General features: G+C 40.2%; 1 protein-coding gene across 3 annotated transcripts; it reads right to left on the bottom strand.

Moving 5' to 3' along the window:
- Positions 1 to 32,636: 32,636 nt before the first annotated feature.
- Positions 32,637 to 116,005, bottom strand: insyn2ab (inhibitory synaptic factor 2Ab). 3 transcript variants are annotated; one of them, XR_010908018.1, is made up of 5 exons: positions 115,067 to 116,005; positions 91,137 to 92,229; positions 68,421 to 68,492; positions 34,836 to 35,307; positions 32,637 to 34,712 (listed from the first exon to the last, which is right to left on the bottom strand). XR_010908018.1 is itself a non-coding variant. In XM_067455283.1 (4 exons), exons 2-4 carry the CDS (start codon positions 92,222 to 92,224, stop codon positions 35,124 to 35,126), a joined length of 1,344 nt encoding a protein of 447 aa, XP_067311384.1. In that variant the 5' UTR covers positions 92,225 to 92,229; positions 115,067 to 116,005; the 3' UTR covers positions 32,637 to 35,123. The 3 variants fall into 3 exon arrangements, 1 of the variants encoding a protein (XP_067311384.1); XR_010908019.1 differs by lacking the exon at positions 115,067 to 116,005 and adding an exon at positions 106,833 to 106,921; XM_067455283.1 differs by having other exon boundaries at positions 32,637 to 35,307.
- Between the last annotated feature and the right edge of the window lie 28,174 nt (positions 116,006 to 144,179).

The following is a 144,179-nucleotide window of genomic DNA, read 5'->3' as shown; positions in this document are numbered from 1 at the left end:
ATTGAAGTATATGCGATTTTGGATGCAACTAAAGTTATGAGGGCACGGGAGGGGATTTGCGAATGGCAGTGAACCACATAACTGACGCTGGTAGGTCACATGATAATGCCCACGTGCCAAATGTTGTACATATTTCTTTTAATGGTGGAGAATTAGTTACTTATTCAAAATAAGTACGAGATTATGCCATATCAGATGCAGCCTTAGCGTTTTTGAATGAATCAGTTGAATGACACCTACTGGAACCTATCAATGTAACATGCAGAACGCACTAATACAGAAAAAGTAGGCCACGGGGCCATTCAAACAGAAATACATGCAAGGTCTAGATAGGCGTTTATTAAAGCTCATGCATGAGATGCAGCAAAAGACAGGAGACCCGAGCACAACTGTCAAACGTCTGTCTAGCGCATGCTCACATAGAAAAAGTGGAAAAACAGCGCAGTTGAACGCAAAAACATGCCCAGGTAATTTGAGGACTGAACTTATATTTGTTACTTGAACTATGCATTGTAGTGTTCAACTTTTCATGCATACAAAAATGCAGGCTCAAACCTCAGGAAATTTGTGTTTACTGAAAAATAGTGCAACACATTGTATCATTTCCCAAAACACAATCTGCAACAGAGGAATCTTTCTCTCCAGCTTTCCTGTAACCCAGATAGAGAAAGCAGAGGTAATTTGTGAAGCCACTGCATTTATACAGAAGTTCTATAGAGACACTGAAAAGATTCTCCACTGACACATCTTCATGTATCACTGTCTCCAACTGAGCACTGCTGGGAGCCTTTGCCACTCACAAGAGCCACAGGGAAATCAGCTTCCCCAGTGCAGGGGATTGTTTGCTGTCTCATATCCCCCAAAAAAGTTTAGGGGATTTCTGGAAGCTGCTACATTATTGGCTTGGATGGCTCATTGCTCTCAGCGGGATATGGTGTCTATTATGAAAAATTGTATTAGTCTCATTGTAGATGCAGAGCGGTTCAGCCTAAATACAGAGCTAAGTTGATCATTTGTGCTTTTAAGCAATTTTTTAATTATGTTTATCTTAAAATGTAACAAAAAGCTCAAGTCAATTGAATTGAGTTAATTGAATTAACTCTAATAGTGTAAAAGCTGTCATTTTGAATCAGAGCCCCTCTCTGCCTGGAGTTTGCTTGCGCTGAGTGTACTTAGACACACAAGCATGGGGACATTTAGGATATACCTCACCTAATCGTGTATCCTAGCAACCAAGTGATTTTCTAGACCTCCCAGGATGTATCGCAACAAATTAATGAGCTCGAATGTGTGTGAGTTTATGTCTGCAGATCAGATATAATCTGCATCATTTGGAAATTTGTGTCCAGCGATAGAAAGGTTAAAAAAAGAGCCTGTGCATCTAATTTATTTTGACAAATATTTATGTCTGATTGCAAAGCACTGATGTCTACACTCTGCTCAGAGCAATTAGAGAGAGTCATGCATGTAACAAAACCTGGCATCAGGCAGACTACATTAAGAGACTGGATTTATTTCAGAAAATTATTATTAATAAAAAAAATTGAAAACCAAATATTTGGTGGTTGGCCGTTCTAGATATTTCCAGGACCCAATCAGATTTGTGACTAACCGCAGCGTGAGCAGTTTGGACATGAACTTTATAAAGGGTTTGAAGTTCAAGCCATTATTAGCATATGCTTTTTATTCATGCTGTTTGGGAATTTGATTTTCATAAGATGTAAATGACTCAGGGAGCCACATTTTAGCTGTAGGGGCCACAGGCCGGATGTGATTAATAGCGGTGGAACCATTTGCTCTATTAATAATCTTTTGAAGCGTATTCATAATGGATAATGGCTTTGTAATGGGGGGATGCGAACGGCTGACTGGCAGGAAGATAGTTCTGTTGTTCTGATGGATGAGTCTCCTGGTGATGATAGAGTGTCCTCTGGCACTGGAGGACAGTATCCTACCTGCTTGAATGCTGAAACAAACCTTTTGTTTTCTTTATATTGTTAATGAATCACCTAAATATTGTGAGTGATGTTTTCAGTACAAATGCTTTGGTGTGTGTAGGTAGCAGGAAAGACAACAGTGATATATGCAAATGATAAAACTAAAAACATAATTATGCGGCCAAATTAGGCAGATATCAATGAGGACAAGTTGTGCAACATAACTTCATCCTTGAAAACTGAACAAAACTATGAAAAAGAATAAGAATATATATAGACTACACTGTAAAAATGTGATTGTTTTTTGTTGGTTTAACATAAAAAAGTAAGTAACCTGCACTGTAAAAAATTATTTAGAAAAAAAGTTACCTGGTTGCCTTAAAATTTTGAGTTCATTGAAATTAAAATTTTGAGTTAATACAATGAACATTTTTTGAGATTCGACAGCCTTTATTAAAATATTATTAAAAGATTTTGTAAGAATTTTGGGTAATTTTGTGTGTTTTATTTCTGATGACGCAGTGAAACATGCCAAATTGTGCTATTTTTATGATTTATCACATTTTTTATGTGGTTCAGATACAAAAATATTTTGAGTTCCTATTTCTTAAACTAATTTCCTTCATTGTATCAACTCAAATTTTTAATTTCAATAAACTCAAAATTTTAAGGCAACCAGGTTACTTACTTTTTTAAGTTAAACCAACAAAAAACACCACAAATTTTTTACAGTGTGGTTGCCTTAAAATTTTGAGTTTATTGAAATTAAACATTTGAGTTGATACAATGAAGGACATTTGTTTAATAAATAGAAACTCAAAATATGATTGTATCTGAACCACATAAAAGCTTTGATAAATCATGAAAATAGCACTATGTGGCATGTTTCACTGCATCATCAGAAATAAAACACACACAATTACCCAATATGCTTACAAAATCTTTTAATAATATTTTAATAAAGGTTGTCGAAGCTCAAAAAATGTTCATTGTATTAACTCAAAATTTTAATTTCAATGAACTCAAAATTTTAAGGCAACCAGGTAACTTTTTTTCTAAATAATTTTTTGCAGTGTACAGACAGAAATTATTGGTACATTTGGATTCTCTTTGCAACTTTTGACCGGTACTGTATATTAATCAGAAGTTGGTCGTTTTTCAATTATGTGAGAATCTGATTGCCCTTATCAAATCAAGATAAATATTTTGGGTTAGAAATTACTGTTGGCATATCTACACTGAAAAAAATGACTTTGTGGTATTGTAAAATCTATTACATTAATTCATGTAATTTATACATTGTAAAATCAAGATTAAGTTGGAACTATATATCTTATGTAAAATTTACACAATTTATTAATGTAATACATTAACTGAGAAGAGAGAGTACATTTTACCATATATTTACAAATAGTATTTAATGTTTTATAGTCACAGCACATTCACCTAAAAATACTAAGTAAATTTTAATCTGAAAAGCAAAGTGAATCTGCCCGCCCGTTTTTGTTGTTGCTCAAAAAGATCCCGGTTCAGTGGCAGAGACGGTCGGTTTGGGATGTCGCTTTTACATGGCTGACTTATTCTCGGTAAGTTCTGACCTTTCTATTTTAGATTTGTGATAACGATGTACTTCGTTTTGATGGTTTGATTATTGCATAGACGTTACGGTTTAAAATTGACTAAAAGTGAGTTTTAATCACAATAACGGTAGCTAAAGCTAAAACATTATCCACTTCTATAAAGTTGAGACTGGTGTTTAGTCAAAGATAGAGGGGATTAAATGTAGTTAGCCACGTTCTTGTCGAAAAAGTCACCCTGTCTGGTTAACTTCAAAATAATTTAATGTTAGCTGGCCGTGATTAAGTGCTGGCTGCCTGTGTGTGTGTCCTCTAGCTAATGTTAGCATTTTTTAAAAGTGTCTAAGTTAGTTGTTTTTATATCCACTGAAAATTTCACAGCAATTATTATATCAAAGCATAAGTTAGTCTGCACTCTGCACTAAAGAAGGAAAGTTTGGATGGCAGGTGAACTCTGATACCAAATAAGCATTGATGTATAACGTTAGCAACAAGTGCATGAATGTCAGCAATTCTATTTTAGTGAGCTAACGACATGAAGGTCCGGTCACCTTTTTAATGAAAATAAAATGTAATGTTATAAATGTAATTCTATTTCTTAAATGGAATTGTGTTCTTTCTTTCTTACAAACTGTATGCAGGAGGACAGTCGCAGTGTTGCTGCTGAACATATCCTTAAGATGGTTGTCCATGGAGCTGATTGAGAGGATCCAGTCGATGAATGAGCATTAAGGAAAAGTGACCATTCTGTTTCAGCTGGACTATGCATGTGCTCGTCATTAAAGGGTTAAGTTAGTTCAGTTCAGTCAAAAATGAAATGTCTGTCATTAACTCCTCTCCCTAATGTCGCTCCACACCCGTAAGACCTCCGTTCATCTTCACACACAGTTTAAGATATTTTATATTTAGTCCGAGTCCATATGAGACATCAGTGGGTTAATTAGAGTCTCTTGAAGCATCCAAAATACATTTGGGTCCAAAAATAACAAAAACTACGACTTTATTCAGCATTGGCTTCTCTTCACCGTTTGAATCTTTATTTGAGGATTGAACACAAACACGGAAGAGAAGACAATGCTGAATAAAGTCGTAGTTTTTGTTATTTTTGGACTCAAATGTGATACATTTCATATTTGGCTGAACTAACCCTTTAATGTTAGTTATGCCACTGTTGGCTGCTGATGTTTAGTTGAACCATACATGGTTAATTCTACAGTTATTGTAAATTATAATGAATGTACCTTAACTACTTAATCAGTTGATGTGAACATTACTGATTTAATGGTTAATTGTACATTTTGACATAATAAACTGGTCAACTTCATTGTATTTATGTGTGATTTGTGATAAATGTATTTGATGCAGAGAACATTATTACATTTATTTGGTTTAAAATAGCAACATTTACATAATAATAGTGAGTAATATAAATTAATTCAACTAAGTAATTCAAAATGTCAAATGGACAAACATTATAAAATCTACTTAATTACTTCATAAGAGTAAATAATACAGATTTATAAAATTTTCACAATAGTTATGCTCCTTTTAAAATTAAATTTACTTGATTACTTTTAATAAATACAACATGCTAAGTTAAATATAATTAAGTAACATTTACTTAATGTCTTTGCAAATGTTACATTTATAGTTAAGTACATTTTACTTGATATTGGCAAGTAAGTTGTACTTGATATCGCAGCAGTAAATTTTACTTAGAAAAACTGAGTGCAAATTGTTACAAAGATTTTATCAAGTAAATCTTACAAGTTGTTTTTATCAGTGTATATGTATCTTTATTAATCAGAATTTTGGTTCATATAAACACCTTATTCCGAACATCCACAATGAATGAACATTAATTTATGTCTGTGCATATTTCAAAATGAATGCAAATGTATTGTTCATGTAAACATCGTTACTGTTTCAGAGCATCATTCTTTCTACTTTTGTACCAAGTGAATAATATTTCTAGATCTGATGGAATGTTTGAAATCATTTTTGAGGGAACTGAAGTTTGAGCGCTCACTTTATTTTTTGCCTAGAATAGTCATAAATTGACGTTGTTATGACACTTGGTGGTTGAAATGACCTTTAGGTTTATCCCAAGCAACCCCTCATATCTCCTCTCTCACCGTTCCACTCGCCCTCCCTCCACCGCTTTACCCTTTCCTTCTTTGAATGCTAATAAGTAAACAGCACGCTTTCTTCACACGAGGAGGAAAAATACTCAACTCTCCTCTTTATCCACGCCAGAGTCTTCTCTCTTTCAGACGGTAAAAACACAGGCTCCAATAAGTCTGTTTGGATGCAGCTGCTGTGTAATTGGATTTGTTATTAGTTGAACTGTCAGTAAATTAAAAATTGATCTTGGGGAACGAACTACAAAGAAGGGAATAACGCCCACCCTGAAGCTCACAGTTACTTGATTGGAAACAGCGAATGCTCGAAAGCACTATTTTGAGTCCGGTACAAGTTAAGCTCAATCAACCACTTTGTGACATAATATTTATTACCACAAAAAAAAAATTCCACGTATCCCTCATTTTATTAAAAAAAATACTAATAAATGAAAGGGAATGAGGACCATCTGTAAACATTAAATTACTACATTGTTGCCGGATCTACAATACTTAAACAATATGTGAGTTCAAATTGCTTACCAACCTGCTCTGCAAAGTCATTTTAAATTAGAACCAATCATCACCATGACAACATTATTAAATTACCACAAATGCTCTTTAAAAAGGTGATTTACATACGTTTAAAGCTCAGATAACAGAGGTGTCAACAACAACAGCAAAAATTCATTAAATTGCTTTAAAATGATTTTCAATTTCCCATTCACTTCCATTTTTAGTGCCTGTAACCTTGATTCAATCAACATTATTCCACAAGTCCTGTCTATTGAGCTTAACTTGATCCTGGAATATTCTTTTAATTGCCAATCATTTGAAGCAGTCTGTCGGCATGAATAAATATGCATACAAACGCATACAAACGCATGGGCAAAATGAAAAAAACAACAAAAAAACAACACGAGATTTACTGGCATTTGTACCAGTATGGTCACTGCTGTTTCAGGTGACAGTTAATGTTTCTCCGACCTGTGTCAGTAAATTCATTACACCCCGTGTGCACAGATTACCTACTAATTAACATCTTGCTTATCACCTGCCAACAATCCGTTAACGCACATTAAACTGTGTGTGTCCACTTAGCCACAAGCCGCATAATCTATAAAAGCCTCCAGTCTCCGTTGTTATAGAGCTCTTGCCGTGCCTTACAATTTTATAACCTATAAACTGTTTAGAGAAAATGACACTATGAGAGTTGACAGCACCAGTATGTCTTGACATCTAATTAACCGTGCAATGTTGTTCACCCGATAGACGTACATTAGCATAATCTGCATAGCGTAATTAGGAATCAAGAGTGTCTGCTGCCGCTAAACGTGCTGTAGTGCTTCCTGGGAGACTTCAAAAACAGCTCTCTCCCATTCCCAAGACAGTGTAGATCAGCTGAGCAGACAAGGCTTTGCTAGTTCCTCCTGTGGCCTGGGTAGACAGGGTCTTGCGTTTCTGATCCCAAGGGTGCTTCTCGTGGAACTAATTGTAACTAGAATGCACCACATTGCGTCACAGCGAACAGCTGGACTCAAGTGCAAAGTGTTAAATGTTGAAGTGACCATTGTGTTTACATTGTTATTGTGAGTGAAAATTTACATATTCATCTAAATACCGCTTTTAGCAGGGGCGCAGTGTTCACTCACAGTATACTACTGCAAGGGTATGTTTAAATATCTTTTCAACCACTAAACAAGAGAGAAAAAGAATCTCCCATCATTCATCATATTCAGGAGCTGACGTGACCCGATTTTGCATCATGTCTAGGAAACCTTTTCAGTGTAAGTTCCATCTGCACATTGGTGGTGGTTGAGGAAATCCCCCCCCCCCCCTTCAATATGTAAAGCGCTTTAAATGCCTAGAAATGCGCAATATAAATGTAACTAATTATTAATGAATTAATAATAAGTTATGTTACATATGTGCAAAGTAAAGGGAAATTTTTGAGTTTATGTCTAAAAGTGGGGTTAAACTAGCCTAGAAATCTAGACGGACCCTAGCGGCAGCAAATTTAATTTGCCCGCAAGTGTCGTCTAGGAACTCTCAATACCCTTCTGAGCTGTATTCCTCTCAATCTGGACGGGCCAATCACATCGTGAATAGAGTCGGCGGGCGGGGCCATAATGACGACGGCCGAGTTGCGTTTGCGTGCTACTAGTAAACACAGAAACTGGCGAACGGCGGCAGTCTTTCGAATCAGCTTTGACTCTGGAAGACTTGGAGTTAAGCTTTTCTCTGAGAAAAGAACAAAGAACGGCACTGAAGTCATTCTTAAAAAGGGAAGATGTGTTCGGAGTTTAGCCGACCGGATACAGTGAATGTTTAATCTGTCAACAAGCTCTGTTTCACCTTCGTTCCTCTGGTTGGTGTAGCGCTATCCTATCGTGTGCAGAGGGAGTTTGAAAGACAACCGTTTATCCCGCCTCTCAGATTGAGCCCTGTCAATGGTGAGTTTCCAGACCAAACATCTTGATGTGGGTCTGGCTTGTCAGGCTAGGGTTAAACAGACTTTTACACTGATTAACTAATTTTACTTATACTACATAAGATATACTTGGAAAATATTCTTGAACATTACTTAAAGGGTTACTACTTCAGTGATTTAGCATTAAGCTTTGTATTTAAACTGGGTCATTAATGTAGTGGAAATGAAATTATTTGGTATAAATGTGAATTTGGTGCCTTGACTGAGAAAAGACTGAAAATGTATTTTTGTCTCATGGGGATAAAAGACAACAACTCCCAGAATGCACTTGCTTCGCTGCCCTACGAGGTCACTGCCAAAGCCACACCTACTGGATTACTGGATCACTTTACCACCGCGTTCATTTTCATAAAATCAGTTCAGTTAGATTACAGACACTACAATTAAAAACTGAACATGTCTGTTCAATATCGTGAGTGAGCCGAACGAGAGTCACAGCACAAACGCAGCAGGAGTCAGATTACATTCATCACGAGAGCTGAGGTAAGCGCGGCCATACATTCACAGCGCATGTTCAGTCTGGAGCATTTTCAGTTCATGCTTTTGGAAGCTTAACTTTCATAGGAATTGATTTGAAAAGTTGAAACACTCACTGCTGTGAGTGCGATTGAAAACATGCGGAAATAGCTCCCTCTACTGGCTGTAGTCTTTAGCCTCTGGCCTAAGAATACTCTGATGACGCAAAATGACGATATTTGCGTCATCGGAGGATTTTTCCCAGAAATAAAATACATAAATCTCTCATCTCAGGGGGAAATGATGGGGGGAAGCACAATCATTCAAATATACTTCCGGGTTTCTACTGATACAAATCCATATGCTAAATCTCTGATGTAACCTTTTAAGTTGAATTGAAGAACCTTAAAGTATAGCCTACTTCTTTATTGTAAGAGGAATCCTCTAAATTATATTATTACGGTAACTTTCCCAATTGCTTACTGCCATCTGTTGACCACAACAATCTCACATTAAATGCAAATGAATGATGCAAATGGAACCTAAATGAAAATGATACATTTTAACATGCATGGGAGAGTCTGGACTGCAAATGGCTAAAAACATATCAAGGTTGTTTTTTAGTATCCTTTGGAAATTCTAGTTCAAGCATTAGTGTCAGTTGTAATATTGTGTACTCTCCATATTTGCAGATGTTCTGCAGTCATTACTTGGAGGACAATGGTGATGTTGATGAGGAAATTCCACCTTATTTGTAGGGTGTATTCATCCCATTTACTGCTCTGTTTCACTTTGTTAAAATATGCTGAGAATCTTGGCTCAGCTGGAATGAATCACTGTATAGGCAGCTGAGAATTAGTTCAGGGTTTTTCTCTCTCTCTATTCCAGTCCAGGAAAAGCTCCCCTAGATCCTAGTCTTATTTATCAGAGTAAAAACTGTGTAACATATCAAATCAGGATGGACTTCTGCCAACATATTAATATCCACAATTAATTATTCTAGGCTTTGGGTAAGCTATACAGTACCTCTGGATAGGTTCTTACACTAATGAAAGTGAAGAGATTAAGGTGAAAGGTATTTTTTGACAGAAATGTGTGAACATACAAAAAAATATACACACATCTAAGCCAGCCCACGCCAGCCCCTCCACCCCTGGCTTCTCTGCAAGCATCATTATAAATTTAGGGCAGCAGAGCACAAATCAAAAAGATCCCACTGACTTTAGTTTGTATCAGTCACACCCTTCCTTCTCTGCAAATGTGTCCACTGCTAAAACAACATTCTACCACAATAAAACGAACAATTCACAATTAACAAGTTTAACCGGAGTTGGAGCTAAACTCTGCAGAACAGTGGCCCTCCAGGAGCAGGATTGGACAGCCCTGCCCTAGCCTATAAGGCGCACTGTCAAGCATTGCCTCTAGGAGTTAGGGCTCATTCGACCAGGTGGGTTGCATTCTCCAGGGCTTTGGCAAGAGCGTGATTGATGGCCAGTCAACCTGGTGCATCATATTTATTTGTGCGTATGTACAGTATGTTTGTATCTTCAGGTAAGGAGCTCTCTTGGTCTCATCAGGAAAGTGAGAAAGAGCAGCTGGGTTATGCTATAATAGACCAGATATAGAGTAGATCTATAGTACATACACCCGACTCATACTTTATTTACCTTCCCTTATGACCTGGAGACCAAGCAAGGCTTACCACTCTGAGAGTTTCATCTGAGAGAAAAGGAATCAAATAGCCCTGGAGATGAAAAGAGAAGAAATAGAGAAGAGAACATTTTACAGTAATAGAGGAAAACTCATTCTGATTGTTTTGTATGGAAGGAGCAGTGTGTATGTTTATGAATATCCCAAGGCCGCAGTCTTTGGTTGTGATAAGAGAAATGAATAGAGCTGTGATTTTTAACAAGAAAATGTAAACTTTAAATGCATGGCAGTCTTGTTTATAAGAAGTATTTAAGGTTGATAGTAATAGGCTTTATAGATAAACATGAATCAGGGTGAAAGAACACCTAATTTCCCAGAATGGCATTAGTGTGGGTTTGTTTTTCAAATGCAATAATTTGTGTGGGATATGGTCAATTCATTTTAAATCCCATTTCATGAATTGAAAGGGCACCAATTCTTAAACTCTGAATTTGACACATTTCAGATGAACTTATGGTAGGTAAAATGGCGAAGTGTGTCATTTCTGTCACTAGCATCACCAACTGAAAATGCACACATTTTGTAGCCTTTAAATTCTCAGAGTGTTTTAATATGAGCCACACTCAGGTTGTAAAAGCGTTTCTGATGACAGCAGAACAGCAGTAACATCAGTAAATGAGTCCCTCAATGCAGCAACAGATGAGAGGAGAGCGAGCGGTAACAGGTTAGACCATCATGTTCAGTTCATTGCAAATACTCTACAGCTATTAGCGGGAAAACGTTCACCAATCTCAGAATTGGGTTTTCCTCAGCCTCTTTTCTCAATCTATATTGCTTTCTCGCGATCTCATTTTTCCCTACTCTTCGTCACTTTCTCCTCTCACAGTCAGAATCCACTCTATTTTTCTTCATCTATATCTCGCACACGGCTATCCACCTTCTTCAATGCAACATTCAATCTTTCGAGAATCAAAAAAAAATGATATTGCTGTTGAAACCTAAAAGCCTCATTGAGAGAACAGAGAGCGATGATGTTTTCCCCATGTTCCAGCTTTGACCTCCCTCTGGGGATTGTAGGCTGCTTGTGTTAAATGATGTGTTTGCAGGCCTGCTTGGCCTCTTTTAAAGCTCATATACGCCTCTCTCTCGCTCTTTCTTTAAATGCATTCAAGTACCTTTGTAACCTGTCATGTTAATAATACTCTCTTTATATAATTTGCAATGATAATAAGACTCATTTTTGTTGTTCAATTAGCATGTTATTATACAATATCTAAGTTAACAATCAGAATAAAGTGTAAATGTAAAATACCAGTAGATGATGAATTATCAATCAATCAATCAACTTTATTTATATCGCGCTTTTACAATGACGATTGTTCAAAGCAGCTTCACAGTGTTAAACAGGACAATATTGCAACAAAATTTGATTCGGCTGTACAGACGTTTTGGAGAAAACAGTGATAGTATCAGCTTATTTTAATTTATCATATAGCAATAATGTTGGCAGATCAGTATTATAGTTTATAGAAATACATAAGACCTAATAAATTGATTTTATTTGTATATTCAGTTGAATAACTTAAATCGTAATTTTAGCAAACAGTGTATGGTTATAATTCTGGCAACCTTACAGGTCAGAAATCATATTAGATCGGAATATAAAAAATGTATGGGTATCATGAAAGAGAGGGGTTTAATGAGGATGGCGTAGAGTCCTGCACGGGTCCAATTTTGTAAATCCGCACCCGTCCGTATCCGCGGTGCGTTAAACTGCATCTGACCCATTTTCCGACATGGAGCACTAATTCAAATCCGCACCCGACCCGACCCGTTTAAAATAGAACCAACACCCGACCCGCACCCGAAATAAAATCAGTTTAGCATATAACATTATATACACATTTATTGCCAGGTCATATAAAAGTTATTACACCACCAATAACACAAGGACAAATTCAGCCGGTCGCTATTTTAAGCCCGCCCACCAACTCTATACATGATGTGATTGGCCTGACCAGAGTTTGGTTTTTCCAACTCACAAGTCTATGGAGAGTTGCTAGACGACGCGCTGCAAATTAGATTTGCTGCCGATAGGGTGCGTCTAGATTTCTAGGCTACAAATTTGTGACACTGACCATGTGAATGTCACAATATTGTCTTGTTTAGTTTAATAGTTTCATTGTTCCTGTCCCTGCTTTCTAGAAGTTTTTTCTAGTTTGTTGCTATTGTTTCTAATAGAGATACGCACAAGTTTCCTGTTTTCATTGATCATTCCTTCTGTGTATTGACCTACAAGTTCTTTCTGTTCATTGATCGGTGTTGTCTATGTTAAAGGTTAGTTTCAAAATGGCAGTAGTGTAAAGCAATCTGAACAACTGGAAATTCACAGACATACAGCAAACTTTCTAATTGATATGGATACCTATGCACAATTCATCCATCTGAGAGAGAGAAAAAAATACAAAAACATTTGTAATCCAAGATGAACTCAGTTCTGTTGACAGCATTTCAAAAGCACATTTGTGCCAATAATGCTTTTCCAATTCACTCAAGAACATTTAGTACTTCTTTAAATCAATAAGTGTGCAGTTTGGCTTTGGAAAAGCTCTTATGTTGGAATGTCAGCCAAGAATTAAACTGGCCTTCTCTATTTTACTGGACAAAAAGGATTACTTTCCACATCCTACTCATTCAATATCCACTTTATTCAGGTGGTAAAAGTACTGTCGATGCGACTCAAAATACAAACGTAAGCTCATACTGCAGCCTTTTTTAAACTCTCATTTCACTTTTTGGAGTCGTTTAAATGAAATGAATGACATAAACTGTTCAGTGCTGTGATACGAGTATGTGTCATATGATGTGTGTGTGTGTGTGTGTGTCTGAGCACTGTGCTGGTCTTCACTGATAGTTCCACTCTGCTGGCTTCAGCTCTCACAGGCCAAAGCTGCAGTGCTGCTGTTGTGCTGAGATCCACTACAGTAGAGTTATCACAGCACTCTGAAAGCCCAGGAAAAACAAATCAGTCTCCAGGTATGAATCTGTCTTCCTCACTGCGCTGTTGCTTGAAGACTTTGATCTCCTTGCGGGGATGGCTCGATATCTGTTTTCATGATTTTTCATGTCTCTGAAGTACTTGTAAAGCAACAACATATGCATTTGTTATTTATTTATTTATTTTACAGTATTGCATTGTAATCTTCATAAATCCTTAATCTGTTATGGCAAATATGCGAATGTCTGACATTTATAATATACTGTATGAAACAATTGCTGCATGTTCTTACAGAAAACAAGGTACCTATATACTCAGAAATATTTTTTTGTTATTGTTTTGTTATTGTTTCCTAGAACTTGGTAACTGTTACTGGCTCAGTCAAGCTGTACTGAAAGCAGCATAGAAATGAAAGACGTTTCTATGAACAGCACAATTTTCAGAAAACGTTCTTATTTAGTGGTCGAGTTTGATTGAATTTTACTTTTTGGGTTGGATGGAATGAAGATTCTTATTTTCTGTCTCTATCTTTTCTTAAAGATGTCATGGACTGTCTTTAAAAAAATATATTCTGTTGTCTGAGGTCAACACATTCGTGTGGTTTTTACATTCAAAAACATCATAATGAATAAGTTATGGGCTATTTTGGTAACACTACAGTACGGGTGCACTAATATGCATTAATTTATGCTTAACTAATGCACAGATAATCATGAGTTAATGTTGAACTAATGGTGAACTAACCCATTTCTTAATGATTACTGCATCCGCAACTAATGAAGATTCTACATGATTAATAGATTAAGTTATCATTCAATTGTTATTAGTTAAATATACCATAATGTGCTAATTCCTTAATAACATATATGAACTAATAATGTAAATTAACATGCTAATTACCACAATGGGTAATTAGAAACAAAGCCATGCATTTCAACTTCCAGTTGTCTGCTTTAATTAATCATTAGCTTATGATTTACAAAGGTGTTATTATGTTATGACTTTACTTGTTGGGGTACATGACTGTTAAAGGGTTAATTCACCCAAAAATGAAATTGATGTCATTAATGACTCACCCTATTGTCGTTCCACACCCGTAAGACCTTCGTTCATCATCGAAACACAGTTTAAGATATTTTATATTTTAGTCCCAGAGCATAATACAGTCAATGCCCACTTCACTGTCCATGTCCAGAAAGCTAATAAAAACGTGATTTCAGCAGTTTGGCAGTTTTTAACGCAACTGCTGAAATCACGTGACATTGGCGACCCGAATCATTGATCGATTCACTGATTCATTAACCGTTTGATTCTTTTTGGAGGCACATGGAGGAGAAGACAATGCTGAATAAAATCGTTTTTTTATATATTTTTGGACCAAAATGTATTTTCAATGCTTCAAGAGACTCTAATCAACCAACTGATGTCACATATGGACTACTTTGATGATGTTTTTATTAGCTTTCTGGACATGGACAGTGAAGTCGGCATTGACTGCATGCTCTCGGACTAAAATATAAAATATCTGTTCCGATGATGAACAGATATACATGCGAGCGTTGGTGTGGTGTTTAAATTAAGCAGTTCAAGCTTTTTTTGGTTGTTTTTTTTTTTAAGCTCTATTACCTCAAACAGATAGTTGTGGTAAACAGGATTACAACTGTTTAGTGCATTTAAAACGTTTAGAACAGTACATTGCTGACAAGACAAGAAACATTTCATAGTCATTTTCAAGTTATAAATAATTTTTCATTCATATAACTGGCGTGAAAGCGCAACGAGGCTGAACTTGTTGGCATAGCAACGTGATACTTCCTGCCTGTGTGTCCTACGAAGGACGTCTCGTTTAATTCTGATTGAGGACACTTCGTATACTGCATCCTACACAGGATGTGTCCTCCGGAGGACGCAGCCTTCGAAATTTAACGAAACGAGACACAGCTATTGACTGAGGTGATGAGGCTAATGGCACACAGGTGTAAACAATGACGGCTGATGAGTCAGGGCAAAGGATTATGGGGAATGAAGTCCGGAATGGGGATAAATATAGAGGTGAAGGAGCCCTCTGGTGGCGATCAGAGGGAGCCCCAGAGGCCTGATTTGTGACAGTTGTCTTGGGTTAAGGCAGTGTTTCACCACACTCTGACATCACAGGGAGGCACATTCCCAGATCAAGAGTTTGCAAAGCCAGCTATCAATAGCACAGAAACTTACAGGATATTCTTATATTACCATGACCTTTTATATATTAAAAGCTCAATGGAAAGTTGATTATTCAATGTATGGCCCCTTTAATATCAATTCAATTACATAGTATAGTAATTAAAACAAAGAAATCTTAAAATTAGAATCAAGGCAAACACTTCACAGTCATCTGAAAAAGAACCACTTATTTTAAACCAACCTGACTCAATATTTCATTTAAAAATGTAAAACAAGGACAATATTTTTGGATAATGTAACATTTTGTTACATACTTACATGATCATATAATCCAAACTGAATGAGGAAATACAGAAATATCTATAACATTTTCAAAATATTTCAAATCAACAATAAAAAAATTCATTGTAATTTTGTCTTTCTCACACAAACAACACACAAACTTTTTTTCTGTCTGGTCCACTTAATGCACATGCATATTTTAGAAACAGTCTCTATAAAAAATTAAAAAATAAAACTAATTGGCTCTTTTTGCTGAATTACTGTTTCTGTTAAAGAGTAAAAGGTTGTCTTATTATATATAGTGAATGTCAACTGTTAGGTTAAAGGTAGGTTAAGGTAATAAAGGTTGGGCTTAGCGAACAGTCAATTATATGGGGTTAGTGACATTGGCATTAAAAAGACAATAAACGATCTCCTAAAGCCATGTGCTGCATGTGTCTCTGACCACATTTTTTTGAATGCATTATTTAGCATATTAAAAATGTCTCAGCTGCTGACTGGTGGCAGATTGTCCTCCGTAGTGTTTTATTAGATGCCAGAATAGAGTCTGTACTGGGGCTGGAAATATTTAATTAGGGCCTAGCGCTCTGGCTAATGGTGCAGTGCGTCCCTGCTCCCACTGACAGGAGATGTCAAACAATGAGTTTACAGAGAGTTACCATCTAACATCAGGGACATGACTGAAGGAACAGAGATCAACATAACCTGCACAGAGGACCTATTAACTGTAGACAATGTCTGCTACAAACACCTGCAACTGTATGTATTTGACCTGAAGCAGTTAAAGTCAATAAGCCCAAAAGGAATTAAATCGTTTTTCTCATCAGCATTAAAGGGATAGTTCACCCAAAAAATCAATTACCCTGTGATTTACTCACCTTGAAGTATATGTCATTCTTCTTTCAGACAAATACAATTGGAGTTATTTTTTTTAAAAGAAGACCCTAGCTAATACAAGCATGATAATGGCAGAGAATTTGAAAGATTCCCAAAATTTGAAGCCCAAAAAAGTGCATCCATCCATTATAAAAGTAATCCACATGGCTCCAGGGGGATAATAAAGGCCGATAATAAAGAGTCGATGGGTGTGTGTTAGTAAAATAGGTGTAAAACATGGCCTTGGTGCAATGCTATTTCAATCATTCTGACATATTTACACTGTGAAAGAGTTAAAGAGTCAGATTCTCATGCTAAACATGGCAAAAATTTCAAAACATATTGGACATTTGCAGTTGTTAAGTCGTCGGCAGCACTGTCATTGTTTTTAGACCATGAAATCAACAATGTCACTAAAGCGTGTTTTTTGGTTGTGAGAGAAAGATAACCTTGTCCAGCTTCCCAAGGAACCCAGTGTTAAGGGAACAGTGGATGCAGTTTGTTTTACAGGAGCAGCAACAGAGTTCAACAACAGAGTTCAACAATCAGAGTTCTGATTGTGTTTGTTTGTTCCCAGTCATGAGTCGAAAGCTCAGGCCGTGAATGAAACTGCATCAAATGTCTGTGTTTTTTTGGCAATCGGCACATTAGTGCATATAAAGTCAACAGCAAAAACGTATAGTGAATCGAAAGTTACTAAAGGCCAGTGAAAATGCTGTGATGTGATGTAATGTGATGACTCTTCGGAGATATGAAGGATGCAATACTACTCCCTAGGTACTCAATATTAATAAGAGACTGGAAGAAACTGTGTGTTATGCACCCTTCAAGATTTTAAAATCATCTAATGTGTCCCAGGCCTTAGCGATATCCACACGAAACTGACTTCTGAGGCAGCGTAACGGTTTAATGATCCACAACAACAAAAAAGAGTTTTGGTGATAACTAAGCGAATATTTAAGTACTTCAATAGTACTTTCTCTCTAGAAATTACATCAAATGTATTATATATATTATTATATAAATATCATTTATTTACACACAAATAGACTACCAACTTCAACTTTCAGGTGCTATCTCTTTTATCTCTTTTTTTGTCATGGAATGGAACGCACAGGATTGTGGGATATTAAAGTCAGTGAAGGATATATCTATGCTGCCTTAAAAATAAATCAGATAAATATATCTCAGAAGAAAACAAGTGAAGCTAACTATTGGATTCAGACATACCTTGATAGTCCTCGGAAAGCAGAATTTTTAAGCTTTCGGATACAGCCACTGTGTTTTTGATTCACAAAAAGCTCATACTGTAGAGTTATTCTGTCAAGTGAATGTCAGTGAATATAACGAAGACGATTTGCTCAAGCAGTCTTTATTTACGATGCAAAATACTAGAGAGCGGGATCAAACACTAACACCAACTATATTAACCACACAAACATAAACACAACATTTCATTGCATCACTTTAATGCAGGACAAAGAACTGGGGAGAACAACAATTTGTACCAGGCTGTGAACATGTTTTTTTTTCTGCTGTAAAGTTGGGAATTTTAACATGGGGCTCAATGAGATTTTGCTCCCTTCTGGAGGCCAGTTTAGGAATTGCAGTTTACATTATTTCCATATTGGCTTCAAGTGAGATTGTGGCAGGTTGCTGCTTGGTCCGACCAAAGGAACCAAGCAAACCAAACTACAAGTAAAAACACACATACACACACAAAAACCCATTGAAACTAGACAGAATACAACCTGACGCACTTATTTGTAAATCAAACTACACTGCCTGCTTTTGATTCACTGCAAAACTACTAGCTAAAAAAAAGTAATTTGTTTGTGAATCAGACTATACCTGATTTTTTTGGTTCTTAGCCCTTCCCAGCAGTCATACCAGCAACTGCTCACAATCATGCAGCATAGAGTTTTCATTTGTGACATGTAGCAGATTCAAAAGATTTCCCTAAGTAAATTTCTCTTCTAAATCCTTAAATCCAAATATCCCATGTGACATTCACACATTGCAGATCTAATTTCCTGTGCAGATGATCAACTCCATGGAGAGATGAGACATTATGAAATTAAGTTGGCCTTTATAATAGGAATGATTACTAAGCTTTAGAAAATCCACATTCAATATGTCTTTACATCAGGACCATAACTATAGCCTTACAGGGGTTTTACACCCTTAGGGATGCAGCCATCAATCTTTTGTGTTAACATCAAATTTTCCCATCTAATGGGAACAGGCTTTAGCTTATTGTTCTTGTGTTTTTATGGCTCTAAGCCAGAGCTCTGGGAGTAAACCTGTTCATTTTGATCCCCACTGCCTATCCTTCATATAGAGAGCTCTGGCCCCTAATGTCCACTTATCGACCGCGTGATGTGGCCAGGCCCCCTTCACACTAGTGAGTGATGGTGAAGAAAATAGACTGCACCCTCCAAGTTTCAGGTAGACATTCTTCACTCCACTGCAAGGTTTCCTGCTGAATTTCTGAATTTTTAATATGAGTAAATGAGTAATAATGAGTTTCATTATTGATATGTTTGATTATATATAACACGAATATTGTGAAAAGTTATAGTTTATAATTTAATTTTTTTTTAATGGAATTTATTTAATTAAATTATTTAATGTCAAAGCAAGAATGTTCAATATTAAAAATACATCTTATTGAATCCAAAGATTATATTATATTATATTATATTATATTATATTATATTATATTATATTATATTATATTATATTATATTATATTATATTATACTATATTATATTATATTATATTATATTATATTATATTATATTATATTATATTATATTATATTATATTATATTATATTATATTACAGTTATGAGGGGCAAGTGTGGTGTGCAGAGAAAAAGAAAGAGAGAGAGAGGAAAATTTGAGATAGGGGGAAAAAGTTAGCCACCATAATTTCGTTTTTCTTTTCTTTTCTTTTTTTGGGGGGGGGGGGGGGTGTTAAGACGCCTCCTGATACCATTTTTGGTTCTTCCTGGCACCTTTTATTTTAAGGGTGTACCCAAATGAATGGTTAGTGACCCCCTAGTTAACACCTGTGACGATCAGGTGGATAGATGAATTGAGTCCAAAATGGTGAATTTTGGGTTAGCGTTTGCTAAGAGGGGACCGATACCGTGGCTCTGCTCTGGAGGTCTTTTTAGATTAGTTTTGCAGCTGTTGGCTATAGCAGGACAGGAAACCTCCATTCCACTGAGCAGAGAGAGAATGATATCCAAGGAGCTTTGCTTCTTTTCCCCTGCAGATCCATGCCATGCTTTATTCATGCTTAATCTTCCAGGCTTAGACCTGCACCTTGGGCCTTTAGACCGGTATGATCCCTCCATGAAGTACAGCTAGAAAGTTTAGGTCGTTTCTTCTGTCAGTTTTTGTGGGACCAATTCTAAAGCTCTAAATCAAACTGAATTGTTTGACCCCTGCCTTCTAGCACTTGTGGGGCACGGCGGCGTGAAATTGTACAGGCTTTAATGTCTACGGAGACTTTCAGAGGCTATTACGGCTTTGAAAGCAAAAACTAAGCTGTTAGTGGCTTACTGTAAATAAACACAGTTAGGGTCAGATGGGAGAACAGATGGCACAATAAACATCAGTATATGTTTCTAGCATTCTCACATGACCTTAACCAGTCATTTTTTTCTCACTCTCTTCCAGAATAACAGAAGCACTGTGTTGTTACTAGATATGCAAAGGGTGTTATTAAAATGTTATTTATTTTTCGATTTGTTTTGCATTTCTGATATACAAGTGAATTTGTCTACTCTGAGAATATATTTTATTACTTTTTGTTTGCTCTATCAAAGCAAGGGAATCTTAATGGAGTTCTCTGTAATGTTTCCTTTAAGAATCAATTTGACTGCCGTCCACACAGAACGTCTCTGCATTTCACTTCACTTCTTTTCTGTAGTTTTTAAAGTGTATGGACTATAGAGGAAATCTTAGACCTCTGCACTTGTGATGTTTGTTTCTTACACAGCTATCTAAAAGTGTCTCTCAAGAACTTGTTTTTTTTTCTACTACCCTGCATTTAATCACAAAAAAACAACAACAACAAAAAAAACAGGTTTTGTGCAAACTAAAGGGCAAGTTCACATAGAATACTAAATGGTTTTACTATTGTTTTTTTATGTAAAGGGGGGGGGGGGGGGGGGTCTAATGCTATTTCATGCATTCTTACTTATTTACACTGTTAAAGAGTTGGATTCTTATGCTAAACATTAATAAAATAGTTTAGATGTATAACAGATACAAATACACACCTTCAGGATTTGTCGAGTATGGGCCTGTGTGAGGTCATAATAGGCGGAATTGTTTGTATGGGCACTTCTTCCGGATGAGCATATCATCGAACTTTGTTCGGTTACGGAAAGCTGTCAGCAGTGCCGGCATTTTTTTTTTTTATTGCAAAATTATTGATAATCAAGTGTTAAAGGGTTAGTTCACCCAAAAATGAAATTGATGTCATTAATGACTCACCTGTCGTTCCACACCCGTAAGACCTCCGTTCATCTTCGGAACACAGTTTAAGATGTTTATGCACACTGTACTGTCCATGTCCAGAAAGGGAATAAAAACAACACCACAGTAGTCCATATGTGACATCAGTTAGTTCATTAGAATCTCTTGAAGCATCGAAAATACATTTTGGTCCAAAAATAACAAAAACTACGATTTTGTTCAGCATCAGTCTTCTCTTCCGCGTTTGTTTACAAACCTCAAATAAAGATTCAAAGGCCCATTAAACAGTGAATCGATCAATGATTCGGATCGCCAATGTCACATGATTTCAGCAGTTTTACACGTGATCCAAACTGCTGAAATCACGTGACACTGGCGATCCGAATCATTGATCGATTCACTGATTAATGGCCCTTTGAATCTTTATTTGGAACGACATTAGGGTGAGTCCTTAATGACATCAATTTCATTTTTGGGTGAACTAACCCTTTAAGGGAACAGTGGAATGCGTTTGTTTTTCCGGAGCAGTAACAAAATTCTGCAAGTGTGTTTGTTTGTTCCCTGTCACAAGTAAAAACCATTGAGTGAAACTGCATCAAATGTCTGTGTTTTGTTGGCAATCGGCACATAATGTAAACAACACAAACACTAAATAGAAAGTTATCCAGGGAGGGATAATGGCAAGAATGTATTGTGCATGTGTGTGTGCGTGCTCATGTTATAATATGAAAGATGTAATACTACTCTATAGGTACTTAACATGAGATGAAACTATGTGTGTTACAACACTTAAAACATGCTTTAACTGTATATTGCCAAACATTTCGGGACTCCTGACTTTACATGCACATGAACTGTAAATTACATCCCATTTGTAATCCATAGGGATAATATGGAGCTCTCCCAACCTTTGCAGCTAGTACATCTTCTCTCTGATTCTTCCCGCTCATCCATGTCTTTATGGACCTTGCTTTGTGCACTGGTGAGCAGTCAGCTTGGAACAGGAAGAGTCATCCTCAGACTGTTCCAACAAAGTTAGGAACATGAAATTGACCAAAATGGTATGCTTGGTATGCTGAAGCATTAAGAGTTCCTTTAACTGGAACTAAGGGTCCAAGCCAAACCCCTGAAAAACAACCCCACATCATATTCCCCACACCACCAGACTTTACACTTGGCACAATACAGTCAGACAAGTAATATTCTCCTGGCAACCGCCAAACCCAGACTCATCCATCAGATTGCCAGACAGAGAAGCGTGATTCATCACTCCAGACGATGTCTCCACTACTGTAGAGTCCAGTGGCGGCGTGCTTTACACCACTGCATCCAATGCTTTGCATTGCACTTGGTAATGTAAGGCTTGGATGAAGCTGCTCGGCCATGGAAACCCATTCCATGAAGCTCTCTACGCACTGTTCTTGAGCTAATTTGAAGGCAACACGAAGTTTGGAGGTCTGTAGATATTGACTCTGCAGATTGTTGCCGACTTCTTTGCACCATGTGCGCTGACCACTGTATGCCTTCCCCGCTCTGTGATTTTACTTGGTCTACCACTTTGTGGCTGGGTTGCCGTTGTTCCCAATTAATTGCTTCCACGTTGTTATAATACCACTAACAGTTGACCATAGAATATTTAGAAGTGAGGAAATTTCCGGAATAGACTTGCAAAGGTGGCAACCTCTCACTGTACCACGCTTGAAAACACTGAGCTCCTGAGCGCGACCCATTCTTTTATAGACATTCGGACATGGAAGTGATTGGAACACCTGAAGCTTTTCCTATGAAATTGGGCTACTAGTGCACTGTTGCAGCAGGTTGTTTAAGTGTGCTGGTTAAAGCGAACCCCATCACTGAAATGTGATTTTGACTATAGTTTAGTCGTGATTGGGCAGGTTTTCTTGAATAACGTTTGGTCATGTTATGTTATGCAAAACTGGCAATCCTGAGTATACAGCCTCTTGAAAATGTTTTGAGAACTTCAACTTTCATAAAAGCATCTTGAGACCATGTTATCTTTTCAATTACATTTTGCTGCATCTTACATTTTAAAACAGAAGAATGCGTTCAAGCATTCAAAAGCGTCACGTACTGTTGAGGACAAATAAAAAGGGCCTTGCAATTTTGAGAGACACACTGCTGCAGTAATGGAAATAACATAAAATAGCAGTATAGATAATAGCGTGAAATAGCACAACAAAACAAAACAGCAGAATGGAAAGCTGCTGAACTTAGTAAAAAATAGTGAACCTCAATTTGGATACATTCACGTTTATGTCCAGCTTCATGTTTTAGGCAAGTTTTCGCTGGCAAAATCGTGAACACGACTAAAATCTACATTGGGAAATCTCAGATCATCAGATGCCAGATCATGCAGATTCCTATTGAAATGACTGGATTTCTCCTGTGAAGAGTCACTGAACAGCAGAATATGAACTATCCCAGAGCTCTAAGTGTTTTATTTGGGTAACTTTTTTGATATAAATCTCCAAAAAAAAACAGAAAGTTGCAGTAAACTGACCAACAATTACCCCAATAAAGTCACTGATGGCAGATCAGCCTGTATCTCATTGTAAAACAGGGGGAAACAGGTTACTTGCATTTAGACTAATCACAATTCATATATTGAATACTGCACTCTGTAGCTCTGATGGGTACATATGGAGATCTGAACAGGCCCACATGACAGATGCAGAGTAAGCATTTTCCAAGTACAGTGGTTCTTGCACACATTAACCTTAGACTGTAATTTACATTAAAAACTCCTCAACCTTCTGTTGTCACAGAAGTTCTACAGGCCTTGTTAAGTCTACTGCTGAGTCTGAGTGTCCTCATAAAGATTTGAAGGGTTGAGGGCACGGGCCCGGGCTGCTTACTTTTAAAGCCCACTAAGCTCAAGTCCTATATCATTTATTAATGAGCTGTTAGGAAATCTTGAATTTTTAAAGCAGTGCGGGATGGAGATTAAAATTTAGCCCAAACCGGTTGTCGACAAGCCCATCCGGCTTTTGCTGACACTCTCTCTCTCTCTCTCTCTCTCTCTCTCTCTCTCTCTCTCTCTCTCTCTCAGTTGTAATTACTCCTAATGCAAACGCTTAATTTATTAACGGAAGGTGCTTTGAGCCGCTTCGCTGTATAAAACGCTCAACCTGTTCCTGCTGTGTGCGAGACTGTGTTTACTGAACACTTCATTTATGCCGTTCCCTCTTGCTCACCGGAAATATCACTATGAAGTCGTGCGCCAACGGCTAAACTTCATATAAGTGTGCTGTGTCGGTCAGACAGTTTGGGCTTCTGCTGCCATTTCAAAAAGGACATTACAACTGCCCTCACCAGCCCATATTGAGAGGGTTTTAAAATATAACATTTTGAAAGTCTATACACAATAACTTCCCATACAAAACTGCAGTGCTAAATGTAAACATCAGATGTTAAAATCCATCTGCAAGTTATTAAATAATTAGCAAGTTATTTAATAATTAAATAATTAAATTTATATTATAATAATTGTATTAATTATATAATTTTATTTGTAAATGCATCATATTATAAAGACAACATGTACTAAGTTCAAAACAAACTATTAAAATATCTAGAGATAATGTCAAATAGCATTTTTTTTTCTCTCATTTATTTGAAACCCCTTGGTTTATATAATATATGATATAATACGTCTCGGTTACGTATGTAACCCTAGTTCCCTGAGGGAACGAGACGCTGCGTCGAAACGCTGTGAGAACGCCTCTGTTCAAATGCGTCGTGAAGCGCCTGTAGAACCATTCCATCGGAAAAAAGATCGATCGTCGGCGTGATGACGTCATCGACCGGAAGCTATAAAACGTCCGTGAAAACAAACAGGAACTAACTTCTGATAAAGCCTGAAGTAAGTGATCACGGACACGCCGGGAGTATGGCAAAGCGACGCAGCGTCTCGTTCCCTCAGGGAACTAGGGTTACATACGTAACCGAGACGTTCCCTTTCGGGGAACTCGAGCTGCGTCGAAACGCTGTGAGAACGCTTATACCCACATCGCCATAGGACCAAGTGTCTCGTATGTGTGAAGCCGAAGCGCACACGGTTACGAGAGTACCTGTGCCCCTACAGTAGATGCCAGGTCTAGTTCGTAGAACCTGACAAAGGTAGAAGGAGACGACCAACCGGCCGCATTACAGATATCATGGAGGGAAGCCCCCGACAAAAGTGCTTTAGAAGCAGCCATACCCCTGGTTGAGTGCGCCCGGACAGCCAGTGGAGACGGCTGCCCGGTAGCTTCATAAGCAAGTGAGATGGCCTCGACCACCCACTTGCTCATCCTCTGCTTGGACACTGGGGCCCCCTTCTTAGGGGGTCCAAAGCAAACAAACAATTGTTCAGTTTTTCTCCACAGGGCAGCTCTGTGGACATAAGTATCCAGTGCCCTCACCGGACACAGCAGATTTAATCTTTCCTGGTCTGACGTCATAAATGGAGGAGGACAGAAGGCTTGTAGAGTGATGGGGCCCCGTGGGCTCGTAGGAACCTTGGGGACATAACCCGGCCTGGGATGCAGAAATGCTTTCACCATCCCTGGCGCAAACTCTAGACATGAGGGCTCTACCGACAGAGACTGAATATCTCCTATCCTTTTAAGAGACGAAATGGCCAAAAGGAAGATGGTTTTTAGAGTGAGGAACTTATCCGAAACCTCCTCCAGAGGTTCGAACGGAGGTCCGGACAAGCCCCTCAAAACAATGGCCAAGTCCCATGCCGGGACCCTCGAGTGCATAACTGGCCTCAACCTTAATGTGCCACGAAGGAAGCGTGTAATTAGAGGGTGTCTTCCCAAAGACACTCCACTGCAAGGGACGTGGACAGCACCCAAGGCCGCCACGTACACCTTAAGTGTGGAGGGGGTCAACCCTGCAGAGAACCTCTCCTGCAGGAACTCCAGCACTGTACCAACCGGGCAGTTAACTGGATCCCACTGGCGTTCTCTGCACCATGCTGAGAAAAGTCTCCATTTCAAAGCGTACAGCTTCCTTGTGGACGGAGCTCTGGAGTGTAGGATGGTCTCTACGACCTCGGCCGAGAGACCCTCCTCTATGAGCCTGGCCCCCTCAGAGGCCAGGCCCACAGTTTCCACATCTCTGGGCGTGGGTGCAGGAATCTCCCGCCCGCCTGAGAGAGTAGATCCCTCCTGGTCGGAATCTCCATCGGAGAGCCTTCCAGGAGAGATATCAGGTCCGCAAACCACACTCGGGTCGGCCAGTTCGGAGCCACTAGAAGTACCTGGGCCCCGTCCCGGCGTACCCTCTCCAGAACTCCTGGAAGCAGGACAATCGGGGGGAAGGCGTACAGAGGCAGCCTCGGCCACTCCTGTACCATGGCATCCAGCCCCAGCGGGGCCGGATGGGTCAGAGAAAACCACTGCGGGCAGTGAGAATTCTCCGCCGAAGCGAACAGGTCTATCTCTGCCTTCCCATAAACCTTCCAAAGGAGCTCCACCACCTCTGGATGGAGTCTCCATTCCCCGGGCCTCGGCCCCTGTCTCGACAGGCTGTCTGCTTCCTGATTCAGGGCCCCCGGGATATACACTGCCCTGACTGACAGCAATTTCCCTTGGGCCCACAGGAGGATCCGATGTGCCAATTTGTCCAACGGACGAGACTTCAGACCCCCCTGGTGGTTTATGTAGGCCACCACGGACGTGTTGTCTGTTCTGACTAGTACATGGTGGCCCCTGAGGTCGGGCAGGAACTGTTTCAATGCCAGAAACACTGCGAGCATCTCTAGCCGATTTATGTGCCAGTGCCGCTGATGCTCCTGCCATAGACCCTGGGACGAGCGACCACTCATGGTCGCCCCCCAGCCCGTGAGAGAGGCGTCTGTCGTTAGCGTTACGCGACGAACAAGAGCCCCCAACACGGGACCCTGAGATAAAAACCCCGGGTTTTTCCACATGACCAGAGCACGTAGGCATCGCCGCGTGACTTTGATCGTGCGGAGCGGATTTCCCCTCGGGGAGAACCCTTTTGTCTTGAGCCACCACTGCAGTGGCCTCATGTACAGTAGGCCAAAAGGTATCACGTTGGACGCTGCTGCCATGAGACCTAACAGTTTCTGGAACTGTTTCACAGTGACGGCTTGGCCTAGCTTCTGTTCTTTGGCGGCTGCCAGGATCGATGCTATGCGTGTTGGCGATAATTGCGCCCGCATAATTACCGAGTCCCAGTTCACACCCAGAAAAGTGGTTCTCTGAGCCGGAGAAAGCACACTCTTCTTGGCGTTCAGCCTCAACCCCAGCTTCGACATATGGGCGAGAACAGCATCTCGATGCTGAACCGCCATCTGCTCTGTATTCGCTAGAATCAGCCAGTCGTCGATATAGTTCAATATGCGGATGCCCTGAAGACGCAGCGGCGCCAGAGCTGCATCCACACACTTGGTGAACGTGCGGGGTGACAGTGCTAGACCGAAGGGAAGTACACGATATTGGTATGCCTCTCCCCCGAAGGCAAACCTCAGGAACTTCCTGTGATGTGGAAAGATGGAGACATGAAAATACGCATCTTTGAGGTCTATGGTGACAAACCAATCCTCCGATTTGACCTGCGCTACAATCTGTCTGAGTGTAAGCATCTTGAATTTGAGCTTGGCCACCGAGCGATTCAATAGCCGCAGATCTAATATCGGGCGTAAGCCCCCATCCTTCTTCGGCACGATGAAGTAACGGCTGTAAAAGCCAGACTCCCTGCTGGGAGGGGGAACCCTCTCTATAGCCCCTTTTTGCAGGAGTGTCTCTACTTCCTGTGCCATTACCAGAGCCTGCTCCGGGCCCACCTCTGTAGGCAGGACACCGGAGAAAGGAGGTGGACGACTTCCGAATTGAATGGCGTACCCCCTTTCTATTATCTGCAGGACCCAACGAGATATATTTGGTAGACGTTTCCACTCGTCTAGAAAATCTACTAAGGGAACCAGCCTCTCGAGGCTGGCCTCTGGTGTATTTTGAGCAACAAGCACAGTGCCCTGAAGCGGCGGACCGGCAGGGAACAACTGACTTGACTGCTCGGGGACCCCCCGAAGGGGGTGCGGACCACCCTCGGGTGGCCCGCGGAGACCGACTGCGCCCCGGCATTGCGGCAGGGTTGGCAGCGCGGCCCCCCGAGGGTGCCGTAGGGAAACGGGTACCGTAGGCAGGGGTAAGCACCGTTTCCCTACGGGGGGAACCACCCTCAGCGTCCTGACTCTTCTGGCGTCAGGAACGCTTCGACGAGGCCTTCTTGGCGATCAGGACTGTCCGCAGATCAGCCCTGCCCCTCGAAGGCCTCGTCTGAGAGCGCCGCCCCTCGTCCCCACGCTGAGGGGGAGCTCGGGCAGCGACGCTCTGTTTCTGCTGAGCCCTGTAGGAGGAGCTCGTACTCGGCTTGGGCTGCTTGGTGGTATCAGCAGCAGCCCCAGGGACCTGGACCCGGAGAGGGAGGAACTGCTTGAGCGCCGCAGCTTGCTTTTTCGACTCCTGGAACCTCTCGGTGACAGTGTGAACTGCGTCACCGAAGAGGCCTCCAGGAGAAAGCGGCGCATCTAGCAGAAAGGCTTTCTCCCTCTCCTTGATGTCTGTGGGGTTTAGCCATAGATGCCTCTCCGTAGCCACCAATGCTGCCATGGAGCGGCCAACACATCTGGCCGTCTCCTTGGTGGCCCGGAGAGCTAGATCGGCTGACGATCTTAATTCAGCGATAATATCACCCCCCACAGCATCACTACCGTCCAAATCCCTCAGCAGGTCAGCCTGGTATGCCTGCACGATAGCCATCGTGTGCAGGCATGCAGCCGCTTGACCCGCCGCCGAGTACGCTTTACCCACCATAGCCGACGTTGTTTTTAGAGGTCTGGTGGGTAAAGTCGGGGCCTTCAGGGACGATGCCGAGGAAGGCGAGAGATGGCTCGCAAGCGTCTCTTCAACCTTTGGCATCGCCCCATAACCATACTGTCTCAGCCCGCAAATGTTGCTGTAGACCGAAGTCTGCGGGCTGAAGACACGATATGAAGCCGGTCTCTTCCACGATCTTGCCACCTCGGTGTGCAAATCGTGGAAGAACGGCAGGCCCCGTCGCTGAGGTTCTGAGGCGCGAGACGGCAGGAAGCGTTCGTCTAGCTTACTATGACGTTTTCTTCCTGCCTCAGATCTTTCAGTGGGCCAGTCGATGTTTAACCTGGCCACTGCTCGCGTCAAAACCTCAACTAGCTCCTCACTAGCAGGGGACTGAAGTGGCGAATCTTCAGTATCGATACTTTCAACGTCCACCTCCTCAGAGCTGGACAGATGAAGTACCGGCGGCTCTCTCGGGGGGGAAGAAACCGCCATGCGTGCTTCCATGCCCCGAGAAGAACCGCTGGATGGAGCAGGTGAGGGCAGAGATAAGGCAGCGCCCGTCTCTAACCCCTCTGCAACATCCAATTGTGATCCCCACGACTGCAGCCTCCGCTCCGCCTCGGCGGCAGCGGGACCAGAGCCGCGGGGAACACGAGCCGAGGCACCCTCCTCGAAGAGTGCCCGGCGGGAGCGCAGCGTTCTCAGTGGCATACGCTCACAGTGCTCGCAAGCAGCCCCCTCGAGGGCTGCCTGGGCATGCTGCGCTCCCAAGCATGCAACACAGAGAAGATGTGTGTCCCCGCCCGTGATGTAGCGTGGGCAGGGAGGAACACACTTTCTGAAATTGCTGCTTTCACTCGCCATTCTATCTATCTTATTTTCTCTTTTTTCTGTTAATATATTGAATATTTAACAAAAAGGGTGGAAAATCTCTGCTTTCTAGTATAATAGACAGACAAAAACACCAAATAGACAGACAGGTTCACACAGATCGCTTGCTGAAGGCTCAGAAGCTAGTTCCTGTTTGTTTTCACGGACGTTTTATAGCTTCCGGTCGATGACGTCATCACGCCGACGATCGATCTTTTTTCCGATGGAATGGTTCTACAGGCGCTTCACGACGCATTTGAACAGAGGCGTTCTCACAGCGTTTCGACGCAGCTCGAGTTCCCCGAAAGGGAATTACAGTTATACGATAGTGTACAGTTGATGTCATGGGAAAAGGCAAACTGGGCAACATTTTACTGCTAAATCTTTAGTTTTAAAGGTCAGCGGCGAAATATGGATTTTGTCAGACATGAGAGGCACTCGAAGCATGAGTAGCTATTGGGAAGATTACAGTCACTCCATATGCTATATAAGATTTATCCTCAGCACAATTCTCTTTGAAATGAGATCTGGTTATCTGTTCACTGGTAAAATAGTTTTTTGCCACCATCATAATCCTCTACAGCCTTTTGTTGTAGTTTGTTGCAGAATTTCCACGTAAATGTGCCTGTGCTCTTCTACTTACAAAAAAAAAAAAGAAGTAAAAATTGAATCCGTAAAATTCATTTCCAAAATGAATATTCATTCAAAGACAATGAAAGCAACTTATTTTAGGTTTCTGTTTCATTAAAACAGTAACATTCACATGTCAACATGAAACAAAATATGCAAATATCTTTTCTTCCCTTTTGTGACGTATATACACGGAAAAAACGGCTTCTCAACTTGGAAAAATGTAGGGCAGTACTTGATTTTGTCCATCTGGAATTGATTGAATGGTTGTGCAAATGAGTGGGAGAGGAAGTTATTTTCATTAAAGGGGTTGTATAATGCCCCTTTTTACAATAAGTAAAATAAGTCTCTGATGTACCCAGAGTGTGTATATGAAGATTTAGCTCAAAATATAGAAAAAAAGTATAACGTGTTAAAAAAAAAAATAATAATGTAGGGTGTGCATTTTTTGTGTGTCCCTTTAAATGCAAATGAGCTGCTGCTTCTGGCCCTCTTTCAAGAAGAGCTGCAACACCTGGAGTTATGCCGAGTTCAGACTGCACAATTTTCGAACTCGTTAGATCACTGCTCTTTTCACACTGCATGACTATCCGGGGTAGTATTCAGTCAATGCTGAGTTCACACTGTACGATGGATTGGCGACAGGAGGTTTCACAGAGCATGACTGTATAGAGAGAATCACTGACAACCAAACACACGTGAGATGTGACTAGTAAACAGCGGGAGATCAGGCGTGTCAGACCGGAGTTCTGCCGCGAGGCTGGAATTGTTATTAAAAATGATAAACTGCAGAAAGTTTATGATCCAAATTGTCTATGCACTGATTTGCAATGAAAATTTAAAGTATTAAAAAAGATTATGGTGGAGGAAATGGTTGGGAAGATGCCGGGAGCAAGGGTTGTGTTCTTTAAAGAGCAAAATAAATAATTTTGCAAAGTTCTATGGTTGCGGCTGGTCAAGCAAATGTTTGTGCTTTTTTCTGTTTGATAACATTGTAAATAAAATACTGATATCCCGGCCTATAACTCTGCTCTGTATCTTGCTCTCTCATTGGCTGTAGGTCATCGGTGATGCAATTTTCAGTCAGAACACATTTCCCACAGCAGGATTTTGAATTTCCGACATGTCCAGATATTTAGCATACCAAATATCTTGTGGGTGTCAACGTTGATGCCTGTGAGATATTTGATACAGCTATTTATTGCATTAGTGTTACATAGGCTACTGTATTGCAATAAATGTGACAATACAGATGCGACAGCGTGAGCAGACTCCTAAATGTGCTCTACTACAAAAACTCTTCCTCTTTTAAACTCACCCCTTTGTTGCGTGTTCCCGGGGGCAGGTTTTATATATATTTTAGGGTTAGTGATATCACTAACCCATGAAGAAGCTCATTGTAGTCCCTACCAGCCATTTGTTGTAGTCCTTTAAAAGAAAATATTTTCCTTTGCTTTGAACTTTGCAGATGTTGTTTGTGCTCAAACATCAACATTACACACTAACTAAAGTTTAAAAAGTGAAATTATAATCAATCACCCCTTTAAAGATTATGAGGGCTTTAAGTATATGAATGGGTAAATAATTTATAATTAACATTATTTTATTTTTTTCCTACACCTACATTTTTTCATCCTCTGTGAATCTATTTGGGAAGATTTCAAGGACACAAAACTGCAATCAGTTTTCTAAGTAATTTTAGTCATGACTTCCATGTGCTCATCAGCTTAAGTGGCTACTGTTATCAATACTAAAAAAGGCCGTTTGATCAGAGAATAAGTGCATGCGAAAAGTCTTGATAGATTCATTTGGAGTCATATCTCTTCAACGGGTCAGCAGAATTACATTCGCTATGTTTACATTAGTTATGTTTGCAGAATGAGTTCAGAGGAATATTTCTTCCCTTGAGTCAAAGTGAGTGACAGTATATTGGCAGCAGGTGTTCTACTGGAGGCCGTCCAATCACAGAGCACGGCTGTGGAGTGTGTGCCAAAGCTGAAGCCAATCAATTTTAGAGAGAAGTGTTGCAACCATCTCATCCTCCAGCTGAGTCCTGTTCAAAGCACTATTCAATCATCTTCCTGAATTGAGTATCACCACCACAATCCACTTTGCAAGAATCCCAAAGCAAGCCGCATTTCTTTAGTCTTACTCTAAAGAACATTCATTGGAACAGGACAGTCCAGTCATAATATTTTGCATCAGTTTCTTTATTGTAAATGCACTGTGGGTAGAAATTGTATAAAATGTAATATTGCACAATATAAATCAATTGCACTTTCTCAAGGTATAATGATGCATCTGTGTTTTGCTACAAGAATACGTTATGCAGGTACTGTGATCCAATTTTTAAAAAAAAAAGAAGATATTGTGAAGTGACCAACATATTATTACTTTTAGATATATAACATATAGTTATCAAAATGCCGTCCAAGTATGAAGGTTCTTGGGCTACCAGCTAAATACAGTGTTTGGCACTGTAGTAAACGTGTTAAAGACATTTGAGTTGTGAATTTCTAATACAAACACTGTTTAAAGCTAAATAAATACTAAGCACAGAGTGTACATAGCCCTCTATGTTACCTGCATTATTATACTTCCCAAAGTGTGTGTTGTGACCGTTTCATTACAAGTGGGCAAACAAGCACAAGATTTCAGTGATTGACTGCCATCATATTCAGATTTAATTGAGCAAATGACATGTCAGCTTGAACAGAGTGCTGTGTCTGTGTTATAGGATAGAGCCTGTATTTGTTGTCTTGTGTTTTGTTAAATTGTGCACTTTCCATCATAAGACATGAAACAATGTTCATCCTAACAGAGGTGTTCTCATGTACATGTTATACATATTGGTACATATTATATGTAACCAATTTCCAGCCGATTTAGTCATATTCTCAAGCATCTTTATGAGACTGACAAATATATTTACTGAAAAATTCACCTAGGTTTAAGGTGACCATAGTTCCCGGTTTTTAGTGTCCCAACTTATATAAAGATGTATTACATATTTCTTCTTTCCTAAATTGTCTTTGCTAGGTGATCATATAAAAGTGAGTAGCAGTTTTCTGTCACGCGAGAATAGCCTAATTAAATGTAGCCATCTCGTCATTTAAATGGGTATATAAAAAATACCATACATTCACAATTCGTTATCAATTAATTTGCGGGATATTAGAGTGCAGAGGAGATCAAGTCAGACTCAACTATGTTAAAGAAGCGTGTTTGTACATTTAAGGAGGATCTTCAAAAAGAGTTTATGCACAGTAAATTAGGAAAAAATAACTTGTATATCGCGTGGTATCGCGCTGAATGACACACACCAGAAGCACTCTCTCAGACTGATGACAAATGGTCAAATACAGACACAGTTGTCAAAATGCCTATCATGTGGAGTATCTCACATAAATACAGTCTGTTATGGCATAAACAGCTCGGTGAAAACCGGATATGTTTGAGTATATTAGATCCTAGAATTCAGTCTTAAAGTGACAGCAGCCTAAAATACCCGTCTGTGTCATTAATGTTAATCAAACAATAAAAGATGTTAAGTACATGTATACATGTTAAATAAACCTACTGTAATTGTCCTATTGTTTGTAATTTGCTTATTTGTTCTTGTTTATATAACAAAACAAAAAAATAAGTATGATATATATCACTTTCATGGAATAACGTTTCTCATAGAATTAAATATTTGGGTTGTGTCCGTCCCATATTTCACCATGAGAAATCTGGTCACCAAACCTAGGGTTCATGTTTATGCTGTAAATACAGTTTCATATTCCCAAGAAAATATTTTCAGGCCTGAAACACATTTTTATGATTATGGCCCATTATTTGATGCACAAATCTATATAATTAAAAGACAATTCACAGTTATTATTTTCATAAATTATTAGTTTCTACTTGTTTTTTTTAAACAGCAACTGTGTAAACCCATTTTCATTCATACATTTACAGCCTAACCATTTCTGACATACTAATTGTACATCCTCAACATTTTTCAAGAAAAATATCTCTACAAAGTCACTGATTATTAGTGCATGCTGTCAACTGATTCTGGTTCACTAGGTATAATTTCATTTATTTTGTCAAAGAACGATAACCAATTTTCATTTAAAACTGAAGAGGTTAGAGACTTTTAGAAAGAAAGAAAGAGACAGAGGTAAATCTCAGCTATCAAATGTACTTTATAACTCTCAAAAGTTTGTGCTTTGCTGATTAGATGTCTTTGATGTATGGCTCCAAAGTAGTTTTGTGGCAAACTATCATTTAGCTTTGAAGTTTCTTGTTGGCTCTGCAGGGTCCCTAAATAAAACAGGATTAATGTAGAAAGGAGAGAGAGAGAGATCTCAGAGTTAAACATTGGAAAAAAATCTGCACGCACGCACGCACACTGCATCTACAGTACAAACAGCCTTTTTCTCTTACCTTGCTAACTTGTCTAAACCGAATGATCATTGTGTAATCCTTTTGGAAAATGTGAGATCAGGTGAATTCAGAAGTTCCCAAACTCAGAGGGTTTATCAGAGGGTCATAATTTGAAAACAACAGTTTTTCCTTACTAAAATCCAGTCCCTCACTGGATTCCATGATGCATGTCCCAAAATGGTGGCAACGGTGAGCATTTCTCCATGTTTATCCATTTAAAGCAGATTTCCACTCGAATTTGCTCATTGTGGTGGCCTGATCAGGTTTAAGGTTCCCCGAATCCAAATGTTATAGGAACCAGAGTTTCCATCGAGCATGCTTCTTGGACTCAGTCTTGGACTTGCGTTTGGGTGTGGAGGTGAACACCTCGTGTGTGTAAGGCAGGGACGGGTAAGACGGCTCTTCTAATGGACACAGTCTCTTCATTAACGGCTGCAGTTTGTCCTCTTGAAGTTTAAAATCTAGTTCCACACTAAAAGAGAAAAAAGGGAATATTTCAGGTGAGAATAATGTAGAGAGATCATATCAAATCAGATTACACTGTCTGAATGGGGGTTATATTAATATCAACAAAAAATCCAATTTGACTCCATCTACTCTTTAAAATTAATTTCCTTTGCCTTATTGTGCCCATTTAATGATGAAAATGGTAGTCAATCAACTTTTTTTTCAAAAAATTTCATCATTTTTCATCAAAATGTAATAACTGCACCACCTCTTAAATAACATTTATTTGTAGCTAACATCACTTACAGGCTGTTTTAATAGCATTAAAATAATATAATGGCTCGTTTCCACCAAGTGGTGCGGTACAGTACAGTATGCTTTGGGATGATAAACCCTAATCCAGCTTGCGTTTCCACCGCCAACAGTACCCTTACTTAAAATTGTGATCAATGTCAAAATCGCACGAAAGCAAACCAAATTATACAGTAACTGACAAAAAATAACTGAAAATGAGGGCCATTTATAGACAGGTTAACTGATGAACAAGACACAGGAACTAATCAATCAACTAATAAATATGACAACAAATGCAAACATGCTTAGGGTATGTGTACATGACAAAGATGTACTTAAAACAGACAACATTGTCAAAACTATCCTCGTTCACACTGATCCGCAAAAATCCCCTTAAAAACGCTGCAATATGCATGCCAGGCCAGTAGTAGGCGTTGTTACTTTGTCAAGAAACACCCCACAAACACATACTACGTATGCGCATGACATCAGTGTTTTCACAAATTCACGTTTTTAAATGGAGAAGGCAAAGGCATGTTTTCAAAACCTTTCAATTTAAAACCTATTTTCAAAAGCTTGCGCTTTCATGTCCCCAAAACGCTGTTGTTGTGTAAAAGAACAGCCAAAATGGTTGAAAACAGTGTCCCTTAGAAACCAAGGAAACTGAAAACGTCTCGGTTACGTATGTAACCCTCGTTCCCTGAAGGAGGGAACGGAGACGTACGTCAGAACTGAACCGACGAATGGGATCTTACTTTAGAGACCAATCCTACTTCGAGCATCTAACAACGAGCCAATGAAATTTGGCATGCGATCACGCATTCCACGCTCCGCCCCGCAGCGCGGGTATAAATAGGAAGTGGAATGGTAGATCAGCGCTTTTCCTACTGAGGAGCCGAAAGGTGACCGGACTCCCAGCGGAAGCACAGCATCTGGCGACGGGACGTACGTCTCCGTTCCCTCCTTCAGGGAACGAGGGTTACATACGTAACCGAGACGTTCCCTTTCAGTCGGTCACGTTCGACGTACGTCAGAACTGAACCGACGAATGGGATCCCTATGGAAAACGCCAGGATGCTGGCCCTTCCAGCGTCCTGCTTGAGCGCACTGCACCGTCTAGTATGGTACGGAAGTCAGGGCTCCAAGCAGGGAGTACAGTCACTGCTGTTTCTGCAAGACCCACTCAGAATGACTATTGGATAACGCTGGGAAAGCGTGCCTACCTCGTGCTTGAGAGAGAGGGTACGCTGCGGGGCCACGTCCTTCAGGGAAGGAGAGGTGGCAGAATACACATAAGGACTAACCTGGCAGGGTAGTGCAACATATGGCAGTCTCTGGGGTGGTTCCAGCCTGACTGAAGGGGGGAAAGAACACGCCCAGAGACGACAGAGCGGGCTCTGTCGAGGGAAAGACACGGGGCTAGCCCGAAGGGTAGCTGATACCGTGGAAGAATACACACATGGGGTTGCCGTGAGGGAACCGCTACATATGGAACCCAGCCTACAGCCACGTTTCACAAGCATACGGGTGCAGGCCTGGCGTCAGACGGTCCGCAACGTCTGACACCGGAGGGGTGACGGAGGAGCTCGACAGGGTTAGCCGGTTTCCCGGGGAACACAACTGGAGACAATAGACGCACGTATCCGGCCCAGAGGGCGGGAGTGGCGTTTCGCAAGCCGACACTTAGAACGGGCACTTAGCGCTCCTGGCCACTGGGGGCGAGGATGCGGGAAGATACCGGCTCTACACGTAAGCTATAGAATCTAGCAAACGTGTTAGGTGTCGCCCAGCCCGCAGCTCTACATATGTCTGTCAGCGAGGCGCCTTGAGCCAGCGCCCAGGAAGAAGCAACACTCCGAGTGGAGTGAGCTCTTACACCGAACGGGCAAGGCACGTCTTGGGACTGGTAGCCCAAGACTATAGCATCCACTATCCAGTGGGCTAACCTCTGCTTGGAGACAGCCTTTCCCTTCTGCTGGCCTCCGTAACAGACGAAGAGTTGCTCTGAGGTCCGAAGGCTTTGGGTCCGGTCAACGTAAGCGCGAAGAGCGCGGACCGGACACAGCAAAGCCAGGGCTGGGTCTGCCTCCTCCGAAGGCAGCGCTTGCAGGTTCACCACCTGATCCCGGAAGGGAGTGGTAGGAACCTTGGGCACATATCCGGGCCGGGGTCTCAGGACAACGTGAGAGTTACCTGGCCCGAACTCTAGGCACGATTCGTTGACCGAAAGTGCATGCAGGTCCCCTACCCTCTTGATCGAGGCCAATGCCGTCAGGAGCACTGTCTTCATTGACAAGATTTTCAGCTCACAAGACGCCAAAGGCTCGAAGGGAGGGCTCTGAAGTGCTCGGAGCACTAGAGCTAAGTCCCAAGAGGGTATCGAGGATGGACGAGGAGGATTTAGTCTCCTCGCACCTCTGAGGAACCTGACGATTAGGTCGTGCTTCCCCACGGACTTACCTTCTACTACATCATGGTACGCTGCTATTGCTGCAGCATATACCTTGAGGGTGGAGGGAGACAGCCTTCTCTCCAACCCATCTTGCAGGAAGGAAAGCACGACACTGATCGAACACCTTCGGGGGTCTTCCCGGCGGGAAGCGCACCACTCAACGAACAGGTTCCACTTCAGAGCATAGAGGCGCCTCGTAGAGGGGGCTCTAGCTGAAGCGATGGTATCTACGACAGCTTGTGGTAGTCCATCTAGAACCTCCGCGTCCCGTCCAGGGACCAGACATGAAGATTCCAGAGGTCTGGACGCGGGTGCCATACCGTGCCCCGTCCCTGAGAAAGAAGGTCCTTCCTCAGGGGAATCGGCCAAGGAGGGGCTGTCGCGAGGAGTGTGAGTTCTGGGAACCAGGTCCGGTTGGGCCAATACGGCGCAACTAACAAGACCTGCTCCTCGTCCTCCCTGACCTTGCACAGAGTCTGTGCAAGAAGGCTCACTGGGGGGAACGCATACTTGCGTAGGTCCCGGGGCCAGCTGTGCGCCAGTGCATCTGTGCCGAGGGTACCCCCGGTCAGGGAATAGTACCACTGGCAATGGGTCGAGTCCGGAGAGGCAAACAGGTCGACCTGTGCGGCTCCGAACTGGTCCCATATCAGCTGGACCGCCTGGGGGTGGAGTCGCCACTCTCCCGGAGGTGTCGGCTGACGAGAGAGCTCGTCGGCTGTCTGGTTCAGCACACCAGGGACATGAATGGCCCGAAGCGACCTCAGCTGCTTCTGACTCCACAGGAGGAGGTGGCGGGCGAGTTGGAGCAGACGACGGGAGCGTAGACCACCCTGACGGTTGATGTACGCAACGGCCGTGGTGCTGTCCGTACGGACCAGTACATGCTTGCCACGCAGCGGCCCCTTGAGGCGGCGGAGTGCCAGATGTACTGCCAGTAACTCGAGGCAATTGATATGCCAATGCAATTGCGGCCCCGTCCACAGACCAGCAACTGCATGCCCGTTGTACGTGGCCCCCCAGCCCGTGGTGGAGGCATCCGTGAATAGCACAGCATGCCTGGACACTTGTTCTAGGGGCACCCCGGCCCGGAGAAACGAAGTGCTGGACCACGGGCTGAAGGTTTGGCGGCAGTAAGGAGTCACTGGGACCCGGTACTGACCGCTCTGCCACGCCCACCTCGGGACTCGGCCATTGAGCCAGCGTTGAAGCGGTCTCATATGAAGCAATCCGAGCGGCGTGACCGCGGCTGCAGATGCCATATGCCCCAGGAGCCTCTGAAAGAATTTCAGTGGGACCGCTGTCCTGCTCTTGAACATATTCAAGCAGTTCAACACCGACTGGACTCGCTCCTCGGTGAGGCGCGCCGTCCGGTTGACCGAGTCCAGCTCCATACCGAGATAAGAGATCCTCTGTGTGGGACAGAGTTTGCTCTTCTCTCGGTTGACCCGAAGGCCCAACTGGCTGAGGTGACTGAGCACCAGGTCCCTGTGTTCGCACAACTGGTCCTTCGACTGGGCTAGGATCAGCCAATCGTCGAGGTAGTTGAGAATCCGAACGCCGCGTTCTCTGAGTGGAACAATGGCTGCCTCCACGACCTTCGTAAAGACGCGGGGCGACAGGGACAGCCCGAAGGGCAGGACCTTGTACTGATATGCTTTCCCCTCGAACGCAAAGCGTAGGAACGGTCTGTGTCGAGGGAGAATAGACACATGGAAGTACGCGTCCTTCAGGTCGATCGCTGCAAACCAATCCTGGGGACGGATGCATTGGAAAATGCGTTTCTGCGTCAACATCCTGAACGGGAGCTTGTGCAGGGCCCGATTCAGAACTCGCAGGTCCAGGATTGGCCGTAACCCACCCCCTTTCTTGGGCACAATGAAGTAGGGGCTGTAAAACCCCGTCTTCATATCGGCTGGAGGAACCGGCTCGATCGCGTCCTTCGCCAGTAGGACCTCGATCTCTGACCGCAAGACTTGAGCATCGCTGCTTCGCACGGAGGTGAAGAGGATGCCCTTGTACTTGGGTGGCCGGCGTGCGAACTGAATCGCGTAGCCGAGTCTGATGGTACGGATGAGCCAGCGAGACGGCCTGGGGAGACCTAGCCAGGCCCCCAGAGACCGTACAAGCGGGACCAACGGCACCACAGACGTGCCCGGGGTGGGGCAGCGAAGCGGAGTACTCTGGCCCGACTCGGGAGGCCCGGAGGCGGCCCGTAGTGTTGCCTGAGCACTCCTGGTTTGGACAGAGAGTGGGTGAGAAGGCCCGGGGGCGTCCTCGGAGCCCACTCTGCTGTCCACTGCCCGGAGGCAGGGAAGTGAAGCACTCAGCCCCGACCCGGAAGGCCCGTGGGCGGCCCGGAGTGTTGACTGAGTGCTCACAAGAGAGGCAGTGTGTGGGTGAGAAGGCCCGGGGGCGTCCTCGAGGCCCACACAGCTGCCCCCTGGCGACGGGAGGGTAGGAAAGGAGTGACAAGGCCCGTGGGCGTCGCACACTGCCAACCTGACCCTCTTGGGGCCCAGAGAGAGAGGAAATTGCTCTTTTGGTGAAAATGTGGGTACCGCTGGACTCCGGAGAGCCAGCGGCAGAGATGTTGTGACCAGTGTTGCCCCCCCGGTCCTCCTCCGGGGGTGTGGGAGGGATGCGGACATCATCTCCCTCAGAGCAGCTCCTCTTCTCCCTGGGCTGCCCGTCTCAGGGCCGCTTCCCCTTACGCTTGCCGGCAGGTTTGGCGGGCCCTTGGACGGGTTGACGGCCCCCTTGCGTCCGGCGCCCTGCTTCGCGGGTGGAGGCTGCTGCTTGGGCTTGGCAGGGGCGGAGGCGGACGCTGGAGGACGCCCTCGGCGACGAGCAGACTGGGGGGCTGCCCCGGGCGGCTGGGTGGAGGCAGCAGCGGGCCGCCGGGGCAGGATGTTTTTGATGGCCTCCGTCTGCTTCTTGGCCACCGAGAACTGCTGGGCAAAGTCCTCGATGGCGTCGCCGAAGAGGCCGGCCTGACAGACAGGGGCGTTTAGAAACCGAACCTTGTCCGAATCCCGCATGTCTGTCAGGTTCAGCCACAGGTGGCGTTCCTGGACCACCAAGGTGGACATCGCCCGACCCAGGGAGCGGGCCGTGACTTTCGTCGCCCGGAGGGCGAGGTCCGTCGCGGCTCGCAGTTCCTGCATAACTGCCTGGTCGGAACCACCCTCGTGCAGTTCCATGAGCGCTTTGGCCTGGTGGACCTGCAGGAGCGCCATGGCATGCAAAGCTGATGCAGCTTCTCCGCAGGCTGCGTAAGCCTTGCCCGTCAAGCCGGACGAGAACTTACACGCCCGGGAGGGGAGACGCGGGGCGTGCCTCCAGTCCGCAGCGGTCTTAGGACACAGGTGCATCGCAACCGACCGCTCGACTGGAGGGATCCCCTCGTAGCCCTTAGCTGCACCACCATCGAGAGTGGTGAGGATGGAGGAGTCAGTCGATCGCTGGCGTACGCTGTACGGCGCTACCCAGGACTTCGTGAGCTCCTGATGCACTTCCGGGAAGAAAGGCACCGGGGCGGGACGCTGAGAACCAGCGCGACCCGTCCCGAGAAACCAATCATCCAGCCGCGAAGGTTCGGGACGTGGTGGAGGGTTCCACTCAAGCCCGACACTTGCGGCGGCCCGGGCAAGCATAGCCGTAAGTTCCGGGTCAGACTCGGGCAACGCTGTCACACCCGAAGGGGGCAACGCAGCCGAGTCTTCATCCTCGGAACCCATTAGCTCATCCCCCGATGCAGCAACCGACATCTGGTCCTCCGCCGGAGCCCCAAAAGAGACGACTGGCGCTCCACGTGGGAGGTCAGCGCGCCCTTCCGGAAGCTCCACCGGTACAGTGGAGGGGGGAGGGGCCCGAGGAGCCGTGAGACCCGTCGGGTTTACCCTGACCGACACCCTCAGGTCCCCACCAAGGTCATCAGCCAAAGTAGTAGCCCTCTGCTTTGCAGCTGGAGGACCACTAGATCGGGGGATGGACGATGGTGTTCCACCTTATCTGAGGTACTGGAGACGGGACCGCAACACTGCAATGGACATATTCCCGCAATGGGAACATGTCTCATCCACGAACGCAGCCTCAGCGTGCTGTGCGCCCAGACACGAGAGACAACGAACGTGTCCTTCAAGCGGAGACAGAAATCGACCGCACCCAGAAACACACGGCTTGAATGACATCTTGAAAAAGACGCAGGGTCAAACCGTGTTGCTCTTTTGTGAATGGAAGTTTGCTCTTTTAGTGCTGAAGCACTCAGGGAGATGACCGCGGCTCCACGCAGTTCGATAGTGCAAGCCTGCGTGAGCTCTCAGTGATATGTATGTGTGAGCGCCCAGCGAACCAACTGTAATGTGTGTGTGTAAGGAAACGCTCAGCGAACCAACAGCTCTTTGTACACTCTATCACTGAAGTGGACGGTCTCTCGCTGACGCGCCGTATCACCCGCACTGGCAAACTCTTTCACAGGAATGTTCTCGACTCGTAGTCAGAAAGCTCTTCGTAGAAACAGCAATGAAGACTGTTCGGCTCCGAAGTAGAAAGCGCTGATCTACCATTCCACTTCCTATTTATACCCGCGCTGCGGGGCGGAGCGTGGAATGCGTGATCGCATGCCAAATTTCATTGGCTCGTTGTTAGATGCTCGAAGTAGGATTGGTCTCTAAAGTAAGATCCCATTCGTCGGTTCAGTTCTGACATACGTCGAACGTGACCGACTGAAAGGGAACTGAAACTGTTTATACAAAAATTTTTATGCGTTTATTTCATTTACATGACAACTGCGTTTTGGGAGTCTGAAAAGGTTTTTGAAAACTATACTGTTATCGTCTCAGTGTAAACTACAAAAACGTGAATTTGTGAACATGTTGTACATCATACAGATGACATTGCCGACTACTGGCCGTTTTGAACAGGGATCATTTTGACAATCTTGTCGTCTGTACATGGGACACAAAGGAATAACTTTTTTGTTTTTAGACCATCGTTGTCGTGTAAATGTACCCTAAAAATCAACGAAACATTAAATGAAACAAGACTTCACATTGCAATAATATTATATAAAAGTGTTTTAAATTATTTGTTGTTTGTAATTAGATTGTGTTCACATACATTTCACAGTATTACTTTTTTTTACTGTATTTTTGATAAAATAAATGCAGTCTTGATGAACAAGAGACTCCTTTCAAAAAAATAAAATCAATTCCAATCGTCAAATAGCTATTTTGCCACTGTTTTACACTATTTTAACGATCTTTACCCAATCCATAAAAAAATATTTCACAGTTAAAAATCCTGTTTTACTCTGAAAAACCTAACATTATGAAAGTACATTGAGGTGCAAATGCTGTTTCATGTCCGAGTTCTGTTCCTGACCTCTAACATCATGACTAAGCTGTTTAGCTCCGTCTCAGTGTATATGTCTATGTATGGCTTTGACTGTCCTCACACAGCCGTCTGACCTCGTCTTCCCTTTAAAGTCATAATCCCATGACAATCAGATGATTCCTGATGATTGCAGTGGCTAAACTCCCAGATTAACCGTCAGAGGCAGCTTTAATCTGATCTAAATGAAATCATTCACAAAGCAGCGTCTGACTCAGTGTAAAGAACAGAGACAGACAAACCAATCACACACAACTTTCACTTCCCTGCACTACAAATGAGTGCATTGGAAATCAATGCTGTTTGACTCATCAATTACATCCATTTATATTAGATTTGTGCCAAAAAAAGAGTCAATTATGTTTATCTACTTCGTTAAACTGAGGGTTTATTTGGTTTGCGGTATAGAATGCTTCATATATGACAATAAAGCAGTTTGGCTTTCATTTTGAGGTGTCATGAACTGCTTTTTTATTTTTTTATACTGTTTATACTGGTCAATTTATGACGTTTGCATGGTTTTCACATTCAAAAACATCATAAATAATAAGTAATAGGCTATTTTCTACACTGGTTTTGAGGCTCTCTCCTGAACGTTGTGTTTTGATGGGCGTGCCACACTGGACACTTAGAAGTAAACGGCCACGTAATGAGCTTCAGCTTACTTGTTAGTACACGGGAGGGACTGTTTTGAAAGCGGCAACCAGAATAATTATCTGACAGGGCTCTCAAAATGTATTCATCAAACAAACACAATGATTTATCTCTCAAAACACACACTCTCAAACACACACTCTTCCAATATCAAGTCAACAAAGTGAACAACGCAGATCAAGAAATGCATGTTTTTTTCACTATTTAAGATTCACCTGCCTGCCGATGGGGTTACGTTTTGGTAGCCCGTCTGGAAAACACACAGCCCCGGGACGTTGGGCTTTGTGAGCCCTGGCCCATACATGTCCGATTTGATCCTGAATTGCAATGAACCAACAAATAAAGAATTCTTCAGCCTTTTACAGCATGCTAAGGTATGTTCAGTTAGACACATACACATAATCAAAAAGATCTGTAACAATGCAATACTATCACTTTTTTTTTTTTTTAAATCACCTTTCTAATACGCCATTGATTTGAGAGCCTCGTTTTCTGGGCCTGGTGTCTATAAAAGCTTTTCTTTTACTAACAAGTAAGTTTTCAGCTCTGAAACTTACAGGAAAATCTTATATTACCATGAACTTATATATATCAAAGGCTCAACGGAAAGCTGATTTATCGATTCATCACCCCTTTAAAGTTTTTGAACAATGCACACATTTTGTTTGATTAAAGGCCGCTATGGTGAAATGCATGCATTAATGTTCAGTTCATTATGACATTTTAAAGCCTTTAAAATGTTTATGCTTTAGCACACATCCACATAAACAAACTCAAAACCAAGGACCTTTTCCCAATACATACGTACTGTGACAACAGAGCACGCCAAAAACAGACCAAAACCCGCGGAGACAAAGTGATCTGCATCTCATTTTAAAGTTTGCCCTGGATTTTCACAAATGATCAGAAAAAAACTTCTCTGGCATGGTATATTTAGAAGCTGCAGTGTTTGGTTTGTCTATTTACAGAACTTGTGATAGCGCAGCGATTCTCGGCAGACTCTCTGAGGGTGAAAGAGAATGGAACAACAGTGTGTTCCTGCTCCAGGTTGAGCTAAACTACACTCAGCAATTAATCACAGGACAAACCTGAGCAGTTACCTCGTGTACACTAGCAACAGGGGGGAGTGAAACATATGGGTGGCGGGTGAACAATGCACAGCAAACAATTGCAGAATCTGCAAACCTGGCACAAAATAAAGAGGATGTCTTAAGGTTATCATGCATTCCAAGAAATGTTCTTCGTTTTAACATACTGTCAAAAATTGAATGCAATTTTATTCACAGAAATTCAATTTGCCAACTGAAAAATTAAGATGTGATTATGTGATTTTTTTTACAGTGCAACAAATGCTGATTATCAGTTCAATTCATTCTCAATTATAGCCTGACAAGCCAGACCCACATCAAGATGTTTGGTCTGGAAACTCACCATAGACAGGGCTCAATCCGAGGGGCGGGATAAACGGTTGTCTTTCAAACTCCCTCTGCACGCGATAGGATAGCGCTACAACCAACCAGAGCAACGAAGGTGAAGCAGAGCTAGTTGATAGATTAAACTTTTGCCGTATCCGGTCGGCAAAACTCTGAACACATCTTCCTTTCTTAAGAATGACTTCAGTGCCGCTCTTTGTTCTTTTCTCCGAGAAAAGCTTAACTTCAAGACTTCCAGAGTTGCGGTCAAAGCTGATTCGAAAGACAGCAGTTCACAATGCGACTCTATACACAATGTGATTGGCCCGATCAGAGTTTGCCGTTTACAGCTCAGAAGTGTGTTGAGAGTTGCTAGACGACACTCGCGGCAGATTAGATTTGCTGCCGCTAGGGCGCGTCTAGATTTCTAGGCTAACTCAATACTCATTCCAAGCAAATATGATTTTGTAATACTGATAATGAAAATCAATATAGAAAAAACTAAATATAAAAAACTATTTTATGATTAGGCTATATTAATTATATTATATTTATTATATCTTTAATCTGTTTCTAAAAATGTTTTTGTAAAAAGTTAAAATATTAATATTGTGCAACATTTTATCAAAACGCAATTTATACATTTAAATAGATATTTTGACTTAAATTTGAAGCTGCAGTCCATAACTTTTTTGGGTTAAAAATGATCCTAAATACATTTTTGAGCAACTATATAAACAGACATAAACAGATGTTCAAAAATATCTGCTTACCTTAGCTCGATTTACAACGGTAAGCATATAATAATGTTTTTAATTCCAGTGGTACTGGTGGATTTCTGCGGGATATTCAAGCATCTTTGCGTCATTACGTCACATCTGTACACATTAAAAAGGAGTCATGGCTAGCAGGCTATATTGTGAGTGAGGATGTTGGTGGTGGAGATTTATAGCCTTTTCTCACAGCACTTGATATAATTAAACTTATCAATGTGATGGTGGATCCAGAAAGGGCCAAATGACAATTTGGACATTTACCTATTGTAAAATGCAAGACTTTCGGAGTGGCTACTGAAAAAAAGAGACATTTGAAAACAAAGTATAATTTGCATGGTTTGACTATGAAAAGCGATAGTTAGATTGAATCATTGCGATTTATTGCAGTGCTTTTCTCCCTTTAGTTGGTCAGAGCAAAAGATGACATTCTTATGTTGTCATGCTTTCAAAAAGTAGAATCTGTGTGTCTGAATGACAGTATCCACACCGGTGTGGTGACTGACAGCCGCACAGTCTTCTCAAAACATTGGATTCTTCCGCGCTGCTCATCCGAGGCACAATTTACATAAAGTTGATATTTCCGCGATTAACTGCAATTGCGGATTTCGAACAGAGATGGCGACAAAGAGGAAAAAACTTGGACTGCAGCTTTAAATAATTTGAAGCCTCTTAAGTTTCTTAAAGGAATACAGTAGTTCACCCAAAACTCTGATCATTCCAAACAGTTATAAAATTTAAATATTAATATTGTGCAACAGTTTATCAAAAAGCAATTTATACATTTTGAAATACATTTTCATTAAAATGTAAATAATTCGAAGTCTCTTAAAGGAATAGTTCACCCAAAAACATGTATGGTGTAAAATACTATAATAATAATAATAATAATAATAATAATAATAATAATAATAATAATAATAATAATAATAATGTACATTTAATGTTCTTTAAAAAGAGCAGCAATTTATTTACTTTAATGTATAATTTAGCAAAAAATAAATAAAAATAAAGGAATACTTCACCCAAAAACTCTTACTATATGTCATTCTAAACCTTTATAGTGAAAGTTTGGGAAAGAGCAGATTGGACTTTGTGCAAAATGTCTTATGTTCCATGGGAAAACAGTCATATGGGTTTGGAACCACATGAGGTTGATTAAATACATTTTTCATTTTGTATTAACAATCCTATTGGCTTCCAGTAAATTCACAGGAATTTAATTTAAATTGATTTTTAATAAACCGCTCTGGGTAGGTGAATGTTAAAATAATACTCCAGCTGTTAATATCAAATACAAGTGACCCCTGGTTCTTGCTCAATTATTTGCTTCACTGCTTTGCTGTAATGCAGAAACATACACACACATAAACACATACAGTCAAACTCAGGGGACCGTAGACATGGAGCAAAATATTTAATCACAGTAACACTGACATTATCCTTTGAACAGGTACACAAACGTTAAGCTGTGAGCTTCAGTCAATGACAGGGGACAAACCCAGCATGCCACAAATAATAGCGTAGGGGAAAAAACTGTAATAAAGAACAATCTTGGACACAACAATGTCAAATATTATGTTCTAATAGGAGTCAAGATCACAATTGATTTTAGAAGGAGGCCTAAAGGTTTTTATCCAAGCGGAGGCTGGTGCGAGAGATCAGATGGATCATTTCTGAGGGTTTTACAGAAGTGAGTGGATTATTATCATGCTCTGTCTGTAATTTTTTCTTGAGCGGCACCATTGTCCATCCCCGCTGTGCGCATTGCTTGGTATCTCTGCCACTTCTTATTCAAACTATACCTGCTTGCGTCCATTTGTCTGGATTCATGTGGTGCTGCGTGGACAGGTCAGCCCAAGGTTGTGCTGAAGGACAGCCCTGTCATCTGACTGATGGCCACGGTGTACTTGCAGCCGCATGTACACTTATCCTGTCCACTATGCCACCAACAGGCATCATAATCAGCACTTCCTCCTTGGCTGCTCTCCCGACTCAGGGCAGGAAATGAGATTTTTGGCAATCAGACAATCAGACTTCCTCTTGTCTTCTGTTTCCTCTCCTGTTTTGTAGAAAAGAACTGATCTGCTCATTAGTGTCGAGTGCAGAACGCAGTGTTCAGCACCAGTGAGCACCGGCATCCAAACGCAAAAATCTTCACTCTCTGGGTCAATCGCATTATGATTATTTTTATCATATATATTTAGGGGTACAAATGTTCTTTTAAATAAATATAATGAATAAAATAATATTATTATTAATAGTAAGATATTTAAAGATAACCAATAAAAAAAAACAATTCTGAATACAATTCTGACATTGTTGTATACTTTCCAAACTTTTCACTTTAAAAGTCTCTAAACCTTTTTTAAATATTATTATAAATCAAAATAATAATAATAATAATAACAATAATAATAATAATAAAGCAGGAGCATTTTGTTAAACACAATATTTCAAGGCCCCCTTTCATGTAGGCTATGATATTTCCAGTATTTCCATTGTGTAATTATGGATTTTTTTAACAGAAACTGAAACACTGATATTAACTTTTTAAACTCTCTATTAACTCTTTTTTAAATGCCAGCTACCGCCAGCTTTTTTTAATTTATTTTTTTAGGTAATTTATATATGCAATCTATCAAAAGAAAGAATAGACCATCTACTACGTTCTCGCTTCAACCAATCACGTTGAAAAACAGAGTTACGACCCTATGGTTATGACACAATAGTTCCAGCATTAAACCCCATTCATTTATGTCAGTGTAGGCTATCTCAAGCACACTCGCTGTCAAACTGATGAAATTACTGCATTTTTTGAGATTTTATGGCATTAGTTAACCTCTCAGGAATATTGATTGTAGATGTATTTTATGAAGCACGTTAGAGTTAATGTTTAGTGTTATATAATATATTGTTAGACTCTAACTTCAGTTAGATAACGTAAGCAGCACTGCTAAAGCTAGTATATCCAGTTACATTTTGTGACGTTTTGTGACTTATTGACCCCTTGAAAGTTTTCTGAGGCCCCCTAGTGGGCTCCTATATCGATTTTCATCCTGTTCCTTTTTTGTAATATCCTTTTAACTGACATGTGTCACGTGTGATGATGCGATCCAAAACGAGAACACAATCCAATGATTTTTTTAATCCACAAAATAGAGAATCTCACAAGAACACAAATGCTTACCGCAATAAATACTAACAATCACTGGCAAAGAAATGAATGAAACAGTGAATGCTTATGCTGCATTCCAGACAACCCATAACCCGTGTTTTTCCAACCTTCTACCTGTGAAAGTGCACTGGAACGGCAGTCAAACCTGTGTCTTTCCACCCGAGAAATCGTATAGATCGCTACACTCCCAGTTATGCGCTCTGGCGTCACATAGCCTGCGAAACAACAATGGCAGCCGCTACGGATGCTGTGTGTGGAAGACACACAGTATTTGACAAATAATGTCAAATAAAATGTGTAACAGCTTCTCTTGCCTTTACACCATTTTTATCTTCGAATAAGCAAGGAGTAAGCATCTTTGGCGATAAAATGATTGTAAATAAGCCCTGTACGGTCCGCCATGCTTTGTTTACATCTAGATACCGCAATTCCTAATGCTAAGGCAGTTTGGCGTGACTTTGCCAGGACACTACAACGTCGTGAGTCGTGGTTTGAAGTCGTAACTTACAGGCTCAAAAACCAGCTTGGAACACAGCATAATACACAGAGGTAACAAGGAGACTAATGATCGACAGCTAAATGTCATAATCAACCAAGGAGACAAACAAGGAAACAATCAAGGATAACCTAACTGAAGCACAAGAAAACAAACACAGGAACGAAAAGACAACTAAACCAAAAAAACATAATCCTGACAACATGGAAGTGACATCACGTTGGGACAACAGCACAAACATTAGTAAGTCTAAGCTTGAATTCTGCCATGTTTTCTGTCATTAGTTGATTTGTCTCACTTTCAAACATTCCATCCTGTTTGATTTTTATAGCAATGTCAAGATTATTAAAAATATAAAAATTCCTCTGTTGTGCTTTTTTCAAATATTAATAAAATATTTTCAAATACTGTCATATGTCTGTAAAGCTGTTTGTGAATGCAGAATGTATGCAAGGTTTTAAAGCTCAAAGTGCTCAACAAATAAAGTTATCTCCTAAACGAACATATCAATTCTGAACTGCCGAAAAAGCCATCAGCAATTAGTCTCGCTTTACATTTTACTGACGACTGCTTTTCAAATCTCGGCAAAGCCAATGTAGGACCTTAAACCGAACGTTTTCAGACTCTTTGAGAAATGAGGTGATGTGCAATGAAAGTGTTTTTGACCTTGGATGCATGAAAACCTATATGAATCATCCCAAACAATATTAGGAACCATTAAAAGTTTTTTTTTCTTTTAGTATGAATGTGTTGGCCTTACTGTTACCTACAGTATAAGCTAGTGTGCTTCAAAAACAAAATGTGCTTCGCATTTAGACATTAGCATTCAAAACTTACAGTCTCTCACTCCCACCAGTAAGGATCAATGGTTTTGATGACATCAGCTTCTCATCAGATTTTCTGTCCAATCAAATGCTCTCTAAAAATCTAAAGCGTCCCGCCCCTACATTATAATAGACGCTGTAGTTAAAATTGGTCACCTGCTCACACATTTGCTATTGTCTATGGTGAATGGCACAGAGTGCACTATATAGGGGATAGGGAATGATTCAGGCAGTGTAAATATGCAAATGAAGTCTGGTTTAACTTTATTGTAATGCGAACTGCCGCAGCCCGCACAGTCTTCTCCCGTTCAGAGACACGATAGCACACAGTGGATCAAATGTATCGGACTCATTTGAATTCTGCACAGAATGCTGTATTGTAAAGCGATACAGAGGAGATTAGGAAGAGAAACAGTTCAAGAGTTGGAGGAAACTGCAGCATTACCGAGCTCAACGTCTCTAGCTGAGCTGTGATATAAAACACTATAGTACGAAACACTATTGGATTTTTTTTTTTTTAAAGATACGTCGCGCCCTGTCTTCCGGTTTCAGTGGAAATTACGTCAACATATTGAGTATTGCTGTGCATTTCAAGGCATTTCAGAGGGTCTTTTGCTATAAGGTATAAAGAAAATGCAGGTTTTAAGTCCAAGTCAGTTTGTTTCTAAAATACAATTGTCACTCTTGCTAATAACACACTTTGTGTGAACGCAGTAATATTTATCACTCTAAAACAGGACTGATGACCATATTCTGCTGTTGTGTGAATGTAGCCATTGTGATCAGCTGCAATTCTCTGAGCTGCAAGGGTGTTAGGCTAAGAAATAGAGAGAAAGAACTGGGACACTTTCCTACATTTTGAGAAATCATCTGGAGCCTGTACAAAGCATACAATTTACCCAGTTTATTCCTGGTTCATAAATACTTAATGGAAACCGACTCACTGCTTATAATGAGAAATATTGCAGCCTTTGAAAGTGGATATCTGCATCACACCATCTCAATAATTGATGCACGAAAGGCACTTACAGTAATCCACTTGGAAATAAACAAAGAAATATAAAATACCATGCACAGATCCAAATGGAATAAACTGCAACTGGATTTGGCACCATTAATGGGCCTTTTTCATGAGCTCATAAGAGTATTGCCAGACGTCTGTAGAAACCCACTGGGCCACCGGGAGACGTGACACAAAATAAATGAAGTTGGAAGGGAAAAGGTGCTAAATGCGAACTGTAGGAATACCACAGGGAGTTATCTTGGACACCGGGCAGAAAAACTGATGGTTGCCACTATTTCGAAACTCTAATGGTTATTTTTTTTCCTACTGATGAATGAGTCATACCTGTCTCCTGTCAGCGCACCCCGAGGACAGAGGCTGTGGCAGGACGACCACAGGTCGGGCTGTTCATTCTGTCGCTATTTGTCTCCCAGTATGTGTCCAACTACAGAGGCATCACAGCAAAATCACACCATGCTGGTTTCACTGCTCTGACATATGAGAATATTCAAATAAAGAGAACTGCATGTACTTGGATGTATAATACACAGGTACAAACGTTTTGAGGCACGTGCATGCTTGATACCGTTTTGTCATTACATACACATACGTTTAAAGGTGTCATGAACTGGCTTTTTTATTTTTTAACAAGTATACTGTTGTCTGAGGTCAACTAAAGATGTTCGCGTGGATTTATAAACATCAAAACATAAGTAATAGGATATTTTCTACACTGGTTTTGAGGCTCTCTCCTGAACGTTGGGTTTTGATGGGCGTGCCACACTGGAGACTTAGAAGCAAACGGCCACGGCTAGGATTGGAGAAGATTTGCGTATTTAATGAGCTTCAACTCACTTGTTATTTCACGGGAGGGATCGTTTTGAAAGCAGCAACCGGAATAATTATCTGGCAGGGCTCTAAAATTGTATTTATCAAACAAACACGTGATTGATTAATTTTTTTATTACTTAGCCGATGGATAAGTGTGAACCTCGCACACATTAGCAGGCGTGCACTCATCAAATATCAAGTCAAGAGAGTGAATATTAACAATGCAGATCAATAAATTAATGTTATTTCACTATTTAAGATAAACCAGCATGCCGAAGAGCTTACGTTTTGGTCTGGAAAACACATAGCCCTGGGACGTTGGGCTTTTGCGAGCCCCCTGGCCCATAAAATATCCGATCTGATCTGTTCTGAACCCGAATCGCAATGAACCAACAAATAAGGGATTCTCCAGCCTGTGACAGCGTGCTAATGTTCTGTTAGACATTTACACGATGTGTAACAATGCAATATGATCACATATAAAAACACGTTTTACTCACATAAGTGTTGCAGCATTGTTTTTTATTGTCAATATGCCTGCAAAACCGATGTTTTTGTCTCGTTTACAAACGATTATCTTGCTATCTTCGTTATTTTTACTGCTCGTTTAGCTCCACGAGTCGGTAGACGGGGCTACAGAAGCAGGCACACATAGAGGCGGCGTTTCACCCTTCTAATACGTCATTGATTTGAGAGCCTCGTTTTCTGGGACTGGTGTCTATAAAAGCTTTTCTTTTATGAACAAGGAAGTTTTCAGCTCTGAAACTCACAGGATATTCTTATATTAACATGACCTTTTATATATCAAAGGCTCAAGGGAAAGTTGATTTCTCGATTCATTGCCCCTTTAAAAAAATGTGTCAGCTGTTTGCATTGCCAAGTATTATGCAGCTGATTTATTTAAAATTCTGTATCTCAACATAACTGGTTTATTTATTAATTATTCGTCTTCAACAGGAGAGAGAAATCCATTCAGGTTTAGAATGACTTCAGGGAGAATAAATTATGATAGAATGTTTCTTGTGATATTTCTATCAATGTTTTAGTAGTGACACCATTAACTTACAGTACAGTGCAAGGCCTCTCCCTGCAAAGTAGGCTGGCTTTTTTAACAAATTTGTGCACATGCTTTAGAGAGCATATTCAGCGAGTCATGTGGTTCAGTGAAGAAATAAGCCCCTGGATTATAAAGCTGATGCTGTTTTTGCCATATGTTCTGGTGCACTGGGCTTTTGATTGTAATCTTTCTAGCCATGTTCTTTAAGATATGAGTGCCAAACAAAAGCACTATGAATATGAGCTTAGTAGAGCCGATGCAAATGCGGAATGAGAATCATCAAGAGAAAGTGCACTACAGGTTCAATCATAGCTAAAAATACTCATAGTATATGATGTGAAATTTTTAATCGCTCACTACACACATGGCAAAACCTCAGGATCATTATTTTAATTGGTCTTATTTGCGTTTTACACAAAACTGCAAATGGCAGTGTTGACCAGTAAAACAGTATATTGCTAGTCTTCTGTTTTTTCCTACAATACCTTTTTGATCTGCTATTTGCTTATTTTTAATTTTCTTGATGAGGTTGTGTGGTTGGGCCTTTTCGTAAGTCCATATTAGCTGAAAGCTGCTTAACTCTTCATTAATATTATATTGCTCTTTTCAATAAACTTAGCAGTGTATACATTCAAAGATTAAGACCAGTTGTGCAGGGCACTAAAAAATAATTTAATTAAAGGTGCCCTAGAATGATTTGAAACAATATGTTCAATTGTTCTCTGATATCTACATAGAGGGTGTGTGGCTTATTTAAGGGCAAAAATGGTCCAGACACCGTTTTACAGGTCCATTTACAACCCTAGAAATTGTCCCTGGGATGTAATGCTCTGTATTTGCCTCATTTGGAAGAGTCATGAATATTAATGTTGAGCTCTGCTCTGATTGGCTTATTTCAGCTGCTCACACAAGTTCAGTTGTTCAGCGAAGCGGCTCGTGAGTCCTGACAGAACACAGACCGACTGAATGACACTTTAAGCAGAACATCTCAAATGGAGATTGCTAAATTGCAGCTTACTTGTTTATTGGTGTTTTCAGATCATCTGCGCGTGAGAGATAGAGAGCTTGCGTGCATATGGTTGCAAGATTGCATATGTTTAGGTAAAAGACCGGATGGTGTTCTTTTCACAGAAAAGCTCTGATTGGGGGTTTAAATTATATATATATTTACAAAATGAATAGAAGCCTTGTCAAATGACTGTTGTTTTAACTTATATGGTGAAGGTGACGTTACCTAGAAGGTTTGAGTAAACGATCTGTAAGCAACATACGTATTTACGGTTGTATTTTGTAATATAAAATAATATTAACCTTTGTCATTAGACACACTATTTAGTTTTGTATGGTACTTGGAGTTTCCTATTGTTACTGTACTAGCATCTTGCGTCATCTAGACAATGCTGTCTCTCTAAGAAACTTTCAATTGAATCAGAAATTGTTTAAACAGTCAATGAGTGGATAAATTACAACTTACTTCTTGCAGGAATATAGTTGGAATTGCCCCTTTGTTCAGTTTAAGACGCTGAGCGAAACTTGCTTGAAATGGGCCGAGCAAATGAACAATTTTTAATTAAATTGTTGTGGTATCCAATTATAATAAACATCAACCATGACTGTTGACTTTTTTTATCTGTGGTAAGGGTATGAAAAGTCCTCATGTCCCCTGCACAGCCTGGAACATGACATTTGTGTCCATGATCTGCCATTTTCGCTATCCTCGCATGACGCTTGTTTACCTGCAGAACTCCAGATGATTCCGCTGCGCAGTTTCGCCTGACAATAAACATGTTTGGACATGTGCAAATGTTGGGGGCGTACATATTAATGATCCCAGCGATTGCGTCACAGTTGGTGTTATGTTGAGATTTGCCTATATTTTACGTGGTGTTTTTCATGCAAAAGATTTACATATGAAGGAGGAGGCAATGGTGTTTGAGAGTCACAGTATATGATGTCTATGTACTGAACTCTTATTATTTCACTATGGCAAGGTTAATAAAAAAATTAATTCTAGGGCACCTTTAAAATTGCACTTTTTTTATAGTACTATCATATAATATAATAAGCTACATTTCATAGTTTCTTAGACATTTTTTGTTTAGTTTCTTTGTCATAGAGTAGTTTTCCCTGTCACTGTTCTAGTTTGTAGGTTGTTTTCGTGGTTGTCTTGTTCCATGTTTCAGTAATTATCTGCAGTGTATTTCAGCCATTTTCTTTGTTCTCTTTTCTGTGGTAACATTATATGTTGCTGTGTAGTTCTCAAGCTGTTTATAAAAGTTTCTAGTATTGTTCAATGTTATTCTACATTATAGGGATGTAGATATGAAAGCTCTTAAAGCTCTGAAGCTTTTCTCTGATTGTAAGGAAAAGATTTAAAGCATTCTGGGCCTCTATTATACGCCTGCCACAATGCGACGGCCAGTGCGACGCAAGTGTTTTTTGCTAGTTTTAGCCCAACACGGTTATCGTTATCACATCCAGCTACGTTGTTTAAATAGCAAATGCACTTGCGTCCATCTGTTCACTCATTGGTGTGCTGGTTTAAAAAATAGGTGTGTTCAGGTGCAAACGAATACACCATTGTCCAACAAAAACCTGGTCTAAAGTCAATAGCACAGTATTTTTTATTTATTTTTTATTATTTAAAGAGCACAATAAAAATATGTGCCTATAGGTGGGTGCACAAGAGATGTAGGCCTACACTCTGCTTGTTACACACACAAGGATGCGCAGCAGCACACAAATGTTTTAAAAATTTAAAATAAAAGGTTTCCTCTCTAGAAAAGGGTTTAGTCTTTCCCCTCTCAAATCCCACCATGTAAATAGTAAATTCGGCATTGCACAACTGTCTTTTAAAGGGAATGAAAGATGAGACTTTAATTGGTTTATTGCACGCTACATCAAAACACACCCATGACTCAATAAGAGACTAGGTACGACCCTTTTGGACTATGTGCCTGGTGCGCTGACAGTTTCTTCCAGTGTTAAACTAGCAAAAGTGGATTTGGACACACCGTAAATGCACCTGCACCATGAGCTTCAGATCATGCACTCAGATCGTTAAAATAAGGCCCTAAGAGTGTCGAAAACAGTGCCACCCTGAGGTAGGTCAAATTTATAGCAGTCATAAACCCGAGTGTGCATAGAATAGAATAGAATAGAATAGAATAGAATAGAATAGAATAGAATAGAATAGAATAGAATAGAAGAAACAAACACTTGATAAGCTTTCATTGATACCAAGGTTTGGAAGAGAAATACACATTAAATAGTTTGGGTTGAGTGAAGGATGTGTCATTGTTAAATGACATAACACAACAATGTGGCACAGTATGCTGCAGACAGCTAGTTGTTAGTTTGCTGGGAGCATGCTGTTCTCTTACCGTGCCTTCTCTGTTTCTTTGAGAACGTTGTGATGGAGGAACAGTGTGAGCTATCTTGCATCATGCTGGCATCCATTTTAAGCCCTGTATAAGTCTGTTTGGGTCATGTTGAGTTCAGAATGAGCAATGAACTTTGACCTGTAGGTCTTCTTTTGTCTAGTAGGATTTGTGAGCAACTGGATATAGAGGAATTTCAAAGTACCAGTATGTTAGTATGAAGTTGATATTAAAATAAGACAACAATGTATTGACATTGATACTGATGCATGCCAGTTGTTTAAATATCTTTATTTTACATTTGATTAAATATCAGACTTTTTACTCTTTTGGGAAATACTCTGTGCTGGACAAAGTATACAAATCAAGTACTTGAGTAAAAGTAAAGATAACCATTTCTTCATTTCAAAATAACGAGGAAAAACATGTTTTTTTTTTTTAAAATGAAATAGACTATAGTGATGTAAACAGTACAATATTATGCTTTTGAATGTAGTGAAGTAAAAGTTTTTCAAAATAGAAATACTGCAATAAAGTACCGATTATATAAAATGTACTTAACACCTCTGAAAATATTTGAAAGCTACATGCTATTATGCACCCTATTATGCTATTCATGCTCCTAATTTTTCCTACAACAGACATGCATCTAAGGTCAATAAATCAGCTTAATTGTACATTGCACTTCACAACAATTTTCAAAGATTCTTAAATGATTTAACGGTGAATTCGTCTCTCTAAATCCTTCCTTTTCATGAGATACTCTGTTCTGATTGGCCAGATGGCCCAATCTGTTGTGATTGGACTACCACAGCACATGTTTCGGAAGATAAATGGCCATCACCATAACTGAACTTCAGCTCCATCCGGAGTCTTCCTAAAGCTCAGCGATAGGACAAGTTAAAAAGCAATAACTTTATTGATCCTGCACTTTCAACTTTGCAGAACATTTACATTCACAAACAGCTATAATACGCACTGCATTAAAGAGAATATAAATTAACAAATAAACACCTTAATATGATCAAAGATGGCTCAAAGATGATGATTATAGATGATCAATGATGGCGTTTCATTGAAGTAAAAGAATTGAAAGTGGGGAGTGAATCACATTATGAAATAAATGTTTTTCTCCAAAACAGATTGGCCATAATTATTGTCACTCCTCAATTTTTTTATGAGTAAAATATTTCTGAAGTATATTTCCATTAAAATTTCCATTTTAAGCACACATGGGTGACTATGACCATGAAAGTTTCCAGCTATGACTTCTTGTTTCACAGCTGTATAAATGTGAGAAAACCCAAAGGCCCTTAATCATTCATTACAATGAGTAAAACCACAGAATATAGTTCTGATGTGCAGAAAAAGATTGTTGAGCTTCACAAAATATGTAATAGTCACTAAATATAATAGTAAAAAAGCATTGAAAATCCCCATTTCCACCATCAGGGTAATAATTAAGAAGTTCCAATCAACTAAAAATGATACAAATCTGCCTAGAAGAGGACAGGACATGTGTCTGTATCGTCCTGATGTAAGGTGAGGAGGAGAGTTTAAGTGGACAAAGACTCTCCAAGGATCACAGATGGAGAACTGCAGAGATTAGCTGAGTCTTGGGATCAGAAAGAAAAAAAAAATCTAACATCCCCTACATCACCACAAGTTGTTTGGGATGGTTTCAAGAAAAATCCTTCTTGCTCATCCAAAAACAAACTCCAGCATATTCAGCTGTCAGACACGACTGGAACTTCAAAAAGGACCTGGTTCTGTGGTGAGATGAAACTAAAATTGCATTTTGGCTGCAAATCTATCAGATGTGTTTGGTGCAAACACGGATAAAAAGTACCCCATGCCCACAGTTAAACATACTGCTACATCTTTAATATTGTGGGCATATTTTGTTGCTGGAGGTCCTGGACATCTTTTTCAGATACGCATTAATCATGGATTCTAGCAAATATCATCAGACAAAAAATATAAACCGGACAACTTCTGCTAGAAATCTTATTATGGGCCGTGGTTGGATCTTTCATAAGTAAAGTAATTCAAAACAAACATCAAAATCAACACAAAATTGAAGCTTCTGCCATGACCATCCCAGTGCCTGACCTAAACCCTATAGAACATTAGAGGAGTAAACTGAAAAGAAGAAGCATCGATATGGATCTGGGAATCTGAAGGATCTGGAGAGACTCTGTATGGAGGAATGCTCTGTGATCTATTGTCAGGTGACCTCAAAACTCATCAGGCATTTTAGGAGAAGACTCAGAACTGCTATCTTGGCAAAAGGAGGTCGCAAAAAGTATTTAATAAAAGGGTGCCAATAATTATGGCTAATGTGTTCTAGAGAAAATCATTTATTTTTATAATGTGATTTACCCCCCACTTTCAATTATTTTACTATAATGAAAGGTTATATTTGTGAGCATTTTTAAATAAAATATCAAAAGGATGAACATTGCAGATTAATTTTTACAGCCATTTTTGATCATATTTACCAGGGGTGCCAATAATTTTGACCACAACTATATGCTATATACAGGTCCTTCTCAAAAAAATGATTCATAATTTTTCATAATGTAATATATTTGAATATTTTAGATTCGTTGCACACCAACTAAAATATTTCAGGTCTTTTATTGTTTTAAAAAAAATCTTTAAAAATTAGCATATTTCATTCGACCAATAAAAGAAAAGTGTGTCGGGAATCTGGTTGGGAATCCTTTTGCAGAAACGACTGCTTCGATGCGGCGTGGCATGGAGGCGATCAGCCTGTGGCACTGCTGAGGTGTTATGGAGGCCCAGGATGCTTCGATAGCGGCCTTAAGCTCATCCAGAGTGTTGGGTCTTGCGTCTCTCAACTTTCTCTTCACAATATCCCACAGATTCTCTATGGGGTTCAGGTCAGGAGAGTTGGCAGGCCAATTGAGCACAGTAATAGCATGGTCAGTAAACCATTTACCAGTGGTTTTGGCACTGTGAGCAGGTGCCAGGTCATGCTGAAAAACAAAATCTTCATAAAGTTTTTCAGCAGATGGAAGCATGAAGTGCTCCAAAATCTGCCGATAGCTAGCTGCATTGACCCTGCCCTTGATAAAACACAGTGGACCAACCCCAGCAGCTGACATGGCACCCCAGACCATCACTGACTGTGGGTACTTGACACTGGACTTCAGGCATTTTGGCATTTCCTTCTCCCCAGTCTTCCTCCAGACTCTGGCACCTTGATTTCCGAATGACATGCAAAATTTGCTTTCATCTGAAAAAAGTACTTTGGACCACTGAGCAACAGTCCAGTGCTGCTTCTCTGTAGCCCAAAGTGGCTTGACCTGGGGAATGCGGCACCTATAGTTCATTTCCTGCACACGCCTGTGCACGGTGGCTCTGGATGTTTCTACTCCAGACTCAGTCCACTGCTTCCGCAGGTCCCCCAAGGTCTGGAATCGGTCCTTCTCCACAATCTTCCTCATGGTCCGGTCACCTCTTCTCGTTGTGCAGCGTTTTTTGCCACACTTTTTCCTTCCCCCAGACTTCCCACTGAGGTGCCTTGATACAGCACTCTGGGAACAGCCTATTCGTTCAGAAATTTCTTTCTGTGTCTTACCCTCTCGCTTGAGGCTGTCAATGATGGCCTTCTGGACAGCAGTCAGGTCGGCAGTCTTACCCATGATTGCAGTTTTGAGTCATAAACCAGGCTGGGAGTTTTTAAAAGCCTCAGAAATCTTTTGCAGGTGTTTAGAGTTAATTAGTTGATTCAGATGATTAGGTTAATAGCTCGTTTAGAGAACCTTTTCATGATATGCTAATTTTTTGAGAGAATTTTGAGTTTTTTATGAGCTGTATGCCAAAATCATCAGTATTAAAACAATAAAAGACCTCAGATATTTCAGTTGGTGTGCAATGAATCTAAAATATATGAAAGTTTAATTTTTATCATTACATTATGGAAAATAATGAGCTTTTATCACACATGTTAATATTTTGAGAAGGACCTATATATATATATATATATATATATATATATATATATATATATATATATATATATATATATATATAGCATAAATTACTTTTATTGTAACATTTTTTGAGTCACAATTCACTGCAAAAATATGCTTTTCTTACTTAGTATTTTTGTCTTGTTTCTAGATCTAAAAATTCTTACATTAAGAAACATTTACTAGACAAGTAAAATTATTGTCTTTTTTTGGGAAAAAACTACTCAACATGAAGACAGTTTTTGCTTAAAATAAGCACAATAATCTGCCAATGGGGTAAGAAAATTTATTTTGTTTTCTGTTTGAATTAAGATTATATTTTGCTTACCCCATTGGCAGATTATTTATCTAATTTTAAGCAAATATTCTCTTGATTTTGATTATTTTTCCTAAAACAAGACAATTGCTTTTGCTTGTCTAGTAAATGTTTCTTGTTTAAAGAATTTTTAGCTATTTTGACTAGAAACAAGACAAAAATACTAAGTAAGAAAAGCATTTTTTGCAGTGTTGTCACAGAGACTTGCAAAATTTCACTGGTATTGGTGGGTGTCAGGTACTAAAAGTGGTTAGTAACACTATAGTGTAGAATGAAGTGTTCTGTCTGACCACACACACACACAGACACACACACACACACACATACATATACATATATATATATATATATATATATATATATATATATATATATATATATATATATATATATATATACACATATATATATACATATATATATATATAGACAGACTCTGATTCACTTACCCCAACCAAAGCAGGGCCCACCTTTCCCCTCTTCACTACCTCATCACTTTGGTAACTATGACAACCACATCATCCTCACCAATACATGTCTCTCTGTCTATCTCTGTTTCTGCTCAGTATTCCTCTCATACTAATGTCACAGTGTGTCCTCCTCTGGAAGAACCTTCCAATATTTATAGGGGATCTCTGGAAAAGACATTGAACTGCAATTTAAAACCATTATGTTGCTCATATAAACTCACTGTCCTTCCGCTGTGAACTGTTTCTACCAGAGAAGCGAAACCAATTATAGCTTTTGCGAATCAGATCCTTCAATTTTATGGTTTGCTTAACAAACAGAAGCACCCCTGAGCAGAACGGATGAATATTCACTATAAACATACAAACAATTATTTATTATATCATTTATCATATCTTACTAGTGTAAAATCACGAATATGGATTGACACTAAGACTCTTTTTAGTTGTTTGACTATTCTATTCTTTTCATTTAGTCTCATTCTCAGAACAGAGATTCTGGCATCTTTTCCATACCGTTATGTCGTTTCACACATATTTGAAAAATTAAATAGTTAAAAATCAATAATAAAATATATTTATTGAATATACTCACCTAGAGGATTATTAGGAACACCATACTTATACTGTGTTTGACCCCCTTTTGTCTTCAGAACTTTAATTCTACGTGTCATTGATTCAACAAGGTGCTGAAAGCATTCTTTAGAAATGTTGGCCCATATTGATAGGATAGCATCTTGCAGTTGATGGAGATTTGTGGGATGCACATCCAGGGCACGAAGCTCCCGTTCCACCACATACCAAAGATCTATTGGGTTGAGATCTGGTGACTATGGGGGCCATTTTAGTACAGTGAACTCACCGTCAGGATCAAGAAACCAATTTGAAATGATTTGAGCTTTGTGACATTGTGCATTATCCTGATGGAAGTAGCCATTAGAGGATGGGTACATGGTGGTCATAAAGGGATGGACATGGTCAGAAACGAGGCTCAGGTAGGCCGTGGCATTTAAACAATGCCCAATTGGCACTAAGGGCCTAATGTGTGCCAAGAAAACATCCCTCACACCATTACACCACCCCCACCAGCCTGCACAGTGGTAACAAGGCATGATGGATCCATGTTCTCATGCCGTTTGCTCCAAATTCTGACTCTACCATCTGAATGTCTCAACAGAAATTGAGAGTCATCAGACCAGGCAACATTTATCCTAGGGCTGGGCGATATGACGAAATATATCGTCTGGACGATAGAAAATGTCTATCGTTTTATATAAGGCTCTATCGCTTACGCCACGATAAGGCGTTTATGGCAGAATTTTACGTCAAGATGCACCTCACGCCACGGCCTGCCCATGCACACTGCAATACATAAACACACATGGAGGAAGACGGTAGTAGACGCGGTTCAGACCAGGGTAATTCTCAGAGTAATGATGCCAGAGTGGTGGCAAAAGTGCTCGAAACACACTTCAGACACAGACGCTGCAGCGGGCTTTTACGCGTGGCACACCATAGCCATATATTGAAATATTTTAATGGCAGGTGTAGGGATGGCGAAAACTAAACATTTTCTTGACCGACCACCGAGCCTCATTAGCCGGTTGAAACCGGTTAACCGATTAGTTTAAAATAAGCTGCGCTATTTGAAATAACAGCCGCGAGCCGCGCTCCCTCTGTCTCTCTCTCTCTCACACACACACACACGCGCTGCCGCCTCCCTTCCACTCACGTCACTTTTTTTAAATCCCCCACAGAGCGAAACACGAGTCCCGCAAACGCGCCGCAGAGGAGCTTGTTTGTAATCAGAGGACAAATGGCTCCTTAGTTTCGAAATGGTTTGGTTAAGGTGATCGCGTTGTAAATAAAGGCGTTTGTCTAGCGTTAGAAGCTCATTTGAAACATTGCCGCGGCTCATTCAAGAAAATGACTGCTCCAAAGAGACGCCGCTTTAGCTCGAGGTAGTGCTAACAATAATAAAGAAAGACGATCAACACCTTATGTGTTGCCACTGAAATGAAGATGTAATATATTTCCAAATGTAAGCCCATCTTATGCGGAATGACGCTTCAGACTGTCGTCTGCCCTGACTCTAAGCTCGAGTGTTTACTTTTGGCAAACCTTGTGAGCGCGCAAACCCAAACGCTGTGACCTCGCGCCAAATGTTCTTATTGGTTTATTAAGTACAAACAGGCGAGTTATGAAGAATTGAGTGCGAGGGATATGTTCAATCACACAAAAAGATTTTGGAATGAGACGGCTAACTGTAGCGTTTAGCCCACTGTATAATAGCCTAATTTAGAGATCACTTTTTTATTTATTTTAACCGACAACTTTGATCGGTTAACGTTGATACGGTCAGCCATCGGTCAAACGGTCATCGGTTAACATCCCTAGGCAGGTGATAACTTTACCAACAGTCTTGCTTGAAAAAAAGGTTCTAAATAAAATAAAAATGTAGTCCATACTACCTTTATTTGTTTTGAATATCATTTCAAACTGCATTTCCACATTGCAATTTTGTATAGACTATTCATAAACTGAATTAACAGAAAAATTGCTATATCGTTATGTATATCGTTATCGGGATATCAAATGAGCTATATCGGGATATGAAATTTTGGCCATATCGCCCAGCCCTAATTTATCCAGTCTTCAAATGTCCAATTTTGGTGAGCTTGTGCAATATGCAGTCTCTTTTTCCTATTTGTAGTTGAGATGAGTGGTACCTGGTGGGGTTTGCTCTTCTATCAGCTTGAATCAGTCGGCCCATTCTCCTCTGACCTCTAGCATCAACAAGGCATTTTCACCCAGAGGACTGCCGCATACTGGATGTTTTTCCCTTTTCACACCATTCTTTGTAAACCCTAGAAATGGTTATGTGTAAAAATCCCAGTAACTGAGCAGATTGTGAAATACTCAGACCGGCCCGTCTGGCGCCAACAACCATGCCACGCTCAAAATTCCTTAAATCTCCTTTCTTTCCCATTCTGACATTCAGTTTGGAGTTCAGGAGATTGTCTTGACCAGGACCACACCCCTAAATGCATTGAAGATACTGCCATGTGATTGGTTGATTAGATAATTGCATTAATGAGAAATTGTACCGGCGTTCCTAATAATCCTTTAGATGAATGTGTATTTACTACATAAATTATTTATTGTGATGATAATAATAATATAATTTATTTCAAAAACAATATTTCAATATTTCATTGTTGATTTTAAATTCCTTTAATTCAACAATAACACCTAAATAATCTACCAATAAATATATGTGTATGAGTGTATACACTTTTTGGTGAATGTGTTTTAGCTTTTCTCTATAGTAGTGTAACTCCAGCCCTCTGGGCTTGTGTTCAAAAATGAGCTGACATGCTGATGCATTATATGCATATCTGTGTGTATTTGAATTCCCTCGCTGTGTAAACGGAATTGCAGGTTTTTGATTTCTTTTCTGACCCAGGTAATGAATTCCAGGTTGTCTGCTATGCGGTGAAGTGCTGCATTTGTCTGATGATAGATGGCATGCTTTTATGTACATGTCACTGCATTTGATTTCAATGTGTAAATGAATTAATACAAAAATGATTTAGAACCAAAACGTTGTTTTCCTTCATGTGCCAACATTGCTGTGTGTGTGTGTGTGTGTGTGTGTGTGTGTGTGTGTGTGTGTGTGTGTGTGTGTGTGTGTGTGTGTGTGTGTGTGTGTGTGTGTTTGTGTGTAATTGTTTGCTGCATTCTGGGTTTCAAATTTATACTGGTCTGAAACGACATGAGTAAATAATGAATTAGTGGGGTCATGAACTGCATTTTTTTTTTAAATCTAAAATGTTTAAATGTTCTCTGAGGTCCATTTTTAATATTCGATTTTTACATCAAAATAAGCAATAGGCTATTTTCTTTCCTGTTTTTGACACTCTCTTTGAAACACTTTATTTTAAGAGACTCAATAGACTTTCAAAACCTATTACATAATTGATACATTTGCCAACTGTGAAACATTTATGCGCATTACGTGTGCTTTATAAGTCTTGGTTTTGGCAAATAAAGTTTAAGTACTTGGAGTTACGACAGTTGTAGTTGACAGACAGGAATACATAGTATTTTGTGCAAACTTCTGAATTAATTGCCATCTTTGTTGCACTGTCGTTCCTCATTTTCAGTAAAGTAAAAGTAAAGTAAAGTAAACAGACAAAGCAATAGTGACCAATGGTAAAAACATTGTTAATCAAACTTGTGAACTTGCAACATTGCTGTCGGATTAAAATATAGTCTGCACTGCATCATCTTTTTTTATTTATTTGTTTTTGTTTATAAACATTTTTTGTCTTGTTTTTAAAAATCCTCAGTAAAATGAAGCGAACACGAAACTTCCTGATGCAATCTAGAAGTTTGTTAAAAACAAGTTCATCCATGCTTTCTTAACATTAGGATCACAAGGAAGGATGACAGTGCAAAGACACAACGTCCACAACTTGGCACTGCAAATCCCTTGTAATCCTCAGAGGTATTAGTACCCTTTTGTTGCGTGAGTAATCCTATATTTGCATCTCTATTGTATTTACTACTACATGAAAAATGGGAATCGGTGACCATGATTAGAGAGGCAAGGATGTAGAAGTAGCCGTTGATCTTCTTCTGAGGAGCCGGTATTGCGTCGAACTATGATTCAGACAAAATCCAAAATTAGTTGTTTTTACAGCTTGGTTTCAAAAAAGGCACCGACTTATTTTGGCAGACACATATTAGGGGTGTCAAAATTAAACGTTTCTTGTCTGCATCGCGATGTAGACAAGGACGATTCGGTATCGGTTCATAATAGACCATAACCGATTATAATGTTACTAACGTCACATACTGTATAATGTTAATTGTCACATCCGTGCTTTGTCGCGGTAGCATACAGGGAGAGGAAGGCGAGAGACATGAGTGCGAGTAATTAAAAATGCTTCAACTTCTTTAAAAGCTGACATCTGGGCACATTTCAGCTTTAATAAACAACCTGGTAAGTACGACCTGGAGAACACTGTGTGTAAATCAAAACTATGATTTATCAAAATGATTTCATTTACACTCTGGCACATGGATGTGTCTCCGCAAAACAGATATAAATCCGATCTTCAATTCGTGCACTATATGCAGATTTAATTGAGTTCACGTCACGTCAAATCAACAGATATGAGCTGGATTTTATTGATCATCAGCTAATTTCAAATTCAATATGAGCAAGCGCGGACACAGCACTGGTAAGTTCATTCAGTTTCTTTATGAAGATAATTGTATGTTGGACACCTACGACTTTACTTGCGGTTTAATTTGTGATAATTTGTGCGTTGGCTTGATGAAGACATAACTCTGATATGTCTGTGGCGATGCGTGCTGCAGTTGCGCTGTCATCTGGCTATAAAATGACAGCCTATAGCATGCTCTCACACGTTTATTTTTTTAGCATTGTTAGGATGAGTAAAATGTACATATGGGGTTTCAACAACCATTTCGTTTTGACTGTAAAGAGACCCAGACCACCTCCTGAAGTGGCATTCAGTATTTTGTGTATTTGTTCTAAATGCTCCTGTTGTCTTCTGTGCCCAGACTTGAGTTTTGTTTGATACATTCAAGAAGAGCGTTTTCTTTGAGCAGGTAAAATTAAAGGTTCATTTAATAAAACTGACTGACAAATGTGTATACATAAGGATGCAGTGAATCACCAATGCATCGTGATGCATCGTTATATTGAATTAATCGAATCAATGACGTGATAATCGTAATCTAACCGAACCCAACCGTGAGACCAGTGTAGGTTCACACCCCTAATACATACTATTTGCAGTAGTATTACCTCAGTATTGTTGTACATTAACAGGATGCAATAATAACAATGTGTAAATTATTATATTCATTAAAATTATTAAATGGATGCCGCCTGAATGGGACAATAAAAGCCCTCCCTACACCCAACCCTACTCAATAAATATTTTATATGTATTACTTTTTTATTATTAAACATTTTTAGAACATTTTCTTAATTTTTATTGAAAGTAAATTCCTTTCTGAGGTGATCAAAAGGCTCTTTAACTGAAAAAAACATTAGAGATTATTTCTTTTAAAATAATGAACAGCAAACCCATTATTTTATGAGGAATGGTTATGTTTCATAGAATTGCATTAGCTACCTAACTTGCATGTCCTATATAAAGAACAAACTTAAAGAAAAAAGTTCATGTTTGCCATCTACGAGTGGATTTTTCAATTGGTCTGGTAAAAATGTATAAAGTCCATATACCGCATGCATCAAAGGAACTCACTCAGTCATGATATTTTTCATTTTACCCTTGAAAATTCTCATTGGTGGAAGAGCTCAGGCTAACTGCCCAGATTTTATACTCTTCAGTTCTTCAAAGCTTTACTGCAACAGAGACTAATTTGACAATATGATTGGACACTGCAGCTATAAATTGTTTGTTTGGGACATCTGTTCCTTATGCAAATCTTTGAATCAAGGATTCAATTGCATCTCTGTATGAGTATTGTGCATGGAGCATCAAAATGTACAAATCTTGGCCAAGATCAAAGATTCAGATATAGTATCAGATTGAGACTCACCTGTAGATGATGCAGGCACTGTTACGACATGTGTCACAGTTGGCTGTATCCTGCCCAGTTCGATATGACAGTCTATGGAAAAACAGTGCATGATAAATGTAGCATAATGAAAAATTCATAACTTAAACAGATAGTTCACCAAAAAATGTTTTAATTATGTCATCATTTAACCACACAAAAATTATATTTTAAAGAATGAAGTCCAAACAACATTGAGCCCCATTTAATTTTTCTGTCTGAGCAACAACAACAAAAGTAGAGAAAAATGCTGAGACATTTTTCAACATAACATTTTGTATTCCACAGGAAGAAAGTAATTTAAGCAGGTTTGAAATATTTGAATATTTTATTCACAAGGAAGCATTACATTAATCACGAATGACAGCAAAGACTCTTCATTGTTGCCAAAAAAAAGTTCTGAGAAATCCTGAAAAAAAGATTATGGTTTCCAAAAAATATGAACCAGGGGTGCATTTCCCATACAACAACAGAACTCACTGCTTAATTACTAGTACGTTGGGAAAAAAAACTTGCTAGTCATGACTGTTTCCCAAAACCGTATTGTTGCGAATTTGTCATTCAATCAAGATAAGGATTTATTAAGTCCACATGCCATGCAAACAAGAAACTATGCTTCTAACCACAGGTGGAGAGCTAGCGTTTCAACCACACAACTTTGCAATGCTTTGCAATGGTTTTTTGGAACTATGGTTGCGGGAAACACAAACTCTTAAGCTACATTGATAACGACAGAACTTGCGACCATAGTTGGCTGACGATGCTTTTGGGAAACGCACTGCTGCAAAACAGTTTTTAACTGTTGATAATAATAAGAAATGTATTAAGCACCAAATCAGCCTATTATTAGAATGATTTCTGAAAGATCAGGTGACACTGAAAAATCAGCTTCGCATCACAGGAATAAATTGCATTTTAAAGTATATTAAATTGTAATATAATTACACAGTATATTTTTAAAAAATGTAATCAATTAAATGCAGCTATGTTTATAGTTTTCTTTTTTTAATTGTGTCAAGATTGATTGTGATTTATTCGATGAATGCATATCTGAATTCATTCAATAAAATGTTTTAACACGATTATTTGTTGTGCATTGGTGCCTTTTATTAACGCTGACCTCTTGCAGATTATTGCTTTATTCTGCCCTGTGCCCAGGATTTCTATAGATTATTTCATGATGGAAGACACCGGGATTGAATTCCGTGTATCTATCTGCTGTTTACTCATGGCCCTTGGGCTTCAGTGGCATTAATGTATGTACAAGGGAATGATGGATCATGCACTAGCCTGGCATACTTGAAGTGGTTTTGATATATTATTTGTGTGCTGATGTGACACTATGACACATGCCTCGCATTTCTACAAAGACAATAACGGGGCTGTACCCAGCAGCCATGCAGTTATGCATTTTCATTAAAGCTTAATGAAAGCCTAATTGGATCACTTTATCCCTCTGAGCACTCAAGTGTCAGGATGGTCATTGATATTCTGCATTCAGTTCGATCTGACGCTGCTGAGGAGTTCACAGCGATAGTGGTTGGTTACACACATTATGACCAATAACAGAGGAGCAATATTTACTGCAGCCATGAACTGAAAACACCTGAACTGAGCTTTTACTTTATTTGCTTATAGAAGTGATATTTTTACCCTATAGGCTCAGAATCAGGGCACCACGACATCATGGTAGGATAGAGCAGTACTTAACAGGAAGAAAATCAATATGGTCAAACTGATCTGGAATAAATAGAAATGAGAAGAGATTGAACCTTTTATCATGTTAGAAACATTGGAGCATAATTCTCCTAAAGGTCAGGGAGGGCAAGAAATTTTTGGTGGTCAAGGTGACCCAAATGTGATGAGGTCTTTTGGAGCTGTGTGCAGGTTAGTGTGTGGAATGTACAAAATCATTTTCAAAAATCATTTACACTTGTTTCGATCCAACCCAGCATGCGTTTGTTTTCCCTCTGTGAAACACAAAAGACGAGACTTTGTACATTGTCTCTGTTTTTTTTTTTGTCCATGAAAGTTAAAGTGGTCCAATGTAGATATGAGCGATATGTATCATTCACAATAATCCCGTAATTGTTGCTTTAACCATGAGCAAGCAGACATTGAGTATGTCATTCACTTTGCAAAAACCAAAACCAAAACATGCCCTGAAAGTGCACACTTTCATTGTAAGCAACACATGGCTGTGTTTCAAATCTGCATGAATTAATTGTTTGGGTGAATGATTCAATAACCAATACAAAAGCAGGGCCGTGTCCGAAATCGCCCCCTATGCCCTTAAATAGGGCACTATTTGAGGGGACAGACATTTGTAGTGGTGTTCGAAACCATAGGGGACGTTATTGGGTAAAATCATTCAATCCCACAATGCACTAAAAAAATGAGTGTACAACTAATGTATGTAAGAGACGCGCTCTGAATGAACTCCCGTGATGTAGATGTATAAATTCGCTTTGAATTGATTATTAAATTGTTTAATCAAGATTTATACATTTCAACGACAGAGATCAAGATAAATCTTTTCATTACTACTTGAGCTGCTAGTTTGTTAAAGCTGCTGTCCGTACCTTTTTTCTATTCTAGAAGTTTTACAAAAATTATATAATGAGAATGTACAACATAAATCCTTTTTCCAACCCGTGTTTTTGTCTTACCCTGAATCATTATGGTACACTTATAATAAGTGTTTATATTGGGACTATTTCAGATCAGACTGTTAAGAACCGCTGCGGAGGAACACAGTCCCTGCGACTCACCATAGACATAAGACGCAAGACGCATGCAGTTTTGTTAATTAGTGCAAAAAGTTACGGACTGCCAGTTTAAGTTTCAAATGATTACAGGCACAAACTATGCAAAAAGCGCCAGCTCTTTAGGGACTCCATGCCCAAATTCACTCCCTCGTTTTCATTCACTCCTTCAAGTGGGCTATAGTCTATTAGTGAAGTAATGGGAATTGTGAATAATGGTATAGGGGGCAATTTTGAACACAGCACAAGTGGGCCACATGAGTCCTGAAAAGTGAAGCCATCTCAATCGCTCCCAGGTGGCTGGATGCAGTGTCCATGAAATGTAATCGGACATAGACAAACTAAACAATCAAATTACACTTCTAATTTAAGACGGTTTCTGTCAATGTAGGCAGTTTGTATCATTTTGGTGTTAGTTCAAGTGTTCGTTCTTTAAATATGTTAGGTTTTAGTTAGTTATTTGATGCTGTAAAAACAGGGGTGTGATGTCACGATTGACAGCTAAGATTGAACGCTTCTCTGAGTAAACAATTCACTGAGGCACGAAAGGACATTTTTCAGGAACTTCGGGAGCAGATTGGAGCTTTAACTTTAATTTCTACATTATCTTTTTTCACTAAAAATTATAACTATTTAGAATAGAATAGAATAAACTCAAATTATGTTTTTTATAATAATAAACTTAGCAAAATAACTTTACAATTACATAATCATGTGTACAATTTATTTGTTCAAATATAAATATTTAAATGGTGGCTATCATAAAACCTGATTTATTCAAACATGTGTTAAATATTGAAGAACATTAAAATAATGCATATCTAATGTGGTGCATATATATTTATCAAAATGCTCCTCCCGGGAGTTAATTTTTACTAGCTCACTAACGAGTTTATGGTTACTGGATATGGTTTTTCTGGGGTAAATGTGACGTTATATGACGTTGCTTACAAACTGTTCTATTAGCGTCTTTCTGGTTGAAACACTGATCGAGTGATTATATTGTAAATTGTAGCCTACTATCTTTTAATGTTCATTCATGTTTATTTTGCTCTCTTCCTGGTTTTAAAGCTGAGGAGATGATCGGTTCACGTGTGCGCCGCGCTGCTGCTTCTCTTCAACTGATGCGCTACTGAGAATAATGGTATTTATTTATTTATTTTAAATGTCGTTATAAAATGTGTGTAATTTTAAATCTGACACTTAGTTTCATATCAAAAAGAAACAAAGCATCGGTAATGCGATATATCACGATAATGAATATGCACGATATTGTTATCGTGGGCACTTCAAAATATCGTAAATAATAATTAATTAACAATTATCACATTTTTTATAATGCACTCAAGAATACTTTGCCCATCAACCGTATAAATGCTCAACACCGCTGCGTCAAAGGGACATGCGCTCAGATGTAAACAAGCCCAACGTGCGTTTGCACATGACTGAACGAGTGAAGGAGTCGCGCTGCTGAAGCGCCGCTCAGTGACAGCAGAGGGCGCTGATGGAACGGCAGAATGCAGCGATTACCCCGGAAACCCCGCAAACAAAACCATCCGAGCTAGTGAAGGAGTTTTTAAAACAGCCATGGGTTGTATTCTTAATGTTGTTCATCACAGGCTCAGCACCAAATACTTAATACTTAAAGACTTAATAGGCTATTTATTTTCAAACTTAAACATTATGTTTTAATCCGGACTACAACATGCCCTAATGATTAGAATTTTTTGGATTATTTGTCGACATACGACTTCATTAGTTAACATGTTAATTTAATATTTCCAAACTGACAATGAAACATACTTATAAAGAATTAATTATTCTAAGTAATGTTAATTTCTTAGTTACTGTTTAATAACAAAATAACTTTTTTTATGGACCTCAGAAAAAACTAACAATGATCAGTATTTCTTAACTAACATTACCAAAAACATTATACTTTCTGTAACAAATGTGACTATTGCTCAATCTTAGTTAATGCATTAAATAATGAGACCTTATTGTAATGTGTTACCTGTTGTTCTTTTTTATAGCCTAATTCTTTTGCACTTTAATCTGTTTGAAAATTGTACTTTTACAGCTATGGAAAAAAAATCAAGAGACTTAACATTGATTTCTCGTAATTTTTTCCAGAGCTGTTTATATTTTTAGTGCATTGTATTATTGCATTTAAACATTCAGTTATTTTTGTCATTACAAAAATAGTTCTTAAAGCTGTTATGCTATGACAACACTTTTTTTGCAACTTATTTCAATATCGTATATCATGATAAAAACGTCGCAATTAAAAAGCAAAATTAAAAAATGATAATCGGCACATGCCTAGATTGGAGGCAAACAACAAAGATTAATTCATTCATGAACGGAAAACAGGATAGACTAATCGATTCTTGAGATTTAGGAAACGATATCTGTTCATAAAAATCTGAATCGATTAAAATCAAGAAATCAATAATTTTACCCAGCCCTAATAAAGAAAGTCATTTGATTTGTTTCTAAATCAGCCATTTTTAATAAATGATTCAGTGACTTACACATAATAAGGTTAGAAAAACAATATGACCTTAAAAAGGTTTTTTTTTTAAATTGGAAATCAGTTTAAAAGGGCAAATGTCACCCCTTAATGGAAAAGTTGATTTCTGTCTTGTTTTGAACTAACCACTGAAGAAATTCTGAAGAATGACAGACCCAAACCAGCTAAAGTGCCAGAGCAAAAAACACAGTCAGCTAAATATATTCTAATTATTGTTAATGATAAAAACTAATTTTTATTAATATTGCACTGCTGTTTTGGAACCCATTGACTTTCATTGCATGTACATTAATTTCCCAAAAGAAAGTCAAAAACATTTGTAACATCATGATGGTACTTAAATGATGACCAATTATTTATTTTTAAGTAAACTTTCTTAAAGCTAGTATGGCCAGCAAGTAGCTGATCCAAGAAAAACAGCATAGAATTTGTCCAGTGACCTAGAAACTCTTAATTATTCCCTGCTGGACAATCCATAGGTGTGTTTTGTAACACTGTCTGTAGCTGGTTTCTGGTTGATCTAAACTGGGTATTATTTGATATAATAGACCATCTATTATACCAAATAATAACCAGTTTATCTACTAGGAACCAGCTACAATATTACAAAACACACCTATGGATTGTCCAGCAGGGAATAATTAAGAGTTTCTAGGTCACTGGACAAAATCTACGCTCCTTTTCTATTCTGCGGGAGTGTGAATGTGTGGAGCATACATTAATATTATGTATAAGCAGTATCTTATAATTCAGTTATTTTGAAATATTGATCAAACAGTGGGTGCATGTCACTAAATCACACGTGCTGTGTGTTTTTTCCCTGCGAGCTGGCTCTGTTATTGCAGACATCAGCTCTGTTGAAAGACATGCTCTGCCCTCTCTCGCTGGAGGTGTGCCCCGAGTCTGCAGGGAGGTGAACACTGCTACGTTCCTGGAATAATCTCTGAAAAACTGACACTGGCAGAGGAAGCACGTCTCACATTACACACTGTGTAATAGCGTGCTAATGTTTATTTCTAATGTGAATTCCCAATAGGTCGGCATGTTGAATGCCTTTAGGACATACCAGTGTAAGCAAACGCTAATGAAAGTAATACGTATGACAATGTGTGTATGGCAGCAGCATCTAATATTCATATTGAAGTCCCTTGATTTCAGACTCAAATAGGTGCATGAATAATTCATCTGTTGATTATCAAAGATAGAATATACAGAGAAGAAGAGACCGATTTTTTGTTATCTAATTGAAATGTAACTGGTGCTTGCCTAGGACTGGAAACCAGAAACCAGTTGATGTTTGATTCCCAGCATAACAGCAATCTTCTGCTAATGCAGGTGGAACACCATACCAAAATACTCAGACAGTTTCCTGCAATAGTTATTCAACGGCGCCGCAACACTGATACATAACTTTAGTGCAAAACACAAAACTAGACAGGTAATCTGATTCCTGAACGAATAACTCTTTATAAGTTTTTAGTGAATAAAAAAACATATTGTGCAACCAGTCTGTTTACAGAGAAAAAGCACTCTTATGAGTTTTTTTGCTGTTGTTGTTTGCTTTTTTTTAAAATCATGAACATACGGTGCAACAAGTATAACAAATGTCTCTTATAAGCTTTTTTTTTTTTTTACAACAAATCCAAAACATGATTGAACCTGTGTAGTCCGTTAACTAATGAATTGTATAAACCAGCTATTTTAAATAAATAATTACATAGGCCCCAACCAGTGTAGTCAGTTTACACTGCGGAGTTCTCTCTCTGGGGACTGACACCTTTTCGTGGTGGAGACGCTGTGATCCTGTGATCCCGAGACAATACAGCCTGAAGCAATGCTCCTGGTAGGGCCATCCATGGCTGTAAGGTCGAAGGGGGGATCCCTGACAAAGATCAATCCAGCCCAGACCGCAACAGTACAACAGACGGAGGATGCTGCCTGGCCTTAGGGGAGCATCACAATGGCTGAGAATGCGAATGAAGGTTGCAGCAGAAAAGGGCCCCCAGTCGTCTTGGACCCCGTGCCACTGGATTCTAACCCAAAACTGTCAAAGACCATGTGGTGGCTGTCTGTGCACCAGTCTGTCCACGCTAAACAAATCCTGAGCAGGCTCCCGGTTTACCCTGCTGAATGGACCTGAGAGCCCTGGAACAATACCACTAAAGATCCCTACAAAAGATTCTGAGGATCAGCTGGGAGGAAAGACGCACCAACATCAGTGTCTTGTGGGAAGCCAACATGACCAGCATCACCACTATAATAATGCAAAACCAATTTCGATGGACCGGCCATGTCATCCGCATGCCCAATACCCCACGTCTCCCACTAAACAGACCCTGAGCCACTGGTGGACAAAATGAGCGTTAGAAGGACACTATCAAGGTCATTCTGAGGAAATTCAACATCACATCGAGCAACTGGTAACACATTGCACTGGACAGGAGCTCCTGGAAGAAATCTGTGCAAGGAGGTACGGCACGTCATGAAATAGAACTCCATGCTGCAGAGACAAAGGGACAGCTTCGCAAGGAGAAAGACAAAAAGGCCCAACCACCACTCCCCTGCATTGTAAAAAACACATGTGAAATCTACAGTAATTTTCACTGTGTTTGTGCACAGGAAATTACTGTATACAAGTGCACAGAGTAATGAAAGAAGTACTGTGAGAGTCACAGTAATTAGCAATTTTCTGTAGAAATCCACAGTAACTTCCAATCCACTGAAAAATACACAATAACCAGTTATGCACTGTAGAAAATCACAATAACCAATAATGTTCTGTAGAAAAATCACACTTGGGTTGCCAGCCAATTACCGCATTTAAATTGACCTCACTGTAATGCAATTACATTTTCTCTCTGAATAGAATATATGAAGCAAATGTGTTTTTTAATGAAACTTTAAAAAAAATGTCACAAACCACCAAAAGGTCAGAGATTTTATTGTTATTAACACATCTGACTGAATAATGAAGCTTGTTATAATGATGAGCTGTTTAACTGTGACTGTCAATAAATGGATATTCATATTCAAATCATGTAATATGCATTACTTATTTCATTTGTTTATTTATTATATGTGCTGAAACAATATAACTAAACAGCACTTAAACAAAACATTAAGAATCTGTCAATGGAGATAGCCTAGGTTAGCACGGATCGGTCTCAAGAACCATCTGAAGACCAACAAGTAGACGACTTAACGGAGAGGACAGTCATACTCGCGGATGATGAGTTTGCTTACATAACGAATTCATCTTATGATCTCGGGGGAAAGCAAGGTTAATTTACTGTCACTTATACCTTGAACTCTCAGTTGATTAACCCAAACCTTGCTTACTTAAGTATCCTGGTTCCAAAAACAAGTCCCAGAGTAAGTTCAGACAACTCAGAGTATGTTCCTGGTAGTCAATGTTAAGACATTCTCAAGAGCAATGAATCAATGAATCACTATGGAAACTGATACTAGGAAAAAGCATGTAATTCTACATCCCTCTTTTGTTCAATGGCCATTTACATAATCTACTTAGTGCACATCGCCACCTATTTCGTATTTTCTTTTTTCGTAAATATTATTTATTTACAGAGAATTAGGATTATAATGTTTATTTGATGCTAACTAATTGAATGCAGATCCATGTGCAAGATGACAAAATAAATAATAAATATATTTTTTGGAACTAAAAGTTGAGGTTATAAGGTTACTAGGGCCTTTTCAATAAGGAGGTTCAACCAACTTGAGTTGACTTCCCCTGAGATGGGAAACTCTGAGCTTTGGGTTTCAGAACAGCTAAATTGAGGTAGTTATATATTAACTCTGAGTAGACTGACTCTGAGTAAAGCACGTTCACCACGACTATGAAAAGCCATGATCAACGGAGCTCCGAAATTACGATTCACTATGGCAAAAGCACACTACAAATGACTCCCGCATACTTTCGGGTCAGATGTAAGTTTAATTCTTAATCACTGTTATAATATCACAGATGAAATCTGTCAGAATGGTAAGTTACTGAACTAAGATTCATTTTCACAGTATCCCACGGGCATAAAAGAAAAAAGATTTATATGAAGTAGGCTAAAAACATTCAAATTAAATCAGGACTTCTGCTGAGACAATATGTAAGTTTAATTCTTAACTTAGTTTAATAAAAGTTTATTTTCATGGTATCCCACAGACAAAAAAAAAAATGATTTAAAAAAAACAACAACAATTCAATCAGGTAAAGCTTTAAGCATAAAAGGTTCATGGGTGTAGGATTTCATGACAATACAAACATTTAACATTAGATAAATATCATTTAGTGTCTATTTCAATGTGCAGCAGCTTTTCCCAGATAGTCTAATGCTCTTTTCACATAATTAAATATTCTCTAATCCAACCTGTTACATTTCAGAATTAGGGTAATGAAATTAACATGTAACTTCTACTCAGGCCAGCCAACAGGAATAAGGCAAAGGCTCGCAAAACCCCACCAATGACAGAAGAAGAGGAGATGCAGGAAGAATATTAAAATCCAACAGGAAAAAGAAAGTATTTGTAGGAAATAAAGATGGCCATTAACATTGTGAATAATTAGTGTTTATTTTATAGCTGTTGTGATGGTGGTGCTTGCGGCATATATCTTAGACTACCCTTTCCATTACTGGAATGCGTACATATACTACGTAATACGTACATAAAAAGTACATATACTTTTTATTTTGTTTCCAGTAAAAATATAAAGATTCTTAAGGAACAAATTTAAGTGCATTTTTCTTATTTTGCAAATTGTCTGCCAGTGGAGTAAGAAAAACTCCTTATGCTTTAAAAAGGGTGAGAAGAACAAAAGAAAAACTGCTCCAGACCAGGTTAGGTTCACAGAGTAAGTTGCCATGGTAACTGAGTACAAGTTACCTCTCTTTCAGAAACAGGCTTGACTTACCCTACTTTCTTGGTTTTGACATGCCTACCATTCTGAAATGGAATTAATACCCCTTTTCCACCAAAGTAGTTTCCACCAAGACTAGTTTCAAATCAGTTCTTTGTCTTTCGACACCCAAAGCACCAGCTCTGAACCAGTAAAAGTGGTTCTTAAGTAGCACAAAACATTGCTGGGCTAGAAGTAAGAACCGCTTGCATTAGAGGTTGGGCTTACCGTGACCAACAAGACAAACACAAACTTGTGACAGCCATTTTTTAAATAGCAACTAATTGAGCTAATAGCTGCTCTATTGTAAACTCCATCTATACAAATTACGACGAGCTGCACAAATGTGTTGGAATCGCTGCATATTTTGATGCCGATGTAGTTTTACAAAGCCATGTGCATCAATAGTAATGCAAGGTTCGCCATTTTTGATGGAAGGTTTGTTTGTTCAAGATGCATTGGCGCTGTGCAAACCAATCAAACACACAATTTGTATAATTTAATCTCTTTAAGGACCCAGATAGGCTCCTTGATGTCTAGTTTCTCCACTGTGAGTTAGCACCCTGGTGCCCACTTCAAAGACACCTAGGCTAATTGTTCTCAAATGGAAGAACAGCACAACCAACAGACATGCATTCTTAATAGTACTGTCATGTATTGTGAATGCTTGAAAATGCACTAGAAGTTTAAAGGAATCTAAATGCCCTCAAACCACAGCAGAACATGCCTTGCAAAATCCCATTGTCATCCAGATACTGACAATCTGTTGCCTTCCTGGATAGGTTGTGGAAGTCATTGACACACTAATGAGCCAGTCGTGGTAATGATTAAAAAGCAGTTTAGGCGACTGGATCTCCATTTGGATACAACACCCAGTGACTGTCCTTGGAAAGTACTGCATTTAAAAAGCTGCTATTATCTAATATAATTGTGAAATGAGCCTCAGTGAGCAGGAAAAAAAAATGTGTTAAAGCAATTGTGGAGAAAATGATATATTGTTCTAATTGAGGGATCAGTAAAGTTATCAAAGCAACACAAAATCTTTATTCTTCCTCAACAATTATCTTGCAACTGCCTCCCTAAAAACAAGAAACTTGAAAATTGTTAACTGTTTTTTGTATCTATACTTGTGATATACACTAACCTAAAGGATTATTAGGAACACCATACTAATACTGTGTTTGACCCCTTTTCGCCTTCAGAACTGCCTTAATTCTACGTGGCATTGATTCAACAAGGTGCTGAAAGCATTCTTTAGAAATGTTGGCCCATATTGATAGGATAGCATCTTGCAGTTGATGGAGATTTGTGGGATGCACATCCAGGGCACGAAGCTCCTGTTCCACCACATCCCAAAGATGCTCTATTGGGTTGAGATCTGGGACTGTGGGGGCCATTTTAGTACAGTGAACTCACTGTCAGGATCAATAAATGAATTTGAAATGATTCAAGCTTTGTGACATGATGCATTATCCTGCTGGAAGTAGCCATCAGAGGATGGGTACATGGTGGTCATAGAGGGATGGACATGGTCAGAAATAATGCTCAGGTAGGCCGTGGCATTTAAATGATGCCCAATTGGCACTAATAAGGGTCCTAAAGTGTGCCAAGAAAACATCCCCCACACCATTACACCACCACCACCAGCCTGCACAGTGAGAACAAGGCATGATGGATCCATGTTCTCATTCTGTTTACACCAAATTGGTGCTGCAACGACACGGAAATACGTTGACATTCGTGAAATGCGTCGGCACGTTGCGTCACACATTCATCTCGTGTAATGGCGGCTTCTGCTCCTGGGAATGGAGAAATTTCCATTCTATCACAAAAACCTAGACCACGAATATCAAAAGTATGGGAATACTTTAAACAGAGGCCAAACAGTGTTTCCCACACATAGACTAATTTGTGGCGGGATTCATCATTCATTCATTTTTACGCTATTTAAAAGACGCATGCATATTCGTTCAGCTGCATTTTCTTGTTCTCTCAAGAATTTTCATGTTCTCTCTCCGCCCTTTTGCGTCTCTTACTCACTTACTCACACACACACTCACACATACTCGGTGCGTTGCATTCGACCCTAAATCTTAAACAAGTTTTATTGCATTTTGCCGCATTTAGTGTGACAGATTTTAAAACCAGAGCAGTTGAATAACAGAGTTGCGACACGCCTTCATTACGTGGCAGCGCGTGGTCACGGCGCTCTCAATAGTTCTAATACAGACCAGTGTTTCCCAACCGGGTTCCCGTGTAAAAGGTGCCGGGATGCACTTACACCGCGGTTCATCTCACATCTGATGACGTATCTTTAATATAGGTTGTAACTTGAAAATAATGCTTTATGTATGTTTCTGTCGATGGATACATGTGCTGACTCCTCAGTGAAACACTATAACAACAGCAATAATAAAAGAAAAACGTGGGCAAAACGGTCTCTCTTTGTAAACTTTGTTCAATGCATACGAGTGCTCCGTACGTCCGAATATGACCATTTTCACCGTCATCACCCCCGTGTAGCCAGGAACTGTGAACCCCCCGTGAACCGACAAACTCACACCAAAAGTATGTCAAAATGTCATAGCCTACTCTGTATATGCCTTAAAGGATCCATTCTTCGCGATTCCATCTTTCAAACTTTAGTTAGTGTGTAATGTTGCTGTTAGAGCATAAATAATACCTGTAAAATTATAAAGCTCAAAGTTAAATGCCAAGCGAGATATTTTATTTAACAAAAGTTCCCTTTCAAAGCCTACAGCGAACGGCCGGTTTGGAATACACCCCTGCACTTCCTTGCAAAAATGACGTCACTAGAACCGTTTGTTGACTAACCCTCCGCCCAAAAGAACACGCAAAATAGGGGGAGTGGTCTTGTTGCTCTCCCACGTCAAGAAGAGCGTGCATTCAGTGCTTGCATCTCCCCGTTATGGTAAGAGGTGGGACCTTTCTGGGCAAAGTGCGCTAAGCTGCTGTCCAATCACAACACGGGAAGCGCTGGCCCAATCAGAACTCGTTACGTGTTTCTGAAGGAGGGACTTCATAGAAATAGGAAATCATCAGGCCGTTTTTAGGACAGAGGAAACAGCCCTGTACAGATAAGTAAATTGTGTGAAAAATACTGTTTTTTACACGCGAAACATGAACTCATGTTATATTGCACACTGTAAACATAATCAAAGCTTCGAAAACACGCGAAGAACGGGACCTTTAAGTGAACTTTATACAGAAAATACGACGAATATCCTTGGGTCTTAAACAGGCGCGCAGATGGCACTGGGGACGGGGGGGACATGTCCCCCCCAGATTTATAGTGACCCAATCCGTCCCCCGCCCTCACTATCGCTGCGAACGAGGCAGACGCAGGGTGACACAATAATAATCTACACCAGTCACTATTACTTAGTACCCACGTTCTCACTACACGCTGTTCTGTTGTCAATAAACACACGATGCCACCGACGTTTACTCTCTCTCTCTCTCTCTCTCTCTCTCTCTCTCTCTCTCTCTCTCTCTCTCTCTCTCTCTCTCTCTCTCTCTCTCTCTCTCTCTCTCTCTCTCTGTGTGTGCTTGCAGAGATACTCCGTTATTAACATACTGCGGTGACAATTTTGAAATGTGGAGTTTTTATATTTTTTTTATATTTATAGCATGATACAGTCCCAACGTCACACCACCAAGAGTGCCGTTTTTCCTGAATAACATCATGACTGAAAATGACACTGATTTCACATGACAGATCCATAAACAATGAATTAACATTAGTCACTAAAATTTTAGATGCAATATAGACTGTTTTTGCTCCATTTCAGCAGTGAAAAAGTTCCAAAGATCACAGCAGAACTAAAACGCATCTCGCAGCAACAGCGTGTTAATGAATGAGTCAGCTTTTTGAATGAATCGGTTGAATCAAAGATTCAGTGACCTGTTCGTAAACGCCTGTCTCATTCTTGAGTGAATCAGCCGTTTCAACGAATCGACTCAATGACTCGTTTATTAGGACGGTCACCTACCGCCACCTACTGGCGGTTAAGTTTCATGTTTAAACATTCTTTCCAAAATTCTTATTTGTATAAAAAATATTTAAAACAATTTCAAAACATTTATTTAATGCAGTTGTAATTTTTCAGTGTAAATTATTTAATTTGATTAGTAACAAACAGCCCTATAGGGTCTTATTCTAATTTAATTTATTGATCAAATTTAAGTAAATAAAAGGAAAGCTGAAGCACTATATTTAATAAGATTAGAGGAAAAAAATGCCTTTATAAAAGGTAAAAATATCACAAATATGCAGATTTAAATATGTCAAAGCTGACTGAACACTGGTGAGAATATTGCTTCAGAATAAATTATATTTAAAATAAATAATTAATAAAAAATTCCGGACAAGCAATTTTTTTTACTTGGACAAGTGAACGACAGATTTACTTGTCCAAAGGACAAGCACCTGAACAGGCTTAATGTCGAGCCCTGCTGTATAAATGCCACATAAAGACAATGAAGAGACAAAAAACACAACGAACACAAAAAGAATGGGATAAATCAAAAAATGTATCGTCGTCAGGAAATAATGTTTTATCTTATCATTTAACCCATTGTACTGTATATTGAGTTTATTGTTGTGTAAGCCACTATAAAAATAATTATAATAAGTAAATTTGTGTGGTGCAAGGTTTATGCAAACAACAAATAAAGGCTAACATACACTTTTGACATCCTCTTATAGCAGGAAATCATGGTTGTTGTTTTTTTATTGTATGGAGCAACGGAGGATAGTTTCTTAAATTATGGGCTAGGATGAAAAAAAATTCTTTATATGTCCTACATCATTTGAAAGATATTTATAATCTGTAAATTGCAACAAACTTAAAAAATTATGAAATTTAAAATAAACACTTAAATTTCAAATTTTTAGTTATTCTTATGTTAGGGTGATTGGCATACTAGTCAAATAACAGCCCAATCATTAGCCCAAATTACGCAAAGTAACTACTTGAGCACTAGTTAAAGCCCAAATTACGGCAAATAACAAATTGAGTTTAAATCATTTGCTGACAGCTTGGTCCCCCCCAGTTAAAAATTCCTATCTGCGCCCCTGGTCTTAAAGGGGCAGTAGCCTTTACTGCTGTCTGTTTAATGTCAAACAAAAGATAAAGACATCACTCACTGCTCTTGATTGAATAGCTTTTGTAAGTTTAATAAGGATTTTTTAAAATTATTATTTAAACAGTTAAATATGCCGTTATTTTACATTTGATTACTTTATTCCATTTCTCTACCTAAAAACTAATGTTAGACCTACCTGAAAAACATTGTTTATTTTATTCTCATCTTTGCTCAATAGTATTTATTTGTGCTGCTGCTTCTATTTAAGTCATTGTTCTTATTTTCTTTATTTTCATTTGACAGTAGTCCTTTTCCCCCTGAACATAGCAAATACCGAACCGAAACCGTGAACCTAAAACTGTGATACAAAGCGAACTGTGAGGAATCTGTACTGTTACACTCCTAGCGTAACTTATGCGAGGGGGTGCCACAGAATTTTGAAAAATTTCAAAGGGTGCCATGACTGAAAAAAGGTTGGGAAACACTGGAATAGACAACAGCTTCACTATACAGGTATTTGTAGCAATTTTTTGGTAAACAGTACAGCATAGTGGGCATCAATTATTAAGTAGTAGTAATAATAATTAGTAAATAGTAATTTAATAATTTCTCAGCCAAATTTGATGTGCAATTAATTTGTGATTCATTAATCGCCACATTGTGTAATTAATAAGATTTAAAATTTGAATCGCTTGACAGCCCTAAATATATATGTAGTGATATTTTACATATTCTGGACATTATGTAAAAAAAATTCTAAATCCTGTTAGACTGATGAATCAGTGCACAGATAATATTGTGCGGTACAGTAGTATGTTTATATTGCGAGCTACAACCTGCAAAAGCTAACTAACTGGAAACATTTCCAGGCACAGCACGACTCTATCAGCACTAAAAGCTGGATTAACACCTAAAGGCTCAACACCGGTGTTTCATGCCAGGGCTCCCAAGTGCTTGGCATTTTAGGCTCTGCCCACCCTGGCTGTCAGCAGCATGCAGATGCTTTGTTTGCACTAAAAGCCTTGCTCTCAGACAGAGAGGAACATCAAACCCTTGGCTCGGGCTGGTTTAACCCAGAGAGACTGGCTGGGCTTTCATGTGCCCACACTGAGCCACTCATCGGTTATGAGCTCAGCTGCTCTGATGACACCTAGCATGTGGGAGAGCAGGCGAGGAGGTCCTGCCTCTAATAATAGTCCCCACACTCATTGTGAAAGATGGAAGCTACACATACACACACAAAAACAGACGCACCTTGTCCTCTGGAAGATGAAAGGGCTGCCTGATGAGGCGCTGCTAATTGAGGCTGTTTGAGTAGTGGTTTTGTGCTCTAAAAAAAAAAGTGTCCTTCTTCTCTCACTCCTGGCTCAGGAATAGAAAGAAGTCCGGCGCTCCTTAGACAGTGAGTTAGGCTTGAGGGTCATTATCTGCCCAAAGTCAGATAATGCCTAAAGGACCTTAAGTGCTGAGACTAGGAGTTTTAGACCAGCTCTGAGTGGCCAATTTGAATCATTTCAAGGAATAGTTCAGGGGAAATACACAAATATAACTATTTGCAGCTGACGAGACGTCTACCATACTAAATAGGTAATGATAGGGCAGGTGGACATAACCCTTTAGAACTGGACCAAAATTGACCCCTTGCTGAGTTCAGCCTAAAAATGTTATGGACGATTCACACGATAACAGTGTTTTGGTGGCCTGAATGCACAAGGTTTTGAAAATGTGTTTTAAAGTGCAAGGTTTTGAAAAAGATACCTTTACCATCTCCATGTAAACAACAAAAACACGAATCTGTGAAAACGTGACGTCATGCGCATGCGGGTTACATGTTTACGCTAGCGTATTATGTGTTCGCTGAGTGTTTCCTGACAAGGCGACATCTCTGACTACTGGCCTGAAAAGCATAATACAGACTTTTGTCATTTTCACAGGTCTGTGTAAAAGGGGATATTTTTGACAATGTTGTTGTGTCTTTTTAGACACAACAACAAAATATTGTCATGTAAACAAACCCTAAAAGTCTATGAAAATGAAACCAAAACAGAATGTGACACAATGGGGAGAAGCTTAGTGAATAGTTAATTCGTTTAGGGATATGTAAATATGTGGCTATCAGAATACTACTAATATTTTGAAATATAATTATGATATAAAATAACTTTTCTGTTTTAAAATTGTATTTATTTCTGTGATGCCGAAGCTAATTTCTCAGCCGCCATTACTCTATTCTTCAGTATCACACGATCCTTCAGAAATCCTTCTAATATGGTGATTTGGTGCTGAAATGAAAGTTTGAAAAGAACAGCATTTAATTAAAACAGAAATCTTACTCTCACTTTTGATCAATCTAATGCATCTTTGCTGAATAACATAATTCATTTCTTTAAAAAATATATTAAAAAATCTTGCTGACCTCAAATTTTTTAACGGTAGTGTATATGTATAAAAAAGTCTCTTTTGGACGTCTACCAGGGATTAAGATCTGCTAATATCTCCAGAACCTCCTCTTATCGACCATTACTAAATAAACTGTCACGTCCCGTCGGCCAACAGCTGAGGCAGGCACTTCTCAAGCTTCTAGCATCCCAACTAGAAGAGATGTCCACTTAATGGAGGGGCATTATTAAACATGAGGAGCACTGATTGTATCGAGCTCTTTCCTCTCATCGGGCAGGCCGTCACAAGCAGCAGAGAGAAAGTGAGGTACTGGGCTCTGTGCCTGTGGAGCATCAAGTATTAGGGAATTCAGGATGACATCTGACATTGAAGTGTCCCTGTGTTGCTGCGCAAGTGGCTTTCAACAGGCACCAAAGCATCTTTTCAACTCATTGCTTCCTATATTCCAATTTCAATAGTCACCACACATTACATAACACTGAGTTTTTGGCACTCACGAAAAATGCTGACATGGAAATGGTGCATTTAAAAGCTTTTTTTTAAAACATTTGTTATAGATGGTCATGTTATACCTGTGCGGTACTGACACCATAAATGCAGTGAAATTAAAATATTCAAGCTGCTGAAATTGAATGCATATGCCCTGCTTACTTCACACCTGCCTTTCATTTATAAATCAGGTATGACAAATCATTTTAGAAATGCTTTGTTGTTTACGAGTGACCTTGTCTGCTAAATGAAGTATAGTGCAACACAAGAGCATAGCTCCAGCACTTTTTCCAAACAAACATTATTCTCTAGGATTTGTGAACAGTACCTTATACAGCCAATGACAATTCAATAAGCCCTGTCAACCTTTGCTACTGTTGCTTAACAAAAATCGTGTAGGAATGACTTGGATTTGTGTGTGCAATGCTATTATCATAAAAATGTGCTCATAAAGTTGTAAAAGCTGATTGGCTGCTATACTTAAAGGGATAGTTCACCCAAAAATGAAAATTCTGTCATCATTTACTCACCCTCACTCTCCTTCCAAAGCTGTATACATTTCTTTCTTCTGCTTAACAAAAAAGATGATATTTTGAAATGTGCTGATGGACCCCATGGACTTCCACAGCAGGCTATGGAAGAAAAAAAATACTGTAGAAGTCAATGGGGCTCATCAACAGTTTGGTTACCCATAGTCTATAATTTTGTGCTTAGCAGAATTTCATATAGGCTTGGAAGAATACAGGCTTAGGTTAGTAAATCATGACCGAATTTTCATTTTTTGGTGAACTATCCCTTTAAGATGGTTGGAATGAATTGTGACATTGCATTTTCCTTTAAAGAAAGTATAAAGTATTGCAGTAATGTGATTAGAAACTGCAGACTGCAAATCACAATTGAGGCAAATAACTCACAATTTGAAAGCAATTAAAAGTGATAACATTAGTGTAAGTGAACAGAACTGTTTCTAACATTTGTACAACACGCATTTGAACTGTGAACTGCAACACTACGATGAACTGAAACAATACATACATTATATTATGATTATGATTAATTAATCCAAAGGCAATGTCAGTGTTCTTACGGGTGTTCAACATGTTCATTCAGGAAAGCTTGTTACAGTTTAATTCACTTCATGCACTTGTCAAGATTAATTTTATGATTTTAATAAGGACAAAAACACTGACTGGATCACCCCTGGATACATTGTGTTGGTAAATGACATTTTTTAGATAATTTCCAAAACAATTGCATTTAAAACTATTCAAACACATAAATGCTCAGAATGCAGACGTGTCAAAGACACATTTTAATACCAAGCTAAAAGGAATATTGCAGATTATTTACAACGTAACATAAGGACCACATCTATGGAGCCCTGTTGATTACCACTGAAAATAATAATTCAAAAAATGTATAGGAATTACATTTTGCATACAAATACACTTATCATGGAAGTCTTGTAGACAAGTGAACCTGAGCGTTTTAAAGCAGATACAGTATGTTAGGATTGTATTGTATCTTTAAATAACTTTATTTGAATAAGAAGTCTTCCATTTAATTCAGGATAAAATTTAAATTCACACTATTTATTTTCTAAATGCATGCTATTGATCTTACTGTGAAAGGTTCATCCGTGCTTAAACGCCACCCCTTTCTTACAAACTGACAGCAAGGTTGCATTCAAGGTTTGACCACCATCCAAACACAACTGATGAATTGAATCAAATCCATTTTTTCTTATTTTTCGGTCCATTTCAATCAATTTCATTAGGATGTATGTCACAACAAAAAAGAAAATCTGTCAATAATTCCATTTAATTGCAACTAAAAACCAAAAACATTTTACTTGATTTGTCAAGTTGGTTGCTAGCCAGTATTAAAGATTTTTAGAGAATTAATTGAAATTAGATATACATCAGTTGATATTGTAGATTCATTGTCCCCTTTTTTACATTAAAATTACCTTTCCTAAAATGTGAAATTTATTGCTAAATGAATATCATCATGTTTTGATGACAAAAATTCCCTTAAAGCTTGTAAAATGATTGATTTTAGTATATTGGTTTACATTTTTATTTTAGAGGAAAATACAATTTTTTTGTAATAATTAAAAGGTTTATAGTTAAGGTTACACTTTTGAGACCGTGTCACAGATGTATATTTTAAACATGTACATGTGATGCTGCCTTTTCTTTTAAACATTGAGAAAAGCCTGAAACACAAAAATCAAGCGTATAGCATCAGTTCTGGCAGGCCAGGTTAGTCAAACTCACATCAGCTGGCTGTCAGCTGATCACACCTACCTATAGGAGTACCTATAGGAGTCTCCAGAGTTCATTTACCCTCCTCCATCCCCAGCTCCTCCTCTTGTCAGTCAGGATTTGGTATTCTAATTCCCCTTGAATCAGACTAAGGCCCCGCCCACACGAAGCCAGTGCTTTCCCAATCCGATCTTTTTTTTCCCTCGTTTCAAGAAATATCTGCATCCGCACGAGATTATGAAAACTGACTAAAAACGATGTAGTTTGCATGCCAGGCCATTGTGTGGCGCTGTAATTCTGCCACAGAAATACACTAAAAACGGAGAAGAAGAGTTGTGGCTAGCAGGGGTATAGCAGTGGTCGGAGGTGAGGCAAAATCTCACAATAAAATAACAATAAATACATTTGCTACTTAACAGATGTGTTTTATTAATGCCTACACCTACCCCAACCCAAAACATACCCTTAAAATAATGCAGATACGTTAATTAAATGACGGGATATTGATGTGCGCATGCCCAGTGCCCGTAGTTGTATCCCTTAACTCTTCACCGTGCTGGACGTAGTGTGATGACATCACCATTTCAGAAAATATACGGATTCGCTGTACACACTTTGGGACCCGGTTTCGAAAAAAATATCGGATTCATGCTTCTAAAACGCCAGATCCGTGTGGACGAAACGCTGATACGGTATAAAATGTATACGTATACAGCTAAACGCGTTTCCGTGTGGACGGGGCCTAAATTTCTGAATCATTTTGTACATTTAATATCAACATTATTGACATCTGTAATACAACATGTTGGTTCTGTTCTGTTTACCTTAAAGGGGGGGTGAAATGCTGTTTCATGCATACTGAGCTTTTTACACTGTTAAAGACTTGGATTACCATCCTAAACATAGACAAAGTTTCAAAAACTAATGTTGGACGTTTGATGGAGTATTTCTGTGTCAAAAATACTCCTTCCGGTTTCTCACAAGTTTCGGCGAGTTTTTTTCGAGTATGGGTCTATTTGACGTTAATAAGAGCGGAAGGTCCTTGTATGGGCCGTACGGGCTCTTCTCCCGGAAGGGTGCGCGCGCGCGTGACTAGAGCACGCTGTAAACAGTCTCTCAGCTGCAGATCCAGTCGTCCGTGAACGGCGCCGCGCTCCACTTTATTCCTATGGGTGACGTCGAGCGACTTCAACTCTTCAGCACAGCATTCCGGGAAGGCAGCGCTGCATTTGAACCGATTTGAACGCAGAAATGACGGGAAGCTTCACAACATCGTTCCAGTTGCGTCTCAAAATGGATTTACACGCCACTGCTGTCACAGAACTTCACCAAATCAGACCAAAGAAGTGTGTTTCTGACGGAGCGGTCCCAGCGATAAAGCTTCGACGGTGAGTTAACTTAAACTGCTTCAAATGTCTCTGCTATTGGCTACCGTCGCATGAGTAAACATCAGTAAACGACACGATCGCGTGCTTCGTCATTCAAATGCGCTAACGGTTACTCCATTGTTGTTCTGTGTATAACGTTACAGTATGCTTGCTACTTCTAAGGTCTAGTCGCATACAATAGTCCATAAACCGAATCATGTCCTCATACACTGCGAGTAAACACACAGAAATGTGGAGAGGCCATTAAATACAGTAACTTACATACCACAGAGACGGACGTCCTGCTGTTGCCGTTTCTCCTGTTCAATTTATTTCTCCCTCAGATTTGATTGTGGATCATTATCTGTATTAGCTGAGATAGATGGGTTTCTCCACGCTTGAGGACGTCACCGCTTTGCGCGCTTGTCATTCTTTAGCTCCGCCCACACGATACGCCTCCAGGCGCTCGGTTTTTTCCGGAAAGACTCGGTACAGCCTATATTTCTTTTATAAATATGATAAAACTAAAGACTTTTCGGAGATATGAAGGATGCAATACTACTCTATAGGTACTCAAGATTGACATGAGATTGACTGAAACTGAGTGTTTCACCCCCCCTTTAAGGGGGGTTATTGCTACACTCCCTGCTCTTATTCATGCTAGGCTGCATGGATGCGCAGGGAGTTCTTACCCAGAACAAAACCATACCGCCAATCCAAACTATAATGCTAATATTTCACGATAGTGGTCTTGACAGAAACTTCGCAAATACAGTTGATGATTAGTATAGTATATATACTTCTCATGTAATATATATGCTCATATAATATTAATAGTGTAACATAAAGACTGACTCACCCCTCTCGTTGTGCTTCTCCTCTTTCCAGTTCCTGAATGACCCCCAGCAGCACTTTGATAGTTTCTTGACTGGAGCTGATCAGAGCCTCCATGGCTTGAAGCCTGGCTTTCACATTTCCATCAGCCCCAGGGAGAGCAATCATCTGCCCCCGTGTGCCCTGCCTGTTGTCTGCGGTTCCCGACTTTTGGCTAATGTGACAGTGGGCCTGTACGTGGGCATGGGAAACACAGCTCGCCGAATGAGGCAAAGCCTGAGACTGCGCTTGCAATCCGTTCAGCTGCGCTGTGTCTTTTTTGCGTTTGCAGCTCCCTGAAGGACTCTCCAGGCATTCAACTTGTGTCAAAGATGTCCACGCAATAGGGCCGGAAATCTTTGAACAGTCACCCCTGACCTGCAGAGGTTGAGTCAGCTTAGTCGAGGAGGCACAGTTGGGCTGCAGGCCTGCCCCTGCCTCGCTCTCACTCGGTAATCCTTTGTGCTTGGCCCCACTCCCTGGGACGTTGGTGTCTCTCCTTGAATCCGACTGATCCAAAACCGTATCTGATGGATCAGGGCAGAGTTTTCCATCTGAGCAGTCTGGCCCAGCACATAAGTCCTTTGCATCGCTGCACTGCGGAGTAGTGTGGAGCAACACTCGGGTCTGCTGCACCCGCCCGTCGCACCTTGCGGCTCGCTCCCCACCCTTCACGTCGCTCAGAAAGCCGTTGTTTTGATCCGGGTAGTTTTCCACCAGAGCGGTGTGTTTAATGACGTTTCCCTTCTTGCGCTCGAAGGGGAATGTCTGGTAGCGCTTTTTCAAGTCGGGTGAGGTTTGCACACCTGTGCTCTTGGTGACATTCGGGATGGAACGGCGTGCCGGCATTGTCATGTACCTCCGGTGGATGACCTTGCAGGAAACGGACCTTGCCTTGGCACCTCGGTGGGCGGCCTCATTCTGCGCCTCACAGATGTCTTTAAAGCGGACCTGAAGGGCTTTGTTTCGCTTGCGTACCGCGTCTGCTCCGCTCCGTTCCAGCGAAGGCCCGCCGGACTCTGAGTCAGACTCTGAGCTTGACAGAGTGCAGCGGCCTGCCTCCTTACTGACCATAACTCCTGCAAGAGAAAGAGAGAGAGAGAGAATGAGACTGAGGAATGAGGATAGGCATGAGCGTTTACAGTTAATAAAATGGCAGTGATTGCAGCTCAAGCACAGATGGCCTAGTTTTGTCTTTTCTTCAGCGCACAACATCCTGGCAGTCAAAGCTTGTTTTTTTTGTTTTTTTTGTGCGTCTGTTTTTTGTTTAGAGGTGGAAGTCACAGCTGACACAGAGCGACCTGCATTCATGCTCTCTCATTACACTAAGGCTTCCTCTCTCTAATGAGGCTGCCAGTACATGGGAGATGGGGGCTAAAGCACTGCCAGCGAGACGAACAGGGATTTTGAGTCATAAGATATGAAATACAACTCAACACTTGATGGCAAAATACAGACACACAAGAAAACATGACACCTGAATTAAGAGGAACAAGATGGTGTAAACACATCAGTAATCAAAGATGCATGTGGAAGCGTGATGCACATGAGTATTCACCGTTGATGTTTTTGGCAATTTAGAGGAGAACAGGTTGTTCATGTACAGAATACGCTAATGGATGGTGTGTGTGGTAAAAAAGATTCTGCTCTGCCAGTTGGTGGACCATGAATAATTTGCCAATTTGCTTTCCATTTCAACTATGACTGTGCAAAACTCACTGACAGTGCTTAGGTGAGTGGTTGCCAGGGTGATGCTATACAGATGCAACGGTATTCTAAGTGGTGTTGATGCATTGCTTTGGTGTCCTGGGTGGTTCTGGGCCATTGCTAGGTGGTTTCTAAGGTGGTTGCCAGTTATTGCTTCCTTGCCCAAATCAAATAATATGCACTCTTCTAAGTAATATTCAGGGTGCGGCAGCACTACTTTTGTGCAAGTTGCTTAACTTAGCATAAATAGACACTAGGTTACAGCAGAGCTTACTACTAAATATTTGAAAGCTGCATCATTAAACTTTAAAAGGAAAATGTAGAAACATAACCCTGCATATACAATAAATAAATAGTCTACGACCAGGAGTTACAGTTGACTTGGAATAAATTGGCAAACCAATTGGATCACATCAGTAAGCTCATGTTTTCTGCGAAAGATGTCATGCTTTCGATGTATATGATGTTTACATTTACACAAAAAATTAAGAGTGAGAAGATTATGTTAATAAATGACATCTTAACGCATGCCAGCATGCCACACCAATACAGACATACTTTCATTCCTCAAATAAAAGCCTGTAGTCAATTAAACGCCGGGCCTCTGGCTCTGATAGTGGCATGGTCAGCACAAACAAATAAAGGCCCATCTCAAATAAAGGCCGGGGGGAAATTAGTGTGGTTCATCTCCTAAAAGCCTTTAATTTAATGTGCATAATGTGCAAGTTCATCGTAATGTACAGTAAGGTTGTGCCGAGACGGCTGACCGGCATCACTATGGAGCGCAACCATCCTGATGCCACGCGACCCGTTGTGTGTCTTGTGAGTGTGATACACACTAATCCTGGTCTCTTCTATTGTTAACCTAAACACTTTGCAGGTATTGCTCTGTAAATTAAACTGAGAATATAACTGATGCATATATGCCATTTTAAATAGGCTATACTGTAGTCTGTGAGAGATGTGACATCTGTGAAAATACTGTGTCAGGCAGGCTACGCAAATATTGATCTTCACAATATTAGCTGCTCGTCTTTTTTATGTCTTACTTGGCATTTAACTTAAAATATTTTATTTTGTTCAAGAAAACAGCATTGGCTTCAAAATAATGTTGTTGAAATATTGTAAAGTGGTCATATGACCTGGGCTACCGAACGACCGTTTAAAAAACAATATGCAAAATCAAAATGTAATATCTCCGTAATGGATTCAGAAAAGTGTGTACAACCTATTGGAAGTGTGGATGAGTAATTAGTTGGGTCATAAAAATAACTAAATTATAGTTTTTAAGTATAAAAAAAATATGTAAAGAGACATAGGCTATTAATAATAAAAAATAAAAAGTGCTTTAAAGTGCACAACTGGAAGGGATCTTTTTTTCCCTCGTGCAACCGATATATAGAAAGCACGGAGTCATTAGTTATAATGAAATTATATATTTTTTAAGTAGAAGATAATATTTATGTAAAGAAATATTAAAATAGAAAGTGCTTAAAAGTAGGCTACACAACTCTTCTTAAGTGGAAGGATGCTTTTTCTCTCATGTGCAACGAGTGGGGGCTCTGGGCATTAACTGTAACAGCACCGTGTTGCAAGCACCAATCCGGTTGCTTTAAATATATATATATTTATATTTATATTTATATTTATACATACATATACAGTGCCTTGCGAAAGTATTCAGCCCCCTTGAACTTTGTGACCTTTTGCCACATTTCAGGCTTCAAACATAAAGATATAAAACTGTCATTTTTTGTGAAGAATCACCAACAAGTGGGACACATTCATGAAGTGGAACGAAATTTATTGGATATTTCAAACTTTTTTAACAAATCAAAAACTGAACAATTGGGCATGCAAAATTATTCGGCCCCCTAAGTTAATACTTTGTTGCTGCGATTACAGTAACTATCAGTTTTGCACATCAAGAGATTGAAATTTTTGCCCATTCCTCCTGGCAGAACAGCTCGAGCTCAGTGAGGTTGGATGGAGAGCGTTTGTGAACTGCAGTTTTCAGTTCTTTCCACAGATTCTTGATTGGATTCAGGTCTGGACTTTGACTTGGCCATTCTAACACCTGGATAGGTTTATTTTTTAACCATTACATTGTAGATTTTGCTTTATGTTTTAGATCATTGTCATGTTGGAAGACAAATCTCTGTCCCAGTCTTAGGTCTTTTGTAGACTCCATCAGGTTTTCTTCCAGAATGGTCCTGTATTTGGCTCCATCCATCTTCCCATCAATTTTAACCATCTTTCCTGTCCCTGGTGAAGAAAAGCAGGCCCAAACCATGATGCTGCCGCCACCATGTTTGACAGTGGGGATGGTGTGTTCAGGGTGATGAGCTGTGTTGCTTTTACGCCAAACATAACGTTTTGCATTATTGCCAAAAAGTTCAATTTTGGTTTCATCTGACCAGAGCACCTTCTTCCACATGTTTGGTGTGTCTCCCAGGTGGCTTGTGGCAAACTTTAAACAACACTTTTCATGGATATCTTTAAGAAAAGGCTTTCTTCTTGCCACTCTTTCAGAAAGGCCAGATTTGTGCAGAATACGACTGATTGTTGTCCTATGGACAGAGTCTCCCACCTCAGCTGTAGATCTCTGCATTTCATCCAGAGTGATCATGGGCCTCTTGGCTGCATCTCTGATCAGTCTTCTCCTTGTATGAGCTGAAAGTTTAGAGGGACGGCCAGGTCTTTGTAGATTTGCATTGGTCTGATACTCCTTCCATTTCAATATTATCGCTTGCACAGTGCTCCTTGGGATGTTTAAAGCTTGGGAAATATTTTTGTATCCAAATCCGGCTTGTATCTCGGACCTGCCTGCTGTGTTCCTTGTTCTTCATGATGCTCTCTGCGCTTTAAACAGACCTCTGAAACTATCACAGTGCAGGTGCATTTATATGGAGACTTGATTGCACACAGGTGGATTCTATTTATCATCATTAGTCGTTTAGGTCAACATTGGATCATTCAGAGATCCTCACTGAACTTCTGGAGAGAGTTTGCTGCACTAAAAAAGTTTGAAATATCCAATAAATTTCATTCCACTTCATGATTGTGTCCCACTTGTTGTTGATTCTTCAAAACAAATTACAGTTTTATATCTTTATGTTTGAAGCCTGAAATGTGGCAAAAGTTCGCAAAGTTCTCTAGAGTACTCACAAAGGTATAACAAGTTCTCCTTTAAGGATTAGGGATTAAGGATTTAATCAGGATTGCTCACATAAGAGCAATACTAATAGCAAAGCACCACTAATTATGGTTTAAAAACAGTACAACAACATAACTCTGTTTAAGATCTCTAGTAATCTCAGATCGCCATGTGCTAACAATGTTATGCGCATAAATTCCACGTTCGCACAATTTGTAAAATACCACGTTACAATACGAAGTAAAATAAATGTTTCAGCATGCAAGACTGATTCATTCATCCTGTATCAACTGATTCATTGATTCTGTATTCATTCATTTCACTGAGCTGTGGTCCATCATTTACTATTAGTCATTGAAATATATATCTGGCAGGCTCAGTAACAGGGAAGAATGCAAATGGACACCTTGTCATCTGTCAGGCAGCAGTGTCTGATTTTCACTCCGTAAGCTTATCTGACTCAACAGTGATAAACCTCATCCTCCTTGAGTCATTGAACTGCCCCCTCTAACGATTCAATCAGCATCTCAAAATAATGAGCCATGGTGTCCTGCCGATTTTTGGCGCTAATATGGTGGGTACTTTCAGTCAGGCTGCAGAATATGCAGTATATTATGCCAGTTATTCCCAACCAGGGTTAAACATACCTCAGCCTGCTTCAGTCTGAGAGGAAGCTACTTAGTCATAATGTTGATTGTATTCAGTTTAAAAGTCTATTTAAAAAAAATAGTTTGCTTCAATGTAACAGTTATTATTATTAACTACATCTAAAACTATACCTCAAAATATTTCTGTAAATCAAAATAAATAGAAATATTAGATGGAAACACAAACTAAAAAAAAAACAAGAAATGTTGCCTTGCTATTACGAGGTAAAAACATACAAACTAAAACCAAAATGAAAATGAATTCAACAAAACAAAAACAACAAAAAAACTGCACAAATACACCCACCACACACCAGCTTACTGGTGGAGAGGAGACCGAGTGATGAAGCCAATCAGTATATGGGGATGATTGGGAGGCCATGATGGAAAGAGGCCAATGGGCAAATTTGGCCATGCCTACACCCCCCTACTCTTTTCTGAAGGACATCCTAGGATTTTTAATGCCAAAAGAGAGTAAGGATCTTGGTTTATCATCTTATTCGAAGGATGGAACACAAATGCTATAGCATGTCAGAAAAGCAAGATGACAACATAAGTTATAACCGTAATTTAACTAAACTATACATGTTCTGTCTTCATGCAGCATATATTCACTGGCTCTGAAGGCATCTTACAACAGGTCCCACATGTGCGATTTATAGATTACCATGACAGAGTATGCTAATCAATGACTTGAAGATAGTTAACTCCACATCAGTTACATAAATTAATCCACTAACCATTTAGAAACATTGCATTCTACACATTGTCACTTCTTCTTGAGTATTTCCATCATTGTCTGACTCGGTTTGAACATAAAAGGCTTAAATTGGCAACCATAAAAGAAACAGATTCCAAGGTAATCTGAGCTGCTAACATCTTGAAAGGGGGCCGGGAGCAGCAGCTCATTTGCATTCAACGGGACACACACAAAAACGGCGTGTTTTTGCTCACCCTTAAAAAGGAACAGTTTTAATATGCTATAAAAAAAATACCTGTGAGGTATTTTAAGCTACAACTTCACATACACACTCTGGGGACATCAGAGACTTATTTTACATCTTGGGGCATTATCGGACCCCTTCAGACTAGTGATCAACCGATATATCGGATTCCCAAATTTTTATCCCGATATTTAAGCATTTTCCCATAATCGGGTATTGGTTTTGTAATATCGGATACACCGATAAATGGCGCTATCTTGTCAACGGTTTGCCATCCTGTTGCTCCAGCATAAGCTAGGCTAGTCACCGTGTGTAACTTAAAACTCCTTAAATTATATTAACGTCTGCTATATAACATTTATAAAATGAACATCTAATTAATTACAGCTCTGTGAAAATGAATTATTAGGAATATCTCCGCGAGAGACGTGTAAACGCAGAGATGAAAACAGTGCTCTGTCATTAGTATTTTATAATATAGACCAACACAAACATTATTAATACTTCTGATAACATACCACACGAGGTGGACTCTCTAATAGCATTGATGTATTCGCAGTTTTGTTTATTTTTCTGACAATGTTTGCATATCCCAGAGAATATTCACTTTTTAGTCTATTAAACACATAAAACCTTTAAAACTGTAGTTTAAAATGAATTATTTTATATGCTTATGGTTATGGGGAGTTGATAGACTCACCTCACATTTATTTATGTTCTCCATTTGAAAACATTAGACTTTGTATTTATATGTATTTTGCCTGTTGTAAATATGCTGTATTTACAAATAAAAGATGAAAGAGCATTAATGTTAAAAATAATTTTCACTGGGTTTTTTTTTTTAAATTCACTCTTTCAGACCATTTATTGTAAATGTAAGTGTCTTTTGTTTTGTATATGAAATTGTAAAAAATACATTGTTTAAAAAGTTCAGTTCAGTTCAGTGATGTTGCTTTAGTTGTAAAAAACAGAAAGGCCTGAGAAGAGTGGTCACTGCCCCCTCGACATGCACTTTTGCAGAGCCCGCTGAGGTGTGCACTTTATGGCAGACTATTACCCAGCAGGCCATGTGGCAGAACCAGTGCAGAGCCAGAGGAGGGATGAAGGTGCAATTTGGTACAGGGCCAAAGAAGGTTTCGTAACTCTATTGTGTGCTTTTCCGTTTACATACAGTCACTTGCCGGAAATATATTGTCTTGCACATACTTAAATCTTGAGATCATTCATAGCATCTGCACTCCCACCAATCTCTGATTTATAGCACCATCTGTCCTTAAACAGATGGCGATGGCTGATTGATTCATTGATTGTGTAATTTAATTAAATCCACATGGTAGTGGCTCACCTGCGTGTCTCATAAGTGCCAACTTAATCGTGAATATGATTAGGACTTAAAACAATATTTGAGTCATTTGTGAGAACTCACTGTGCTGTTCAGAAAAATGTTTTTGAAATGTCCTGGGATGGCATTCAACGGCAAGTAGAAGCAATTATTAAAAAAATAATGGTGGACATTTGTGCAACTTATTCTGTTTACTCTTGTGGAAGGTTTTAATGGTCAATAATAGAGGCCCCAGCAACACTTTAGTGTTGTAGTGTTTCTTGATGACAGTAAATACTGTTGTCATTACTGTCATCATTGATAATTCTCATGTCGAAGGGCACTCGGCAAAAACACCTTGACATTATACATAAAGTGACTGGACTCTTAAAGGGATAAAAATAAAGGCTCTAAAAATGAACACTCTCTCAATTTATTCGCCATGGTTATTCTTTTCCAGCCAATTACAATAAATGAAGCTTCAAATAGGACCCAAAAGCACCATAAAATGATCATAGTCCATATGAACATGAATGAAGCGTATGGTTATTCACTGAAAATACTGACAACCTCTCTTGCTCTTCTTGGAGTTTTCCTGAGAAAAGTAGTGATGTCCATTTTATGAAAGAATCATTATTTTAAATATTTTTGGTTTCACAAAAGCTGTCTGAACGATTCATTCACAAATCAGACTGATCTGATTCTCAAGTTCAACCACAGATTATCAGTATAAAACAACTAAAATATCAATATATCAGCCAAGCAAAGCTATTATACTGACTTCAGAAGTCTTGATATATAGTGCAAAATTGTTTTTGCATCCTTTTTGGAGCCTCAGCTGCCATTCACTGTAATTGGAACTTCTTTCAACATTAAAATGTTTGGTTAACTATCCCTTTAAACCACATCTCTCTTTCTCACTCTCTCTCTCTCTCTCTCGCTCTCTTTCAGGCACACACACAGAGGTCCCCCTTCGACCCTGACAATTTGGCCACCGTCAACCCCAGGATTATGAGTAATGCATTGAATCTAAAATTGCAAAAGTAATCCTCTTAACTCTCCTCATGCACTTTAGCAGCATGTCAGTTCAAACAGGCCCACTGCTCCTATTGAAAATGACTGTGAAAAAGAAACAGACTTAACTCTGTAACTATGTGCATTTTTTCTAGGTTTTCAACACATTTATTTATTAATTTAATCCAGCTGTGTCTATGAATGACTACCAAAGGTACTGTAGATATGTAAAGCTTCCAATGCACTTCCTTTGGCAGGGGAAGCCAATGTCCCAAACAATGTCGTATTCAAAACATAATCTTACATCCATAATCAATGTCATCCTATTCTCAGATGTTTCTTTATGTTTTAGAACTCATATATGCCAGCTTCGGGTTTTTTAAATCCTTCCAACTTGGAGAACAACCTGATATTTTGCATTGAAGGAGACCTCAGATTTAGGGGTCAGTTCCACCAGGGACTTCATATCAAAAATCTGCCCTAATCTCATGACTTTGAGTGGATAATAAGATTGGCTGCGCATTTGTGAGCTGATATGACATTTATACGCCAGAGATATAATTAGTATTCCTTTTACATCGCAGTGATATAACCGCACTTGCTCGTTTTATTGTTGTGAATGCAACGGCAGCTTTATTGCGTGCTATTGTGCTCAGCTGTTGTGTAAAACCTACAAATATTATTCATGTTTTGTAATGCAAATGAACCATGATGTGTGAATGAAGCATTGCAACATTTAGCAGGGAAATGCTCTTTAATACTTCATGTGACAACGTGATCGCCTATAAAATACAATATGCATCATATATTTGACAAAATCCTAAAGACTTTGTAGGCACAACCTTTAAAATGTAATATTAAACTATTTTATGTATTAAAATATAATTTAAATATTATACAATGGTTGTTTTGTTATAATGGTAGCCACGATTATTTCTCTCAGACTGCTAAATATGATTCTGAATGTATTATGGTGGAGAATGCTGGAATAGTTTAGCCATGATGGTATTCCTAATATCACGTCTGGGTCAAACAATCCGTTTGAACTGAGCTGATTTTACGACTTGATTTTCTGTCTTCCTTTTTTATGATGGAGCCTGTGAGCGAAGCAATCAACCAACTTCCAGCAAGCTTTCAACCCACCAAGAAGTCTATGCAAGATTAGAGAAAGAGAGACAGAGAGATTGTAGAGTTGAACATTTTAATGTTGCTGTTGTCAAAGTTGATATTGTGGCTTTATATGGTCGGACAATTGCGTGTGTCATTATATTATTAACATTCTATCAATAATCAAGCTCAAATTAAGTTTTTGACTAGTGAATGCAGATACCGGTATACATACATGTTTTGTCTACATCGATTTACATAATAGCATTATACCATTACAAAGTAATAACATAATAATTGATTACATAAAGTGATTACATAAAACCATTACAAAGATGGTATTATGCTTTCATCAATTTGCAGATTATAAAGTAATAAAGGTATTAAAATTAAAAAGTTTATTGAAGCTATTGTGGTGAATAGCACATTCAAAGGTCTTTTTGACAGGTTACCCTCTGTTCGTAACAGTTTGCTACATTTTGATTGGAACTTGGTGGACTAACACAAACAAACTGTCAAACGCTATCTGATAAAGATGCTAGGACAACAGCCAGACACCACTTAGAGGGCAAGAAAAAGACCTCTGGTACCAAGCCCGGGAAGGACAGTACTTCTCATTGGTCCACATGCAGTTTCTGCCTTTAACCCATATAAAGACCAATTCCAAAGCCAATTCCTTTTGACCTGTGACTGCCATAACAATTCCTCAAGACCTCTGGATGCAGCAGCAGTGGATGAAACAGAGAGACCATAGTGATACACCAATCAATTCACAACTATCAATTCACAACTATGTTTGGAAACCTTAAAGGGGGGGTGAAATGCTGTTTCATGCATACTGAGCTTTTTACACTGTTAAAGACTTGGATTCCCATCCTAAACATAGACAAAGTTTCAAAACTAATGTTGGACGTTTGATGGTTTCTCACAAGTTTCTGAGAGTTTTTTTCGAGTATGGCTCAGCTTGACGTTAATAGAGCGGAAGGTCCTTGTATGGGCCGTACGGGCTCTTCTCCCGGAAGGGTGTGCGCGCACGTGTGACTGGAGCAAGAGAGGAAATGCACGCCCATAAACACTTTATTCCCATGCCATGGGTGACATCAAGTGACTTTAATGCTTCAGCACAGCATTCCGGGAAGGCAGTTTGCATTTGAACCGATTTGAACGCAGAAATGACGGGAAGCTTCACAACATCCCTTCAGTCGCGTCGCAAAGTGGATCTCTACAGTCACTGCTGCCACAGGACTTCGTCAAAAACACACTTCTTTGGTATGATTTGGTGGAGCAATCCCAGCGATAAAGGTTCGGTCCTGCTTTGGAAGCAGCCGGTGAGTAAAATTGCTTCAAATGTCTGTGCTGTTGCTTATCGTCTCGTGAGTAAACATCAGTAAACGGCACGATCGCGTGCTTCGTCATTCAAATGCGCTAACGTTACTCAATTGTTGTTCTATGTATAACGTTACACTAGTCTGACGTGCAAAACCGTTTTGCTTGCTACTGCTAAGGTTTAGTCGCATTCAATAGTCCATAAACCGAATCATGTCCTCATAAACTGCGAGTAAAGACACACAAATGTTGACAGGGCACTAAATACAGTCCATACCACAGAGACGGACGTCCTGCTGTTGCTGTTTCTCCTGTTCAATTTATTTCAGCCTCCGAATGTGATTCTGGATCATATATCTATTAGCTGAGATTGATAGCCATGAGTTTCTCCATGCTTGAGGACGTCACCGTTTTGCGCTCGTCATTCTTTAGCTCCGCCCACACGATACGCCTCCAGGCGCTCGGTTTTTTCCGGAAAGACTCGGTACAGCCCATATTTCTTTTATAAAGATAATAAAACTAAAGACTTTTCGGAGATATGAAGGATGCAATACTACTCTAAAGGTACTCAAGATTGACATGAGATTGACTGAAACTGAGTGTTTCACCCCCCCTTTAAAACACTGCAGCGTTTCCCTAAAACCCTCTTGTTACACGCCTCTCTGGAACAATAAACCCATCATTTCACAGAAAAATGGAAGTTATCAGACCTAAACAGAAATAAATATCTGGAAACTAGTGATAAAACGCAAAACGAACATGATAAAAGCGGACATTTGTTGGCATTTTTGTTGTTTACTTAAAAATGTTGATGTTTTTTACCACAGTTTTACAATAATAAGTGATACATTGATTATAATGAATTAATTTGTGTCAATATTGCACATTAGTCCCATATATACAGAAATAAAGTGGTATTTACCATTATTTCACAAAAGAAAGAGGATACACGTACTTAGTCGTGTCTGTTTCTGTTTATAGTCACAGGACAGTATGTTTACATCACATTTAGAAAGAATTATAATTTCTTTAAAATATATTCCAACAATTCACGACCTGTGGAGCTTTAGCACTCTCTCCAGTCCCAATAGAGTTATATTTTCAGTCAGAGAAAAAGAGGAAGCTCCCGAAAAACACTGAGTTTCTTTATTTTATATGCGGGGATAAATATGGATATCAGACAGTCCGGTATAAAGATACAAGACATACTGATAAATACAATAATACATGATTGTGACACCCTAAATTATTTTAAATGTTGATGTTAGCTGGTATATGAAATCATCTGTGGCACTACTGTCTTTAGACTCACATAAACTTTGCCTGTGTTCATAACCCATCCTCAACCCCGAGCTGGGCTGCTTGGGCCCAAGGTATTTGGCAGCCAAAAAACCCTGGCCATTAGCTTAGAGAAAGCCCCAGCAAGGCCCAATCAAGCGCCAAAAGTGAAAGTGGAAACGCGACTGGCCTTGGTATGCACAAGCATGCCCACCTTTGGCCAGACAGTGTAAACACAGCTACTGTAATTTTCTCATCAGAAAGAAAGAAATATACCCCTTCAAAAGACACTCCGTCTCGAGCCTCTGAAGGTTAGATAGGAACAGATCAACCAAGTTCTGAATCTCCCATTGGTCGAGACATAACAGATACACCGTTCTGAGACTTTTCCATGACAGATTTCATGATCTGGGTCTACAGCTTGTCAGGGAGCAACTGATACGGCCACATTCTGAGCCTCCAGTCTGTGAGGAAAGAAACATTAGCAAACACTATGTTCAGTGTCTTTGTCCAACGAGACAATAACAGGTGCAGCATGTTCCAAGTCTCTACACTCTAAAAAATGCTGGGTTGTTTTAACCCAAATTTGGGTAAAATATGGACAAACCAAATCATTGGGTTAAATTTTTCGATTAAAACTTTAAGCCAACAGTTGGGTTCGTCCGTATTAACCCAAATTGAAGTTGTAACAACCCAGCATTTTCTAGAGTGTATGCCAGAGAGACAAAAGCGGATTGACCAAGTTCTGAGTGTATGAGAGGCAGAAGACCAAACTTCTTCTTCGTCTGCATGTTCCAGATTTTAAGGCCCTACTGCACCTACTTGATGGTCTCATCTGCATGTTTCAGATGTTAGGACCCTTTAATGCTCTAGGAGATCAACATCGATCCCACAGAGCTTAATGCTCAAGGCTGTTAAAACGGATTCCGGATCCTTTCCCCACTGCACTGTAAGCCAGCAAAACAAGTGGAAGACATCACGGCCATCAAACTGCTCACTCAACCACGTGGAACGTAAATATCACCAAACCTCTTTCCAGAGACTTTGACATTGTAGAGGTAATATGGCTGATGCTAGTTAATAACAAATCATCTTCCGTTTAATTAGCTTGATGCATAATAAGGTTCTTCATCTTATTAGTTTCAGAGAAACAACAGTTTATCATTCCATAAGGAAATGCAACTCCTCCATAGCAACACTAAACTTAATAACTAGTATTTTATTTGTCTTATGATCTTTATTCCTTTATCATTCATGTATTTAGTAGTTGTGTTAGATATTCATGTTTATCTTTTGTTAAATCAAATGTATTTTATTACACTTGTGTCTTCCTTGTGTTGATAATGCAGAAGAGCTTCAACAAGTTAACGATATCTCACAACCCTTTCCGGTATATTCAGCTGACTCCCTCCACCTCCCTCCTTCCAGTTTAATTCCAAATGATTGAACAGCTCCCCTTTGGGAGTGTTTCCATACTCACAAGTTCACCTGCCCATTCAGGCTTAAAGGTTAATAGTAAACTAACATGGCTTGCTGTATTTGGAGGAGGCTCGAAGCTGAAACTCGGCTTGAGTTCCGAGTAAAAAAAAAAAAAAAAGACTATACTGTGCAAATGTCAATCAGATGAAGCAGTGTCTGCTACTTATATAGTACACTCGTAATGATGATTGACAGGACAGAATGTTTAGGCCTGCCCCGAACCTATGTTTGGAACTTCATTTAAACTTCACCAGTCCTTGACTGGTGCCCTGAACTAAGAGAGGGGGAAAGTGGTCATCTGATGTACTCATAACCTCACCTTAAGTGACGTGTGATCCAAAAATCACGTCTGTGGTGACTTGAATACCAATCACTACATAATTGCCATTCCTGGGTGGCGAAAGTAATATCACTACACTATATGGGCGCTCAGTTTTTCTGTAATTTGTACAAAATCTCATGTTATAAATGATAAAGTGCTACAGGCTATTTAAGACAGTATTTACTATAACTCAATGACAAATGCTATACTAAAACAGTCTTCTACACTCCTCAACAACATAAAACATTAGCCTTTATATAGAGAGAGTTTCTTGAGTAAAGAAAACTGTACTTATTCAAACAACCAGTTCTTTATTTACCCTTGCAAACAAAAAGACAGTCCAAACTGTGTGTGACAGTTTATTCATGATAGAAGCGGGTAATGAGTTTGACTGACAGATTGAGGAACCAGTGGAGATACAAGGTTTAGACATAAGCCCTTTTTTATACATCCCAATAGTTAAATATGTGTAAAACAGAAACAGACATAAAGGGTAACCTATAGTAATTATTTATGGGGGGGGGGGGGGGATTACAAAATGTTGGGGGGGGGGGGGGTGAAATGCTGTTTCATGCATACTGAGCTTTTTGCACTGTTAAAGACTTGGATTCCCATCCTAAACATGCTGGACGTTTGATGGAGTATTTCTGTGACAAATACTCTATATAATTTTTTTTCGAGTATGGGTCGGCTTGACGTCGATAGAGCAGAAGGTCCTTGTATGGGCCGTACAGGCTCTTCTCCCGGTAGGGTGCGCATGCGCCTGACTAGAGCGAGAGAGGAAATGCACGCCCATAAACACTCTCAGCTGCAGATCCACTCGTCTGTGAACACTTATGTCGTTATAGTCCGCGCCGCGCTCCACTTTATTCCTATAGGTGACATCAAGCGACTTCAGCGCTTCAGCACAGCATTCCGGGAAGGCAGCGCTGCATTTGAATCGATTTGAACGCAGAAATGACGGGAAGCTTGACAACATCGCTTCAGTCGCGTCGCAAAGTGGATCTCCACGGTCACTGCTGTCACAGGACTTCACCAAATCATACCAAAGAAGTGTGTTTTTGACGGAGCGGTCCCAGCGATAAAGGTTCGGTCCTGCTTTGGAAGCAGGCTGTGAGTAAAACTTCTTCAAATGTCTGTGCTGTTGCTTATCGTCTCGTGAGTAAACATCAGTAAACGACACGATCGCGTGCTTCGTCATTCAAATGTTGCTCCATTGTTGTTCTATGTATAACGTTACACTAGTCTGACGTGCAAAACCGTTTTGCTTGCTACTGTTAAGGTTTAGTTGCATTCAATAGTCCATAAACCGAATCATGTCCTCATAAACTGCGAGTAAAGACACACAAATGATGACAAGTCACTAAATACAGTACATACCACAGAGACGGACGTCCTGATGTTGTTGTTGTTTCTCCTGTTCAATTTAATTCAGCCTCCGAATCTGATTCTGGATCATCTGGATTAGCTGAATCTGATCAATGGCAAGGGCTTCTCCACGCTTGAGGACGTCACCGCTTTTGTGCGCACTCGTCATTCTTTAGCTCCGCCCACACGATATGCCTCCATGCGCTCTGTTTTTTCCGGAAAGAATCGGTACAGCCTATATTTCTTTTATAAATATAATAAAACTAAAGATAAACACATCTTTTCGGAGACATGAAGGATGCAATACTACTCTATAGGTACTCAAGATTGACATGAGATTGACTGAAACTGAGTGTCCCCCCCCCCCCCCCCCCTCCCCTTAAGGTTTCTACCCGATATTTATATTTTAGTTATTAGAGTAGAAAAATAACAATAAAAAATAAAAGAGCATTTATTTATTTTAAATATATTTTTATATATTTTTAATAACCCCTCCCCCCATGATGCGTGATCATAGGCACGTGTCTAGAATGCCTATGCATAAATCAGGCCCTGTCTGCCATAGATAAAACAGCACCTTGACTGACTGTCCTTCTGCATCATGCTGAGGTCTTGAGCCGTCCTTGTCTGTTGCTCTTTTGATAACACACTAAACTGACATATTTCATTACGTCGCTTTGAAAAAAGGGTTGACCACTTTGTAATACAATATTGTTTGAAATGTCACAGACGTCACTATGTGACGTATTTTTTGACGCATGACCGTTGATTAGCATTGGGGCTCACAGTACAAATGAAGGCTGACCTGTCTCTGTTGATTTGTCAGATCTAACCTTTGACATTATTTATCATAAAATTCAGCATGAGTTACTAACTTCAGTCGAAAAGAACCTGTAAATTGACTTCCAGCAATGTATTTGTCTCCTTTGGAAAACCATGGTGTGTTTGCTATTTATAAATGTATTGCTTTATCCAAAAGCACACGGATAATACAATATCCTCAGCCAGCCCAATGTTTCCCTTTTTATCCTCTCCCCCTCCTCCCTTTATCATAATCCCAAGCTGCATGTGGTGCAACAGTCATTAATATTGGGAGAGCTGTAATCTCTGTCTTTTATTCTGCAAAGGGCTTTGAGCCCTGCTTGTAGCACCAAACCTTAACGTGAAAAACAATCTAATGATTTTCCTGAGCTGCCGTTGCTTTCCGTTGTCACCAAATGGCTGCACAGTCTGAAACCCGAAAGCACTGACACTGCGGTACAGTGAAAAGTTATGAGTCACTGGAAGGTTGCTCACTGGGAGGCCAAAAGTCCTCACACTGCTGTCTAACATATATGGTACTTCCCAAAAGCAGGGTAAAAATTAGGCCTGACGCTATCAGTGAAGTCAATGAAAGAGAGACCTTTAACCTTCAGAAAAAGTCAGGCTCATTAGGGCAAAATAAATGTTAATTAGTATATATATATATATATACTGTATATCCTAAATAGATAGAAAAAAAATATTTGCAAGTTGTTACCCTGCTTTTGGGAAGTAGCAAATATGTTTAGACAGATATATTCATAGTTTTTGAAGAACAGTAGGCGGAAATTATAGCCAATCAGATGAGTTTGCAAAACCTTTTATATTTATGTTTGTATATATTGTTGTCTGTCAATGCATTTGATCATTCATACTAAGTAGAACTGAAATGACATTCATACAAGATAATTAGTTAAAACATTTCACAATGCACATGCAGACTATTTTTCCAGTCATGAATTTTGCCAATGGGGATTTTTTAAAAATACTATGCAAAAATCTCTTCTTGTTCTCGTGAACTCAATCTCGTGTCTCGTCTCGTGTGCTAAGTGTCAAGTCACACCTCTACCCTCTTCCATTGCAGAAAAGTGAAGCCACCAATATCCCAATATGGCACTGACATCTTGTGCTGAATTGGGAACTGAGTCTGCGCAGTAGTAAGCGTGAAGTGGAGCCGCATATTAAGCCCCACACTCTTGCTTAATTGGTTAGTAGTTTAATGCAGAATAACTCATGTTGTGTGAAATAAACAGTTATGGAAATGTAGAAATTAAATTTAAAGCACCAATCTTTTCCAGAAAATCAAGGAAAAAACGGCTGTTGCTGTGCCTCAGTGACATAGTTCAGAGAAGCTAATGACAGCAGTCAATCATGACAGCACACTTCCATTTTTACAGCAACTAAACTAAAACCAAACTTATTTAAATAAATAAATAAATAACACTTGAACTGTCAAGTCTGTTCAAGTCAAGTCCTTGTTTGTTTTTGTTCACTGGTTAATAAACTGCACATGGATTCAACTGCAATGATAAAATGAGGCCTGTTTGTTAACTTGCTTGCTTTTTTTAAGACTTATCAACATTAATGCTGTGCTCTAACCAGCCTTTAAGCCATGTTTCTCAGGTATGTGTTTTTGTCATGTTCTGTGTCATGAATTGCTAGCCGAGTGTAAGCACTAGCACACGTGTTGTATTTTCGCACATGCTAAGCTGTGCTGCGCCATTTTAGGTCTGTGTTCTTCCCTTTCTGTTTTTAATTAATACAAAATTATGCAAAATGACGATTCATAGGTTTTCAATTCGACTCAAGAATTATTTTTGCCAATTCAGAACAATTTGATTCAAAACGATTCACATTAAAATTCGATACGATTCGATTAATTCAATTATGCTTTTTTTATTGGGTTATTTGCCCACTCTCTGACCTCTGAAGGGCACTGCATTTCACACCCTTACTAAGACACATTAGGGGAAGTATTTTTATAATCCTATGAATGCATATAAAGAAAATGCATAATCAAATCAAATTAATCGAAACGTATCGTATCAAATTTTAATGTGAATCATCTCGAATCGAATCAATAAGGTTCATAAGTTAACTACATTAGTTAACATGAACTAATAATGAACTGCACTTATAAATCATTTATTTATCTTTGTTAATGTTAATTTCAACATTGACTAATACATTATTAAAATCTTGTTAACATTATAGAGCAATGTGAACTAAAATGAACAAACCATGAACAGCTGGATTTTTATTAACTAATGTTAACAAAGATGAACTAATGCTGAGTTCATGTTAACTAATGCATTAACTAATGTTAACTAATACAACCTTATTGTAAAGTGTTACTGTGGCAAGAAGCGGGGCGAGGGACCGCGAGAGCGGGCCGGTGACGAGTGTTAATGAGTGCCAGCTGCATGAGACACCAGTCTCGTCTCGCGGCCATGTGACGGGAGAATAAAAGGAGAAGCAAAGGCAGCGGAAGACGAGAGAGGACCAGGCCTGGATTTTATGTTGAGTTTTGTTTACATTTTATTATGTGTGTGTGTGTGGGCAGTCATCCGTGAGGGGCTGCCCGCGGTTTTACTTTCGTTTATTTATTTTGAATTCAAGTTTTTGAACGTTCGCCGGTTCCCACCTCCTTCCTTCCATCCACAAACTTCGTTACAGTAACCTAAAAATGTTTTGTTTTATCATCATTACAAACTTTACTTTAATAAATGGCATTTGTAGAAATTTATATAAGCCAAAATGTTAAAAGGCTTTAAAAGTATTGTTAGTTAATGCTTACTATTGTCTATGATAGTGTTTATGGCTACACAACCTTATTAAGGTGTTCCAGGCATTAAACATGCAATGCTTCCATGGAGAGACTAGAGTATCATGCACTTTTCCAGCTAATCCTAAACTAACTTTCCTTCATGGAACAGAAAGAAAGGCCTAGCCTAGAAATCTAGACGCATCCTAGCGGCAGCAAATCTAATCTGCCACGAGTGTCGTCTAGCAACTCTCAATACACTTCTGACTGAGCTGTAAAAACTAAACTCTGATCAGGCCAATCACATCGTGACGGTGGAGTTGGGTGCTACTTGAAAATAAAGAAGCTGGCAAATGGTGGTCTTTATAATCGGCTTTGGCCACAACTCTGGAAGACTTGTGTCAAAAAAAAGAGTAAAGCTTAAAAGAGTTAAGCTTTTCTCTGAGAAAAGAACAAAGAGCGGCACTGAAGTTATTCTTAAGAAGGGAAGATGTGTTCTGAGTTTTGCTGACCGGATACGGCGAAAGTTTAATCTGTCAACTAGCTCTGCTTCGCCTTCTTCGTTGCTCTGATTGGTTGTAGCGCTCTCCTATTGCGTGCAGAGGGAGTGTGAAAGACAACCGTTTATCCCGCCTCTCGGTTTGAGCCCTGTCAATGGTGAGTTTCCAGACCAAACATCTTGATGTGGGTCTGGCTTGTCAGGCTAAAGCCTAGTTCAGACTGCACGATTTTCAAACTCGTCGGGTCACTGCTCTATTCACATTGCATGACTATTTGGGGGATCATTCAGTCACTGCTGTGTTCACACTGCACGATGGTTTGACGACAGAGGAGTTCACACTGCATGACTGAACAAGAGGAAGAATCGCCGACAACTCTCTCTCTCTCCGGTGCACAAACTACGTTTCCCAAACACACGTGCGATGTGACAAGTAAACAACGCGAGAATTGTTATTAAAAATAATAAACTGCACAAAGTTTGCTTCAAATTGTATGTGCGCTGATTTGTGGAGAAAAAGAAAAAAGATTATGGCGGAAGAAATTGTTGGAGAGACAGAGGGAGCCAGGATTTTGTTCTGCAAAGACAGTTTGAGGTAAATAAATAATTTTGTAATGTGCTGCTGCTGTGGCTGGATGTGCAAATGTTTGCCCTTTGTTTCTGTTTGATAGAATTGTAAATATATCTATTAAAATACTGAAATTCTGCTCTATAACTCCTCCCTGAACCTCCTGTTGCCCTGTATCTCACTCTCTCATTGGCTGCCGATGTAATTTTCAGTCAGAACGCTGTTCACACAGCAGGAGTTTGAATCGCCGACAGGTCCAGATATTTAGCATGCCAAATATCTCACCGGCGTCGGCGACTCGTCGGCGATTCTCTCTGATCGCGTCTTTGATTATTCACACTGCGTGATTGTCACTCGCGTGCACAAGCACCGATTTGCCTGTGATCTCAGGCATTTGTCTGCGCTTTCACAAAACCTGTCGGCGACTCAAAATCGGGGCAAAAATCGGGCAGTGTGAACTAGGCTTAAGAAAAGCCCTCTTTTTTCTCTTTATACAGAACATTTGATGATTCTGAAAGTAAATGTGGTGTCTGTGTCTACGCTGTCTACTCTTGCTATAGTAAAAAACGCAACTTTAATGCACCTCTGATTGACAGATAAACCGCATGCTCTTATTTTCAGCGTTTCAGAAAAAACCCTTAAAGCTATGGCAGTTTTCCGTCCGTTAGAGGGCACCCAATTCAAAACAAAGGCGTAGTTTGATGACGCCACGTCTCAAACAGCGATTTTTAACGCTACTGTAGTGTGAAAGAGCAGGACTGAGTGTTGACGGAGCTGAGCAAGGCCGCTGCAGCGATTGTTGCCGAACACACGGCTCGCGATCAGCGGGACTTTTATTATGATGAGACACAAAAGCACCATTTTCGCTTTTCCGTTTTTGAGGGTAATGCAGCTCTGTTTATCATATTAGATACATTTAAGTGCGTTTAAAATGATGTTATGACGTTACTCTGTGCATCCGCTCAGCAGCTGCTGTGACACTTGTTCACACTGCTAAGATTAAAGCGTTTCTGCCAAATAAAACCAGAAACCGAGGGTAACGCAGATATGATGCAATTGACAGGCGACTCCCTCAGACATCCCGGCTCATTGGTTAAAATAGCAATTTTCTCACAATTTAGAAATAGTTGGAAACATTTGGAATATTGTAAGAACTCAACTGAACAAAATATAACAAAAATAAACACCGGCCTAGTGGTTTTTGGATATTTTACTGCAAAAATACTACATAGTGCCCTTATTTAAATTAACAATTTAAAATTATTTTTACTACAATTAACTGAAAAATATCAAACAAATTATTAAAATTTCTGATTTTCATTGCATTCAGTTGAGAAGCTCAAAAGGTGGGACAGGCCAAAATCAGCCTTTTAAAAGGGGTCACTGTCTCTCTGGGTCAAGCTTCACTAAACAATGTATTGCCTTTGGCCACTGGCTGGTACAGAGAAAGTGCACTAGTTTGTAACACTGGATTTACAGACTTATCAGCAAGCCATGTAAGAAGTACAGTGGGATCAAATGACTGCTATTACCACAGCTCTGTGCGAGGGGCTGTGAATGAGAAATGTGGTGCTAATCCCACTAACAAGCTAAAGTATTAAAGTCACTGAAAATGGAGGAATCCCCTATTGGATTTGTGATACACTGGGGTGTCATTAAACCACTGTAAGTGGCTGGTGTATGACAGGAAGAAAAAAAAAACCTTGGTGCATGAATCACAATCATTCACAATTTTGTATTTAAAATTATTCAAAATCTGAATTCACAAATTCTTCTTTTTAGTACGTTTCTAATTAATTTTTCCATTATAAATGGAAACTTAATTTAAGATTTTGTTTTTTACATTTTGCTTAACTGACAGCAGCACTCAAGCTACAGAATCTCCACAAAGATTGTGTAAAACCTGAAGATCGTTTTCTTCAGCACGATTTAAGAATGATCTAAAGAACATCTTGAGTGAAGCAAGAACATCTGTAGTCACATGATCAACATATCAAATGTTCTTGTTGTTTAGTGACCTAGAAATATTTTTTTATTCATTTTTGCATATAATAATTACAAAAAACAAACCCCAATGTATTTTGACACCTGTTCTGTACTGTACAATGGCAAAGACTGAAAGGGCTGAAAGAAGGACGTGAAAGAAAAGTAGGTGTTTGATACATTACATGTTGCCATGAAAAACATTACTGAGGTTTGGCGTGCTGAACAGAACAAGTGAAATAGTCATTTATCATTTAAACTATCTTTTGTTCACACATTTCTAGAATGTAAACTCTAAAGCTTATTTCAAAAGACCACCATCAGTCATGACTTACAGAAGTGGAAAAAAACTGAAGAAGGAGCGAAAAATAAGGAAAGAGAGTAAAGATGCTTCAGAGCGTGACAAAAAGAATTCATCCTCTGTTCAAATAGAGGCCTAGGACTGAGCAGAGCTGGGGAAGACGGTGGGTGAAAATTAGATGGAAGGGTGTAATATAACTCACTCAGTCTAGTTTGAGATGCAAGGATGAAGTCTCAAAAGGTAAATCTGAAAAAAAAAGAAAGAAAAAATTCCTGTCTAATCTTCCGGCACGGAAAAGATAATGAAAGAATGATGGAAACATTTTACTCAAAAGAGTAAAAAGTGATACGCTGGAGAATTTTCCATTCTGGCATGTGTATAAATGACGACAAAATTCATATCTGAAGAAAATGAGATTCTGAATCACAGTGAAGATAGCAAGTGTCATTCCATCATGCAGGGTGGTCCAAGTGGAAATCTCTCTCTCTCTCTGTCTCTCTCTCTCTCTCTCTCTCACACACACACACACACACACACACACACACACACACACACACACACACACACACACACACACACAATGTAGCACAATATCATATGCTAAGAATGCAATGATTCAAAGGCACATCCTCTCGGGTTTTGCTGACAGGTTTATACCTTACATAAAAGTTCTCTAAATGATTACTTGTCACGTCTACAAAATAGCTTCCAGTAAATGCTTATTAAACTACCCATAATAGTGATAAACACGACTGCACTATTGAAATAAATAAGTTTAACTAAAGATACACCTTGTTCATAAACGGGGTGAAAAATTACAGCATCCAAACGCAAACAATGTTCTGAGCCTGCTGAGGCGTGGGAGAGAAAAAGCCCTCATCCACGAAGGACATAATCCCACATTCATCAAATTGCCTTAACCTAACACCTACAAATACTGCTATTGCGGCATTCAGGAACTATTGTGACTTTTATTATGGCTTTTCCAATATTTTAGGCTGTAGAAAGACTGGAACTAAACATCTGACTGTTGCATGACAGAACCAACTATATAACATAGCTCAAACAAACCACATAAATCTCAAACCTCACAAGCTCCATCGTCTCCAAGGGACAGGAAAGAATTAATTATCATCCTCCAGTTTGTGGCACAGACACGGATGAAGTGTAATTGAAACCAAGCTCACTCAGTCACTTAGGCTACTCAGCACCAGTACAGTAAGTAACCGTCATCCAGCCGTATTTCAACGAAGCACATTGCAATGCACAAACAGACCTTCCTGCTCTAGCACTTGATGTGAAAACAGAGCCGGACGGAGGGCACACTCACCCTAAGAGGACCATTTGCGGAGGAGAGGAAGACAGTGAAGGCGTCAGTCTCCCGTGGCACTGGGGCATATCCGCTTCTTTAGGAGCCATGCGAGGCTGTCGGCTGCAGACGAGTTGTTCCACATTGGCTGAAGTGCAGCAGTGAGAGGGTTTGCCCAACGCCGGAGCTGCAGCGAGCGGACACGCTCACGCGCACACACGCGCGCTCTCACTCACTCACACACATGCAAGGAGAGTGTGTGAGTGCGAACTGCGAAGATGCGCGCTACGTTTTGCGTCAAATTGAAATCCCACCACAAGGAGGCTTAAGAGATGCGTCCCTCTTGATTTCTCACTCCACTGAGAAAGGCACATGTGTGCGCGCACAGCACACTCGCATTTAAGAACACAGACAGTTGGCGCGCGCGGGCAAAAACGATGTTCCTCGTCCGCTGCAGCAGACTTTGTGGGTTTGATAAGAAAAGGGAGATAAAGATAAAGGGGAAATGATGGGAGGGAGAGCGGAAGAGATGTAAGGTGAGGTGAGGGGACTGCTGTTTCAGTTCAGTTTAGTTAGTCATCTTACATAGCTTAACAGTCGTATCTCTTATCTGAGCTCAGTCTCAGATAGTTTATGTAATCGGAGGAGGTGTGTGAAGGGGTTTCGAAAGCTGGGAAGTAATAATAAGGACGCATATTAATTGGCCGGCCAGTGTATTATCACACTGATTACAACTCGTTACAAGATGACATGATTTAAATGAGAAAGAAATGGAGATTGGAAGATTACAATTTGGGTGGGGGGAAAACAAATGTTAATTAACGCGAGTCATCTCTGTGTTTTATAATTACCAGAATTCCTGCGAGGATCAATCAACCTTGTTCTCTCTCTCACTCACACACACATACACGACTGTGCCGATCACATGCTCAGTAGGCCTATGTCACGCTGTAAAAATCAATCTTAGATCGCGCAAATCATGTTGGAAAAACAACAAAATATATACTTGATTGATGTAGTTTGTTTAGGCCTACTTGCTGTTCTGAAGCTCTAGCAAAATACAACTTTCAGGAATACAACAAAAAGCTTTTCTGTTAGGATATACTCAGATTTTTATGTCACATCAAAATAGATGTGAATGAATGCATTTTTGTTAGTTTATACACTGAAGACATTATTTGTGCATCAGTCCCATCCACTCAGTGTACTTGGGCATGAATAATTATATATGTTTGACCAAGGACTTGCTATTTGTGATTTCGTTGTTGTGTTTATTAAATTATAATGTCAGTGTTTGTTGTCCAACTCAGAATAATCTTTTAAAAGTTTGTTATTTCATTAGTGTATTTTTTGTGTCTTATGTTGAACACATTCATATCAAGTCAGTAGTTTGAGAAAAAGCACTTTGCTTTCCATGGCATGTACTTTTTTATATAGTACAGATAATAAATAATATTAAATGAAAAAGTTTGCACTATTTTACAATGTCCTTGTTATATTTGTTATGTAGGCCTACTTACCAATGTAGTAATAACAGTAAATTATGCATAATTACTCAATCAAACCATAATTCTAACCTAACACTACCTACATGTTGTTAATTAATATTAAGCTACTAGTTTAGTTTACTAGTTTACTATCTGCTTAATTACACTGTAACAATGTCACCTTAAAGTAAAATGCAACCCATTTTGCAGTGAACCTTTTAATTAAAAATTATTGTTATTATAAATAATTTGTACAATTATGGCAGATTTTGACATTTTAAATTAAGACCGTGGGGAGGAAATAATAACATGAATCCAACGAGGACGAAAGCCGTGGAAACTGTAGCCATTTTCCATGCCATGAATTAACTTCATTCCATCACCCAGAGTAATTCCCATCTTCAAACTGAATCTTTATTCTTCACTCACTACCACAGAGATGCACATGAAATACAAGCTAGAGGAGTAACACTTCATAAACTTGCTTCAGAACAATTCTTTGGTGCATTAATTTGGTGTCAAACCCTTTTACTATACCTCCACTGCATGCAGCACAGCCACTCTAACTGCTGCTGCTGATGATGATGATGATGATGATGATGATGATAATTATGATGATAAATGAACTCATGGTCAGGGATGTTCTCAAAGACCATTTGAATTGCTGCTTTAGTTTAAAGGTGCCTTAGAATGATTTGAAACAATATGTTCAATTGTTCTCTGATATCTACATAGAGGGTATGTGGCTTATTTAAGGGCAAAAATTGTCCAGACACAGTTTTACAGGTCCATTTACAACCCTAAAAATTGTCCCTAGGATGTAATGTTGTGTTTTGCCTTATTTGGAAGAGTCAGGAATATTAATGTTGAGCTCTGCTCTGATTGGCTTACTTCAGCTGCTCACTGCAGTTCAGCTGTTCAGTAAAGTGGCTCGTGAGTCCCGACTGTCCTGACAGAACACAGACCGACTGAATGACACTTCAAGCAAAACATCTCAAATGGAGACTGGTAAAATGCAGCCTACTTGTTTATTTGGTGTTTTCAGATCACCCGCGTGCGAGAAAGAGCTCGCTTGCTTGTGGTTGCCAGATTTCAGTAATTAAATCCCCCAAACAGAGCTTTTGAAAACAACTAGTATACTATCCGGTGTTTTGCCTAAACATGTCCAATCAATTTTAGCAGCTCACACAAGTTCAGTTGTTCAGCGAAGCGGCTCATGAGTCCTGACAGAACACAGACAGACTGAATGACACTTTAAGCAGAACATCTCAAATGGAGATTGATAAAATGCAGCTTATTTGTTTATTGGTGTTTTCAGATCATCTGTGCGCACGTGAGAGAAAGAGAGCGTGCGTGCATATGGTTGCCAGATTGCACATGTTTAGGTAAAACCCGGATAGTATACGTGTTCTTTTCAAAGAAAAGCTTTGATTGGGGGAACACTCGAACACTCTTCTTTTTTCCCCGACAAAACCAAAACCAGTGCTTTTTGTTCAAGTTTTTTATTTTTTTTACTATATTTTAGACTCGTCTATTTTCGTCAACGATATTGCATGTTTATATAACGTTAGTCACAATGTAGGCTACGCAGTGACTGTGATGTACTCTGAAATACAAGATAATATAAAATACAAACTAATACTAACCTTTGTTATTAGACAATATTTAGCTTTGTATGGTACTTGGAGTTTCCTATTGTACTAGCATCTTGCATTATCTAGAAAATGCTATCTCTCTAAGAAACTTTTAATTTAGTCAGAAATTGTTTAAACAGTCAATAAGTGAATAAATCACTACTTTCTGCTTGCAGGAATATAGTTGGAATTGCCCCTTTCTTCAGTTTTAGATGCTGAGTGAAGCTTGCTTGATATTGTCCCAGGTTAGAAAAACTGTCCGCGGTGGCGAGCAAAATTTGGAATTAAATTGTTGCCGAATCCGATTATAATAAACATCAACCATGACTGTTGACATTTTTTATCTGTGGTAAGGGTATGAAAAGTCCTCATGTCCCCTGCACAGCCTGGAACATGACATTTGTGTCCATGATCTGCCATTTTCGCTATCCTCGCATGACGCTTGTTTATTTGCTGAACTGATGATTCGGCTCCGTCAGATCCGCCTGACAATGATCATGTGCTGACATATGCAAATGTTGGGGGCATACATATTAATTTTATAATAAGTGTTGAGATTTGCCTATTTTTCCGAGGTGCTTTTCACACACGAGATTTACATAAGAAGGAGGAGGCAATGGTGTTTGAGACTCACAGTATGTGATGTCCATGTACTGAACTTTAATTTCACTATGGCAAGGTTAATTCAATTTTTCATTCTAGGGCACCTTTAAACCCATTTCAATTCCACAATGTGATGTATTTTCAGGTGAAACAGTGAAAAATTAAATAGATATATTTTAGATTGTAATAATATTTCACATTACACTGTTTCCTTTTTTCCATATTATTGATTCATTAAGCCTTGGTAAGCATAATATTACAAAAGCATACAGACCCCAAACTTTTGAACTGTAATGGCAAAAAGCAGAACATCATGATTTATGTTTGTGGACCTTGTTTTGTTTCACTGGAAAAAATGTACTGTACTGCATAGAGTTTTTAATTTTCACTTTTAAATTTGCATAATCTGCTAGACCATTTGGCGTTTCATTTGCACTGATAGTTTTTGTACAACCTGTTCAAATTTTCCTCCAAAAACTGCTTGATTGCTTTACAAATTCAGCTTACTTTGCAACAGCTAAAAGTGTTCCTACATCAATAAATGTGCTCATATCATATTCATGAACTTCAAAAAAATATTCTGCATACATATTCTGCAATTAAAACAGCAAAAAAGGCTGTTCTCATTAGAGGGTGAGTATGGGAGTTCACACACAGTGTCTCTCAGACACAAAATGTTCGTCTCTGCAGGTGTCTGTGAAATGGAACTTCTCTCCCTTGTGCCTCAGGCCATCGGCTGTCATTAAACAGAAAGCAAAATAAAAATGTTCTCTCCATGAATTACTGAAGGAGAAAATCTTTCATAATTCAGCAAGAATATAGACTCCGTCTGCTAGCACAGCTTAAACAGTTTGAAAACACGACAAAACGTCTCCTTAAAACACACTTTTAAGGAGACTCCATTCATGTTAAAGGGTATATGCACATCGTTTCTGCCAGTCTCATGTTAATCTTGAGTACCTAGACTATAGTTTTGCATCCTTCATATCTCCAAAGAGTCTTTAGTTTTAAAAGACAGATACGCTGTACCAATTCTTTCCGAAAATAGATGAGCTCATGGAGGCATGCAGTGGACGGAAATAAAGAGTCATGACACACACACACACACACACACACACACACACAATACATCTTGGCATTATCCCTGGATAACATTTTGATTCACTATATGTTTATGTTGTTTACATTATATGCACTAATGCAGGGCCCGCTCTTGCTCTTTGGTTGCCCTAGGCGAGATGGAGTTTTGCCCCCTCAAAAAATTATGACTCAAACAAACAATGGATGAACAAACAAAAAAGCTTTTATAGTCACTCCAACATTTAATCAAGCAAATTAGGACTTAAAGGATCAACTGTAATAAATTGTTCATACACAAATGCTAGAAAGAATGTTCAAGGTTATTTACCAAATATTATTGTGCAAAAACACTCCTAAGCACCTGTAAGGACACTTGAGCAAATTATGACCCATAAACTGGATAAACTATACCCTCTAAAAAATACAAAATAAAAATTTAAATTAAAACACACACACACACACACACACACACACACACACACATATATATATATATATATATATATATATATATATATATATATATATATATATATATATATATATATATATATATATATATATATATATATATATATATATATATATATATATATACAACATCCTTCAAGTAATCCGACCACAAGAGGCGTGATTAACGGGCATCGATCCATCACTTCTCTATCTGTCATTGTGTTAAACCCGCCAATAGTGAGCCAGGTGGATAAGCCAGTCTGTGATTGGTTCCCTCAAATGTATAACAGAAACAGTAGAAATTAACGTACAGGGCGAAATCAAATTGCCGGCAGATCAGGCCCGGAAAAACAAACTGCATCTAACGCTGGGCTATTTGGGAAGATGAACAAGGTTATTCCCTCAAAACCAAAAAAACACTTCTTTAGTGACATTGTTCATTTTGTGGTCTAAAAACAAAATGACAGTGCTGTCAATGGCTTCCATTAGCCGAACGAAGCTCATTGATGGACGTATTCTTGCTTTTGCTCTCCCTCTGCGTGATGTGCACACGTTCTTATCTGGGAGAATTGTCCATACAAAAAATAATTCCACCATTTATGACTTCATACAGGGTTGTACTCTAAAAAAAGTTTTTCCATAAACTTGTTTGAATCCTGAAGGAGTTTATTTGGCCTAGAAATATGTCATATGCCCAACTCGTGTTTTAAAATTTTAGCCATGTTTACCATGAGAATCCCACTCTTTAATAGTGTAAATAAGTCAGAATGTATGAAATAGAATTACATCCCCCTTTAAGGGTGTGTTTCGAGATGACATTTTCGAGAGTGACCTAAGTGATAGCAGTCAGTGTGCAAATTATACAGTGACTTTCAGTGAGGTCAAATCTTTTAAATGGAATTTCTGGCGTTTTCAGGGCACGCTCTGTTGAGGTTTGTCTCCTGCAATTCAAATAGTCTTTTGGTGCCTGCAGCATATACATATCAGCTCTTTTAAAGTTACAATGAAATCAGAATGTGCCCATTGGCACACAGGACATACATCCCTGAGGTGCGTTGGGGGGAGGGGGTGCAGATACTATGCGAGGCCCCCCTCATAGCATTATGAGCCAGATATATTATAGTTCAATTCGCCTGTCAAGACTGATTTTCTCTGCATAGAAGCCAAAAATCGAATTCAAAGGTGTCAACAGCAGGCAATAGAATAACATAAGGGAATCATTTTCTCTTCTGGTTGTTTTAACGCTGATCTGAACATGCCCTGAGGTGTGAGTCTGGATATGAAGGAAAGAAACAGTGAGAGAGACAGCTGAGATGTTTGCTGAGAGGCACTTGCCTATATTACTGAGCAGGGCTAATCAAAGGAGTGAGAGGAGAGAGAAGAAAATCTATGTGATGTGAGCACATCCTCCTTATTTCTTCTCCTACCGCAGCTAAGAGTCATTTTCACTGCTTGATTCCCATTGGCTCAGCTCTCACTAAAGGCCGCTGGGCTTCCTCTTATTGTTACAGGAACAGATCACCTTCTGCTCATTAATTTCATAATGTTCATGCATAATCCCTCAAGACTGTATGATCCCAATGCATATATATTCCGGTGCATAATAAAATAAACTCTAAGAATTTTCTCCTCGTCCTTTAGGTGACTTCATTTCCATCCTTTTATAGTTCAAACAGGTATAAAATCTAATTAGCATAATAATTAAAACTGGAATATTTCTTCTTTTTTATTTTATCTACAGATGGGTCCAACAGTTCATGACCACAATGAAACATGTTTCTATTTTGAAATTCATTGTCATTTAATACTAATTTCTTTCCATTACACATCATATTTCTCAAATGCAAGTGGAAATCTCCCATTTTACTCCCAGAAACTTTCTCAAAAACTCATGAAAGCTCTAAATTATACAAAGCACCTTCTATGTCGGACAGTCCAAAATGTAAAACTATTTTGCGCCATCTGCTCCTCAGATTTCCCTGCCTTCACAAAGCGGCCATTCTAGCTCTTCGGCCTCAATTTTTCTAGGCCAAAAAATCATATCATTTTTATGGAGCTAGAAATATGACAAAAGGATCTGAATATGAATTGTATAAATCTGAATTATTGACAAGTGTAATCTAACTAAATTGAATATTATGTTGCATTTTACGTAGTTCTAAATTTGAATTCTTAAATGTTGAATATAGATCATTTGAAATTGAACACATCTGAAATGTTTTTATGTCGAAATTGTATAGACATGTATTTTCAAACTGCAGATATTTTGTTCTGAATTAATAGACTGGAAAATTCCGTTTTTGAAAATACAGATTCAAGATTTCAGATGAAGAAGAAATTCAGATCATCAAATTCAATATTCTAAAATTCAAACCGCAGAAATTCAGAAAGTAGGCCAGAGGTCATCATCAGGGAAGAGTAAAGGATGTCAGAAAAGTCGAACGGAGCACCATCAGATAATTTCATTTCCTAACTGTAATAGAATAAAGAGAAAAGATAAAACGGCCCAAATTGCTGATTAATGAAGAAAATCTCAGCATTTGACATCATCTGTCATTCTCCAGGGCTAAATCCAAAATCGCCCCCTAAACCCTCATTCACTATTCCCTACTTTAGTCCGCTAAAACAGTTAACTTGAAGGAGTGAATGAAAGCGAGTGTGTGAAGTCGGACAGCTGTTGAATGTACATCTGCTGTAGCTACACTCTTTATTGCGGTGTGGGGTTGAATGAGTGCACTCAAACATGTCCATTGTTTTGGACAATGGCTGTCCCCTTAAATAATGCCCTATTTGAGGGTATAGGGGGCGATTTCGGGTTCAGCACTGGTCTGTTCAACAAAATAACCGGTTCTTAAACTGTACAGGGCAGGTCCTAGAGCTGGCTTTTTATTTTTATTTTTATTTTTTCAGATTTTGTGCAACTTAACGCATTTTACAGAAAAGAATTAATATAATTACCTATATCAGAAATATGAAATATTAATCAGCACCCAGCACCCAGCACCCATCTTTGTTATTAGCTACAACGAAGAGCAGGCTAAAGCACAGACCAATGTTCAGTCAAGTGTAAATAGCAGCAATCATAACTTCTCTTTACAATATGCTCACTTTTGGACAAGGGATGCATATGTCATGCTAAGTGGCTGAGGGTGGGTACCTTCGCACTAGGCTCACGGTTTTTGAGAAAGAGTCTCTAAAATTTTCGTAGGATTATTTATGCCCTAGCCCAGATGTGCGCATGACGGTTTCTCTCAGGCAAGATAATATGGTTTACACTGTAGCGTCCAACTCCAAGGACTTCGAGCCTGCTTTAATTGACCATGATTTCCCGCCTAGCAGCCAGGAAATGCGGCCTTCTGCTGTCTACTCTGAGCTTATTGACGTGCTTTTGCGTGCTACAGAGAAACTCACTATTGACTGTGCCGACTGAGCCTTGCGACTCAGAGTCGTCTAAACTCAAATAGAGATTTTTAAGTTGCCCAAATTCTAGGCCAGTGTAGAGAAAGCTGCTCTGTTTCAGTGTTCTGCATAAGGAGATCTCTATGCTGGAAGCAGTCTTTTTCTGCCCACTTGACTAATGTGGCAGCTGCTGACTTTCATCCCAATGGCCATTTGGGTTCTCCCTGAACTCCCCAGCTCCGCTGGGAATAGATGCATTCACTAACCCATGGCCGAAGTTGAAGCTCTATGCATTCCCACCCATCAAGTTGATTCTGGCTGTTCTGTGCAGGATGAGGGAAAGCAGGATCTCTCTCCTAATTGTAGCCCCCTTCTGGCCATCCTAGGCGTGGTTCTCAGAGCTGATACTTCTTCTGGATTCCCCTCCCTGGGTGAAGGCGTGGTTCTCAGAGGTGATTCTTATTGTGGATTCCCCTCCCTGGGAGATTCCAGTCAGAGAAGATCTGCTGTCTCAGCTTCAGGGCAGGATATGATATCCTCAACCCGAGATTTGGAAGCTGTGGGTAAGGCTCATCAGAGGCCGCTAGACCTTTCTAGCTAGATATTTAGGTTGCTAGGCAACGTGGGGGAGAGGACGCTGGCGTTATCTGTTTGCCGCTTCTCCACCTACAAATCATGTTAATTACTATAAGATTTCGATTTTATTTTATTTTATTATGTTTGTGACTAGTCTAACAGTCAGAGCTACAATTGGGACTGTTGCTGATTGCTGGCAGCCACTGAGAGGACGTTGTTCGCCATTCGCCGTTTTTCACCGCTTCTCTGCTGATTTTGTTTGAATTGTTGCGGTTGCTTCTGGTTTGAAGGACATTTGATGTTGCTCGCTGCGGCTGCTCTCTCTTCAGGGTGTCGGCTGCTCACTGATGGTCTCCCTCGGGCTTGAACTGCATGATGACTGTGGTTTCCGGTTGACTGGCGGCATTTGCACCAGTATAGCGTCATCAGCGTCTGGCGTGATGTTGAGATGATCCGCTTCTTAGGTGCTGAGTCTCGGCTGCTTCGCTGTTACATCTTGCATCGTGGCAGTGGAACGGCTTGGACTTCTGCGCCAACCCCAGTGTGTGTCTACAGAAGTGCCCGGAAAACTTTTGTTCGGAAAACCCCATCATCTGGTCTTCAGCTGTCATGCCTTGACGACGTCATCAGGAAACTGCCGAATTGGGAATATGTAGCAACAGAGCCTCTAGCGCTGGAAGAAATGTAATACATGTAGTGGATCACAGTGTACTGTGGAGCTTACAGAGACTTCCACCATCAGCTCTTCGGAATGAAAAGTGCGTTATAAATAAAATCTATTATTATTATTATTATTATTATTATTATTATTATTATTATTATTATTATTATTATTATTATTATTATCTTAGCTCTGGTATTTCTGGAGGGTCTCGGATCTGCAATTCCTGCCTGAAGACGAGGGCAGGGCCGCAGCCGACCTCCCAGCAGGGTATGGACACGGCCATCCTGGTGGTGGTGGGGAGGATGGGGGTAATAGTCGCTTCAGTATCTGCGAACTCAAAAATGTGTAGGTACGGAGCCTTTATACCGTGAGCATGAGATTATCATTGGATTAGAGAGAAGGCATAAAGTGACGTAGTAATTGAGTCTTCCCAGCAGAACTTATGCTAAAGCTTTCATCTCTCCAGTGTATTCATGTTTTCTCTTGGGGATGTCTAACCTTGACGGACTGAAAAGAAGAAATTAACCAAAATAGATTTCCATGTGAAAGGAGGCGTAGCCTCAGCACACAACTACCTTTTAAGTAATCGCCACAAACCAATTGTATTACAAAGGTGTTTTTTGCTGTTCGATTTTTTTCGAAATACATCATTTCAGTTTGTTATTCGATTTTGCTTTAAGTATGTAAGGGGCGTAAAAGTTACAAAATAATTTGCTGACTGATTTTTTGATTAGTGGCTTATAAATAGTGCAATATTTATTAATTTCCAGCATTTACATTTGCATCTTCATTCGACTTTGAATTTATTTAAATACCTAGTTTAAATATCAGCTTTTCAATGTGTTTTCAGATTTTAGGTCCCCTCATATTTATGCAAATACAATGTAAGGCTGCAACTGTAATGGAAATAAGAGATTCTCCAGAGCACATTGTCAGGGTGACTCAACCTTGGCTGAAAGGATGTTTCCACAAATCCTTTAGTGATTCTACATTCTGGGGACGAGTGAACAAAGGTTGCTATTATAGAGTGAGGTGAGGAGTATGTGTTCATGAGTGCTACATGGAGGGGAGTAGGCAGATGTTACAGGTGCCGAGGGACTGAGGATGCTGGATGTTCTTCAGGCTTTGTGAAGCGTGGTGCACAGGAGATTGACTGTGATTAACAGCATCACTGGTGGATGTTTAAACCTTTTCTCAGGCTTTATGGTGTCAGCACAGATCTCTTGGCAACATGTGTGTGGGGTGGTCTGTATGTGCATGTGTAGCAGTGTGTATAAAAAAATAAAATAAAGCAGGTGTCTTGGACTATTTACATCTACTGAAGTGTTGCTGCCCCCTACCTTCGGTAATCTCCCTTTACCTAGTCTTTCTAAACAAACACACACACACACACACACACACACACACACACACACACACACACACACACACACACACAGATTTTTCACAATGATAACAGATACTGCATGCCTAGTTAGACACAGATGGTGACTGCACATTGACCACACTTTAATTGTTAACCTCCCGTCATCACCGGAATGCTGAATTATTCCTTCAAGGCATCTAGGAAAGAATCAATAAAGGGCATTTCCACTGTCCTCAACTGACCAGAATATTTGCACTTACAAATTCAGCCCAAGTGCCCTTTGCTAGAGACATGTTCCTGACAAAAAAAGGACTCAAATCCGTAGATTTGTCAAATCTGTAGATTTGTCAAATCTGTAGATTTGGCAGAATACATTTTCTAGTCTTGGTAATTAAATTCACTGCATGGATCATTTAATTTGCAGGTCTCTAAGGTGTTCTCTACTCTTAAATATTATTGTTAACAAGGCATTGCTCGATCCTTTCTCTGTATGGCTAACATTCACTCATAGAGTTCTAATAACAGTAATGGAAGCAGAGCTTCTAGAGAGAGATATTTTCTCTCAGGGGACTCATTTACACTTGGTAAGGGTTTGCAGCTGAACTGTATGGCACAAGCAATGTAATATCCTTGTTTTTTCCTCCTTTTTATAACCCTGTCCTCTTAGATGTAATTATTTTTATCTCTAGGACTGGGTATGGATACAGATTTTCCAACTCGATTCTGATTCATTTGAGAATATTTCTGTTATAATTTCCATTTTGCTCACATATTAAAAATACATTTTCTCAGCTCTAAATCATACAGTAAATCTTTGTATATGGGACATTATGAAAATATTATGTTTGAAAATGATCAACAATGGCCAAACTTAACAAATATATTTGACACAACTATATATATATATATATATATATATATATATATCTCATGAAGACTTAAAAGAACGCCTACTTTTTGGGACTTTAGCTTATTCACCGTATATCCCCCAGAGTTAGATAAGTCCATTGTCCATACATACCATTATCATCTCCGAGGTAATTGGCTCCATCTTGCCTACTGCTCAATAAGTGACATAACACCAATATTTTCCTATTAACATGTTGTGAAGTGTATAGTTACTATAGCCCCGTTTCCACCAAAATTACCCGGAACAATTTGTACCAGGAACTTTTTTACAGGAACTTTTCTCCCCCCCAGACCTGCAGCTGTCTGCGTTTCGACCGCGATAAAGTTCCGAGAAGATTAGGCAAATTAGTCTGGTGATGTAGGACTGCACGCGACTGCTCCTCCAAGCCAGTGACGGACAAGGGCTGTCACTTTTTATTCGATATTCGAATATGCATTCGAAGGTGAAATATCCGTAATCGAACTATAAATAAACTATCCGGTTTTTAAAGTGCCATGTAGCGCAATTTTTTTTACTGTCGGTGCGTTTACATGGAGCACTGTAATCAGTTTAAAGTCCAATCTGAAGGAAAATGCTCCATATAAACACCTCAATCGTAATAAAAATGCCCAAACTGAATGAAATTGTAATCGTTTTGAGATGGGTGGATAAACCTTTTCATGAATCGATCAGACTAAACATTTCACCATGTAAATGACCTGACTGGATTACTTTTGAGTGTGCGTCCTTATGTGACGTACACAGCGCGCGCCTTCACCAGGGAAGAGCACACGTCGCGCTCATGCACCAAGCATGACAAGAGAGGAAAATACATTTTTCTGAGGGATAAACTTTTTATTTCATAAGAAGTTATGAAGATAATGTTGGCATAATGACACTGTCCCTACGCCTATGTAAGCAAACAATCATTAACTACTTCAACTGCGTCTGACATTAGAATTTATTTTAATTAAAGCAGTATTATTAGCAGTTAAAGTAAAAACTGCCTGGGGCAATATACGCTGTGTCATTACTCCAACATTATCTTCATAACTTACGAAATAAAAAGTTAACCCCTCAGAAAAATTAACTTTCCTCTCTTGTCAACATGAGCGCGGCGTGTAAGACTGATTATTACTGAACGTAGACCAAACTTCGCAGACTTTTAAAAATGCCGAGTTGAAATAAAATGCTGCCTGAGCTCAACCAATCAGCATGTTCAGCGCCCAAGTCCCGCCCTCGAAAGTTCCTGAACTTTGAAAAAGTACTACCTCGCGAGCAGGGCCGTTTGGAGGGGGAAATATTTACCCGGAACATCATTTAGACCCTGGTTCCTGCTGTCTAAACACACCGAGTACCACCCAAAGTTCCTGGTTCCTGGGTAAAGTTCCTGTGGTGAAAACGGGGCTATTGTGTATTAAGAAAAGTTGCAATTTTCTAAACCGATTATGGCTAGGAACTATACTTTCATTAATGCATAATAATCAAGGAACTTGGCTGCTGTACCATGGGTGCAGTGGCGAAATGATATTATACAGCGCCTGAAAATAGTCCCCTGCATGGTCTGGTGCAAGCAGGTTTTCACACTGGTTATGTTGACAGAAATTAGCGTATTTTCAGGCGCTGTATAATATCATTGCACCGCTGCACCCATGGTACGGCAGCAAAGTTCCTTGATTGCCACATTTATTCCTTTCTACATTTATTTATTTCTATATTTATTTATTTCTACATTTAATTATTTCTACTTTCATTTGTTTCTGCATTTATTTCTTCCTACATTTATTCGAGCGTAGGGTAATGAGGAGGGTGGGGTTTACGTCAGACATGTGGTAGTCTTTAACCCACTTTCATAAACTCATGTCCAGGGGTAACCTTATTAAAAGTATGAACATCACGTTAAACGTCAGTTTATGGAAGCAGGCTAAAGACTACCTACGCTTAATAGAAAAACATGGTCTCGTTTAAAAGGCATTGGTCAATATATTTGCATGGACTTCACTATATGTGTGCTGCTTCCTTTCCGTGAGAAAATAGCAAGCGCTTCCATTTCAGAGTCCCTGTTATGAGATCTGTTTAAGATGCTGTTCATGCCTTCATCACAGACAGTATCAACATCAGTAGGCTATATTTATTGTATTTCGGCCACACCACAAGGTGTCCGTGTGGCCTCAACGCTTCGCTCTCGCCTACTCTGAGCTCAATTGCTATGTCTGAAGTAAACCCCACCCTCCTCATTACCCTACGCACAAATAAATGCAGGAAGAAATAAATGAAGAAATAAATAAATGGAGAAATAAATAAATTGAGAAATAAATTAAAATATAGAAATACATAAATGAAGAAAGGAATAAATGTGGAAATAAAGAATAAATATATATGGAAATTAAAAAATAAATACATAAATATGGAAATAAATGTATAAATAATTATTCATTTTTGGGTTTTTTTTGCTTTACTTTGCATGTTTGTTTATTTATTTAATTATGTATGTATATATATATATATATATATATATATATATATATATAATTTATTTATTTATTTATTTATTTTTTTAAAAATAAAAAAAAATTTAATTTTTTTTTTTTTTTACATTTCTTTGTATATTTATGTATGTATTTATTTATTTTTAATATTGGCAGCTTTGATATTCCATATAAAGGTGCTGCATGTAAGAATGACAACTGGTTGAAATACACACTCCAGTCCAAATTTAAAATATTGTTTGCCCCGCCCCTCCTCCACAGACTCAAAGCTTGCACGGGTTGCCAGATTGAGGACACGCAACAGGAACGAGCGCAATTGACAATGGAAGGTGAAAAGACTTATACACTGTAAGGTGACGAGACGATTTATCCACATTTGAATGTGCTCCCATTCATAGAGATTTTTATATGAATGCAGAGGCTTTTTAGGTCAGGTAGAATCTGTGATCAATGACCCAGTTTGTTTGTTTCCGTGGAAACAATACGCCGTGTTTTCCGCCAACTGGCAACCTGTGGTGTCAAAATACTATTGGGTATTTCGATACTATTGGGTAAATTGGCAGTGTGAGTTATCTCAAAACAAAACAAAAATAGATATTCCCACACGGAACGCACATTTCAAAGTAAAATAACTGGCTGTAGCATTGTTTTTCAGATAAACAAGTATGTGAACTCAGCATGTTTCCTAAATATCTGCAAACAGATGCCATTTTTTAAGCTGTAGTACAGTCAAAAACTTACATACAGCACTTTTAATATGTGAAATTGCAAAAAATTGCAATTACTAATTTAGTCGAATTCATAGCAACAAAAAGTTAAGTGGCTTGCTGAAGTTAAGTTCCTTGTTCAAGGGCACAGTGTTAATAGTGGGAACCTACAATCTTTTAACTAAACCAGATCTTTAACCATTAAGCTTCACCATCCTTCTTTCAAGCCTGAATGTCAATCACCCAGCTTTATCTGAAATTACAAATAATGGATTCAAGTAATTACATGTAAAACCCGTTGAGAAAAGTGGGGGTCGACTTAAAATGTATCCTATCAGCGCAGCATTGAGTCTCTGATTATATGTCTGGATTTAGCTGACTGACTTTTACCAAGAAAGTCATTAAACAGTAAAAACTCTATCTTTAATACAGTGACAGTGACATAAGTTGCTGACTCTGACACTGTGAAGTTGATTTTAAAAAGCAGGGACTGACCTTCCTCTATCAAAAGCAATTAAAATCACATTTAATAATGCAGGAGACTTTCTCCAATGTCTTAATGCCAAACAAAATCATCATGATTTATGTCACTTTTTCTTTCAAGAGAACAGTGTTTTTTTCCGTCTTTGCCTTGGATGATATAACAGCTTTCAGTTAAAAACATTTTGATTCAAAAAAGCATTATCTTTCTTGATAAATTAGAGTCATGGAGTCAGAGAGTTTTGGTATGTAATTTAATTTCTCTGATCAAGTTCTGATTCTTTCAACCCATTCAAGATTATTAAATATTGCTTTATAATCAAACATTGCACCCTTAAATTGTTTTAATTAAGTTAGCTACTTTTAGTAGAAAAAAAAAGTAACTTGACTTATTTTAAATCAGCTTTCCAGCACTGCCAGTAAATTGTTTTGTCAGAGCATCCACAGAACAGAAGCGACGGGAATCGTGTCAACTTACCCATAAACTATGTATCAACTATACATCTGTTTAACATAACCGTTCTGGTTGTAACTCTTTGCTCGGAGCAGATACAAACACAAAGCACTGAGGCATGTTGGCAATACATGACAGCTTTGCCATCTAAATAGATCTCACCACATGAAGCTTCGCTGTAAAAGCAGGAGTCCTGGAGAGCATTTCAATGCTGTCAAATGTCCTTTTGTCAATACACAAATCAAAATGCTTGTGCTTTTTTTAATGCAGTAGTGGAGTGTTTGTCCTCTCTGACAGGGCATGGCCATATGTAATGGCTTGTGTGTTAGTGGTTACTTGGGAGTTTCTTATTGCCCATGCAGTTTAGTTTTTTGTTTTTGATGTGTAGTAGATTAAATAATTTGTGTTAAATTATGATAAATAATTTATGGCGTTGTTCACTCTCGTTCTTTACATAATTGCTTGAGAGAAGAGTTTATGTTTCTTTCCTGTTGAAGTCAGAATACAGCCTGAGGCACAAACAGTCCTACTTAACATTTGTGCAAAAAAAGAATAATCATGAGACAGTGAAACATTCATTATTCTTACAGTGGATATGTTGTATCATATTTCCATAGTAAAAAAAAAAAAACAATTAGGTAGACATAAAAAATGACAGAATTTGGCTGTAAATGGTATTTGTATGTAAAGTGTGGTTCCCTTTCAGTCGGTCACGTTCGACGTACGTCAGAACTGAACCGACGAATGGGATCTTACTTTAGAGACCAATCCTACTTCGAGCATCTAACAACGAGCCAATGAAATTTGGCATGCGATCACGCATTCCACGCTCCGCCCCGCAGCGCGGGTATAAATAGGAAGTGGAATGGTAGATCAGCGCTTTCTACTTCGGAGCCGAGCAGTGCTTACTGTTTCCTACGAAGAGTGTCTGACTACGAGTCAAAGAGTGTTGAGTGAGAGAGTCTGCCAGTGCGGGTGATACGGCGCGTCAGTGAGAGACCGTCTGATCAGTGATCAAGCGATCTAAAGGAGCTTGTTGGTTCGCTGAGCGTTCCCATACAAACTGTTGGTTCGCTGAGCGTTTCCCATACAAACTGTTGGTTCGCTGGGCGTTACACACACACAAATACACATCACTGAGAGCTCACACAGGCTTGCAGAACGAACTGTGTGGAGCCGCGGTCATCTCCCTGAGTGCTTCAGCACACTAAAAGAGCAGCTTTCCATTCACAAAAGAGCAACACGGTTTGACCCTGCGTCTTTTTCAAGATGTCATTCAAACCGTGTATTCCTGGTATGCAACTGTTTCCTGTCCTCTTTGACGGCCACGAGCGCATGTGAGATTGCGATCGTGGGTGATTCATGTTCTGGTAAAAGAACATGGTCACGTCGGCGCGTTGTTCGTCTCCCCCTTCTCATAAAGGGCTCGAGTGTTCAGCGCGCCGTGTGCCGTCGAGCGGCCGGCTGACAGCGGTGGTTGTCACGACAACCGGCGCGCGTCAGTCGGCGCTCTAGATGCGCGGTCGAGACTATGAAACCTCAGATGGGGTCGAGTCCCTTCGCCTATCCCCCGATCTAGTTCATTTCTAGTGTTACTGGAAAAGGGCTACTTTGGCTGATAAGCGCTGGTGGCCTGAGGATTACAGTGGGGATTCCCCGCCGGGTAAATCCCCTCGGGCCCCCACTCCTCTATCGCATCAAAAGCATGCTGAGACTCTGTTCGTGGGTGGTACGGATTCTCTCATGAGAACACGACCACGTCAGGGCATTGTTCGCCTTGCCTTCTTCATAGAGGCTTGAGCGCTCAGTGCGCTGTGTGCCGTTCTGACGGCCACGTTCACTGTCTCGCATGCCTGCTGGTAGTTGAAGGTGGAATCGCTGATCCTAAAGAGAAAGGGGCTTAGCGTTTCATTTTTGGCTCTGGCAGAGGACAGATGTCAGTTGCTGCATCGGAGAGAGGGAAATATGGAGGGTCAAAAGGGCCAAAAATGAGACAAAAAAAAAAAAAAAAGTATCATTGTTTTCCCTCTCTCACTGCCCTCTGCCCTGCACGCACGAGGGTAGTCCCAGCCCAGGGGTTGTGCAGGAACTGCGTGCGGTGTTGGACCTCGCCCTATGGGCGACGAAAATCACTGCACGCTCCCTGGGTCAGGCGATGTCCACACTAGTGGTCCAGGAATAGGGGGCTAACCTGGCAGATATGCGCAAGAAAAGCCTGTCTGTCGGGCTGGCCTCCTCGGCGGCACCATCGAGAACTTTGCCCAGCAGTTCTTGGTGGCCCAAGAGCAGACGGAGGCGTTGCACCAGGGTGCCGACGACCAGCTGCTCGGTCGACGGTCGCAGCGCCTCTGCCGGCTCGTCGCCGAGGGCATCCCCTCCTGCGTCCGCCTCCACCCTGCTAGAGCCGAGCAGCAGCCTCCACTGGAGGAGCAGGGTGCCGGACGCGAGGGACGCCCAACCCGTCCAGGGCCCGCTAACCGGCAGGCAAGCGCAAGGGGATGCGGCCCTGAGACGGGCCAGCTAGGGAGAACAGGAGCTGCTCGGGGGAGACGATGTTCGCATCCCTCCCCCACCCCCCCGGAGGAGGACCGGGGGGCCCTGACTGGTTTCGGTTCTGCCACTGGCTCTCCGTTGTCCAGCGGTACCCACATTTTAAGAGCAGTTTCCTCTCTCTCTGGGCCCCAAGAGGGTCAGGTTGGCAGTGTGCGACGCCCACGGGCCTTGTCACTCCTTTCCTACCCTCCCGTCGCCAGGGGGCAGTTGTGTGGGCCTCGAGGACGCCCCCGGGCCTTCTCACCCACACACTTCCTCTCTCGTGAGCACTCAGTCAACACTCCGGGCCGCCCACGGGCCTCCCGGGTCGGGGCTGAGTGCTTCACTTCCCTGCCTCCGGGCAGTGGGCAGCAGAGTGGGCTCCGAGGACGCCTCCGGGCCTTCTCACCCACTCTCTGTCCAAACCAGGAGTGCTCAGGCAACACTTCGGGCCGCCTCCGGGCCTCCCGAGTCGGGCCAGAGTACTCCGCTTCGCTGCCCCACCCCGGGCATGTCTGTGGTGCGGTTGGTCCTGCTTGCACGGTCTCTGGGGGCCTGGCTAGGTCTCCCCGGGCCGTCTCGCTGGCTCATCCGTACCATCAGACTCGGCTACGCGATTCAGTTCGCGCGCCGGCCGCCCAAGTACAGGGGCAACCTCTTCACCTCCGTGCGAAGCAGCGATGCTCAGGTCTTGAGGTCAGAGATCGAGGTCCTACTGGCGAAGGACGCGATCGAGCCGGTTCCTCCAGCCGATATGAAGACGGGGTTCTATAGCCCCTACTTCATTGTGCCCAAGAAGGGGGTGGGTTACGACCAATCCTGGACCTGCGAGTTCTGAATCGGGCCCTGCACAAGCTCCCGTTCAGGATGTTGACGCAGAAACGCATTTCCAATGCATCCGTCCCCAGGATTGGTTTGCAGTGATCGACCTGAAGGATGCGTACTTCCGTGTGTCTTTCTCCCTCAACACAGACCGTTCCTACGTTTGGCGTTCGAGGGGAAAGCATATCAGTACAAGGTCCTGCCCTTCGGGCTGTCCCTGTCGCCCCGCGTCTTTACGAAGGTCGCGGAGGCAGCCATTGTTCCGCTCAGAGAACGCGGCGTTCGGATTCTCAACTACCTCGACGGTTGGCTGATCCTAGCCCAGTCGAAGGACCAGTTGTGCGAACACAGGGACTTGGTGCTCAGTCACCTCAGCCAGTTGGGCCTTCGGGTCAACCGGGAGAAGAGCAAACTCTGTCCTACACAGAGGATCTCTTATCTCGGTATGGAGCTGGACTCGGTCAACCGGACGGCGCGCCTCACAGAGGAGCGAGTCCAGTCGGTGTTGAACTGCTTGAATATGTTCAAGAGCAGGACAGCGGTCCCACTGAAATTCTTTCAGAGGCTCCTGGGGCATATGGCATCTGCAGCCGCGGTCACGCCGCTCGGATTGCTTCATATGAGACCGCTTCAACGCTGGCTCAATGGCCGAGTCCCGAGGTGGGCGTGGCAGAGCGGTCAGTACCGGGTCCCAGTGACTCCTTACTGCCGCCAAACCTTCAGCCCGTGGTCCAGCACTTCGTTTCTCTGGGCCGGGGTGCCCCTAGAACAAGTGTCCAGGCATGCTGTGCTATTCACGGATGCCTCCACCACAGGCTGGGGGGCCACGTACAACGGGCATGCAGTTGCTGGTCTGTGGACGGGGCCGCAATTGCATTGGCATATCAATTGCTTTGAGTTACTGGCAGTACATCTGGCACTCCGCCGCCTCAAGGGGCCGCTGCGTGGCAAGCATGTACTGGTCCGTACGGACAGCACCACGGCCATTGCGTACATCAACTGTCAGGGTGGTCTACGCTCCCGTTGTTTGCTCCAACTCGCCCGCCACCTCCTCCTGTGGAGTCAGAAGCAGCTGAGGTCGCTTCGGGCCATTCATGTCCCTGGTGTGCTGAACCAGACAGCCGACGAGCTCTCTCGTCAGCCGACACCTCCGGGAGAGTGGCGACTCCACCCCCAGGCGGTCCAGCTGATATGGGACCAGTTCGGAGCCGCACAGGTCGACCTGTTTGCCTCTCCGGACTCGACCCATTGCCAGTGGTACTATTCCCTGACTGGGGGTACCCTCGGCACAGATGCACTGGCGCACAGCTGGCCCCGGGACCTACGCAAGTATGCGTTTCCCCCAGTGAGCCTTCTTGCACAGACTCTGTGCAAGGTCAGGGAGGACGAGGAGCAGGTCTTGTTAGTTGCGCCGTATTGGCCCAACCGGACCTGGTTCCCAGAACTCACACTCCTCGCGACAGCCCCTCCTTGGCCGATTCCCCTGAGGAAGGACCTTCTTTCTCAGGGACGGGGCACACTATGGCACCCGCGTCCAGACCTCTGGAATCTTCATGTCTGGTCCCTGGACGGGACGCGGAGGTTCTAGATGGACTACCACAAGCTGTCGTAGACACCATCGCTTCAGCTAGAGCCCCCTCTACGAGGCGCCTCTATGGGCTGAAGTGGAACCTGTTCGTTGAGTGGTGCGCTTCCCGCCGGGAAGACCCCCGAAGGTGTTCGATCAGTGTCGTGCTTTCCTTCCTGCAAGATGGGTTGGAGAGAAGGCTGTCTCCCTCCACCCTCAAGGTATATGCTGCAGCAATAGCAGCGTACCATGATGTAGTAGAAGGTAAGTCCGTGGGGAAGCACGACCTAATCGTCAGGTTCCTCAGAGGTGCGAGGAGACTAAATCCTCCTCGTCCATCCTCGATACCCTCTTGGGACTTAGCTCTAGTGCTCCGAGCACTTCAGAGCCCTCCCTTCGAGCCTTTGGCGTCTTGTGAGCTGAAAATCTTGTCAATGAAGACAGTGCTCCTGACGGCATTGGCCTCGATCAAGAGGGTAGGGGACCTGCATGCACTTTCGGTCAACGAATCGTGCCTAGAGTTCGGGCCAGGTAACTCTCACGTTGTCCTGAGACCCCGGCCCGGATATGTGCCCAAGGTTCCTAACACTCCCTTCCGGGATCAGGTGGTGAACCTGCAAGCGCTGCCTTCGGAGGAGGCAGACCCAGCCCTGGCTTTGCTGTGTCCGGTCCGCGCTCTTCGCGCTTACGTTGACCGGACCCAAAGCCTTCGGACCTCAGAGCAACTCTTCGTCTGTTACGGAGGCCAGCAGAAGGGAAAGGCTGTCTCCAAGCAGAGGTTAGCCCACTGGATAGTGGATGCTATAGTCTTGGCCTACCAGTCCCAAGACGTGCCTTGCCCGTTCGGTGTAAGAGCTCACTCCACTCGGAGTGTTGCTTCTTCCTGGGCGCTGGCTCAAGGCGCCTCGCTGACAGACATATGTAGAGCTGCGGGCTGGGCGACACCTAACACGTTTGCTAGATTCTATAGCTTACGTGTAGAGCCGGTATCTTCCCGCATCCTCGCCCCCAGTGGCCAGGAGCGCTAAGTGCCTGTTCTAAGTGTCGGCTTGCGAAACGCCACTCCCGCCCTCTGGGCCGGATACGTGCGTCTATTGTCTCCAGTTGTGTTCCCCGGGAAACCGGCTAACCCTGTCGAGCTCCTCCGTCACCCCTCCGGTGTCAGACGTTGCGGACCGTCTGACGCCAGGCCTGCACCCGTATGCTTGTGAAACGTGGCTGTAGGCTGGGTTCCATATGTAGCGGTTCCCTCACGGCAACCCCATATGTGTATTCTTCCACGGTATCAGCTACCCTTCGGGCTAGCCCCGTGTCTTTCCCTCGACAGAGCCCGCTCTGTCGTCTCTGGGCGTGTTCTTTCCCCCCTTCAATCAGGCTGGAACCACCCCAGAGACTGCCATATGTTGCACTACCCTGCCAGGTTAGTCCTTATGTGTATTCTGCCACCTCTCCTTCCCTGAAGGACGTGGCCCCGCAGCGTACCCTCTCTCTCAAATACGAGGTAGGCACGCTTTCCCAGCGTTATCCAATAGTCATTCTGAGTGGGTCTTGCAGAAACAGCAGTGACTGTACTCCCTGCTTGGAGCCCTGACTTCCGTACCATACTAGACGGTGCAGTGCGCTCAAGCAGGATGCTGGAAGGGCCAGCATCCTGGCGTTTTCCATAGGGATCCCATTCGTCGGTTCAGTTCTGACGTACGTCGAACGTGACCGACTGAAAGGGAACGTCTCGGTTACGTATGTAACCCTCGTTCCCTGAAGGAGGGAACGGAGACGTACGTCCCGTCGCCAGATGCTGTGCTTCCGCTGGGAGTCCGGTCACCTTTCGGCTCCTCAGCAGAAAAAGCGCTGATCTACCATTCCACTTCCTATTTATACCCGCGCTGCGGGGCGGAGCGTGGAATGCGTGATCGCATGCCAAATTTCATTGGCTCGTTGTTAGATGCTCGAAGTAGGATTGGTCTCTAAAGTAAGATCCCATTCGTCAGTTCAGTTCTGACGTACGTCTCCGTTCCCTCCTTCAGGGAACGAGGGTTACATACGTAACCGAGACGTTCTGCCACACACTGATACTCAGTTGTGCAATAGCAACATTGGCAGCACTTTCACATATAAGAATCATTTTGCACATAATGAATCATTTTGCACACAAAATCCTTTTGCATATATATGCAACTTTGGAGAGGTAGAAATGTTAAAGACCCCCTGTGGTGAAACTCAAGTTTTGAATGTTTTTTTTTATATATGTCTATGCTGTAATTTTGTTTATTTAAAAAGATTATTTAAATGCATACAATATATCAACTTTTATTTAAGACACATAAGTCCATAAAGACAACACAATACACACAATAATACAAAAAAAAAAAAAAAAAAAAGTTAAAAATGAGCAAGAAGCAAGATGTGTACCTTGTATCACTCTTAGAAACATCAACTATGGACACAATGATGAAATTCTTAGACTCTGTCAGTCTGCACATAAATCTATACATAAAATTTCTTAAAACAGCATTAAAAGTGGGCACATTGTTAGACACAAACATTACACTGGCACTACTCCACCTAGGAATTTTAAGCACAATTCTTAGTGCATCATTATAAGCCACTTGAAGTTTTTTCATTTTCGACTCACTAAAGTTACACCACAAGTGGGCAGTATACAGTGGAGTGCAATAAGTTTTGAAGAGTGAGATTTTAACATCAGGTGTGCACATGTGAAATTTGCGTGCCAGCATGTTTGCCTGCCCATACCAACGATTGCGTCATAACCAACGCAACTCTGTCGCACAGTTGAGAAATTACCGTATAGACCTGAGGAGACGCTCGCAGGCAATCTTTACTGTCTATGAGACAGTCGGGGGGACGTGGAGACATAAAGTCTGATAAAGTCAAGGGGGAAGAATGGGGAGAAGCCCATAGTGAGCCAAAAGCAACGGGAGAAAATATTTAAACAACGTGATTCAGCTTTCACTTTCCACAACTACTAGAAGACCTACAGCTGTCAGACAGGAGGCTCACGTCACATCTACGTCGTCAAGCTCAGTCTGAGCCTGCGCAGTTCGCTCAGCCATCAGGAAGTGAGTGCCCCTAGGTTGACCCTAGGTTCATTATTTCGCCGTTGACGTCAATGGGATCGCTCAGTCCATTTCTTTTACTGTCTATGGTCATGACAAATCCTGTCCCAGGGCTGTGAAATCGTGTCCGCTGGTAGCGGTTTTAAATGCCTGATCAAAAGTTGTTATACATGGTTCTGGACAATTAATTGTTTAAAAATAACTAAATAATTAACTAATAAACTATGAATTCATTGCCATAATAAGAACACATGCAAAACATTTATTTAAAATATTTAATTGATTGCTATAATGGGAGCAAAAACATGTTCTGAATTATATACTTATATAAGCACTTATAGCTTCAGTTATATACTACTAATATATGAAACATATGCTTTGTAAGACATTAAAGACTATTTTAACACAATTTAAACAGCAAAAATCAAAACGCGATTGTGTAAGAATTGTAATCAGGCTCTGAACAGATTACCTATTAAAATTTCTCAGCCAATAGAATTGCTCTTGGGGTCCTTGCGGACACGATTTCACAGGGGGACAGGATTTGTCATGACACCGGTCCCGAAATCGCTACTGTGCAGACTCGGTCCCAAGATGTCCTCGCCGTGCAAAGCGCCTGAAAGCTTCAAATCTGCCAAGGGGAAACGGATGATGTCGAGTCGTCTATATTTTTTTACGATCTATGGTCAAAATAGCCAGTGCAACTTTTCTCTATTTACAGATATGACGAGACAGGCACGAGTGGGTGACATATTTGCGCAATTTCCCACAAAAACCATGCCGTCTAAAATATAAACACTTAAACACATTTAATAGGCTTGTCACAATAAATCAGGGTATGATAAAAAACACTTTTTGAAAGATTTTTGATTTAGATATACTGATAAATTTGGTTCATTTTTTTGAACAAAAAAAAACAAACTGCCAATGCAATATTGTATTGTCTCTTCAAATGTAGAAATACCTTTGAAAATGACTGGGACTCTCTACCATTTGTATAGAGCTTTTTTTCATCTTATTTCTCCTCTAAATTATCTTGTGTTTCAGAAAAAAATGTGGCTTAAAAATATTTTATTATTTAGGCATTATTTTTTATTTTAGGCAATTTTGTGAAGTTATTCTTCTGCCTGGTCTGTTAGAACGTAATTATGGGTCCTTAAATTAGATTTAACGAGTGAACGAACAGCTTCATTGAGTGAGATTGAGCGTATTCCCCTGACAATGGACAGAACTGACCCTTGTGGACTGAGAGCTTCGGCTTGTCACATAATGACATCGCCAGGGACAATTTGATTTCTACAACACCAACCGCACACCCACATAAATGTCACGAGGCTCAGTAATGTGGAACCTTTCTCAGCTTTGGATTACAAATTAAAGAAGCACACATGATTTTTTAATGAGCTCTGCTGCTGTCAGGGGTGAGAATCGTGGTTTCAAACCAGCATTCACGTGGGGTACATTATGAAACATGAATTTCCATTGATGGTTGAGCTGGTGTCTGTGGAACGCAAAGCTAACATTTGCATTGTAACAGAAGCTCGTTTAGCTACTGTCCACGTGCCTAATTCTTGCAACAGATCATCTGAGCTTGGGGAAAAGTTATCATGGCTCTATTATTTTATATGAACAACTGAAGCAGCCTGGTTTCATCCAAAGTCCCCCATTATATTAAGCAAAATGGCAGTTTGGGCTCACGACTGCATAAATACTAATTTATGTAACACAGAGAATAGTAGCTAGGCCCAATTATTTTGTTAGAATTTCTAGCAAAGTATAATTCAATAATAGTACTTACTATAGTACCATAGTACTTACTATCAGGGCCATAGCTAGGGAATTCTGGGCCCCCTCAAAAACATTGACATAGGCGCCCTCCGCATACAGTATGGAGGCCATGCAATCTGATAAGGATTTCTTGCAAAATGACTAAACAGATATAAATAAATAAATAAATGCAAATAAAGGTTATTGCTTTAACTTTTTTATATAAAAAGTTGTATATAAATATTATAATATCAAAAAATGGCATTAAGCGATTAATATTTTTGTTTACTTTAATCAAGCAATTGTGCAAGACAAGAAATTGATACAATTATAAAATAAACTTTTTGAAAGTAGGCATACCAGCAAAATAACAGGCCTATAAAATGTATTTCCAGTCAGTCTGGTGTCTAAGAGCTGAGATAAATATTCAGAAATTAAAAGTATGCAGTCAAATGTAAAATAAAACCCTCACCGTCTTCATTTTTGATGAAGGTAATATATATATATATATTTTTTTTTAAATAAAGCTAATAAATATATCCATCAATAGCAGAGTTGTATTTGCATTTTCTTGACAGTAGGCTATTGGCAAAAATATCACATCAGCAGCCGGCAAGTCTGTAATCCTTGACACATTTTTCTGCATCTTATACAAACCAACAAACTACATAATATCGCAAAAAGACGTGGACTTTGAGTGTGTAATCGTTCAGGCTGTGCGTGCCGCATAGGTATAGAGATGTTGATAGTACCGGAGAAGGAAGGATTCCAGCCCTGTTTTTCTGAGTTCAGTAAGAGTTCTGCTCTTACTGTGAGTTCCCCACGGAATCAGAAAAAGAAAGGAACCTCGGGAACCTTCATTAGTGCTACCAATAACGCATCTACATTGCCTAAAGTAATGAGACACACCTCCAATCATCGAATTCAGGTTCCAATCACTTCAATGGCCATATATACAAATTACCTAGACATGCAGACTGCTTCTACAAACATTTGTGAAAGAATAGGTAGCTCTCAGGAACTTAGTGAATGTAAGTGTGGTACTGTGATAGGTTGCCATCTGTGCAATAAGTCAGTGAAATTTACTCACTGCTAAATATTCTATGGTCAACTGTTATTGGTCTTATAACAAAGTGGAACCAATTGGGAATAACGGCAACTCAGCCGCGTAAAATCACAGAGAGGGGTCAGCGCATGCTGAAGTGCACAGTGTGCAGAAGTCGACAACATCCGACTTCTAGTCAACTTCTAGTCAATAACTACAGACCTCCAAACTTTGTGTGGCCTTCAGATTAGCTCAAGAACAGTGAGTAGAGAGCTTCATGGAATGGGTTTCCATTGCCAAGCAGCATGAAAGCATGTGCTGTAATTTAGATATATACTTTAGGATGATAGAAGGCAGTTTTACAGATGCTAGAAACGTGACTTTTAAATGAAAGGTATCAAAGAGCACACCCTAACTGACGCATGCAGTGATGTAAAGCACACCACCACTGGACTCTAGAGCAGTGGGGACATGTTCTCTGGAGTGACAAATCATGCTTCTCTGTCTGGCATTCCAAAGGACAAGTCTAGGTTTGCCGGTTGCCAGCAGAACAGAACTTGCCTGACTGCAGTGTACCAAGTGAAAAGTTTGGAGAAGGGGGGATTATGGGGGTGTTTTTCAGGGGTTGGGTTGGGCTTGGCCCCTTAGTACCAGTGAAAGGAAATCTTAAAGCTTCAGCATACCAAGACATTTTGGACAATTTCATGCTCCCACCTTGCGGGAACCATTTGGAGATTGCCCCTTCTTGTTCAAACATGACTGCGCACCAATGCACGAAGCAAGGTCAATAAAGATATGAATGAGCAAGATTGGTGTGGAGGACCTTGACTGGCCTGCACAGATTCCTGACCTGAACCCTATAGAACACCTTTGGGATGAATTAGAATGGAGACTGCGAGCCAGGCCTTCTTGTCCACCATAAGTGACTGACCTCACAAATGCACTTCTAGAATAATGGTCAGAAATTCCCATAAACACTCCTAAACCATGTGGAAATCCTTCCCAGAATAGTTAAAGGTGCCCTAGAATAATTTGAAACAATATGTTACATTGTTCTCTGATATCTACATAGAGGGTATGTGGCTTATTTAAGGGCAAATTTGTCCAGATACAGTTTTACAGGTCCATTTACAACCCTATTGTCTCTAGGATGTAAATTGTCACTAGGATTGTCTCTAGGATGTAATGCTCTGTTTTGCCTTTTTTGGAAGGGTCATGAATATTAATGTTGAGCTCTGCTCTGATTGGCTTTTTTCTTTAGCTCACAGCTCACAGGAGTTCAGCTGTTGAGTAAAGTGGCTCGTGAGTCCTGACCGTTCTGACAGAACACAGACAGACTGAATGACACTTTAAGCAGAACATCTCAAATGGAGATTGATAAAATACAGCCTACTTGTTTATTGGTGTTTTCAGATAACCAGATTGCCAGATTTCAGTAATTTAAATCCCCCAAACAGAGCTTTTCTGTGAAAAAGCACATATACTATCCGGTATTTTACCTAGACATGTCCAATCTGGCAACCACATGCACGCAAGCTCTCACTCTCGCGCAGATGATCTGAAAACACCAATAAACAAGTATGCTGCATTTAAACAATCTCCATTTGAGATGTTCTGCTTAAAGTGTCATTCAGTCTACATTTTAGACTTGTCTTTTTTCGTCAACGATATTGCATGTTTATATAACGTTAGTCACAATGTAGGCTACGCAGTGACTGTGATGTGCTCTGAAATACAAGCATGCAAAAAACATCATAGGCCTACTTCAGTTCTCAAAAATATAAATATATAACTTATATTTTTACAAAATGAATAGCCTTGTCAAATGACTATCATTTTAACTTATATGGTGGAAAAGGTGAAGTTTGCTAGAAGGATCGAGTGAACGATCTGTATCTACGGTTGTATTTTGTAATACAAAATAATATTACCCTTTGTCATTAGACACACTATTTAGTTTTGTATGGTACTTGGTGTTTCCTATTGTTACTGTACTAGCATCTTGCGTTATCTAGACAATGCTGTCTCTCTAAGAAATTTCTTCAT

Source organism: Pseudorasbora parva, chromosome 10 (assembly GCF_024679245.1).
Source record: "Pseudorasbora parva isolate DD20220531a chromosome 10, ASM2467924v1, whole genome shotgun sequence".
Lineage (NCBI taxonomy): Eukaryota > Metazoa > Chordata > Actinopteri > Cypriniformes > Gobionidae > Pseudorasbora > Pseudorasbora parva.
The sequence above is the reverse complement of the archived record's forward strand: the minus strand, read 5'-3'. Positions and strand labels throughout refer to the sequence as shown.

Excerpts from the sequence above, each read along its gene's own strand:
- insyn2ab (XM_067455283.1), bottom strand. The coding sequence starts at position 92,224 with ATGGTCAGTAAGGAGGCAGGCCGCTGCACTCTGTCAAGCTCAGAGTCT. Across the intron at positions 68,493-91,136 it reads GGAGAAGCACAACGAGAGGG|ACTGTCATATCGAACTGGGC; the intron begins GTGAGTCAGTCT and ends GTTTTTCCATAG. Across the intron at positions 35,308-68,420 it reads AGTGCCTGCATCATCTACAG|TGTGGAACTAGATTTTAAAC; the intron begins GTGAGTCTCAAT and ends TTTCTCTTTTAG.